General features: G+C 41.8%; 4 protein-coding genes and 5 long non-coding RNA genes across 34 annotated transcripts in view; 5 read left to right on the forward strand and 4 right to left on the reverse strand.

Annotated features, from left to right (window-relative positions):
* Positions 1 to 17,067: 17,067 nt before the first annotated feature.
* On the reverse strand, positions 17,068 to 46,510 carry LOC111246615 (uncharacterized). 4 transcript variants are annotated; one of them, XR_002671735.2, is made up of 6 exons: positions 39,207 to 39,993; positions 38,987 to 39,112; positions 38,628 to 38,680; positions 19,826 to 19,886; positions 17,837 to 19,710; positions 17,068 to 17,530 (listed from the first exon to the last, which is right to left on the reverse strand). It is a non-coding gene; the product is annotated as an uncharacterized LOC111246615 (long non-coding RNA). The 4 variants fall into 4 exon arrangements; XR_002671736.2 differs by lacking the exons at positions 17,068 to 17,530; positions 17,837 to 19,710; positions 19,826 to 19,886; ... (1 more) ...; positions 38,987 to 39,112; positions 39,207 to 39,993 and adding exons at positions 40,350 to 42,638; positions 42,758 to 42,956; positions 43,483 to 43,547; ... (1 more) ...; positions 45,405 to 45,523; positions 45,718 to 46,510; XR_015322756.1 differs by lacking the exons at positions 38,628 to 38,680; positions 38,987 to 39,112; positions 39,207 to 39,993 and adding an exon at positions 28,544 to 28,971 and having other exon boundaries at positions 17,088 to 17,530.
* Positions 29,185 to 64,284, forward strand: LOC147756603 (uncharacterized). 6 transcript variants are annotated; one of them, XR_015322743.1, is made up of 3 exons: positions 29,241 to 29,488; positions 30,137 to 30,762; positions 46,510 to 47,244. It is a non-coding gene; the product is annotated as an uncharacterized LOC147756603 (long non-coding RNA). The 6 variants fall into 6 exon arrangements; XR_015322749.1 differs by lacking the exon at positions 30,137 to 30,762 and having other exon boundaries at positions 29,185 to 29,488; XR_015322748.1 differs by lacking the exons at positions 30,137 to 30,762; positions 46,510 to 47,244 and adding an exon at positions 63,693 to 64,284.
* On the reverse strand, positions 59,492 to 71,184 carry LOC111246613 (uncharacterized). The gene is made up of 5 exons (XR_015322757.1): positions 70,796 to 71,184; positions 62,089 to 62,189; positions 61,030 to 61,715; positions 60,291 to 60,368; positions 59,492 to 59,985 (listed from the first exon to the last, which is right to left on the reverse strand). It is a non-coding gene; the product is annotated as an uncharacterized LOC111246613 (long non-coding RNA).
* LOC111246612 (uncharacterized) lies at positions 65,185 to 86,419 on the forward strand. Of its 9 annotated transcripts, XM_086982274.1 has the most exons (5): positions 65,185 to 65,323; positions 74,266 to 76,559; positions 78,022 to 79,997; positions 80,209 to 80,271; positions 81,164 to 86,419. In XM_086982274.1, exons 3-5 carry the CDS (start codon positions 79,917 to 79,919, stop codon positions 81,371 to 81,373), a joined length of 354 nt encoding a protein of 117 aa, XP_086838400.1. In that variant the 5' UTR covers positions 65,185 to 65,323; positions 74,266 to 76,559; positions 78,022 to 79,916; the 3' UTR covers positions 81,374 to 86,419. The 9 variants fall into 9 exon arrangements, 5 of the variants coding, with proteins under 5 accessions (XP_086838400.1, XP_086838399.1, XP_022652225.1 ...); XM_086982273.1 differs by lacking the exon at positions 65,185 to 65,323 and having other exon boundaries at positions 72,676 to 76,559; XM_022796490.2 differs by lacking the exon at positions 65,185 to 65,323 and having other exon boundaries at positions 72,676 to 76,559; positions 79,808 to 79,997.
* Positions 86,420 to 97,728: 11,309 nt separating this feature from the next.
* LOC111246611 (long-chain-fatty-acid--CoA ligase 1-like) lies at positions 97,729 to 101,970 on the forward strand. The gene has a single exon (XM_022796489.2). It carries the CDS (start codon positions 98,351 to 98,353, stop codon positions 100,448 to 100,450), a length of 2,100 nt encoding a protein of 699 aa, XP_022652224.1. The 5' UTR covers positions 97,729 to 98,350; the 3' UTR covers positions 100,451 to 101,970.
* A 3,050-nt stretch (positions 101,971 to 105,020) lies between these two features.
* LOC147756604 (uncharacterized) lies at positions 105,021 to 121,825 on the forward strand. Of its 3 annotated transcripts, none has more exons than XR_015322752.1 (2): positions 105,021 to 105,805; positions 120,406 to 121,825. It is a non-coding gene; the product is annotated as an uncharacterized LOC147756604 (long non-coding RNA). The 3 variants fall into 3 exon arrangements; XR_015322751.1 differs by having other exon boundaries at positions 105,021 to 105,592; XR_015322753.1 differs by lacking the exon at positions 105,021 to 105,805 and adding an exon at positions 118,513 to 119,558.
* On the reverse strand, positions 108,205 to 113,246 carry LOC111246610 (toll-like receptor 6). Its single transcript, XM_022796488.2, has one exon. It carries the CDS (start codon positions 112,963 to 112,965, stop codon positions 109,375 to 109,377), a length of 3,591 nt encoding a protein of 1,196 aa, XP_022652223.1. The 5' UTR covers positions 112,966 to 113,246; the 3' UTR covers positions 108,205 to 109,374.
* A 502-nt stretch (positions 121,826 to 122,327) lies between the features above and the next one.
* Positions 122,328 to 126,216, forward strand: LOC147756605 (uncharacterized). The gene is made up of 2 exons (XR_015323312.1): positions 122,328 to 125,474; positions 125,693 to 126,216. It is a non-coding gene; the product is annotated as an uncharacterized LOC147756605 (long non-coding RNA).
* Positions 125,758 to 144,179, reverse strand: part of LOC111246763 (uncharacterized) — a 51,649-nt gene continuing 33,227 nt past the window's right edge. For 5 of the 8 annotated variants that reach the window (XM_022796909.2, XM_086982988.1, XM_022796910.2 and 2 more), the window contains 21 exons: positions 144,145 to 144,179; positions 143,885 to 144,016; positions 143,393 to 143,758; positions 142,893 to 143,026; positions 142,521 to 142,620; positions 140,047 to 140,391; positions 139,466 to 139,537; positions 139,012 to 139,225; positions 137,859 to 137,933; positions 136,864 to 136,977; positions 135,191 to 135,267; positions 134,801 to 134,952; positions 134,339 to 134,447; positions 133,878 to 134,078; positions 133,427 to 133,537; positions 133,019 to 133,105; positions 132,677 to 132,862; positions 132,187 to 132,400; positions 131,426 to 131,517; positions 130,739 to 130,925; positions 125,758 to 130,533 (listed from right to left, as the gene is read on the reverse strand). The exon at positions 144,145 to 144,179 is cut by the window's right edge and continues 79 nt beyond it. In XM_022796909.2, the coding sequence (XP_022652644.1) occupies positions 130,457 to 130,533; positions 130,739 to 130,925; positions 131,426 to 131,517; positions 132,187 to 132,400; positions 132,677 to 132,862; positions 133,019 to 133,105; positions 133,427 to 133,537; positions 133,878 to 134,078; positions 134,339 to 134,447; positions 134,801 to 134,952; positions 135,191 to 135,267; positions 136,864 to 136,977; positions 137,859 to 137,933; positions 139,012 to 139,225; positions 139,466 to 139,537; positions 140,047 to 140,391; positions 142,521 to 142,620; positions 142,893 to 143,026; positions 143,393 to 143,758; positions 143,885 to 144,016; positions 144,145 to 144,179 (3,080 nt within the window). In that variant the 3' untranslated portion in view covers positions 125,758 to 130,456. Of the gene's footprint in view, positions 130,534 to 130,738; positions 130,926 to 131,425; positions 131,535 to 132,186; positions 132,401 to 132,676; positions 132,863 to 133,018; positions 133,106 to 133,426; positions 133,538 to 133,877; positions 134,079 to 134,338; positions 134,448 to 134,800; positions 134,953 to 135,190; positions 135,268 to 136,863; positions 136,978 to 137,858; positions 137,934 to 139,011; positions 139,226 to 139,465; positions 139,538 to 140,046; positions 140,392 to 142,520; positions 142,621 to 142,892; positions 143,027 to 143,392; positions 143,759 to 143,884; positions 144,017 to 144,144 lie in introns of those variants that run through there. The other 3 variants (XM_086982989.1, XM_086982990.1, XM_086982991.1) reach the window with 3 other exon arrangements.

Here is a 144,179-nt window from a genome sequence, read left to right on the forward strand (position 1 = left end):
TAGAATTAAGGTTAATAAAACGTTGTTATATACCGCAGAATGCTCTCGTTTCTTCAGCGCAAATCGTTAGAGTAATCAACTTTGAACTTTTTCACAATGTTATATGGAGCTATGGTTGCGTGCTAAGTTTTACCTAGGCGCTCCAATCTAGTAAAGAAAAAACGCAGTTTTAGGCTAGGTGAGATGTATTTTGCTTCACTGCTTTGATTATCACTTAAAAGCTTTCATTCGAACTGGCCAGTAAAATCGTCAGCTGTGAGTCGCCTATCTTGAATCAATACGCTATTGTCCTCAGCCTGATAGGCTAACTAAGGGCAAGACGCTAAGTTACCGAAGTTAAGAAGCGGATCACCTGTATCCCTAACCTCTCGTTCTTTTCGGTGTTATTAGATATATAAGCGGCAGCGCACCGCTGTTGGCGCCACTTCGATCAGCTCAAACAGGAATCTATGGCTGCAAAACGAAGCACAGACGCCGTGAGTCTCAGAATCTGATAACGAGGTTCAAACGCCTAGAGGTGCCAGGGAGGTTAACTGTAACAACAGATATTTTTTTAGGAAAAAAGGATTAAAGATGGCTTCAATGGAACAAGCTTGAAAAAATATAGTATGAAACTTTATTTACTCTCTATCGGCAAATCGTTTTCCCAACGAGAGGGACTTCAAAAAAAGACATCTTAGAGACATGAGTCTAGACAAAGATCTCCGAGACGGCTAGCCACTACGATGCCTACAGATCCGCTATTTGCCCCGAGTGCACAGAGTAACGAAGAGCATACCTTCTATATTTTAGTTACTACAGTACACTAAGCTAATGCTAAAGTGTTTTAAGCAAATAGAGCACAATTATATGTAGAGGAGGCCGATAACAAAATTAGCTTTTTATTTTGGCCTGGTAGTGGTTCACAGCTATTGGAAGAAGTTGACTTGAATTAAGTTATTGCGAAATAGAGCATAGAGTCGTGGCCAATTTTTTTGTTGTAAACTTAAAAACTTGCTGCGATAAAGTGGACACAGTATGCTGAAGTGTAATGGACTAAGGAGTTTTTTTTTTGTATCTATATATTTAATCTGCTTCCCTGAGCAAAACCACACTGTCGTAATGGGAGTTCGGTCTACGCTGAGTTTACGCGTTCTCTCTGTCTCGTTCTGTTTCGGTGTACGACGCGGTCTTTAACCATGACGTCCACGTCTCCTATGTATCCCGAATAGCTCGTCAGGAACATGACTGAACATTTAATCGAAAAGTTTTTAAGAAAAAGGTCAAGTCGAGTCTATCTTTTGATATGTTCGAGGGACCAATTAAAATGCCACCGAGATAGTCTTGAACAATCTCCAATATTATATATAAAAAGGTCGAAAAGTGACATCCTCATTTATGTATTGGTTCTTCATTGAACAATACAGCATCGTATTTGCCTATAGAATTTAAAATTAAATGAACTGCTATCAATCTAATCTGTGCTAAGGATCCTCTAGGGAAGTGGCTAATGTGTAAAACAAAGATGCAGGTCAACCCTTGGGGTCCACTTTGCTAAACAGTTCTGGTTACGTGTGTCGAGGGAAGCTACCAAGGTTAGCGTACCTGGACTATAAGCGGAAACTACTATTAAAGCTATGGAAACTATAAGCGTATCTGGAAATCGTAGGCGTCATCAACAAAATATATTCCAAGGTGGTAGTTACGAGTTGAGCAGCTAAACATTAAATGTTCCTACTTTTACGTCCGTCCCTTTTTCATCCAAACGCTTGTAGCCTCCTAGCGTAGGGATTGTTTCGACTCCCGGTACTTAATACACACCTCGTTATTATGCCGCTAACTTCGTAGACAGATACATTTTCATTAAATTATCACGCAACTCTGCTGTTAGCTACTTTACCGGAGTGAAGGTTATCAGTACCGCCATTTCGTACTTCTGTATGTGTATGAATCAATGAGAGGGCGAGAGAGAGAGAGAGAGGGAGAGAGAGAGGAGAGAGTAAGGAAAGCAGATTCCCTAGCAATCTCTGATGGAAAATGGTGTAATGTGCAAAAAGTGATGGAAAATTTTCTACACATTTTTCGGGACTCGATCCTTCGGACCAACAAATCTCTTGGATTTCGAATATGTGCGCTACTCTGCCCGCCATCTTACTAGAAATTAGAGCAAATCGCAGGTGTACAGGAACAATATGCCGCTTAGCAGGCCGTTTCGGGTAAATTATGAAACCCCCAGAGGGGTTTACTTAGTCGATGCTATGCAAAGCGCATATCCCATAATAAAACACAGGGAAGATTTATTTTAAAGATTCAAGCAGCCGACGAGTGGGAATTGGTTCGCATATGTTTAGTTGAAATATTTCACTATTTATTTATTACAGATGAAAACTGATAAACGCGCCATCTACATACGAAATATGTCGAGCTATAGGTAGGAAATAGGTAGGTTGCCCCATGTTGAATGGGGCAAACGCTACGCCTGTGCCGCAACACCTGCTCAAGCGGCGGTTTGGCAAAGTAATCGGCTTACGCTGGTCCTCTCTGCTCTGCCTAACAAACCGATGTCGTTCGAATGGCAAATAAGGCAACGTACTTTAACACCTACTAGCTGCAGTGGTGCTTACACCGCAATGGGACAACAATTAAGACGTTATTGCATTTCCGTTTGTTGGATGAGGCCCAAAAGGCACACATGCCGCGTTGGCAAAGGCCGAAAGAGGCCACCGGTTAACCTAACTAGGTGAGCCACTCGAAATTGCATCGGATCTACATGTTAATGTGCGTTAAATCTAACTATACATACCGTACCCACTGCTACAAATTGAAAAATCAATGGCTCCGTACTGCTGGGAAGGAAAGCACCGTTCTGCGGTCGCTGCATTGTGAACGGTGACTAGGTATTAACCGTCTCATTTCATTGGACGATAACGGAATGGACCCCTAATCTAGCTGAAACATTTTAAGACAATGTTAACAGATTTTTGCTATTGCTCTAGCTCGAGTCAACCAGTAGGTAAAAAAAAGTCAGCTGTTCATCAAAGTGTATTATAACTGCATGTTGCAAAGGGCTATAAATTGTGGGTCTGATAATAAAGCCATGACCGTCGTACGAAAATACTCCTGAGCACATCTACCGATGAGGAGCTTGTCTCCTGCACGCCGCCTAATGAACCTCACTCCGCATGATTAGCTCAAAGTAAACGAATATCATTGTGTAGAAAAGCTACCATAAGCCTAATTGATGAACATATTTTTGCAGGTCGTCTTGGAGAATAGCTAAATCAAAGGCGTTGCCATCTGGTTGATAATTGTTTGTCAGCTATGCAATTGGTGGCTATATGTTCTATATATTGGCTATATATTCAAAATTGCATAACGTCAACTTCAATTTATAGCCTTAACATTTCAGCTAAGATCTTGGTGAAAACTGTTCGCCAGCGCAATGTCAAGCGGAGGTAAGACTTGCGAGAAGATCGTGTCTAACTATAGGGCAATATTTTGAAACAGAGATTGATAAAAAAGAAAGAGCTCGTTCCTTTTTTTTGAAAATTTTTAAAGTATCAGCTTGACGCTGAGGCTTGCCTTGTTAGATCGGACTTACGACTTGTCCCCCTTTTTTTCAAATACATACTAGCATTTAACGTGCCCGGATCGTTTTATTTATAAACACGAGACCGAACATTCAATCAGCGGCAATTATTAGCTACATGAAACCGACGAATCTTTCCTGGAGAAAGAAAAGAGGGTTGTTTGTAACTAATCAGATTTTACCGCGTAACCATAACCTGTTTCAACTTAATATGGACGGGGTTGCCGGCATGAATAATGAGAAACTTTTTGACGTCTCGTCGTACCTATGAACTTCTACCCTCTTCACTCGATTCGCCCAGCAACCGACCTTTCGATATCGGATCGGTTACAAATTCGTCAGAAGCCGAGCTAGGCAGTAGCAGCATAGAAGATCCCTTCCCTTGTTCGGCATTTTCTTTTAAATGCCTTACGACCTTCATTTTCGTAACTCCCGTGAGCTGAATTTATTTTAAATTGCTGTTTGATTCTGTTTACTACTGAAGGCGAACCGATAATAGGCTGTTAGGCTTCAGATAAGTGGATATGCTAGACGAGTTCGAGGTGTGTTAATTGGCCGTAGGCGAAACAGGACCCGAAGAACTTAGCGAGTGCGGTCAGTCTACGGTTATTGTGACTACGCCACTTGTTCTAAAAGGCTTAAAACAGCTTCAAATTGGAATCTACGTATCCATTTCGACTACCGGCAGTGAGGTACTATGTATCATACCGATGAGCCTTAACTTATCGTACAGATGAACTTAAATCATCTGAAATTTCAACAAACGGCTTGTCAAGAGCGCAATTCCCTTACCACAAAAATGAGCTGTTTCAAAACCTAAGCATCATATAAGTGTACTAAAGCAATATTACATGCGATCTTTTTCACTGGATAATTTCTAACAATCCTGGCTCAGAAGCTTACAGTTTTGTTAGTCGAGATTGCCGATATTCTCCGATGGGAGTTTTCGAAGGAAGCGGTCCCGTCGTTCCTGCATGGCATCCGTTTGCCCACATTTAAGGATGGAGTTCTTAGACATATTGCTTGTCCCATTGCTTGGGAAACAGCGTCTAGAAGGGTGTGTAGGAACAAACGAAAAGAAAGCCTCGTACATTCTGGCCTCAACGATCAGGATCTAGACAGGAAAATGGTCTCGACGCTGCGACATGTGTGGCTAGAGCCTTTGAGGCAGTCGATGCAAACTTACACTTTTGAGTTTATCAAGTTGTATTTCAAGAACGCGTTCAATGTAATCATGACTTCATGCTGTCGAGTCTAATATTCCTATGGATTTCGGTATTATTAGTTTCACTTACCGTTGCTGTCTGACTTGCGTCTAGGAAGGCACGCCATTTGTGTCGGAATCGGCCGGGAAAATTTTCTCAAAACGCCCTCCTGTTGTCATACCACGAAGGACTTTGTGCAGTCTCTGGAGTCACCATCAAATGCCGCACATAGACGGCGGTACGCTGGAGGTGGATTTTGGTGTGATGCTACGAAACACCTTTACGGTTCTAATCCCAGCGACCGAAATAGAGCTCGAGGTCAATCTCATAATACGTAAAATCCCCACTCTCGAATGCCTCCAAAAAGCGGAAAAAACTGATGTTAGATCACTTCTCTCAAATTGCCAGATTCCTACTGCCTAAGCGTTAACTTAATAATGCGTGCTTCTAATACGAGAAGTTCTTCATTCAGAGCTAACCCCATACATAAAAAGATTCAATATTGAATCTCAGTCTGCATTTCCTAAAAGCGGCCTGTTTCGTTTGTACCATCCATAAAGATTCAGCATGTGCGTAGTGATTGTGATTATGCGCGGGCCCAAAAACGCTTTGGAGTTCCACAAGCACCTCACCTCATGGTGGGAACGCTGGCAGACCGTCTCAGTACGTTTCTCCATTCCTCGCAATCGGATCACGTAATCATATTAATAGTCTTAAGAAATGGCCATGTTTGAAGCCGTACAGCCAACATTCGCGCAGCGAATGCTGACTGTACGGCCCCTTATTTGATGAGAGAGCTTCTCCAGAGAGTATTAAACCAAGGTAGTGCCCTGGACGTGTTCGGGTAGCTTGGAGAACGACTCCCTACGGATCCCTTCTAGAGCACTTCTCGATGATAACGGTATGCGCATCGGTAGTTCATCTGATGTGTCAGTATAGTTAGCAAACGTATATAGGCGGCATAGGCTGTCTTTTGTCAAGAGCGTATAAAGGAGTTCTGGATACTTCTAAGTTGTCGACACTTGCGGCAGAGCTTCAGGCTAGTCTAGATTCTCTGCATTAAAGAATTACCCAGCTCACATAGAGATGATGGGGCTTAACCAAGCGACCCTATTCTTAACCTTTATCAGCGAAGGAAGGTATTGTTTTAGGGTTCTACCATGATTGACAGTAGCTTCTTTCATACCCCTCTTCGACTGTGGTGCTGCGATGCCAGGACTTTGCCAGAGCAAACTAAGCTGAAGAAACGCTGCTGTGCAGGATACCCCTGCCATCCGCTGAGATTCGAGACTTTGGGAATATAGAAGCTTAGAGCTACACGTCTTCTGCAAGGAAACTGCGGTAGACTTTAAGGAACAACTGGGTTGGATACTACACGTTACAGCTGATGTCGATATATCTGAAGCGCGGAAACGTACTGCAGTCATCAGTTTCAATGCCTGTATAGAGTGACGCAAGGCTGGCTGTGAATCATACTATACATATTTATATCTTAGAAATTATCGTATATTAAAACAATAAGATAAACCCTTCCCAGTAGCCATTTGGATATTATGTTGCGTGTACAGATGCATACAATATGCAAATAATAGTCTGTCTGAGCATACACTTTATGACCTGATTCATTTTCGCAGATGTGGCGGGCACTTACTTGCATTAAAGCTGTTTCCAAAGAATTGTTACGGTCAATTTTTTATTTAGAAAAATAACACCGTAGTACTCACAACTTCAGCTCACGCTACGATTGTCACCGGACCATCGGATTACTGCAGATCGTTTTTCGAAGGGATCCATCGTCACATCCTTAAGTTAATGCAACTTAAAATCTGATACTAAACGGGATGCTATTATTGACCACGGCTGTTGATGACATCTCACTTGATATGCGTATTACTGGCTAAATATTATACATCCAGTAGTAATATGTCTTTCGTCTTCAATAATAATAATAATAATAACAACTTGAACAAACGGATTGTCAACGAACGCTTCAGCACAGCCAGCGCTTCGATGCTCGACCTAAAACCTCAAAAAGCTAATCCAAACCCAGCGCACTACGAAGATTGGTCTATTTCGGAGCTGTAGAGGACTGCGTTGGGATACTTCAGTAACGACACATCGAGAAGGGTGGTGCTACGAATTGTTATTTCTATAGATTATTGTTGCTATTGTCCTCAGCAGCGCGCCTTCGATGATGCTAAACGCTTTCAAGTGCTTATGCATCTGGGAGACGGCTCGATTAGAATGTGTCGAAAGCAAGCTTCAGCATCACTGGAAGCCGTACCGCTAAAACTAAGCCCGGATATGGGGCGACTACGAAGCAGTGATCTCTGTTGAAGATTGCCTGTACTAACGAGTGCGGACAGATATGACCAAGTGTAGCTGCTCACCAATGAGGGCGCAAAGATCCTGTCTCACTAACGGAAATGTCCTTGCGGACCGCAAAAGACACGAGGGTTTGGGCTGTGAGTGGAAACTCAAGGAGGACACGTTTTTATTGAACAAACATGGATTATTAGCGAATCTGACGCAACGTGGCTAATCCAAGAAAGAACCTTGCAGCACATATTTGTGCGCTTAGATAAAACAATCAGCGTAAACACTAGGGGATTAGCAAAATGACACCAACATTTAATCTTCGGCCCCCTTTCGTAATAGAAGGCGCTCAATATATTCCATATCGACCTCTGTCCGCGTTCTGGCTAAGCTAGAGGTTCCACTTGTACCGTCGATTCGATTTCACTCAAATTCTAGCAGTCACCACTGGTAAATGTTTATTTGTCGAGAGCGCGTAACCAACAAGCAGTCATGGTAAATGCGTTTTTTAATAAAGATGCGCTCTTATACTCTGAGATTCAATTAGCTAGTGCCCTTCAGATTTCAGCTCCTTCACCTAACGCTCCGTTTACGAGTGTCTCACGTTGAATACACGAGATGTTCATTTTGCGTAAACTTCGCTTATCATTACCCATCTTTCGATCAGATCATGTCGGCACTCTGTGGAGTACTTCAACGATCGAAAGCTTCCCCACGATAAAGTTGCCTCAGTCGTAGAAGATTACCTCTTCAATTATAGCTCCACTCGATTTTTGTTCGTCTATCTATAGTGCCTTTTAGTCATCAGTTGACATTAGTCCTCCTCAACACTCTCAGGCGAAAAAAAAATATTTTCGTAGTCCGACCTCGCTGCTGAGTACTCAGCCGTTCCGCCGTTTCAGGCCACGAACCTTTTCTCCAAAGCTGAGACTGACATCAACCCTTTGTGTAAGTAGCTCTGTCACAGAAAGACGACGAAGTGTGTCTGCAAGTGACGGAAAGTAAACCGGTGCAATCCGACTACGATGGTGAATGAAACTTCTGACTCCGTCGACAGGCAGAACCCCCGATACTGGTGCTAGTAAAGAGGCAAACTGTTTTGAATACGACCCCCTACCATTACGTTCGCTCGTGGATTTGGCCTGCCTGGGTCGAATCTTTCCTTCGATCTCCCTTCGCTGCGACTGCATTGACGTATAGTCCAGGCCTGCAAGCGAAAGAACGCTCACTGCTACCCACTGTTCAACGAAGGCTCGATAAAAGTTTGAATGATGCATTCGACCTGGCAGGGCCCTGGCTCGAAAAGGACTGTTGGCGATCCTTGTAATCGTGGCACGTTTTCGTCGGGATGAAGATGACAATTGGCCCCACACATAAGTTTGCGGCGATAGACTGAAAATGAGATACAATTTTGCCGTGCGTATCTAAGGAATATTAATGAAACATTTATTTAAATAGAAGAATTAAGCCCACAAAAATCCGAAAGCCTTGTCCGAACATAGTGAATTCCTAAGTTTTATAAAAGAGAAAAGGGAAAATCAACAGGGAATCTGTTGCTCATGTGGGGACCATTTCTCGATTAAGACATCTATACTTTAAAGTGTTGAACCATAGGCTTCTCGAGGGAAATTGATTGTTCATTGACCCGTTTTTCTACCTGACTGCATCTATTATAAAATTGTCGGAATGAACGGAATACGATGAAAGAGACTAAAATGTTAAGTCCAGCTAATATGCCTTCGTGAGAATCCCAATCATTAACATTGGTAGAAAGAAAAGTAGCTACGCTGGAGAGCCCGCGAGCGTCATGTCTCAGACCGCAATCGAAGGCTGCATCGTCCATACATAGTAGTTGTCTTCAAAAGACATCCGTGTGTGTATTATATTGGAAAATGATCGTATTCATTGCGTCGCAATACAAGACTGTTCTCATACGCCGAAGCAGGCTATTATATCCGAGAGTAGTTGTTAGGCATTTTTTTACGATGACCCATCAGCAAATCCTACTTATGACTAGCTCATACGCAACGTAGATGTATTTCTAATGAATCAATAAACGCGTTTCAGGAACGAACGTTTCTCTATTTTCTGTTGCCGATCGTTCGGATCGATATGGCAATTTTCGTTTTAACGACACACTTCTCTTCGTCGGATCATTTCAGACCGGTCAAAAATTCATTCGTATGTAGCCTGCAAAAATCGTATGAGTATATCGATTGAATTTGTTTATCCGTAGTCAAGCTTGGATCATGAGGCTTAGTGTGCAGCAGCTTTACGTGAACCAGCCTCATTGGCTCCGTTGAATCGTAGAGGGATTGTTGTACACCCGCTAAATGGAGATTGACGCCTATTAGTGCATGCCATAATTCCCGATGGCCTTTATCACTGGCTTTGCTATTACATATCATAGATGCAATAGATAGAGATTTGAGTTAGCTTTGGGTCAGTTTATGTTGTTCTTGTCAATTATTCTCTCCGGAGCAAATACGGCGGCTGTCGATAGCGGATGCCTTTAATTGTTTCTAAATCGAATTTTGTTCCGCCCGCACCTCGGCTCTCACAACTCGCCTTCGACCGCAACACTGATTAAATCGGCACCGAACGGCGTTTCGCTTTGAAACGCAACGGTATCGCTCGACAGAACCGTCAGTAAATGTACACCTGTATGACTGGTAAAGACAGGCAGACTGGGTTGGAATTTACGAAGATACTGGGTTCGAAACTGTGAGGCCAGCGAAGACCGATGCTTGAGGTAGACCGTATCATGGGTAACCAGTCATCTATCTATATTCCCTGCAGTGTAAAGCGGTACTCTGAAGCACAGATTCGGATAGACAGGAGCAAGAAATTCAATTAACAAAGACAGGACAAAGGAAAGAAAGGCAAATTGGTTGCCGAATGTTGAACCCTACTACCTATTCGTCGGCTACAATGCAACGTCATAACAACAACATAACAATAATAACAAAACCAAAGTTCAACTACAGTAAACTATCATGTAATTTACTTGACGGTAAGATTATGGGAGATGCGTAAATTGTGCAGCGGCCTCGTCAGGGTCATAAAAACCGCCTGCTGCCGAACGAATCGAGGCCAGCTAGTCCTAGCTATAGGTTTGAATTTAGTTGAGTTTACACCCAGTAGTGAATAACTTATGTTGCCACAACATGCAACGACCCGTAATCTTCGACGAGCGCCGACACGATTATAGACATCATATTCTACATGATTTACTACGTTGCTACAACTATTTCTCAAAAGTGCCAGAACTGTCCACAATATAGGAACCTACAACAAACTGATTGATCCAATGAAGCCGTTTGTAAGGCATTAGGTGCGGCTCTGATTGGAGAAGCCTCCGCGTTTTGAAGCTAGCACAGACCTATAAACTAGTCTTTTTCTGTTCAGCAAGAGTTCAGCAGAGACGGAAAGAAGTGTTTTCCATGATCACTAATCGCTGCCATAATTGCCAACGATAACTAAGCTGGATAGTCACTTTGACAGTGTGTCTTAACAAAGAACTTCTCAGTCATACGGACAGGGTGTTGGCCTAATGAGGCGGATTGTATCGATGGGCGGCGTTGTGCCATATGGGCACATACGATGTTCAATAGCATCCTGGCGCAACAGAGGAATTTGTATTATGAACTATGAAAGAAGCAACAAAAGTGAGATACTAAACTATAACTGGCTTCATTGGCGAGATAGTATAGCGTGAGTCAAATTCCATATTTCTACTTGATTTTCAGGCCACATTGGCCAGGAAAGAAGTAAAACTTTAATTACCGTAAAAGTCATTCTTTAAGTGCAAAACTAAACTCGCTATTATTTCCCTGCCACCGCATTCTCGAGCTAATTGCGACTGGATGCGTCCATAGGACAAAGTAAGCGTTACTGCTGCAATGAATATATATGTTCGAGTAAAAAACTTCTCGTCAGCCCTTATTGTTTCGACGGTTGGGCAAGTTGATTGTTTGCCCCCTGAACTATCTAAATATAGTTGTGCTGAACCCGCCTGTCTGGTTTCAGCAAAGGCACCGGCCGTGAGTGTCTTCATTTTCTGGCTGGCTGTTTAAAGATGAAAGTCTTCCCCGGGCTGATTGCGCCCTATCCGTGACAGCAATCACTGGCCTATAGTCATTTGGTTATACGTACTGAATTGGACTTGCGCGAGTTAATGAAAAGGTAGATAAATCGCCTGCAGTTAGTAGGGTAGCACCTAGGTAAAACAAACTTCCTTAGCATCTTTTACCGAAAGATTTCAGACATTCAGAGCGCAACAGACGCCACAAGAACTATATAAGCCTTCTTAATCAACAATCACTGACCGGATTGTATACGTCACGTAATTTGAACGTGTGTCTATTATGATTTAGTTTTAGAAAAGAGAAAAGAACTTGGACAAAGACATTTCGGTAAGGGAGCTCTCTTCTTAGTGTAGCATAATAGAGACAAAGCATGGTAACGAGCCAGATGCGTGTCACATACAACAATACACTTGAGCAAGTGATTATGGGTTGTTCCCTCATGATATCCCGATAATACAATAAATCGAACATTGTATATGTTTATTTAGCTGTACGTAGCCAGCCGGCGCGACACGTTGCGCTTAAGAGTTGAAGACACGTACTAGTTATCAGCTTTGCCAGAATGCACAAGCCGCTCGAATAGGATCTTCCAGTCAACACTGCGACAATTACGGGTTCTTCTTACGTCTCGTTACTCCGTCAGTCTAATCCTGATCGTTTGCCGTAGTTGATTTATTGATAAATGACAATATACCTGTCATCATACAATGACGAGTCGTAGAGCAGTAGGAATCTTATTACTTATAGCAGCGCTGATTTCGATGACGATAGCGTTAACGGGCGTCCTGACGTCGTGAGGATTAATGCACTCATAGACGCTCGATAAAGGATATTCTGTCCTCGCACAGTATTCGACTGCTGCATGACAATAGTCGCGTACTAGTAATAATAATAATGATGATGATATCAATAAGAAGCGGGGTCTCGTAGTTCTCCGTTCCTTTCATTGCAGTGCTTGTTGTTTCTGATGGTGGCACTGTTTTTGTCCGATAATGGCGGTGCATAATGATGTTTTCAGAGAAGTTGAGCAGATACTTGTTAACGATGCAGTTTGCCGGGGCGTTATCTGTCTCGCTTTCGTATTGTTCTGTGCTAAAAAAGAACCGAATGATGACAAGAAGAACGGACGAGCCCGCGTCCAAGAGCTGGGTCAGTTTAGTGGCCTGAGATACATCTGTATTCTAACCATAGATTCGTAAGGCTCGCTGAGAGTTTAATGAATACGTAGCTTACACACTTATATACGTAAGCTGTGTTTCTGTTTCATTGTTTTTTTCGAACTGTGACAAAGGGTGCATTTTATTTTGCAAGCCGTTAAATCGTACCTGCTTAAGTATAACTCATTTGTTTTCCTCGCTTTATTGTTGGGTGCAGCTCAACGCCAATATGTCGTTTTCTATTGTGTATCGATACTTGGGATTATATACTGGCGGGCATGCTTAACCGGCCCTGTCGCGCGCCGTACTGATATAACGATACGTTGTTCAGCAGTAACTATATTTAGTAGTGAATTAATCAGCAGGTTGAAAGGTTTTTCGAAAAAATGTGCCAAAAATGTATCGAGGGAAGCCATTGACAGTCACGATGGCAGAACCATGTGGCATGTTCAGTGTATATCCGTCTGGTTTAAGCAAAACGAACGCGTTTCAACGAAAAGCCAGTGAGACTATGTGCACTGGGTGAACGTTATAGATTCTCTAAGTTTGAGGCCCTGTGTGAGTACATTGTTCCTATCCTACCATCAACGCGCGTACACATATACACAGTTAGTACTATCAGTGAATTTGCCACATAGATCTACAGTTAATATTCCCGGAACTCAAGTTCACTTTTTCCTACGTATTCATACTTATGTCTTTAGCTGCCGTTGTTTTTATCTGCAGTAGAATAGTAAGTTTCGATATTTCTATCTTTGGCGTGGTCAGCTCGCCTGGATTTTGCCGCCTATAACCTATTGATCTATTTATCGTAGACATTTAAATACGTAATAACATTATATGGAAAATTTGTTGTAGGCCGGTAGCGGAGCAGAAACCCAATCTTTCTACTTATCCACCGCAATGACAACTGTTATTTGCTGCCAATAGCTGGAAGCACCCAGAAATTAATCGCACGAACCCGGCCGCCGAAAACTACAGTTTCTCCGAAAACGCCACACAGAACAGCGTCAATTGCATAGACATATTATTTCAGCTACGCTGATTCATCCGCACGTAGCGAATCGCAAAGCGAAGTGGGCAATAAAGATAGCACGCTACCAATTATACTGCGAGAAAGGAAAACGTATGTCGCATAGATAAATAGCCAAGTGTACGTGTGTAGATATGTCGATGCCTATAATTTCTAGAAAATGAAAAGGGCTTAGACAGCGAGCGAACAAACCCGATTAAGACAAAACCCCAATTAAATTCGATCGGGCAAAACTAGCGGATCGCCATGGTGCTGCTGCCGCCGCTGATACAGCGGCTGTGGCTTCCCGAGGCACGATGCCACGCCTCAGAAGCTATGCAATCCTCTGTGTATCGGGGGTAATCATGTCAGAAAAAATGATTCTACACCAACAACTATTGATGTTTCACGACATGGCATCGCGTTAGGTGCCGGCGATCGTTGCGTACTGCCAATAGCTACCGGCCGCCTATATATAAATGCTTTTCATCTTTGATGATCCCGTCCGCTAGGACGGACGATCCCAAGTCATAGAAGTTATGAAATGATGGGAGACGAAATGTACATATATTATTTTTCGTAACACCTTCTTAGATTTTATCGTGGTTCGTTCTATCTTCGGGCGGTAATTGCATCCATAGATATTGTGTATGGACGTTATATAGCTTATATGAAATAGAAAGACCTATCGGTAGATCAGTTCCTCGATCGAATGTTACCATGCCTAAGCAAGTCAATTAGGACTATTAGTCATGATAATACATTTTATTCATAAAGATATATCTGCATATGCGAAAAGATAATCCACTGATAAGAAGAGGGTGGGGATTGGAACTTCCTTTATAGGATAGATTCCTACAAGTCTTTGTCACTGACAACAAGTCTAGGTACTCTTTTTGATCCAACAAGATGGCGCTCCTTATCGAGTCGACAGCAATGGCCAAAGAGAGAACAAGTAGATCAAACTGTTCCAGCGCGCAAATCAATGGGCCGATTTTCAGGTACAATTACGCCTTCTGTTCACAGTCTCTGTATATGCTGCCGTGCTGATAGACACACCACTGTATTTCTGCTGGACATCCAAAAGAATCTCCGATTTTTTCTCCGTTGCTATGGAGTTTCCCCATCTTCTGTTTTTATTCTGTCCAAGTTGGAGTAAGACGTTCGATGGTGACGCTTCGGCGTGCGCTCGGCAGCCAAGTTTAAATGATCGACCGTCACGTTTTAAGCGGCATTTTGCCCGCGTAGTTGATGACCGTACGAGCTTGTCGCTGTGATAGCTGGCTATCCACTATCCCAATTAAGATTGCCGTCCTCTAGCGTACCAGTGGTGCATCAATGCTTTATTTTAGTAACTAAATGAATAAATAGAATATTTCATTTTTACACTGTGATGTACGGTAAATGAAACTTTTACTCTATACGTTCGTGATCTGATATCGCATCTGCTCGGTACGTTATATGGCTGGCGTATGAAGAAAGCGTCCAGACCCGGTGCGGAACCGGAGTATTGGATTCGCCACGGCCACTAAGATATTTTAAGCTATGGCACAGATTCGTGAGCCTTAACGGTGCTCAATACCGTTTCATTGCAGCGTGTAAAACGATTACATTTCTAATAATTCTATTAAAAGATCATTTTACTCAAGTACGGATTTGTTTTCTTTTTCACGGTTTTATATAAGGCGACCGTTAGTTTATACATTATACCCATCCGCATTTCACCTATTTTCATTTATGTTGAAGACAATATCAGCGGCAATGAAGAGCGTATTGTGATAACAGCATACGCCGTTCGATCGCGTCCATCTGTCGAATTAGTGCTCTATTCCTTAGTTTGTGTACAATAACAGATCATTCACAGTGCACCTAGATCTGTTCTAAATGAGGAATAGTAAGGGATACTCCTCCAGCGGCCAGCGGCCAGCGCCCTTCGTGCTAACAATGATCTTGTCGACATACGTGTGCTTGAACGTTGTTCTGCTCAGTATGGTTGCCTGAAAAGGCGTTTCTGTCTGTGACAGATACCGCCACAGGTGCCACTGTCCGGCTGACTGACCGATAACAGCTTACGGTCATGACGACGACGACGACAACAGAAAATAATGTAGAAATTATGAACAGACTGGGATTAATTTCCATTTGATCTGCTGGAATCATACAGATGCTTTTTTGTCGCTTGCGCTCCTATCATACCGTAGCAGCTGCTGACGCGGCGACAAAAACAACGAAATCTTCATGATACTACGGGATCTTGGGCAAGGTGAAGTAGCCAGTGCCAGTGCTAGTGCTGTCAATTACAAACTATGATATTACTGCTTGCTGTAGGATTTTCGAAGAGACATGGTGATGGAAAGAGGGGAAGCAGTTAATAGAGGTTAGCAGACCGATAGATGGATGGATGGGTAGACCCATTTTGTGCCATAAAGGTATATATATTTCCGTCTGAGCCTGTCCTGGTTATACAGCTTTACAGAAATTCACGCGTTTTTGTTACCAGTTTTAATTGAAAGAAAAAATCGGCAGACCTGTACACGGCAGTAAACGCTATTATCGTACTTAGATAGCGCTGGAAACTGTTTGGGCTTATCATGACGTATGTGTCGATGTATAGAGCCTGATTATTATGTCTCTCTATGTCTGTGTTCGTGTATAATATTTTGTTCATATAGATTTTTGTTTATTCTCTCGAGAGCAATTAAAACTTGGAAGAGCCTTTTTGAATGTCTTGATTTGCCTATCTCGTTTCTTAAAGCTGTGTGTGCAAACGAGGGCAGCATGCAGTCAAAGTATACAGGGTACTGCATCTTTGGATTGAACTGAACTGTTAATAAGCCGGCTCGAGCCGATCGACTATTGATTACGTTTAGCCTTATTTTGAAGAGTGGAACTCGAGACATGCGCCAAATGTTAACCTATTTTCTAATAGCTAATAGCGATAATAATATTTGTTTGTAATAGTGTTATATCGGTTGTTTAAGGGCGTATTTTCGGCACCTGTGAACGAGTATCAAGGCGCTTTTCTCAGCGCTAAGCTAAAGAGCCTAGATAGAGGCGTGGTTATGTGTGACAGAGCTTCTGCGAAACGCTAAGGATCATCAGTACAACGAAAGCTTACCGTGGAGGTATCAGCCATAACAAGCTACTACGCGGTAGGTCCACCGCGCCTTTTTTTCTATGGGCACCCAAAGAGCTTCTTTGAGTGCCTTCATTCACAAATTCCCTCTACATGCATTCAGTGTGACCCTTCCAAGCTCGTTTGTCCGACAGCAGGAGCCCCGCTTCCTACTCTGAAGATTCCTCCCAAAGGCACCGCCACCGCCTCTTGCGGTTCGATAATGATGTGGCATTGTAGCATTCTCATTAGAAGACGCAAGAAAGACACCCCGTTCCAAGCTGCACCTGGAAGGTTCAATGTCGATATTCTTCCGCTTTTGCACATGATCGTAATCATAGAGCTCCAGGAATCGACCAACAAATTTACGACGACTGCTGCTTGTTCTCTGCTGTCTTATAGGCCGATTTTACTTTGCTCGATTTACGTTAGCGGCAACGCGCTCACTGTAAGGACAATTCTATACGAAACGAAAGGCAGAATAGTTTGTAGCCGTTACTAACTACTAGGTAACAGAATAATGTATAGCAACGAAGCTATACTGTTACTAGAACAAAGCAACTATATATCCAGAGAAAGCTAGGTTATCTCAGCTTGGCCCGTAAACACTTTGTACTTTATTCAATATAAAATAATCGCTTGCGTCATTCCTTCAGCCAATCGCAGTTAATTCGTAAATGTTAACGGAGCTTGCTTACGTGTACGACAAACGAAGCCTGCGATGAGTGATACTTAACGCGGCGTCCATTGATCTTTTATTATGCATATTCTATCTTTTTCTATCATACAATTTTGGACACCGTTCATCACCTTTGTTTGCTGTGCTTGTGTAGTTCTCATCTGTACTGTTCCGGTATTTATCAGAGGAGAAGAAAAATGGGCCATAATATTTTGTTTCCGTCTCTGCTAGCCGTGACTCCCCAAATATTTTCTCGGCACTGACTGAAAAAACATCCACTGGCTCCAGGTAACTTTCAACTCGGACGGAATGGGCCGACACCTACAGTTCGAATTAACTTGTCCCAGTCGAGTAATACCACGAGTCGATTGAAAGGTGTGTTTATACCACCTGTGAATGACAAGCCTCATATTGAACATTATTATTATTGCATGTCATATTCATCGATAGATACTCAGAGTGATCACAAAGGAAGCAACAACTCAGCTTGTCTTGTCTTCACAAGCATTCACATTTGATGAAGCACTTTTACTTCTTTTGGAACTTACGAAACTCGTTTTTTTGGGAGGGCAACACTTCGACGAAAGTATAGGACAGAATATAGCATTTCTGACATAAATACTTTTAAGTAAATAACCATTATGATGAGGTTTCTGTTAGTCTGGCTAAGCACGAAAATTCTAATAACTGACGCACCAGCCTGAAATAGCAGCGTCGATTATCTATCCCGTTCAGGAGCTTGTCCTTGTTTCCGTCAGTCTTTGTTTTTCCGATGACGTAACGCTTCGAGATAAATTTATCGACATGATTAATATCTAATCAGGTTGTTGGACAGAAGTCAGTCGTCACAGAGAAGTGGCCTTACGTTGGGGGGAACGAATGAAATAATTATGTGGACGTCTTTAGTGCTGTGTCGGATACGATGAAGGAACGATAGTCTGCGTCGCAGGTAATATTTACCACATCCGCAAGCTACTCCGCAGGAATATGCCAATGCAGTAGGCTTAAGTCTCACTCCACAGTGGCCTGCGAGTGGCATTTTGAACGAGACGTGTTCAACAAGCAGCACCCGTTGTCATTCCTCGGCGAAGTTAAGGGAACTACTACTGTCCTGATAAGTGGTCCGCTATTTACAGTGTCCCGACAAGGTTAAGATGGTCCTTGTCCTAATACGAAGCATTCGACCTGCAAGATGGATATTTACTAGCTATTTTTGTTGTAACAGTTTACTTACTTGATTGACCGATCATCTGATATTGTCTGATGTTTATAGGGAAGATGATCTATAAACTAGACGCTGGTGTGTTTGTGGTTTCATTATAGAGAAAACTTTTATGGTAGGTTCTAAAAAATTTTACTTTATAAAAGGTGAAGTAAAACTGAAAGGTTCATCTCGGCTCGAGAAGCTATAAATTTCAATTTTGACTTCGGTTGTTTTCATTTTTTCCGTGACGAATATTCGAAAGAAATTATACGCAGCAGGTACTATCATCGGCCTACTCTTTGGCCACGTTTTGAGAAAATTGTTTGTATTTTTGTATACGAAAGATAATGAAATGGTAAAGAACAAATGGAGTAGCTTGAAGAGTGGACAGTTTTAACTTTCTTTAAATCGGAAAAACGAAATTCGGATGCCTGGTCTATCATAGTTACAAGTTGAAGGGGTCACAAAATTTTCTAGATTACAAATCGCTTATACGATAGCGTACGGCCAAACCAGACCTACTGTCCACCTCGTGGGCCGTATCCCTTGGATCGTATCATTCATTATAGCATTGTCACCTCAAGAAGCCCTAGTTTTGATCCGCCTGTACGTTTTTCAAGAGACTGTCTACGCGGTTTATAAAGTTGGCTATTTTCCACTTTTGACAAGTAGAAACACAGTGTTGGGTAATAAGACAATTATAAAGTATGTAGGTCACATCGCTGGTTACGTTATAAATATTGAATTCTCACAATGCAGTTCAACGGTTGCCAGGACACGGTAACACAAACGTTGTATGTCAATCTGTGGGTCGTTTTCTCTAGATATCGATAATCGCATGTCGACCACCTCTCATAAGCTTCTATTAAACGTTTAGAATAAAAAGAATCAGCACCAAAACCGTTTCGAGTTGTTTTTGTATCTGAACATGGAACATTTCATAGATTTACCTCCTTTGTTCGTACTAAGATTTGTTCACTGGCAATACCGTGTGTCATTATCATCATATCGCCGTAATCGGCCGATGCGCAGTTTGTGAAGCCTCGAAGTTGGGAGCAACATGCGACTCAACGGGTGAAGTTGTATTATAGTTCGATAGTTGGCTGCTCGTATGCACAATATTGTATATAATATTTCGCAAGTTATTCATATATCTATCGATCATAGGAATCTGTTACAGTGACACCGTCATTTCAATATGCGATTCTTCATTGATCTGCCGCTGGCGACCATTCCGAGAAGAGCGACATGGCCTTTGACTGGCGTGAAGAGCCTCAACAATAGGTACCGGGTCGGACAGCGGACGCTCTGCTCTGCCATACGTCATACGCGTATTTGGTCAGCGTCCAGTGATTCGTCTACGAATCTAGAAGTAGCAAAAAGTCGTGACGCGTCACCATTATTGCTAAGCGTCAACAATAATATTGCTACAAAAAGATGCTGTTCAAGTGTCGAGAGAATGGAAGTTCCGTTATCGTTACCTTTGTTACTGCTTCAATCTCGCTCTGACGTTAATAACGTCTTCAGTGTTGCGCACCGTACCTGAAAATAGCAGTGAATGCTAAACGCGTGAAGCTCGATAGCCAAGATTATCTATTGCAGATGAAGATCATAGTAATCAGCTGAGTCTAGTTAGTGTGCGCTATTTGCTAAAATCGAATATTCTATTATAATAAAAAATCTATTACATCTTATCTACGAAATGAATTCTGTACGTTCGAAGAGAAGTGTTCCAGCGGAATAAGTAAAAAAGTTGATATTATCGTGTGTGAACCGATGAGCCTCGTTAAATGTATAGTACCTAGATTCGGAGAAACTATGATGTACGCCAGATTTAGAGACAGGAAACTGGCAGTTTAAAATACAAACATAAAAGTGACACAAATATTGTGTTAGGAAGAACATCATACCTTACGTAACATCTCTATGTTTACGTATTTGCCTGCTAGAGCGGCAAAGAGCTAGGGATTGAGGGAAATTCGGTAACAGTAATTCGTCTGCATAAATAGTCCTGGAATTCTAGGAAAGGCTCGTTTCTACGAGTACACTCGCGTGATTCTCCTATAAACTGCCACGAGACCCCTGGAGAACCTTGATATTCTCTGTTCTCTATGGATACAATGGTATCCAATGAAACGACAACTTTTTCGAGTTCTAAATGGGGTGTGTACTACCTTTTCGATGTAGGCGACCCGTAATATGGTCCTAAATACACTGGTCTGCTATGCGGGTGGCCTCTCGCCAATGTGGGAACAAATAGATAGAAACGGGCTGCTCGATGGCGCGAGTGCGGCGTCAAAACTGCTCAGAATTGAACTGTGCGGAGGTCTTCTCATCCAGAGTTGTATTGTTGGGATTCACATACACGGTATACGCTGTGGTTTATCGAATTAGTGGCACAGTCGCAGATAATAGAAAGATTGCCTATAAGACCGTTAGAACAAGGGGCATTGATCCACTAAGGTGCCTATGAGGTTGATAAATAGCCAGATAGGCTGTATAGAGGAACAGATTGTTTGAAAAGACGTTTGAACTAACCGACATTGAGGCTGTTCAACTAAGCAATCCCGTGTTACTTGTAATCTACTGGGCCACAGAAAATAGGACATCAACAGACAGCGTTCTGCGCCGAGGAGAAATGACGGGACCAAAATTACAGCAGGTTTGTTCAAAACAACAAAAACTATCACTCAGTATCCTAGTATAAAACATGTACCAGGACACTCTACACTTCGTTACATGATCGTAAGTATAAATATAATATTAATTCATGCAAAAAATTGATATCGAGTTAGAAGACGCACGAAAGAAGCATGTCGAAGTCGTTAGGTGCACTTTCAATAGATACTAGCTTGAACAGGAACCCGGCCTATATCTTGCATGTTCTTTTTTGTTCCACTGTCAGCCAAGGCGGGTACAGTCAATGCAATTACTTGTTAAACTGGCTATGTTTTAGAAGATAAAGGCTGTGAAACAAAAAACGCTTCAACACAAAGTGATGCTCAGCCATGTTCAACCCGTTTTCATATATCTACACCATATTTCCTTAACGGAAGCCTAAACTATGCATGATATTTTCTTGCCGCCCATGTATTATTTCATTACGCACTTCTTTATTTTAATGCCCCTTTCATCTTCTTCGTTTTTGTGCGCCATCGCTTTTCATATGCTAACCCTGTGTTCTGCCTGATATGTGCACTCACTTGTGTCTAGACTGTATGCCACAGTAATAGGTTTAGCGAGGTCTATTTGATTTGCTCGACTCCATTGGAAGCTTTCGACAACATCGGAAACAACGAAGGGATGGTCGAAAGAGGATTTAGCCGAGAACGCGACCGTCTGTGTCGTCAAAAGGCCTGCCCTACTCTGTCCACACTAGCCGGAAGCCTCTGGCGTAAAGGCTGCTGACTGGCAGTTTTAGCGCTATGCGGTTATTTCGTCAAAGTAGGTAACCAGGTTCTTGCCTGGTCCGGCGAGATAGATGACGAGTTAGGTCGATCGCACAAACGATACCTGCTGGTTATACGCTACTTCTCTCCATATTAGTGTTGGCTGGATGGCTGTATCGCATCCTGTATAGTAAATTTGGCCTGACGAGACTCGTTGATCAAAGAGGGAGTCGAGAAGCATCAGCAGGAAATTATTTCTAGGATAAAAAGCTTTGCCGAAATTGTAGTTCATGACAGACAATTAGCTATGACGGAAACAGTCGGTTTCCGTAAACTCCTCACCATGTAAATGACATCCACCTAATTCACAACAAGGCCGATTTGACCCTGTGCTCAGAGCGGCCTCTGTGCTTTCCATACAACCACTGGATAGTGCCTAGCAAAATCGTTCTGGTCTTGTACACTCAATCGGACGTCGAGAAGGTAGAAACAGAATAAAATGAGCGTTACTTGGACAACCCGCTAGGTCACAACCTAATCAAATTGACAAACGACCATGAACTCGTGTGGTAATATCGGCGAAACTGGAGTTATAGCAGACGCTGAGTGCATGTACATCATGCACACTTTCACAAATGAAATACGCCTTTCATAACAATGTATACACTGAACAGTCGAGATGGAAAATACAGCTATAAAACTCATATAAACGATCGATGAGTAAACTGTATTTTAGGAATTAGATGCAGCATACACGTGCAACTTAGGTTCGTTTCACCTCTGGCTTCATTAAAAACATTATATAGCTTATAATACATTCAAGTGTAACATATAACCGACCATCAACCTTTCTTCATCATTTTTTCCAGCTTGAGATGCCGATTCCCCTATCATATTCACATATCCAATAGGCTACATACATTTACATCAACGACTGTTTGTGCTTCACTCGAGCTGGTCGTACGTTTCAGCACCTTGTCAGATTTCCTTGGACAATTATGCTCTTTTTTGGAGCAATGTATGAATAATCGGCGCGTCTCTAAAAAGCAATGGAGAACTGACTAGCTATCGGAAGAACAATACGTCGTTATTGATGCTGTAATTCTGTCAGCCTTAAATGAAAGTTGAATATGAAGGAACGATTTGGATCGACAACACCGCAAATCAGCTGACTGTGACTGCCGTTCTCGGTTGATGGTTCCCTTATTCGATTCAGAATACCCGTCTCTGACGTTGATGTGATCACCAACGAATTCGGCGACGAGTGAATTCCCTCGATTCGGAGCGTCGACCGTGAGCCATGAGCTCGATGTCACCATCGTCGTCGTGATAAGCAACAACAGACGAGAACAAGCGAAGACTTTATATGATCTGATGGTCCGGCAGGTCCATCATCTGCGGCTGCATTCGATCCGCGATACGTTAGCCTGCTATTTACTATTATAATACGAGGCGGCTCCGCGTCTTCACCCGCCTTGTGGCCACCTCTCGCCAGTCCCTTTCTCTTCTCTTTGATCATTACTGTGTATCACATAACTTGACCGCACGGGAACAACGGACAAGCATCGGCCAGCCACTCACTGGCGATGAGACAGCAGGCCGTTCAACGTCTTCAGCGGGATGTGTTCGCGGCTGTTTACAAAGGCCAGCTTTTGTATCTGTTCGCTGGTACGTCCAAGTGTCAGAAGCACTTGCGACACTGCTCTTGTCCTTTGACTAGCCATCTCTCCTTCAGCCAAATCAACCCCCCCCCCCCCCCCCCCCCCCCCAGAGATGCCGTAAGTATAGTATCGTTATAACAACAACAACGGCAACAATAGTGAAAATAATAATAACATGAGCGAAAATAGAAATACGAAAGAAAAGTATAGAAGTGTGATACGGTGAACCAGTTGACAGCGGGTACGATTTTGAGCGTTAGGTTTGTCACGTCGACAGCGAGCAGTTTACGACGGCGACGCTATACTGCCTAGAGCGCTGCACGAAGCTATCGGAAACGTTTCGTCGTGCGGTGTGCAGTGTTCGTGCCGGATCAGAACAGCACCAAGCGTCTCGACAACAGCTGAACGATTAATGGTAACAACAATAACAACAACTATAGGTCAAGTCAATGTTATAATTACCAGGTTTGCACAGTGTTACCTATATAGCCAGGTCGGCATTCTTCTTAGACAGAATCTAAGAGTGTGAGCTGGGTTGTGCCCTCTTTTGCCCACTCGACGTCAATTTCGCTGGCGGCTCCGACGCCATGTGCAGCAATAAGGTGCTTTTGCTAAGAAGGGTCGCCATGCCTTTGGGAACTGGGTATTATATCGTCGTTCGGACTGCTGATCGGCATAGTGGTTTCAGCTCGCGCGCTGATCGCGGCGACGCTGTGGCGGGACGACAACAGAAAACGTTGTATTTTTTTTAACGCGCGGCCGTTTTCTTTGAATTAGCGGTCAGCATCTCGACATTAGCAACGAGTGAGGTAACATTTCGATCTGCTCTGTCATTTTTGGTGTCTATCGCTGGTCTACGGGCCGGTTCGTCTGAGCACATGTGCCTGAATTGCGGCAACGTCTTCGAACTATCAAAGATCTGGTAAAATATGATTAAATAAAAACACAGACTATCAGGCAGTCTACAGTAAGGTGTTTTTCTTTGCTGATAACAAACGCAAACCGACGAAATATACCGAGCACCTATACCACTGCAAGTAGCGTCGCCAGCGCACAAACGCAACGCTTAATGTATGCACATTATATAAACGACATAACATTATGACTTCGAAATGTATAGAGCTCTTGCCGAGCGCTATCAATAAAACGGTAACTAGGAATTAATGGTGAACGCAGAAGCTGTTTACCTACAATTGCTAGCTGGACATAGAATATATATAGAAGATATAGCAACTTCTGTTCAAAAAAACATGTAGCGATGATATATCGTACATTCCAGGCTCATACCACACGAGGAGTAGACAAATCTAGTGCTATAGAAATGATAACGTCGCTTTTCGCGATAATTCCATTCTCTAAGGCGTTGCTCGTATTACAAAGAACCGCAATCCTTCCCCTAGTACAAGCTAGAATCAATAAAAGTGGTGCAAACACGTAGGCGTCCGAACAACAAAAGGCCCTATCAAATATATATTTCGAGTGAGGAAGATAGACGAACATTTTCTTTCTCTTGGAAAACACCGGAGGACACAATGTAACGCGATGCAACTACTATACGTGTATGCCTAGACAAAGCTTGTCTCAATTACGATTCTCCATAAACACTATGTTTGCGTGACAACAACGTAAATAGCGATACCATTATAAAGGTTTACGTTCATCTTAGCGCTGAGTACATATCGATGTGTCTCGAAATGTTTCGGGTGTTCCCGGAAAAGAATCAGATGGATCAACTCCTATAAGCGGCACTCGATGCACCTTCACTCGAACTCATTATACGCGTATGCTACAGTAAAAGTAATCGTAACACTGTCGACTTCGTAGAGGGGCTTCACCGATCGCTGGCATTCTTCTGCGGACACATGTCAAGGACGCTGGTATTATCGATTGGTTATCTCGGACCCCGACTTCAACTCCAACTAGCTCCGATTTCTCCTGTTTGCCTGGCTGTTTTTACACCTATCGTCTGCTCCGACAGCGCAGATCAAATAGCATTTTTCGCTACGCATCAAGCATGTGTTTGCTTATGTCTATGTGTATTCCTAAGCTAAATCTGTTATAACGAGAAAAATAATATGACCACAAACTAAGCAAATAGTGCGAAAATAAACCGTTGTCTTTTTTTTTGCGGACGCAAACATCGTCTCCTCCGACAAAACTTAAGTATCTGAGCCACGTACGCATAAAGACATAAGTGCTATGGGAATTTCTGATTAATCATTAACAAACTTAGTTGATGGAACGAAAAAAAAACACGTTTTTTCAACTGTGAGAGAGTATAAATAAATTGTTAAAACGTAGCATTGTTAATACACTTCGTTGCAATGATCATGACACTTTCTGATGGCGCCGTCTTGGATTTCTGTTTGAAAGTGTTTGACGTTTAACCGTGTCAAGATCCGATGCTTCCCGACAAAATAACGAATTGTTATTAGTTTAACAACAAACCTAGCATGTTAATGTGATAAAGAGATAAAGTGAATTGTCGCTCTGTTATTGAATATTAATTAATTTTATATCTCAGTAGAGGTATGTATCTCCTGTCCCTGGCCCCAAAAGTGCCTCATATATCCTTGAACAAAAAACAATGTAGATACATTAAAAATGCGAAAAATCAGCTTCTTTACCTTGCATATTATCTTAAAAAAAGAACAAAATCACAACAAAACTTCACCTGCAGTTTCGTCTCAATCCCATGTAACGCACAACCGATATAAAAGATGATAGCTACAAGCTCATAGTAGGCATCATTTAGTTTTTCTCATTATTCAAATTCACCCAAACACCTCCGCATATCTGCCACCCCTCCTCCTCCCCCCCTCCCCTCTACCGCTACCCCCGAAGCCATTACTCTTATCGCTAACCATCGTCTCGGAGTAGCCTATTAACAGCTATCATAGGGAACCTTAATACTTCTTCGGGATACAGGGACGAAGCGAAAAATGCAGCTTAAGCAATTTTTCTCATAGACACTGTGACGCTGTTATGTGGATTTTCGAAAAGAAAGGACACATTATTTCATTTGAAGTATTTGGGTAAAGCGTCATCGCTTTCGAATTTCAAACATAGGCAATAAGCTAGTCACTTACATTCTTCTAGCTGCTACTACCACCCATCGCGAATTCTCGCTGCCCCGGTCCGACCGAGATCGGATCAGTCTCATCTGAGTTAAATCTGTCACCATCACGAATTCATAGCGGGGGCGAATATTGATAACCTGTTCATATGTCTCGACTGCTTAAGCACAGGAGGTTCAGGTTGACCTATGAACTCGCAGTTTATTCTAAATAGCTGTCTCTATCACTGTTGAGAAGTGCATCTAGAGGTCGACACATTCCGATTTAGTGAAGAAATCAGATCAACAAACTTACTGAAAGGAATTAACTATATATATATAAGTATACTATGTGTCTTTGAGTCTTCAATAACTCACAATGAGATAAGAGTCCAATGAGTCTCAAAAAAACCAAAGTTAAAATGACTTCTTTCCATCTAGATCTAGCTAGACCTTTTCTGATATGTGGAAGGTAGACTACACGAAACGGTAGTTCATTTTACATCGATCGCTGTCTGAAAAAGTGTGCGTTGTCTTAAGTAATTCCAAGCTCAGCCTTAGCCGTTTCCTTACGGTCAATATTAAAAGTCTATCCAGAACGTTGCCATAACAAAATTGTGGTATCTTTTCATTGCTCTTGCAGCCACGGTACAATTTTCGGTAAGTGATCGATTAACAAGCTACGGTAAACGATTATAAAAAATCCGCATTGCGAATGCGTCGTTCTGTTACGTACGTCACCCATCGCTGCAGACGTCATAGCAGCGGCTACAAATAACATTTTACCATTGCCAAGCTTTTTTTTCCTGACAGAAGCCGCACAGGATTGCGGTCTCTTCGATGGCGGTCTCCTCTAGTAGGACGTCTCAACTGCCGTAATCTCCAGCATTAGCTCCGCTGATCATCTATAACTCACTTAAAGATACCCTGGGGAGCTGGCAGCCAATATAGAAGCAACAACGAGCCGAAAGGAGAAAGATATCAACCTATTTAGATAACTATCAGTACGGGGGTCACTTGCACGGCAGATAAAATAGCGTGATTTGGCTACTGCAGCCCTGCCATGATCGAATTGGGCACGACAGGCTGCACTATGCGATGTGTTATATACAAATCCAGGGGTACATAGAGGCACATTGAAAGATGAGTAAGTTTCCCATAGATCACGGGCGGACAAGACAGAACTTATAGACCGTCGTGCTACTGTTATATAGGTTTGCTATCCCGTAAGCTAAAACAACGATAATGGATCTTGGCTGATCGTGCTACCGGTTAAGATTCCATAGGTCTAGGTAGAAGACACATCGAAAGAAAAACTAGAGATATGTGGAAGTAGAGTCTGATGCTATTTCAAGATAGACGGTAACCAATAGACATTTCGTCAGAGGTATAATTTGAACGAGCTCATTAATTTTGAGAAAAATAGAATGCCAGCTTCGCGATTACTTATTGAAAAAAAACCCTAGAAATTCGTAATTTTATCGATATATGTTCCATAAGGTAGTCGTAGAAGGAAACGTCAGTCTCAAATTTTACAACCATCTCTGTAAATCTTTGTTGACGCTCGTTGGTAAGTGATAATTTCGAACATGCCTTATCGATTTACAAAGTAACTAAAGGTACGGCATAACGATGCCAATAAATTTTTCCACGTTGGTACGCGCAACAAATAGATTTTTTTAATCAATTGACGGCATTTGTTTTCGTACTGACGCATCACTACGCAAGGAACGACCGTTCCGACAGATCGCCCGAACGTATAGCGTACCTGAACTTCTAAGAATTTATATATCAACAATAGCAAATGTTTGTGTATCCATTCCGGTCGCGTAATTATTCCTCAGGGTACTTGTTATTTGTCTATCTTCCATCAATATAGGTAAACAAATCTGAACCGATACACACTCCTGCCTAACAAAGTACTTGCCGCCTTAAAATACTTTTAATGCCTTGCAATACTTTGCCTTAAAATTTCATCATATTCGGAGTTGTATTTCACGTATTAACTGTCTTTTCTTTTTATCGTCAAAACTCTAGGCATTTATGCGACTTTGGCTATTTATCATCAAATATAAACAACATTTTAGTGTTTACGTTTCTGATAGATGGTACAGTTGTTCTCGCGTAAAGGCCGCTACGATTAAAGCAGCTAGTCCTTGTATCCTTATCTGACCGTTTATAGTACGAAAACACTTCAGCCCCATGCACTGCATCTGCGAGAGAGAACTGCCACATCTGAGTTTATTTTTGTAGCACGAAAAACCAAATGATTACAACGACAGCCGCCAGCAAGGGATGCCCGTATACATAGGTCGACTGCATTGAATTCACCGATTCGCTGTTATGCTGGCCTTCGTGGGTGTGAAGTGTCCACTGAAGTCAGCACGCATCTACAGGCACAGCGTCTTTGTGGTCTGCATACGACAGAGCTAGCTACTCAGTTAGATAGATACATTGCGCAGATGGCGCGAAGACATTACGGACAGGGCGTACGAAATGAAGCGACGTATAGCCGTACTACGCACAACATAAACGTGACGTATAATGAAAATAAGACGAGCACTCCTGAAGTGATAATCTGCCATTTCAATTGTCCTCGACGCAGACGCTGCCCACGCATCGCGTGCCTAGAACAACAAGCCAAAAAAGTGGATGACTGTTCGCGCACGCATGCACGCACGCACGCACGCACGCACACACGCACGAATAGCGGAAAAATCAACGCTAATTTAATCGCCAGTCAGCTGCGAGCGAACTGATCGGTCCGCGTTCGAACATCGAACCTTCCGCGTTCGTCCTCTTTTTATTTTGCATTTTCTCGATCCCTCTGCGTAATGATGCTGCTACCGTAACCAAATCTCTACCAGTGGATAAAGGAGGGGCCAGAATAAAAGAACAGAAACAAGTGACATCGTATTTCAACTTTTGGAGTTCACTGCCCAAAGGGGAAACTGGTCTCCTCGTTATTGCCGCCGTACTGAACCCCCTTAATTTCTAAGGAAAGAGCGGCGATAACGACAGAAGGCCAATGGAAAGAAGGTATTTGTAAATGTGTAGATATACTGTTTAATATGTAACAGTGTTTCAACTGGTTGTCAGATAGTTCGAGTAACACAATTTGAGTTAGTCGAGATCGTTTGATTTTGTGATTTTACGTTCCAATCTTGTTTCGATGGCAACCTACTTAGTGCTGGGATACATCTATTAATAATGCACAGTGTTGTTCGTGAGTATAGGAAGTAAGGCATATAAGCAGGCATAAATTTAGTATTGCAAATGTTATACGCAGGGGTATCCCATTGAAGTTCATACCGTAAGACGCCTCAGGCGTATAATGCATGAGCAGCTTCTGGAATACCATCATGGATGGATTCAAATACGATGCCACGAATGAATACTACTTAGGCATGTTTTAGACACGCATAATTAGTTGAAAAAGTTCCAGATGGCTTCCGCAAGTCTACTTCGTTTCCTTATCTCGGCCAAAGGTTCTGTAGCTTGTAGACTATCGAAAACATTCATTAGAGGACATGCTTTTTGGTAAGGAGAGGGGTGTGTCGGTTAAGTCAGGCTGGTTCCAACTAGCTCGAAGATAAATGGCAGATGACTTGCTATCAGCAACTTGAGCCACGTTAAACTGCCTTAGGACCTCCTGACCGTCTAGAAATCGACGAAATATGATTACAGATCATGCCACCGAAAAGGACAGAAATGCCCTTTCCTTAAGAAAAGTTCCACATGCGATGTAGTTCTATAGAGGAACGCTGGAATCGCATCCGATCCAAGTCTAGATGCTCACGCAGTCATAGATCACAGAAGCGTTCTGAAAACAGAGGTGTGCAACCGGCCGGAATCTCGCTATAAGCCACAGGTCTATTGTCTTTCCTCTCTATATTTTCACATTGAGAGCTAATGTGAGAACGCCAACAGACGAATTAGTGGAAAGCGGCCTTAGACCAACGTTAGCAGTAGGGATTGCTATAGTGAAAGAGGAACGAACGCGAACGAAGGGCCCGTACTGAGTAGTAGATTGGCTGCACGAAGTCGAAGCATTTTACTGAAACAGATGGCTCCAGCGCCAAGTGCATAGACGCAGAGAACACATGTGTTATTATTATGAGATGCTCTTCCGAGATGGGTAATGCCAGCTGTTACAGTCCTGCTGTCAGCAAGAAAGCCAACTGCTCCCGAACAGTTAATCTATCAGCGCAGGACCAGGAAATCGTATGTTCCACTGATGAGTCAAAAAGCATCCCGCCTGGAACGCCAGAGAACGTCCCGGAGTGGAGAGCGATCAAACTGGACGTCAGCTCGTATGTACACGATGTATTTTGAGTAGAGGTTCTGTCACGCGCTGTTTTGATGCGCTGTGCTGCGGCGAAATAGATACAAACTACGTTAACTTGTTTATCTATTAATTGCATCCGTATTACAGATGGGCAGTATCCTTTTTTTAACCGTACGTACCTTGCTCGATCGTTCATTTAGTCGTTAAGCGATTGACACGATGTGCTAAATGTCGTACGTTTTATCTGGCCAAGGCTTGTTTCAGCGACTGCTACAATATAATAGCTAAAACTATTTATTTAAGCTGTTCTGGGTGCAACTTGGCCAAGATGGCTGCTGCTAAACAATGATAGCAATATCGAATACGTTGTGGCTCGGTAGCCTAACGATAAAGTTACGTACTTTGTAAAGTAAGGAAACACACTAATTTTTCTCATCATACGCAGAAATCTCTGACTCTAATCGTTTGTATACCAATATGCGACACTACCAGCCGCAGGACACTACCAGGCCGTTTCTACCAGAGGGCTTCACGTGCTCTGGCGAGATAATCGTTTCCGTTTTTCATTTTATAGTGAAGATAGAAATTTGCTAGGATGTAGCCTAAACTAAAGGTTTACCTTTGTAACATGATATATTTCTACAACGACATATACCCATATTACTACTATATCTCCAATGTAATACTGTCTAAATCGAGGACATGATCTTTTTCTCTTCTGCGGATGAGAACATTGAGATTGATCGCCAAATGCCGAATCTGACGATAAATCTCTCGTTCTAAGTGATGTAGCGAGATCTATAGCAATGCGCTTTCGCAGTAACGAACTAATCGGACTGTCGATCAACAGTGAATGACAGGTAATCTTCAGCCAGGAGACAGCCTTGAGAAACAGGTTAGAAAGCCCATGATTGTAGCTAACCTGAGAAATCTGTTCAATGAAACAAAGCGCTATCGGCTCAGCGTTGCCAAGGTAATACATACATTGAGTAGAAAAGGAATGGATTTGTTCGAAAAATCAATGGTAAACAAACATTAAATGTGGTGGCAAACTTCAATGTCACGCTTTTGTTTTTCTACAGTGCATGTATATCTAATCTACGTGAAATTCAAGATTCAAGTGGTAATCATCGTATTTAGGCAGTTGCTAGGGACAACGTTATACCCATAAAGCCCAGTAGGTTACGAGTCGTCTTTCAGCACAGGTCGCTACTGCAATAGTTGCTATGGTCCTAGATAGCTCTTTGATGCGCTGTTGTCGTCGTCAGTAGGCGTATAAATAGACGCCAGCTTAATGCTAAGCAGCCAGTGAACAAAGATTTAGGCATCAACGTAAGGCGTAAACCCATAGCGCAAAATGGAGCTGCGCCCTTCTGATAGGCTTATGCTGCACCTGGCTACCGTCCCATCTGGGATGGTGTTCCCTATTTATATTTAATCTTTCACTCCCCGGAGAACAGTGTCAAGGAGCGAACAATTATGATCGAGCTAGGCTCGATCAGTTCGTACTTACTACCCGCATCGGTTGCGCGGTTATGGCCGCTTTAGGGTTACGCTTTATGGAGATCGCGCCCCGTGAGATTGAATGCTGGACTGGTTTTAGTGGGTTTGTTTCGGCACAAGATAGTGTTGATCATTGGCTTAATCCAGCTTGAAGAGAGTAACACTTCTAACCTCTGTCGGTTGCAGCTAGAAGTGGCTATCAAAATACTTGGTAGAGATCAGGCCAACAATAGGTATTAAAGGCCCCATCGAAGGTTAACGTTTTAGTCAGTTATGGTATCCAGCTTTGTTACTCTTGAAAGCCAAACATCGAGAAGGTGGGTCAAGTATTGAAACTGGCCTTACTTATACGAAGCACGTGAAAGTACAAATAGAAACTCTTCACATAGTGTCTGTTAGATAAAACACTAAATTTAAGCATAAACAGTAGCCAGAGTTTGCGATGATAGCACGAGGTATAACGCCGGACACTTATGCAATGAAGTATCGTTCAGTGCTCCGAAATTATGGTTTGGACTCCCTTTGACTATACCACTTTCTTTTGTACATATTTAGTAAATATTCGGTCGTTAAAATGGAACGCTAATCGATTGGCCAGTACCATTCAGACATTCTTGCTTGCATATACTTACGCAATACTATCTAAGCTGCAGAGGTTAATGGTGGCGCATTATCTATAGATTTTATAATATGATCAAAGTAAGGTAAGGAGTGCACGTACGGACCGAATCACCTCAGGAGTAGTTGCATCTAGTCAGACTCCGAAGCACGCTAACGCTAAATACGTCTTCATTGTCCTTGTTTTTCTAAGAACATCACTAAATGCCAATACCTTATAGTTTCGAGCATACGATATTTGGCACGTTGAGTGAAATAGAGAGCTGTGAATGGGTAAGCAGTTAATTAAGCAGTTAGATAAATTGGCATTTATCATTTCTTCTATAGGCCACGATGTTCACGAATCGAACATTCAGCTTAGTGGCATCTATATTGTGCAAACGTGGCTAAGCGGGTTTGAAAAATGAGATTGCTAAACAGCAAGAAGATCACAGCACATGCGGCCTTATCCGAGGGGCGTTCAAAAAGTAGTTCTATAGTATTGCACGGTGCGTACGCACATCCCTCGTAAACCTTATGATTCGAAAAGTAATCTTTCCGTGTTTCCCCTCGTTGATGGCTGTGTCGGATGACATTGTCGGTTCATAATTGTGCGCTGTGAGGTGCTCACTTCGCCATAGCGAAATGCCTGTACACGTCGCAGTATATACTTCGGCTTCAGTTTTATTCGGATGAAGCCGCCTGATCTTGCATGTGCCTTAGCTTTTCGAGTTCTTCAACAGTGAATTGGTATCGCTGCTGATCCGGACTTTATCCGACGACAAAAACGGCGATTGTAGCGACGGGGCAAGGCTGAGGTGTGTTAGATGACTTGAAGTGAGGACGCGCCCCTGTGATTAATCGAAACTTGTGTTCTTTCTTTTCAATGTACAATGTGTACGTTCGTATGTGCGTACCTATGTTGTTGTTGTATAATTAAATGGATAACACCATTGACTGCAACGCTCACTTAGAAGATGTTTACGGTGAAGATGTTTGTTAGCGTCTCATACAGGATTGGCAACTACTAAGAATAGCGAAAGGCGACGGCGGCGTGCTGAGCACGAACGTTTTTATAACACCTTGTTAATTCTCATCTTCAGTGACAGCAGGTTAAGTGAGGCCGAGTACGGCCCCCACCTCACGTGTTGACCGTAGAACGGATCGCTGCATACCTGCAGAACATCACGACTAGGCCAAAAGCAGGCTAACAGTAATAACCCCACCAAAAGCATCAATATAAACACAGAAAAATCAGATGTTCACCACCGTTCACTTAGTGAGTTAGTTCGATTTTTCTGTTGGCCTGCCTATCGGACCCTCCCTCTGCATTGCCCCCTCGATGTTCTTTAGCTGTTAACACGTGGATTCTAATGATATGATAGTTTTTCACTGCTCGTAGTGATAATATTTATTGGATAGGCTAATTCACAAGCAGATATCTATTGGCTCACACCCTCAGAATACTTAATGGTACCGGCAACATAAACGTCATCGTACGATTGAAACGCTAAGATTAAAGCGAGGAGCGAAGAGTAACAGTAGTGGTACTAGAATTCGATGAAGAAGTGTTGTTTTTTTTTTTTATTACACATAGACGTCAGCTAGTGTTATTACTCCTGCGTTGAAGATAGCCAGACTCAATTGGTTTTATTTGAGCAACAATTGTAAGTGGTACGTTACTATCATAGGTGCTATCGTAGTTATGAAAGCCGTATTGGGCATGGATGCGGATTTGACAATGGGAACAGATCGTTGAAAGGGCAATTATTGCTTAGAGGCCTGTTTTAACCGGCGTTCTTTGAGCCGCGTAAATGCTATTATTGTTATTATTATCACTTTTTTAAATACCGCCTTGTGCTTTTACCGTGATGTGATGTAGGGTTGGAAAGCGGTTTATTAGTACCTATGGGTAGACGAGGCTCATCTGCTCACGGTGGGCAATACCAAATCGCAAACATATTTCTAAGAAAAGTTCTGTATTCACGCAGGGCTCAACATCCGGCCCGTGGCAAGAAATATGTCTATTTAGTGAAGCAAGAATATCACAGGGAATACCTGTGCATCGGTCGAGTTCTGCTATTCGTAATACAGATATAGGCCTTCGCACACAAATATTCTGTGGAGGATTTTGACAGCCAATGGTCCAATTTGCCGTAGTTATCCCATAATTTGGAACACCGAAACTCCCTAAAAAGCTCAGTCAGTCCAAAGGCTTCCTGGCCTGAATATTTATGCATATAAAAGTTACTATGTTTTGTTCCCATGTTCGATAGCCGTGCGTCAAGCCGCCTGTTTCTGTTTGTGGCACAGAATTTTGAACCTTTGTATTAATCGGTCGTGCCATTCTCAAGAAGAAATCGAAGAAAATAGTGGCACAGTAAAGCTTTGATGTCCGTTACTTACGTAACATTTTTGTAGCCGTTCAAGATAATTCTAAATTGTGCCGACTTAATACGCTTAGGGATGCCTGACAGTAAGGGCAAGAAGTCGTAAAATTGCATTTGTATATATACGCGATTGACGCTGTTTGGCTTTAACGACAGTTAGATACTGATCTGTAATGTGAAATAATCGCGAATGCATTGTTCCAGTTCATTGGAACATATACAGATCGGGACCATAATCAACAGATACGTCACCCCACATACGTAGAGTTTTCTCGTAGTTAAGTGTGTGTGGCGAAGGGGATCATAAAGACCGCAGCCGTTACACTCTTCTTATTGCTATTGTTATCACGTTTACGGGTAGCGGCAGAGTCGGCAGTAGAGCACATGGTCCAGGGCAGACGCTCTTCCTAAGTTCTTTTGCATTGAGGCAGAATTAAAGGACGAGAAGAGACGGACAGCGTCAGGTCATAATTTTTAACTAGCGTCAAAATAGAGGTGTTCAGTCTTCATTTTTGTGCAAGGAAACGTTTCTCTCTCTCTCTCTTTTTCCATGTCTCTCATGTAATTGGTTATCCTATAGCGATTCGTCAGTTTATTCACTCATTTCCGCCATCTCTTAACAAACCTCTATTCGGCGATAAGCTAGGGTCCAGTTAGTGACCGAGGCGATGACCGCGTCTTCAGCAACATTTTTGCAAGTCCATTCTGTTCCATCGCCGCGATTTCATAACACTTCCTCGATCACATCGAAACGCTGAGCGCCTGACCCCCTTCATCCTTTCTCCCAAATGTGATTGCAGCTAACTTTCTGGAGTTCTGCTTCATTTCCCCCTATTTAGCTCCCCACGTGCCATTGAGTGAGGTGTCAGATTTTTTCATGATGTCACTATATAGGTACGTATGTGTATCTGCACGGTACATTGTGCGTTTCATTTGCTGTTTTCGTCGGTATTAGCGCTGGCGTTCGTACACGCAAATCTCGTCAACAACAACCAATTGGTGATGGCGTTTCGAAGCGGCAAAGAATCCCCGAGCCAGTGCCGAGTGTTAAACGAGCGCTGCCGTCGCGGACTTCGTAGCGGCCTTCCGTGATCTCCGTCTCCGTGACCGTCACTCCTGCTACTGCCGGATCATCGATTAGCTTCTTGATGAGTAGTCTCTCATCGGCGAAAGCCTTGCGGAGAAAGCTAAACAGGATCAAAAAAAAGAAGACGTAGAGGCAAGACAGACACAACGTAACTGTGCTTGGCGAGCAAAAGTGATACAGCTACAGCGGCGAAGACAAGTGACGAATTCGATCATTTCCAACATAGATAGATCATAGCAACACCGCCTCCCTGCTCGGTCATTGTCAGAGTTCCACGGGCTTCTGCCAAACTGTCACCGCTCCATTAAGAAGGGGAAGAAAAACAGCAGCAACAATGGTAACAACAAGGGATCGATAATGCTGCGATCGTTGCTGTTAAAATCCGACAGACTCGTACAGGGAGAACCAAAAAGGAAGGGTAATGGTTTCGCAGTGTAGTGGCTTTTGCCAGTCTGGCGGTAAATGGCCAACGACAGGCCGTGGAGAGGCATTGACCGGGCCGAAACGGCTATCGGTTTAGAAGGAAGCCGTATCTAGCCTGAGAATGATGAATGAGCAGAAGATGAATGGTTAAAAGCGGGAGAAAAGTCCTTCTATATCTAACTAATTCAACTTTGTGCTAACGATAGAATTCCCAGATAACTTACGCGTGTGTCCGTTAGAGTGTCCGTGCAGAACGTGACTTTTTTCGAATTACAATTTTTCATTTTGCCTGTGCAAGGTATCACCTTGTTAAATATTTCACGCCAATAAAAAATTTACGCTTAATAAACAGCACTAGCCACTTGTAGAAGTGAGCACACTTCGACAAGGGAAAAACAACGAACTAAAGGGGAAAATTCTACTGAAGACGTACTTCCTGAGAGGCAAGGAAAACTACTGACGGATAGCAAGTAATCTGTGGGAAGTAGGTAACAATTCATTATGGCCATACTTGTTTTGTGGTCTTGTCTTAAGGTCGACTACGAGCATTGCCAATAGAGATCTGATAAAATATGTACGTTGCGACCCAAGTGAGACGATCGGTATGATCCCTGCGTGATATGTTAGCAGAATCGTTAAGCAAGTTTATCGCAATGGAAGTTTAAGATAAACATGAGTCGTATCGCTATTCCGTAATACAATAATAAAGTATATGCTAAAGTCTATTAATGCCAGGTATGACCATTTTTAGTTTAGTAGGCATCTGGGCCCATTGAAGCTCGAGTCCATGCATAGAATCCATACGAAGCCTTGTATTCAACCGAAGCTATGGGACAGCACGTGTACGGCCGTAGTTTTTCAGAGTGCGATTTGGCAAGTCCGTTCGACCCATCCGATTAGAAGCCGCTGATAAGCCATGACTTGCACCGACCGAATAACAAATTCATTAAGATATGTTTACCGTTAAGAGTCAGCAATATATACATATATATATATATATATGTATATGCACGTATATTTTTCATGCGTGTTCTGGAACAGTGACGACGATTGTCGTCATTGTTGTCGATCACTTTTCATTATTTCCTGACCGCAGGTGGGTGGTGACGTTGGAACAGGCAACTGTACTTACATCATCGTTAAAAGCAGACACTAATCATCGTCTGCATATAACAATGTAGCTGGTATGTTCGCCTTTTGTCTTGACGGTGGCTTTTTTCATCCCTCTAAACATCATTGAGTTCTGAACTTATCAACCGGAACTTCTCCCTGGTTCCGTTTTACGTTTCATGACGGTGGATAATGATGATGATAATAATATTAGTTCTCGTACCAGCGCTGTGAACGTTTCTCTTTTCATCTCTGTTTTACACTAGATATGACTGTTAGTCACATCTGCCGATTTCTGTGAAAAGTATGTTTACTCGATGCGTGACATGACATCTAAAAGGGCCATTATCTATTGTCGACTTGAAGGAAAACTACTCGTTCAATCTTGCTCATCACGGAAGCGTTATCTAAGTGCGATGAGAGAGTAATATTTATCGCTTGCGTCTGTATCCTTCTTCCAACATGCTAGTTGTACGAGTAAAGAAAACAAGTCATAACATTCATTAGTTCAAATTGTCAGCGGTTGAACTTCACGCGGATTATTACTGAGTCGATGAAAAAGGCGGTGGCCGGAAATCACCTGCTTAGTCCTCGATAGGACATGTTAACGGCAATTCGATTAACTAAGCAGTTAAGAACTGCAGACGCCTTTTTTCAGTTCCCCTTAGACTGCTTGTTCCGACCACAAGATTCTGGCTTGAAAAATCAGTAAAAAAAAAAACGAATCTAAATAGGTGTTTTTACCCAACAAGCTAATTATATGTGCGTGTTTCTGCTCACCATTCGATGGCTAGCCCACCCAGTGCTCTTCCACAGCGAGTGCATCTAGCCTCCTGTAAACGTATATGGATAGTTAATTTCTCACAGACGCATAAATAGAAGCATTGAGCATCCCATGTCGACGATCGGTTAGGGAAAAATTTTGCTTTGCATGTATAAATATTATATAGATAAAAAAACTGAAATATTCGAGCAGCTCGGTTCATCCATAGTTACCAAGATCAAGACTGTGTAAAAATTAAATTCTAATAGGAGTAACAGCAGGAGAATGGAGAAAGGAATGTCATGTTTCGTGCTGGCATTCTTTTTCAGTGTCTCAACCGCCGCTGAAGCCACAAGCAACTATTCTTTCCTCTTACCTGTTTGAGATTTTTGACGTAGATGTTTTGTACACTTGATAGAATAGGTGATACCACGATAATCTTTTTAGCAGGTTGACGAAAGGGAACCCGTCAGCGTTTTGCATTGACGTTAAAGTGTGCCATCTGTGAAGTGAGAGAAGCACTCCATCGTAGTGTAAACTAAAGTCTTCGCGTCTATGACGCATAGCGCTTTGTGGCTGTCTTTCCTAGCACCTACCTTAGCACCGTTTATCGAGCTCGCCCGGGTATTTCTGTCGGGTTGATCGTAACAACCAGAGGTGAAGAAAAATGCCTGGTCGAAAGCTAGCTTTTATGTGTCCTCTGTACAAGCAACCTTTAGCGTATGCGCGTCCCTATATGCATATTGGGATTATGGCAGAGAGGGATTATGTGAGTGGCACACCAGTCGTACGAATCGCTAAGCGAACAGTATTATAAGGGAACTGACGAGAGATTTGTGGATAGAGAGAGAAAGGAAAAGTGTGGAAAAGATTACAAACGGCGACCCGAGAGAAGCATTAGCTCCAGCTGATTCGTTCAAGTGCGAACAACGCACCACTGTCCTCCTGGGACAGCTCCATTGGGACGGCGTAACTCATGCGGCTGGGTGGCGGCTCAACTGTCGCGGACTTCACGGCTAGTGTTTGTGATTCGATCCAATGAGGTTAACCAGCCTGGGGACTTCGCGCAGCCTTCGTTGTTGGTGTCACTGTCGCTGGCTCAAGAGTCCCATTCCGCCATGCGTTGAACAAATACCCGCATGGAATAGGAGGCCACCGGCATTAGTATTACCAGTAGCGCCGTCATCACCGTTGCATGCGAAGATTTTGACCACGGCGACCTGTGCCACGTGGGAAATGGTTCTACTAAGTATACTAACTGTCAACAGGAAAGAACACAGGGGGTTAGTGGTGCGCACTGGCGAAAGTAAGCCTTTACGGGGATTTGCACGCATGAGCACCGTGCGTTCAGCCGCTGATCTGTCCTCGTTCTTGTCGCAGGCGGCACTCTTATCTGACGCAGCAGAACCCCAGGGGCGCTAATAGGCTCCGAGAAGACACAGCAAAGTCAGCACTAGTAGCGGCAAGTGAAGTTAGTCTTCGCATTGTATGCGTAGTACTAAATTTGTTAATAGCTTCTGGCATTGTGGCAACAATTGGTCGACGATCACCAACCAGAAAGTGTTCGTTACTCATGTGGCGCGTTTACGAGGGCGGGGTCATTACAGGCGCACGCAAACGCACAGACTCCTATGTTGGGTAACACCAAAGAAACAACTCGCTTGCAGCTAGCTGCATAAAAGACACGAAATTATCAGCATGCACGCATTTCTTTACTCTTTATCCTTCCTCCTTAACTTATAATAGTTTGTTCTAGACATAATTAAATGTGCGGTAACATATTTGGTGTAAGCACATATCTAACTAAAGAGTATTTTTTTTTAAAGCTATTTGGTACATAATCATTGTTCGAGTACATCTTCAACAGCGGGGTCGTTTTAATAGATAAAAAAAAATGTCATCTTCGCAGTGGTGGCGATCGACGCGGCCAATACAACAAGGTCGATAGTACCACGCGTCAGCTTCGGAGTGCCAACAACTATGGTAACCTAATTTCCCATCGAGAATTTAATTTTCATTATTAATGGGGTTATTCTCAGACGTGTACGCGTGCATCACGTGCAAACGAAAAGCTTCATCGTTTGGCATCAAGCAGAACCCATTACATTTTAGCTTTATAACCATTAAACGCTATCTGCTACGTCGTACGATTGTTATTATTATACTCGGGTACCATTGCGGTGACTATAGGAACGGATACAGCTGTTGGATTAACCGTACTTCGTGCACCGTGGTTAGAACATTGGAACACGGTTCAACCTGCGAAGGCTACACTAACTATAGTACCAAGCTATTATAATAGAGAAGCAGGACCACGTGCATTCTGTTCAAGCATTTTAATTACTTTCAGGCTAATAAATTATGAGCAAACATTTGAAGAGCCGTTTCCCACCCATCGCTGCCACGGTTCTTTTTTGGCTATAGAATAGAAACAGCAGCGTACCAATCGACGCACTATTAATAGGACGATTCCGAATGGCTAAAAAAAAACGAAAGAATTATCTCAGCTTTGGAAAAAGCCGGAGTAAAGGAAGTTAGTCGGCCGTTAGTTCCGCGGATATTTCACTTCCTCGCGATGTCTGCGTTAACAGCTGAGCGATGGTTTTGGCCAGGCTTAGTCTTATGGGTGCTGGCTCAATTCCAATGTACAGTACACCATGATCCACTATTTTTGACTAGAGAATTTGTCTATTTTCAGTTAGAAACGGTAAAATTTAGGAATCCTTTCTATCCTGCGTTATAGATGTATATGTATAAATTAAGTTAGTAAAAGGTTCTTATTTACTAACAAGCATAGACGTCGATAAACAGGCAGACGTCCTCAATCGGATCATCTTAACTAATTTTGCCCTTCTGTGGGACAAAACAAATACAGCCACTTAATCGAAACCCGACGATGTAAAGAACTTGATAAAAATTAATAGAGGAAGATCCAACTGCGGACAAGTACAATGTGTTTGTTTCTGCTACATTCGGTTAGTCGTTAATTTTCCTGTTGTGGCGGCCAGGTGCGAATGTTATCCACACTTCGCTGACATAAATCATGGCCTTTCGTTGACCTGTCGTCGTTCGGCCCGTAGGTAACAAATTTATCAGGACGGAAGAGATGAGCCTGCATCCGTCCATCGAAAGTGCTACGGAAAAACAGCTTTGCTGGCAATCAGATCGTTGCGATGTTCTCAGAGTAGTTAGTCGTGACGAACCACAGCAGCGGTAGTTAACATATTTTGACAACTTTTTTTCAGACACGTTTGAATTTCTTGCCAGTCACTCGACCGTTCGACGTACCCTTTACAGTAACTACTATTCACTATGGCTATGTACGCTATCTTTTTGACATTATCTAATCAATCTGTTACAGTGTTGATTAATAATCGTTCTGGTTAACGACCACTCTTAATCAATGGAAAAAAAACATCACCTTGCAGATCCGTTTTTTGTAATAATTGCTTTTTTTTTTTTGGCAACCTGTGCTATGCTGTGTGATAGGTACATTACAATAGAATCTACCGCTAATACAACTAGGCCCATTACTTTATCCTTGAAAGATAGCGTGTCATATGCGCGTATTAATTCTTCATTCTCATATATATAGGCAAGCAGACGATTATATTTCTCTTCCACCGACACGATCTTCATCTTTGCCTCTACGCATTGCCATAATATCACTAATAATAACAACAACAAACAAATTCTCTTAGCGTTAGCTATATGTTCGTTGTTGGTTTCATCAAACAATGGATTATTGGATAACCATATAAAAACAGCTTATTAATCCCCCTCAAAACAGAGAACCTTCGTTCTGCGCACCCTCGCCTTTTCTTTTTTTGCTCGACTATCCTATTTTGTTTGTCTTATTGTCTGTAGCACACAGATGAATACGGTCTTATGATTAATAACGGTAATCACAGCAGAGGGCAGATTTGCTGCTCGGAATACGTATGTGTGATACCGGCAGCATGTCAAGATAGCCTTGGTCATTCGGCCGGCGGTCCATCGGCCTTTTCGAGCGCTCGCTGCTTCATCCGCTATAAATCCAAATATCTCGTTAAAATTTAGACGATAACGGGCCTGATGTTAATTGTCTTGTGAAGACTATGCTTAGGAATTAGTTATTTTAAGTAAGTAAGCGCATTTTCTTACTTACACACATCGGCTCAAACGCTCAAATGTATAGCGTACATGGCCAGCAGCTGTGTGGATCCACGGCAGCAACACAAGCTCGATAATGAACGAAAGAGATTATCTCTTGCTTCGCTGTTTTTTCCTGTCTAAAACTAATTATCTGATCCACTTTCCTTAGCTGTAGGCGAATACTTCGTTGAAGACGACAAAGAGATCGGCTTCTGCAACCAGAGAACAATTTATAAGCACTCTCCTTTCCAGTTCAATATGAATAGATAAAGCTGTAGAACGGGCGCTCAACCCCCATTGGGGGGCTGCGGTATAGCATCGCTAAACACCGGAGAGCCGTAAAGCTGAAACATCTGCAATGGCGACTTAGTACTATACGAAAACGGAACACAACTACTTGTAAGGAGCTAGGAGCGTCAGGAGTACAAGGCTGCGTTCGATACCGGATCCCAGCATATATACATACATACATACATACATACATGCGCGTTAAACAACAAAAGCTGGCTCTACAAATATGCCTGATCCTGTTCCTGCTGTCGGTGATAATTCAGACGGTTGAAATACCTGATCGCATTTGGGAAAATGTAATCGCGATGTTGACTAAAACGTACATATACGGATAGACTTGTTCGTTGAAACTGATTGCGGTCAAAAAGGACAAAAAATAACGTAGGCCAGCTCAGTGATACGCTAACGTAAACTAAAAAGTACGCAGATTCTGAGTATTTTCCTCACCTCGTGACGGACAATCGAACCTGTACGGGCTCCAACGATGGACATTTTGTGGCTGCAGTACGACACTGAAAGATATAGGAGGCTAAAGCGTTACCCGAAAGTACGATGTTTCGAACGAATGTTGGTTGTACTTAATTTAAAATTGTTCTATAATTAATCTTTAGTGCTTGCCCTTGCGACCACTTACTACATAAGCTGCAGCCTATATATCTCAGTGAATTAATGAATTACTGTGTGCGCCTAAAAACAAATACGAACGAATCTATTGCTGAATGGCTACTATTTTCATATATCGTTAATTATTTGTAGAGCTTCGCTGTACGTTCCTTGAGTCGGTAGCCAAACTATCTTTTATTCGGTGAAATCTGTTAGGCTCTGGGTATGATTCTATCCATAACCATTTTCGGTATTACCTATAGAAAAATCCCTTACATTGGGTTACGTGCCATCTCGTTTGGCCCTTTTTCTTGCTAATGTTTCGTTGTACGCCCTCCATGCAACTGTAAACGGACTGTTTTTATATTCGGTTTTACTTATTGGACGAAAAAAGACGAAACATCAGCTGCCGTCAGCAAGTCTGCTGCGTGTCGTTTCCTCTCCCAGTTAAACACGCAGTGACTAATAGATGTAGCTTCGATTCGTTTTCGTCAACGCGATGGATTGAAGCTTACTCTTATAATTTCTCCTAGCCTTCCCGGTTTATGAGGTAGGCAATTACCTCACATATACGTGACAATCCATCATTCAGTTCTGGAAGTGAAAGTCCTTGCATAGCCGTCGAACGATTTTCTTGTACACAAAACAGGTGTGTTTTCAGTTGGAAGAGAGACGGTCTAAGGAAAGTGTCAGGTGCAAAGTGGCTCGTTCAGAGTTTTCTCTCGTCGTCGAGACGCTACGTGCACGTTTTTCACACTGACGGAAAATCATCGAAATGATTTCTGAAAGTAATTGGAATTTCTTTTTGTTGTACAGGCTAACCTAACTTTAGATAAGTACATATGTGACGACGGCATTTAGCTTGATTCCCGCAGGCTCCGACGGGATTGCCTATAGCACGCTAAAAGCCAATTAGCCGTAAAGCGTATATTGATTAACATCATATGACGAATACGCTGCCCTGCAATTTGCTGAAATTGCTGGCTCTATTGGAGGCGATGTTGACGCTATTAAATACTATACGTAAAGCTACTACAAAATCTGACGCGCCTGATTTTCGCCGTATCTTAATTTTGTCTGATTTCAACGCGCAGCTATCCTTGCGCTTATCATCTACATAGGACAGGCACCACATTGTCCTGCCTCTGCTCACAATGAAATGTACGTTTCGAAGTGGAGTTGCTACCATAAGCATATATATGTAATATGGCCAGGAAGTCATGCCAAGCCGCGTACTTTCACTTCCTGGCAGGCCAGTCGATACGAGGTGATTAGTACAATGAAGTGGCTCCGTTCGTGAACGAAGAGGATAGGGCTCATTTGCGGGACTCGTTTATATAACGGAACGTGAAGGACTGCAATGAACATTCCTGAACGGAAAAATGCGGACTCCGATGCGGCAAAGAAGGGCGCTAGGTAACAGACACATGCAGGCCACAGAGATATCATATCTAATATCGGCAACATACGATGCATTTTTAGAATCTGTTCCAGAGGTAAGGAATAAACTACCTGGCATCCGGTGCTTAGAGTGTTATGGTGATGTCCTGTTGTACTTGCAAGCCTGCAACAACACTACTAAACAGTAGATAACCGGCCTGTAATATGCGTATGGGAGTGACAATGAGTTGATAATGTAGTGGCAAACGCTTTAACAATATTTTCTTTATCTTTAGAGACAGCAAAAGCCAAAAGCGAACAAAAGCAAGCGGATGATAGCAAATGCACCCTTGGGGGCAGTTCAGTGTCAATGGATTGTTGCTTACGGCTTGGCTAGACGATCGCATGAGTACGATCTACGGAAAAATGCGCAGTATGTCTGAGAAATGGCGTAGCGTTTTCCATTTTATAGGTCGATTCGTTCATCTTCTCCTTCGTACACACGCTTTTTTCACAACATACATGTGAGAAAAACATACAAAGAACAAAACGAAAAGCAATGTTAAAAAATGCCTCAAAGATGTTTAACAGCTTCATACTTAAATAATTCGGGTGACCACACTGAATATAAATTTATAATATCATATTTATAACTAAATAATTTATAATTTAATATTTAAAATTATAAATTTATTATACCATATATTTCGGGGAATTCATTTCTAAAACAATGTCCACGGATCAACTGCGTTGCTTTTTGAAGGCTTTCCTGGAAGTGCTGTTTTGCTATAAGCTGATTTTTTCCAGAAAGGCAAACTTTTATCTGCCGTTGTACCAAAACGAGTCCTTATATGCTATCTGTATCCGATTCTAGTCAGAATTAGAATGTAGTACGTGCCACCGATCTTCAAATCTTCTTTTTCTGCGTATGTGCATCTTCGAGAGATGACTGGGTGTCATCATGAAAAAATGAGACTCATTTTAAACTCAGACTTCACGTGGGGACTAACGACCTGCTCGACACCCATGTAAACTGCCATCCAGTGGTTTTTAATAATTTTCAGCTCATAGCCGCTTGTACTCAGCACGAAATCACAATATATATGCACACTCATATGGCTTCATAGCTGACGATTTAGGCATTTGCTCAAGTCCAATCGCAACATAAGCAATGATTATGCGCTGATAATTACGTGTAGTACCTTTTTTTCTGCTCCAAAATATATCCCCCTTTTTCTCTCATGCTCACTCCACTCACCTACGAGTTTACGTGTAAACGAATTCGGTGCATCATTTTACGTAATATCCATAGTCAAAGTCAATCCAAATACGTATTACGTCAACCACCGCAGACATTGTGGTTCTACACTAATTTGTCGCTCGCGAAATCCCTGCTTCGTTCTCCATTTCAGACGCCAGTGATTCTGCCTCGAGTTGTGTGTTATTTCCTGTCATACTGTCAACTTAACATATTACCCAATTTCCTTTCAGAGTCAAGAGCTACGATGACGTTACTAACAGCGTCAATAACAACAGTAGCAACGAGAAAAACATCGCTAAAAATTGAAGTCATGTACGCAGATTGTGCGATTTAATCTTCTGCAGCTCCCTCCGCTAGCGCCGCCATCACCGGTGACGTGTCAGCTTATGCGTACGTTACGTATGTAATGAATGCGTATACGCCGCAATGTGTCGTCTACTCATACAGTAGCTGTTAAGATGACGGTAAACGGTAGAACGAACCAAAACCAAGAAGAGAGAATGCGCCATCGTGAGATTTGAATGTATAGTGGAAACGCTCGATGCTCTAAGTCCCACAGTCCAATGGACAACAGCACTAATAATATCCTGTAATTGCCAAAGAAAAGTCAGGACACATAGGACAGAGGCGACAAAAATCAGAGGGCAACGAAACAGGACGGCGAACAAAACGGAGTATTTGTCTTCGCAATCATGAATTAACACCCTGTCAAGATTTAACGCCAGAACTTCTTTCGCAGCTGCAGTCGAATGACGACAAGGAACACAGCGGCCATAGCGATAACTCAATTGTGTCACACTAAGAGCTTGTTAGCCTTTACGCTATACGGGCAGACAGGCAGGGGCAATCAATTTCAACAAGTCAGCGGTTTCGCTTATTTTGCTGTTGTGTTACCTCCCTTTTTTCTGTTTTGTCTCGTTCCGCCACTAAATAAAAGCAATACTTCGAACGAACGTTCAAGTGAGCGTGTATGCTGTATTTATATAGAATATCGGCATGGATGGGTCTGTGCACACGAACGCTGCGGCATGGTATTAACATATCACCGGTCGCCTGTAAAAAGATTAGTCAACGGAAATTGGGGTCTGCTTATCGCCGACTGAAATGGCGAATGGGAAATTTTTGAAAAGTGGCGCGAGGTGTCTGATATGAATTGGCCTGTCTGTGGCTTCGCCCATGTTTCATTTATAGAAGTTAGGGGTAATTTCTTATCTTTAACTGAAACGATTAACCTAGATTAACATAACATTATTTCGGAAACTGAAGCTCGTGTGAATTCTATGTAAATTTTTTACGCTTCTATTTGACGAGGGTCATGCAGAATCAGTAGGAGGCATTGTCAGCTGCGGTGTTCCGGATGCGAATTAGCCACTAAAAAAAACTCAAGTTTTGTCGTAGAGCTATGAAGTAAGTGAATACAGTGCAGCCAATTTCTCCTCTTCATAGCAAACCATGTAACGAGGCATCACAACGCAAATCTACACTCACTTTGCTATATAATGATATTGTTCCTCGTTAGGCCCAAGGTTTAACCACAGAGCCCATGCGCAAAACAAGCTAGATTGCTTTATTTTGGTTTCATTCGGTAGGCAGCTTCAATCAAAGTAGTACGACGTAAGTGACAGTCGCCTATCACCAACAGGCCTGTTCGTCGCCAAAATCTTGAACGTACATCTAGCGTCCTGATTAGAGTATCGATTATATAATATAGCAATTAATAATTGCCTTATATTTTTTCTCTCCTTTTAATGCCACAATTAAGACCCTGCCAATCGAAAAGCATCGGCACAATTTATTTCCTCTTACGTCCCTATCAGTCCCGTTTGTTTATTGTCACCATTAACCGCAGCATCTATTCATTTATCTACCGTACCCCGTGATACAATGCGGACAAATGACGGGTTTCTGGCTTCGACGCTTTTCCTTCTTGTTTAAATTGTTCGAAGCTGCAATAACAGCAAACGAAAAGAGAGAGTTATCCACATTGAGAGGATCAGCGATCTCGACTGACCGCCTGGATAAGGAGCAACGCGGCAACTCTTTGGCCTGGCCACAACCCTTGTTTCTGCAAGCGCATCTTGCTTTTGAGCAGAAGCGAATTTTGCGGCGTGCGTGATATGTGTTTATTTGTATGCGTCCTCATCAGTCGCTTTTGGCCTGCGGAGGCTAGCTGCGCAACGTGTTGGTAAAAAGTTATCGCAGAAGGTTATAAACTAACATGAGCGTACTGAGAGGAAAATGAATGAGCACCTTACTGTTTCTGCACATTTTACACAGAAAGGCAGCCTTTCGTTTACATTACATAATGCAATTACTAAAAAGACAACGAAGGCCTTCAAGGATACTGTCGCTTTTGCTATCACCAATGCGCTTTTGTCTGTCATTAATACCGCTGAGACAAAAGAGCTGTTCTGATTACGTTTGTATTGCATCAGGTTCATTCGTATGGCTAGTTCTGGGCTTCTTCGCTTTTTCAGGTTTACCAATCGACGCCAAAAAGCGGCCATATCCAGCTCTGACTATCTTTAGAGGAAATCAGATGAAAATGCTTTGGAAATATCTGCGGCAGACTTTAAGTCTTTGCGCATTGTTTACGATACGTAGAAATCGTTAGTTCATTGAATTAAGCTAGACACATGTTTATGCAATCTGCATTTTTTTCAATTAAATTTATGATCTTTTCTCAGTTTCTTAAACAAATGAGTGTCAACAGCTCGCATGCAACTAACGTGGGTCAGAAGTAGCTGAAAATGTACATTTTGAGTGCTATGACCGTTTTGATATTTGGCAGTCTACTCGGATAGATAATCTTTGTGACCTCAACATAGACAAACTTTGAATCATAAGGCAGTTGCCTATCATATTGGATCTTATTCTCCTTTATTTATAAATAAGAGGCCTTCCTCAGCCGGAATATAAAAGCAACAATTTTCTGCGCGGTTCTTCTGTAACACAAACGATGTGTTTCATCGATAGCGCAGTAAGATACATTTTTAATCAATAATGTCTTAAGGGTGTTCACATAGAAATAAATACGCCACCGGTAAATCTATCTATATTGTAATTATACGTATAGAATTTAACAAGCAGAAACACCAACAAAGCGAACGGCCAGTCATGGCCAGACACAAATCGTCAGACCTCGTCTCTCCGTTTATGAAATATTGTTCACTCATTTACGCAGCATAAAACAACCTCGACGGCCGTTCGACGGCCATCAACAGCAGCAGTAGTCTGTTACGGCAAATATCCAGAGCACCTATCCAGTCTGCAACATATACCTGCCGTTATCAAAGGTGGAGTATCGACATTCGATATCAGCGAATTTTCGCCATTATATCCCTTGACATGTTTTTCCCCGCTGCTACGTGTCTGGTACGAACAAAATACGTCGCCTTCTTATTCTGTTCGCTTGGGCCTTTGTAGTGATAGTCATATGCTGATACCTTTCTGAACGTTCGAAAACGGATGTTTGACATCGTCGGCTTCTTATCATTTCCTACTTATACTCAAAACACACGTATGCGCTCTTAAAATGAATGGAACTACATCGTTACCATGTAGTCATCTACGAGAAGAGCAAGCTTTTTTGTAAAAACAGTAAGCCGCGACAACGCCGGCAGCAGCCGCAGCTACCACAGTAATGGAAGCAGTAGCACCGGTCACATTGACGGAGTATTCTGTACTCAGCTTTTTCGCTATTCGACGTAAGATTCACGTGAAATTGATTGCTTTCCTTATCTCATTGACGATATTCCCTTTATCAGTAGTGGTAGCTTTCTTCGTCACACTAACATGCTGGCTTCTGATCTTCTTCCAATGGCTGGTTTCAGTCGTCTGCTGAAGATGCATTCGCTACTCGTGTTCATTACTTTCCGTCGTTGCGTTCTTCGATTGAATCGATGAAACGATGCTAAATGCGATTCATCTATGACGACAGTAGTAATAATGATGTATGTGAGCGCTTGTTTATCTCTCAGTGTCCCACCCTTCAAGTGACTCTAGCCATAAAACGAAAACAAAGCATTGTATGCGTGCGCAGACGAAAAGACAATGTCTGCCCAATCCTTATGCTACTCATTATATTATATTTTGAAAATAACACACGGAGATGTTCACGAGTCCGCGTGTGGGTTTACGAGCATGTTAGTATTCTTGCGTGTGTTTGTGTGTGTGTCTAAGTGTATCGTTAAATGTCAGCCCAAGCAAATAGAGTCAGGACGCGTCCATGTATATAGCTGTTAGCAAAGTAAATCAATGCCACGTGAGATAGGGTACCAAACGCGAAAACGAAGATACCGAAAAAAACAAGCTCCATTATGAAAGTCAACGTCAGACAAGCCGACGGTCGGACAAGCCTAACTATTGACTATAGACGATGTACGATCACTGTTTTTTTTTTTTTCTAGCCATGAATCCATGTTGTCCCAACACACACAAGACGCGATAAATACACATAAATATTTGTCGGCATAGTGCGTCGACTCAATTCTGTTTGATCTTGAATGGTGAAAGATAGACAAATAGAAAGAGAGCATGAAAGAGAACTGCAATTGCCGATTTAGAATGTAAATATATTGTGTTCAATTGTCACTGATAACGTTTGCAGACGGACATACACATGCATGAGGTCCTGCCGCATGGCCTGATTGTCTTCGTCTTTGCGATCAGTTCACATCAGTTGGAAAACCGAAACAATCATAGTTTTGTCTGTGACTACACTCGGACCGTAGCGCAGCTAAACCATACTACCAGGACGATTTAATTTCCACTATAGCTACGCGTTGACTTTTTCTCATTATGTATTAGCTACTTCTGTTGACAGACTGCTGTCGTTCACTGTCTGGGAAAAATGTGGGAAGATTTATCTTCAGTGACAACAGGGGAATGGCCAATGAATTGTCAGACAGCCGTCGGAGAAGGAGTACCGCTTGCCGCTTCACACACTGCTCGTGCGCACGAGTATGAGCCATACCCGCAATTCGAAGACGCTCTACGAACCGGCGTACAGACGCTGATGTCAACCACAGCAACTGGGAGGGTCGGACTACGGAATGAAGGCCGAGGGAATGAGCGGAGATAACCAAAACGCAGGGGAAAAAGGGAGAGAGGTAGAGATCTGATGTGAACCCGCGGTTACTTAAAAGGATCACACTGCAACTTTCGGCAATATTCACAGCATATCTATCAAAACAAGTCGCTGTTGCGGGGCAACACCTGCCTGCGATCATGACGCTGGCAAAGCCGTCACCGCTGTTCATTGCGTAGCTGGATGTAAATTCGACTATGAAACGATCGATTCAACCGTCGGTGACTCACGATCATCGGATTTTCCTCTGCCGCGCTCCCGTTTTCACGAATTTCGCCGCATGTGCATAAAGACTATCTGCGAAAAAAACGCCCGTAGAAATGTATCGAGCGCTATATACGCAAGCAATGGGTAGAGAGATCAACGGAGAAGATAGGGTTAATGTAGAGTGCGCTTGCTATCGCAGTAGTCGCGTTTGCTATCCGGTATAATATATGTGGGTGGAAATAGAAAAAAAGACGAAAACAGTGTTTGTTGAAATGCTTACGACAAAAAGGAATTAATCAGATGGAAAAAGATCGATCACTATTGAATCGCTAAATTGATCACTATTGAAATATATGACTATGCGTTTGTTGATCTGGAATACTAATATCTTTATCTATAAAACTGTGTCCTCGTTTTGTTTAGTACCTACCTGGTGTATGGCCTGTGGCCTTTGGACACACGGGTAGAAATTCTTTTGATAATTGAAAGAGTAGTCGATCTGAAACTCGCGTGCTATTTTATGACTGTATGCTCTCATTTTTCCATCTTGGTTCACTATTTCGTATGCGAAATACTTCAATACTTCGACATCACCATCACCACTTAGTACATCGCCAGCATCCTATATGGTTTATTGGCTGAAATCTACTGAAGTGCCCTTAAATATAGTGCAGTAATAGTGTTTCACACGTCTATCTAAGTGACAACCCCAATGCACATAGAATCATTAGAACCGTAAGACATGAGGACGTGGAAAGCTGGCTCTTCTCAACTGTCGGAAGTCTTAGTTTCCGAAAGATTCATTTCTAGCTTGCGATCGCTAAAAAGACGAAACACACACTATAAGCCAAAATAAAAAAAATGTCTTCGTAATCACTTCCGATCGAGCAACTATTTAAGATGAAAAAGCTTACGCCATATTGGACGCAACCGCGACCGACTTTAGGAAGTACGGCGTCAGATATATAGAAATATGCCGAAGACATCTGGTCACGCATGGGCACGATAATGGCCTTTGCTAAAAGGATGGCTTAAAAGCCACTTAGCGATCGTTACAATTTTTGCGATGATGCTTACAAAAGTGACTCTGACTCAGTTAATACTACTTTAATTCTAATGCCTAAGTAACATGTTCATCTCTCGACTTCATTCGGATTATCGTCAGGTGTATACTGAAGGTGGTTGCTGAAAGCTGCGAAATAAATCAACCGCGGTTTTACGTTCCAGCACTAAGGCTTTATTTTATCGAGAAAAACCAGTAGAGAGAATGACGCGCTTAAGACAGAGCAAGACGCCTCCAAGAGATTGATGAACTCGCTGTTTGCTTATACCGACTTACCCTGAAAGAAAAACCATTACTTTTGGTGAGGAACCCGCCTACGGCGAGGATAAAGCGAAGACCTATTCTTTCACATGATTCAGTTCAGCACAGCAGTTAATTTAATAGAACGATTTTTTTCACAATAGGGGTGAGCAAATAGTGACCGCCCGCAAGTAATGTCAGTACTGAATCGAAAAAAACGTGAGGCAAAGTATTTTTTTAAGCAAGTCAAGCTACTCACTGAAATTTGAATTAATCTGATCATATTTAGAGTTTCGTGTATCACGGTATACTTCATTACCGCCTTTATACTCGTGCTTATTCTCTGATCTGCCGTTTAAACTACTGTAATCCTTTTATGAACCTTTAAAATAGTGATCTTATTATCTGATATTAGATAGAAGGAATTATAAAACAGGCTTCATTTTCGAGCTTACTTTCAACGAAGGCCTTTTACAATTCATCTCCTCACTCGCTAGCGTCGAGGGGTGAGCATTTGTTTTTTATATTCCTCAAGACCTAAGTCAAGATTCAGAACCACTAGAGAATGTGTTATACCGTAAGTGAGTGCACTTTATGACACAATAGGTTCTGTGCTTCGTTTACGCAGCCTCTTTGTTCTCAACGTTTTCTCTCGTTTGCGCAAAAAAATTACTTCGTACATAGTCAGCCTAGCTGAGGTCTGACCCTACCATCGGGTTGACGTCATGCTAACGCGATTGATTTCTAGAGAATGATGCTAAGGAGAGAGGCAAAGGCGACTAGGGCGGCAAGAAGGCCTCGTCAGAAAAAGACATATGAAGACGTTCACGAAATATGCATCATTTACAATACATAAAGCATGGAACTTCCTGCATGCTATCACACGACTTCTGTTTTCATGCTAACGTTACTGATGTGGTAGATGCAGGAAAAGTATCTTCTGAAGATTCTCTTTTCGGCATTTTCGAATAGAATGCCATAGCAAAGGATACATAAAGCGCACACAGAGGCATGGCTACACGATCCTGTTACCTACACACGTGACGAGGGTCTATGATATATGAGTATTTAAATATCGATGATCGCGTTATCGATAGAACGTATATGGAACGCAGGTCGGCTAGTAATCCTACAGTATTATGGCAAACGACCTGTATTCTGACTAGTAAATACAACTATTCTACGACGGACAAGTTCATCAACAAACGGTAAAAATAGACTGATCCTACTCATTAGACTTAATGACGTTCTTCTGAAGCCAGTACGTTATCGACCTACATCCATAGAAGAAGAGAATTGTAGAATGTGGAGCAACCATAAGATTATTTAGAACATAACGAATGTATTTATATTAATGTGATACTGTAAATGTTGCTTTAAGTATAATAATATATATATAATATTCGAACGAAGCTGCGCAACTTGCTGCAGCGTGACTTAGCTCGTTCCATGGTATTGCAGAAATGAAACTTATATATAGCCAGAAGTAGAGCGAGATCGTCAGTTACACGGTCCATCTGTAAAACCTGTAGAATGCCATCTCGATCATTACGTACGTATATTTGTGTGGGGGGGGGGGGGGGTAACATCGATGTTGTGAAAGAACTCGTCTACTCGGGCTAGTTCGTTGTATTACTTTCATTGAAACTGCTCGTGGGCCCCTTGACCGCGCAGTCCTATCTTCTTCCGTTACTGCTGCCAATACTAGCCATTGGTAACCACTGAAAACAAGTAGCGAAATATCCGATCATGGCGAAGACGAAAGGGGGAGATTGAAGAAAAGTCGTCTACTGATGAGTCAAAAAATACGACAGGTGCTGGCAACGTCAACGGCATAACGTTTTTATGATGAAGTAGTATTTCAACGAGGCAGTAACTACCGCAAATAGACAAAAACAATATCGGATGGCTGGACAGCCATCCGATAGTCACTGAAATATCTGGGTGGTCTCACTTGTCATCTTTCGATGTCATCCGTCCATGGCTCGATTGGACTCTTCCCGGTGACTATAGATACATGCACAAGTGAAAAGAAGCGTTTGTTAGCATCAGACACCTTCAGGATTTGGTACCAAATAACAAGGCTAAAGCACAATTAGAAGAACAAGCCTAAACTACAAGAAACTTAAACTTGGACACGTATTATAGAAATATTGAGAAGATATTAATCATAAAAATAAGTACTAAGCCGGATAATTGCCTCTTCATTACATATATATATATATATATATATATATATATATATATATATATATATATATGTATATATTATAAGAAATGTTACAAAAACAGTTCACCAGAGATAGGTCGCTTTTTGCTAATTTCAATGGACACTTATTATGTTTAGCTAGCTCTATGACTACCTAACTTACCCTAAAATTACATTTATGATCCGTTTATTTGGTTTTGACGTAATTTCACTTTGTAAGCCATTCTGTTCTAAGACTAAGCTTCAAGTGCGCTTATATTTGCAGAAGTATACAGTAGTATGCTGATTCTAATCCCAAGAAAAAGACTTTGTTTGTGGTTTGACTAGTTGTATCAGATGGCATTTAGTGCCGTTACATACAGCGTATATAACAGAGTACAAAAAATGACCTTAGCAAACTGTTTGGTTAACAAGAGCACCAAATGCATTCGAAAACATCGCACCTCATGCTCTTCGCCATTTGCTTTCTCCTTTCTGTTATGGTAGATTCTTTTTCATTGTACGCCCTTAGTGCTGCTAAGGATAATATAATTAGAAGCGTGGGCTGGTTTTATTTCGTTGACAAGCGAGACAAAGTGTAAAATGCAATTTTGCTACCGGCGGGGAACAGCAATATGATGACGGTGATATTCTGTTATCATGCGTGAGTGAGCTATCTTTGAACGTGACGTTTGTTCTAACGTGCGCCTTAATTCTAAAGTGTAATGGTCTTTGGTAATCTGTCATACCGACACCCTAGGTCGCACTACCTCTTGATTGAATGCGTAACGACGATACCGAACGTTAAACTCAAAACATCGGTCGCGTTACCTAGAATAGATTCAGAAGAACCTAGGATAGCTTTAGGGGAACTCCGCACATACCAAGGAGCAGTTTTTATTATGTTTATTACTATACATACCGCCCATAACGAGTATTCCATTCCCTATCAAGAGGTCTTATTTTCGTTACAAGCGGAAATTGTCTTAAATCGCATGGTTAGCGGGTTTCTATACTTTGAGGTTTCGAACACAGGCTACGTTAGATCTGAACAGCGAGTTCTAAGCGAGTCATGTGACTGCATATATGGCGGGACTATTCAAACACGGTTCTTCCCGCGCGCAAGTACTCAATGTATCGTTATATTCCCATAATACATAATGTATATATATATATATGTAATAACCAATATATATATATGTAATAATAAAAATATTGGTTTAACAAATACCTTTAGCTGCTCATCGACAATTTCAAATCGCATTATCCCAGTGTCCACCTTTAGGTACGCAACACATAAGGTACATTTATTAAACCGCGATTCCCCTTCGCTGATCTTTTCTACATTGGGCATCAACTCGATTTGAGACTCGCTAGAGGGGTTTATTTCCAACTTCTAATCAGAAGCTATTCTTTCTCCCGTCTTCTCTTCTGCTGTTTCAAACGTCAAATTCGTCCCACTCTCTACTACAGGCAATGACCTGCTGCAAAGTGATAGAATCATCTCGATCCAAGTGAGTTGATTTCATCCGCACAGATAGTGATCGAATGAAAGGCTCGTATGCAGGCAGGTCTGCTTAGGTAGATATGCACCCCCCGGAAATCGATAAGAGTCCCTTTCACGAAAACCTCAGAAAGTTGACATCGAGACAACAATGCCATAAGCAAAATCCGACGATAAACACGCGATCTAACAGTGTGTAACTGCTTGATATTCATCCCTACGTTTATTACGATAGCACAGCTATCGTACCTAGACTATGAATCATTCCGTAAGCGAGATTTGCCATGAAGTTGGTCGGCGGTGCGTTATATTGCAGTAGAGAAGTTGATAGATTTGCAAAGCGATGAGCCATATCGTATATAGCTCGCACGGTTTCCGCCCTGTGATCTGACGCCATGTTATAATGCGACGCTCACGGGCTGTAGCGAACATTTGGCGGCGAAGACCGATGTCACTGCATAAATACTGATTCAAAGACTCGGAAGCCGCTTATTGCCTTCCGACCTGTGCAATGATGGAACGCTTGTTGTATGGCTGCATCCTATAAATCAGTACATGCAAAAAATATGAGGGCATCCCTACTTGGCTCGCCTATCGTACCAAGGTATTTTATTTGATTTCTCAATCTTTGCATATATTCATGGCAAAACAAGGCAGATTTGTAAAGCTTTTCTCATCAGCAAGAGCCAAAATCCTTATCGAGGAAGAACAGAAGAGCAACAACTTGTAATATGGGTTATCTTTTTTCTAACTAGGCGGCTTTGAAATCACATCCCTCAGGAAAAACGAGCCGCGTCGGCATTGGCATTATTTTTATCTTTGTCTTTATCGTAATCGAATTGTAAAGAGATCCAAAAAGACACAAACGGTGCCCACACCCGTAAAAAATTGTTTCGTTTACAACCAAAATACGTTGTCGAAGAAAAAGGTCCAAGGGTAGTCCTATCGCTTTCGTTTTCGAACTATCTGTGTCAAAAATGCTTCTCGTAGAGCAAGACCGACACGCGATTATCATAATGTCACTAAAGAATTAAACATCTACCATAAAACAGTTCCAAACCATTTGAAAAAACTCTGGATATAAACAAACTTGTTATTTACACCCGCACGAACCGATGCAAAGGAATGTATTCGATCGCATTTTTACCTGCAAAATTCTACAAAGACAACGAAATTTTCAAAGCACTTAATAATAATGTAAAAAAAAAAACAAAAAACGGGCTCCACACCCAAAGCCCAAACTGAGGCCAAAGGAGGTAATGCAATACGCTTGGACGAATTGGAACGGAATTATGCATTATGAGTTGCTGCCACCTCGTAAAATTATTGATTTCAATCTTCGTGGGCAACAATTAACAGGATTACAACAAACAAACAATTGAAAAAAATCGACCGGAACCAGCGAGCAGAAAAAGCATCGTCTTCCATCATGACAACGCCAGGCTATATACGTTTTTGGAGTCCCGGAAAAATTGAGAGAACTCGGATAATAGATTTTAATGCCTCTACTGTATAATCCGTACCGTGCGTTATCAGGCTGTCATTGGTTTCGGTCTCTATAGATAAACTCCCTTAATAATACTAATTCAGTTTCAATAAAAGGATGCAGAAATCAGTTGTCACAATTTTTCGCCGAGCAGTTACAGAAGTTCTAGAGTGATGGAATTGTAACATCACTAGAAAAATGGCAGAAAATATTCGATCAAGATCGCACATAGCTAGTTTAGTAATATTATTTTAGTCAGAGAAGATATTTGCTTCAATTTTGGCTTAAAAATGATAAATACCTTTTTCCACAACTCAATATATGGATAACTTAACGCCTTTTACCTTTCCGTGATTAGCACAATAGGCTTCTTAAGTCTCGGGACAGCTGTCATATAGAGAAGTATAAGTTCGTTGTCAGTGGTCTATTTCGACCTAATGATCATGCCTCTTCTAAATTAGCTAGACAACGGGTTTTTTGAGCATCTTTCGAACTCCATAAATGCTTTTCCTTTGACAAGAGAAAAAACTTTTCTCCCTTTAACCGAAAGGTCTTTCATAATGTAGATGCTTGCTTCCGTACCTTTTACCACTTAGTCTAAACCAGGATTGAAACCGGCTTAGGCGGCTGTAGATATCTAAAACAAAGGCGCCCCATATCTGGGGATACTCATCGTGTATACGACTGTTCCAAAGTTTTCGCAGAATACCACTACTTCAAACCTTCGCTCTGCGCGTATGCCGCTGTATTATCGATCCGTTAATGCAATGCCAACCGCATAGTGAAATAGCATCCAGCCATAGCACCTTAATCTTATCGAAAACTCATCGGTGTGCCTATTCCCTGTTTCTCACCTTGCTGGAAGTCGATAACAGCAGACATCCACATTTGTTCAAACGGATACAGCAGGCCAGCGACCTAAAGCCACTGGCACAATTACAACGATTCACTGGCACCTGGTTACACCTAATGCCGTTCGAACTACTCAATCGTCAAACCTCCTTGAATTGCGACAAAAAAAAAGGCTAACAGCCGGGCTGGTATAAACTGCATGCGAAATCGATTGTTGACACACCTAGCCAGTACGTGTAATAAATATTAATAGAAAACTGTAAATATGTGTGTTCACGCTTGAATATGGCAACAGTGGTATGGTACGCATGTCTTGTTTGCGATTTTAAAAATTGAAATTATTTAGCCGTTCTGAAAAATGAAGGCTGGTGGCAGTTGATTAAAAAAACTTAGCAACTTAGGCGGTTGAGCAACGAGAGCTGTGAAGAAACCCGGTCTCGTAAGATAAGTTATGTTGTATTAAAGCAAAATCACATGTCTTGAAACTGACGCATTGAAGAACAGCGGCAAAAGTAAACTAGACACAAAGGCCCATGTCAATTCTCTAATTTCCAACTTTCTCTACAAACATGGCTAAGCAGAATTTTTGTGTGTGTTTACATATTACTTTATTCTCGGAGGCGAGTATAGCTCAATTTTAAACTCTTTCTGTAACGCTTTTTTCCTGCTCGATTCTACCGTGATCTTTGCTCCGCTTAATTACCTTACATTTGTGTAGAGACATCAGCGGTTCGATGAGGTGCAAAGGGAATTACATCACAGTTCTTCATCATTCATTAGTTAATTATGATAATCATTTATTGTGAATTATTATTATTATTATATTTGTCCCTACTAGCATTGCGGTTACGAACAGCACCGTATATGGTTGACATCTGCTCCTTTAGTCTGAGAACTTTTTACAGTCTCCAGATCGAATTCGATTGTACTATTATTAACAGTGGTCTCGTTTCTCCGCTGCGGCCTTCCTGGTTGCTGGGTCATAATGATGAAGCCCTGTCATCGTCCCGTTTCAGTGAACTTCTCCATTGTCTAAGCTATTTTGGTACTTCGCTATGTTACCTTTATAGCATATCTCTGTAATCGGATAGTTTATAAATTACTATGTCAGTTATCTTGCCAATCGTTCTGTTCCTTTACATGTCCTGTGGCCCGTAGCAGATGTTCTACAGCCATTTTTCGGTCATGCGGCCTGTATTGATTTCAAGCCGACATTGCACTGCCAGCTATATTTCGAAAAAATTAGCTAGTTTTATATTCAGACACTTCATTATATATTCAGACAAAATTTCTGATAGGTACGAGAAGCGTTATTTTAATATATTAGAACCGCGGTAACGACTATTGGGGCAAACGAGTTGAAGAATAGCGGGTGCACGTACTCTAACTTAGAAAAAGTTGAATCTTCGTTGGCGTTAACATACGGTCTCCATTCATAGATGGCGTCACAATAGGTCCACCTATAAGATGAATATAGAACAGATCAGTATCAAATGGACACGATGGGGGTGTTCATTAAACAAGTATATTCACCGACTCGCTGGGCACAGTCAAGCGCAATGGCCTAGCAGATACAATTATTACGGGGGACTAAAAATAGCTTCAAGCCTTGTAGAATGGCTGAAATTAATGGTTTACCTGTGTTTAATAATACAGCATCGAAGATCCACTATTGGCAGTAATTTTTAGCACCTACACTAGACAGATCGCTGATTTAAAATGAAAATACATTTTTAGAGCGTATTTCCTATTTCCACTTAATTTGCAGACACGTTCAGATCATTGCAAAGACGCGCAGAATTAGCTCAAAAATAAAAAAATATACTAAAGATAATTAAATTATCAGCACCCAGAGCCCAAAGATTTCAACAGAGAAGATAAATAATATACTTTAACTGATGCCTTGGCTCATTTAAAATAGAAAACAAAGTTAACGAAGCCATGGGTGGATTGTACAGCATTCCGGGGAAAAAGATTACACATTTTTTGTTGACGGATACATTTGACGAGCGTAACTCGGATGAAACCTCGATGTGTCCGAGTTCCAATATACTAATAAACAATCACTACAGCAGAAAGGTTTCCCCGGTTACAAGCTCTCCAATGTCATTTCTTACCAACCTCAATCAATGCCCATATTTATGCCCGTTTTCGCAGTCAACATACACCAAGAAGTATATGGATTTTTCTAATATCGAACATTTTCGGCCGTCACCGACCGATGTTGCCGCTCGAGCGCCTCTGTCGACAAGGATTCCTCCTGTTCATGCTTGTTCAAAGCCATCTAGCTGTGCTTTACGGCCTAGTCTAAAACGGTCCGCATCGACAATCAGTTGCAGGGAATCGACGCCATTGATAAAAAAAAATTGCACATCACCAAAACAAACTTCTATTGGGTCGCCAGCAGGATTTCGAACGCAATCGACGCGAAAGAGGTCTGCTTCGAGCACCAGATGCGAGGAGGAGTCGAGGACGCCAATCAAGAAGTGCCGCATGCTGTGTAAATGTCCCCTATGCCTGTTAAGCATGGAGGAGTTACAAGAACAAAACGTGATGTTCTCCCACCTTCTTCCCACCAAAGGCTTCTTCTCACCCACTCTCAGTCGCTGTGCAGGCACCATGATCACTTCAATGGCGTCTATCGAGTGCCCAGTATGTTGGACACCAGTTAGGTGATTTCGCCGCGTGCAGCCTTTCGCCTAAGATAGTACAACCTTAAATTAAGACTGAGTTCTACAAATGTTAACACACGATAAGCAGAGGTACTTGTCGTAGAGAAGACGCAAATACGAACACGAACCACGGATCTGCAAGGTGAAAATTAGCAAGTCAGACATGACATACGCTACCTTTACACCTGATCCATTAGCAGACGAACAAGAAAATCTGTATTTTGCTCAGGCAACGACAAGCCAATCAGTCGGTCTTTCATGTCGAAGTCTCTCCAATATGACCTAAATTTGTACATTACTTAACCAAATAAATGATGAATTACTAGTTTTTGGATCGCTATTGCAGCGTTAACGCGTTCAAACGTTCCCGCATTCAATAAAATCGTGTGATTAGAGGTACATGTGATTCTGTTGCGAGCATGCGACAACGACCTTTTGAGCGAACTTCTTATAGGACTGACGTTTCAGTCTCGTATAAACGGTGTACCCATGTGGAATAATTACCAACCTGTAAGTATGAATTCGCCATAACCCGTTGGGTGCTCAAGGCTTCGAGAGGATGCGCCAGACAGAATAGACAGAACGTCTTAAGCCAATCGGACGTTTTCACTACGATGACGGAACAAGTCATAGAACAACAAAATTGTCATAGAACAGGGTTAGATATAAGAACTCGCAGGGTATGTTATATGCTGTGAACTTACAGACTAACAAATAAGTTACGCAGTGTATTATGCTATTATGAAAATGTAGTTATATGGGTGCGAGGCGCACTGTTCTACGAGCTTCAACGATTAGCAATGCAGAAAAAGCTCAACAATAATGTTGTCATAGATACTTTGAAGACCATTGTGAAGATATATGTAAAAGTTAGAAGAGTCACATAAACATACGCTAATGTTAGCCAACGGCAAAAGTTGACACGAGAAACCTGCCGATCATAGCCGACTGATCGACGACCAACAAACTTAAACCTGAATAACGACTAAGAGCCTGGCGGGTCTCCATTGAACCCATTAACTTCAATTACTCATTTCCCTCATTCATTTTCAGGCTATCGATGTTTGTAACAGATAGCCGAGAATTTCAGCTTGACCACAGGCAGCCTCTTCCATGAAGTTGTCTAGTTTGCCTTTATTCCTGAAATTATCTTCTAAACAGAGACTACCTACTCGTTGGCAGAGTAGGCCGATGGGAAAAAAACTACAGCGTAGAGAAATCAACGAAGAACAGTTCGTCAGGATGGCCAATAATATATTGATGAATGGAGCGGTGCGTTTTTTTATTGGTTGGCTTGTTTATGTTCGATGCGACCATTGTTTTCCACATGAAGGCATTCATCCAATTGAACCGAGAGGTTCCCGCACAGCAGCCGCCTGGGTACACAGTTAATATAGTCGTGAGTTAATTATGTAAAAAATAAATCTGCCATTTTCGCCGTTGTGAATGTATCTCAACGGTAATATTCAACGTCAAACTCAAAGCTCCCATTATAGTTACTGTGCTCATAAATGGCACCAGAAGCCCTGCTAGTAACGCGTGAAAGTAAGAAAGCTATCAATCTCGTTTTTTACTATATAGAATAGAAGACAAACCTACGACAAAGCTTTTACTTACCACGAAAAATTATACGCACATTTAGAAATTGCACATAAAATTCGACCGTGTACTGTATATAGTTGTGCTCATAATCATCCAATCTATTACCATAGTAAAGTTGGGACGTGGACTTCATAAAAATCACACTTCTCTCCGCACGATGGAAAAAATATCTACTTTTTTTTTTTTTTTTTTTATTCGAGTTCACTCTTTTGTACACAGTGAACGACTTGTACATGGGTTGATGTACATTCCAGTTAACTCAGACTTGATCATAAATCAGAACTAACAAACGGCAAACACGGCGAGACTGCGAAGTTGGTCATGGTCAAGCGTTCCAATTTCTCGTACTTTTGCAATTCCAGCTTTTAACTTGTCATGCAATATCCACTCTTTCTGTATTTATTCAATAACGAAACCGCTTATATATTTCTGCGCCGTTGTTACATTTATTTCTGTCGGAGAATGAATTTTCATTGTTGCAAAACCACTCAAGAGCTTCGTTTCATTCAGTGTCCTTTGAGGAACTGCGAACGGTCGCCACTATCTTCTCTTCTACGTGCACGCAACTTCAGATGGTGGCCCTGTTGCTCGTGAAGGCCCTTCCTACTGCGACTGGGATTACGTACGACTCCAACTACTTTCTCCAACGAACAAAATAACGCTGGAACAGCTCCCGGGTTCCTGAGAGAAAATGAACGTAGTCGTTTGCGTCGGCTTTGCTGATGCCCCTGTTTGCCTCTCAACACGGCTTGCTACCCCAGCAGGTGCCGTAGCTCCCACATTCGCAATGGATTGGCATAAAAGAAACACGACAGAAGCACACGTACACTTTTGCACACACGCAAAGATAGACGGGAAGACAAACAACCGCGAAAGTACTTATCCTGTAAAGAAACGCAATAGACCCAATAGACAGGAGGACCCGACGGACGAACAGGGCGCCGAATAGAAAGGACGGCGTGATTTTTCGATTCAGAGGCGAGAGCAAAAGGGGTAACATATTCACATTCTAGAAGGTATCGCTCTGGAAATAATGCATTATTTATCGAAAGTCATATGATGGAATCTTTTGGTTTGTCTCAATAAAGCGTGGTGCAAACAAACATGTAGGTCTAATGATCGCTGCGAGAATCATCATTTGTGTCGCTGTCCTAATCGCTTTTGGGTGCTTTAGTATGTGTAATACCTTGTATTCACAACAGGCTGTCTATGACCTAGGGTTGGTTCAGGCCGCGCTAGCAGCATGTCCCTAGATAGATACGACTAAACGAAGAAACAACATACATACCTATCGTACGAAAATGTATATTTCTCTTCTACCCAACCGGATGCTCGACATGATCGTAGCTATTTAAATTTGGCCTCATTCTCTTTTCGGCCAGTATGCTTTTGAAATACATTTCCCCGGCCTATCTTTGGAACCGATTCGGAATATATATTAGCTACATATTTCACATGTGGTGGTTCGACTATTGACCGCGATAACATACTTATACTTTGCATTATTCAGCTAAAATTATAGCCAGTGGCCCGAGCCTTCGTTATAAAGGTATCTGACGCCATTTTGATTTGACTCCGAATGTTCCGATACCTGGAACACCGTAAAGTCATATACAGTTGTAATCATGCCATGGTATCCAATGGGCATCATACTATTTCGTAATCATTTCCTGCTTCGCTCGAGAATGCCCTCGGTCGCCTTTTCCTCACAATAGTATTTGACAAACTTTAGGGAACATATATATATATATATATATATATAGAAAGAATAGAAATACAATAAGTGTTTAGCTTGCTCTATCTTTCGATGGACGGAAACGGTGAGATAACAGTCCCATAACGCGGTATTTCTCCTTCCGGCTAAGCCGTCTTGGCTCATCGAACCTGAGCATCTCACCTCTTTCACCATCTGCCATGTCGCTAGATGCCACTAGTACCACACCACACAACACTCTCCCATAACGATTCAATATCAACAGTCATTTTGCGTTCAGGTGGTACATGTACGATGCGAAACGGTTGAGGTTACCTGCAGTCCAGCGCTAGACGAGAACACCAGGAGATTAACGACGATACAGACGCGTGGCATATAGATGATTACTTTCGTTTGGTTTCTAGGTTGGTTGTAGATTAGACTGAAGGTGAGCACACTCAATGCGCAACTATTACTGTATATATTTCTTTTTTAAAATTAATAGAAGTTTGTGTGAAACGAGATGTTCCTAACCTAGATAATCGACTCGATAAAATACTAGACAAATTCTTACATTGGGTCACTGTATTCGCGAAATTTTTTTCAACGCTCATATAAAATAAAGCAGAGATCTTTTGTTAACCTATTTAGTGTATATGAGCAAAATTGTAAAGAGTCATCTCCTGTTTTGGATTTTAGATGAGATTTTTTTCGATATTTTTTTACTTCACACGATAGTTAATAAAACATCAAACGTTGGAAGGAAACAAAATTATCTTTGACTTAATACACATCTAAAGATCCCCACTTATTCGCGAACAGACAAGCGCAAAGGTCCTTTAAAATCTAGGATCCTAATCCCAGACCTGATTTCTCGAGAACGGTATAGAAGATATTATATATATATATATATATAGAAGAGCAACAGTTTTTCGGAAAACCTATTGCATGTATCAGTGGTCAAACAACGAATGGTAAAAACATTCCGACAACAGGCTAAATATTCTGACTGTTGATCAGTGATCAGAGCTATTACCTGAAATGCAGACCATAGCAGTAACCGTATGGTGACTACTACCAGCATGCGTTCGTCTGATCATAACCGTCTAACGGTTGACTCGTTACCGGTACAGGCCACTTCGCAGAATCTGATATTGCCGACCCCTGCCAAGTCTCTTTTTCTCTTATCTACTGTAATCCTCTCTGCGTTTCGCTAAGTAGAAAGGCGATAGGTTCGCTGCCTTAGCAATGGCTGAGAATCGCAACCCCCTATCATATGTCATTAATCTAACGTGTCGTGTGTTCTGAACGTACTAGTCGAAGGCAACGACGCAGCTAAAACTGACCACTGCAGGACTCAAACACGAACCTGTACCGGCAGCGGAACTATTTCCAGCTTCAAAGAAGCATCGTTACGCGTTCGTTTCATCAGATTTTTTTTTTCCTAATTATTCCTTATACGTTTATTTGAACATCTGCGTCATGTATACAGATTAGATATAGTGAAACTACGAATATCAGATGTACGTCCGCGGAGTTTCGAAAGTAGGCAGATTAGAGATTAGGTACGAACCTACGAAGGGGCATCTACGAAAAGCAAGGGTCAGACAATCTTTTGCGTGGTACCGTGCACGTTGATATTCTGGAATGTATGTTTCCCTGACCAGGCTTCAACCTCATAGCGACTGCGGACTCGTAGCCACAGAAGCTACCATATTATAACGAAATTGGTGTGGTGCTTATGATTTTTCTCTCATCTATATCTTAGCTACGGTGTCCCTTTCATGACAGAACAAAAAAACCTGCTGAAGAGGCTACATCTTGGTCAACAAACACTGCGCAAACTATCTTCCAAAAGAAGATGAATTGAAATTTATTTTTGGCTCCGTGCATTTGACTAACAATATCATACAAATCTATATGGTTCTATCTATTAACTAGTGGATTCTAGGACTATCATTTTAAAATGGTTCCTCTCGGCGCAACCGTTTAGAGTAGAATTTATCTTTACTTTGCTGTCAAGCGTGAGCTGGCCGCACTTTCATAGTCTGCTGATTAGATAGATGCACATCTGCTGATCTGGATAGTTTTTTTTTTTCGAGGGTAGCATTACGTATAGTTTGGTAGCAGTTGAAGAGCCCTATCGTACAATGAAAGTGACGGCCATTTTGAAAGAACAATCTTTTTTTCGTTTACCGCGGTGAGTAGCCGGGCAAGCAGTACATTGTAACAAATCTAAACTCGGCTGGTTGGATTGGAATTTACCGGGTCCATTTCGATTTGTCGGCCGGGCAGGAAGACTGTTAGTAACTCTCTGCGCGAACAGGACTTTATCGGATCTAATATCAGAGATTAGGTTTCTATTTTTAAGTCAACTTCAGATAAGCAGGCAAAAATAACTACAGACGGGACAAGTTTATAGAGTTAGAAGTGCTGGTGATGGCCAGATCGAAGAGAAGGCCTCATTTAAACACTTTGCGCGCTCTTGAAGAAGGAGATGCTTACGCTACGAATTCACGTCGACTGGCTTCTGGTAGAAAACAGAAAATGCTCGCCCAAATTTTACCAATTCATCTACGACGCAATGGTCTGCCTGAATCATTGACTCGTCATACTAGTCTTTACACAGGCAAATATCCACCCCCATGTCAGGTTCTGTGTATATCTAGGAACTGCTAACCTAGGAAAACCTGTTAGTTAGTCTGTTCTAGAACACAGCCGCAAACAACATGTACCGATACGTAAGAACGTTAATCAATACGGCTTCACTGAATAAATACCAGTATATATATATATATATATATATATATATATATATATGATTACCGCTCACCCACCGCACACCCAACGGCTCGTAACGAGTTTGATGTCCAAAAGTGGGAAGATTGCTTTTGACTGCATTACCAAACAGATAAGCCAGTGTCGGGGAACCGGTAATGGAACGAAGATATCTTAGCAGCGTACGCGCGTCTAATGCTTCCTTTCAACTCGAATTTCGACCATAGATCTGCAACAGTCTTGCGCTACTTTTCAATACAATGCAACCATCTAATCCAAAGTTCTCCAGTCAAACCGTTGATGGCGATGCTGTTCGTACGAGGTAGTCTCATAGAGACTTTACAGAACGCTTTGAGAGAAGTGACGCCGCTGGTCTTTCATCGACGGCGGCGCACTATCAGCAACAATAACAACGTCCTTCGTTAAGAATTCTCCTGTTCGCAATCTTTTCCTTTCACTTTGGCAACTGCTGCAGCCGGCGACGCTGAGGAAATAAATGAGATGCAAATCTTGGGCGGGGCAAGGGGGGGGGAGGTGAACGTGTGAAGTGTTTGCGCTAGCTGCTTTTGCTTGTCATTCAATATACTCGGCCCCTTCTCTGGTGTCTCGGTTCATTCGTTCGACCACTCGTTGCCTACTTGCAGAAATAGTCGTCATCAGCGAGTGCCGTTAGTAGAAACTTTTCGAGCCGTTTCCACTGCGTACATGGACGGCATTACTTCAATACACAGAAGCTTTACAATGGAAAGCCGACGAACTTTGTTAATTCGCCATTTTATAATGAACACTGGATTTTGGAACAATCTACGCTTCTTCACTACATTTGGCCTTGTTCAGGCTCATAGCAAACAGCGGCTCACTTGAGCCTTACTTAAGTTTCACTGATAGTATGGATGGGTCCTAGGAATCTATAGGAATATGCTCGAGTAGACGTTCGTAATAAAATGTCTGAAGTTCAGCTCACTCTACAGTTTCCAGAATATCTTCAATGTGGAGATCTTCGAAAAATGGCCATGGTCTTACCGACTCGCAGTACCCAGCTCAGTTCACGAAACACTGAACTCGACCGTTTAAATATTTGCTTAATGTTTGTTTAAACATCTGTCTCTAACAGACTCGTTCGTTTTTGCTAGGCCTATGCGAATTCACTAGAATTCCTAGATGCTTGTTTCGATGCCTTTGTCAGCGCTTTCAATAGCTAAAGGTTAAATGAATTTAAAGTCGTGAACTTTCTGCCCATTTACCTAAACAAATCGCGACGCAAATTTATGAAATTATTATGTAGATATGTAACGCTAGGGCGTTTACAAAAACGAGTTCGGTCACTTTTGGCACATGCCATTTTAAATTCCATAGACAGCGGGCTTGTAGCTCCCCATTACGTAATAGACATATAATAACATGGAACGGATACTAGTTACCTTAGAGCTGTTTTGCTGCCTGCTTCGATTAAGTTAAGGTAGATATTTAACAGTACAAAAACGAGTTGTGTCGGTTAGGTGGCACCGTAATCCACGAAGGGCTTTGCGTACAACTACAGAAAATTTTCGAAGGCAAAGTAGGCGCAAGAGTAGCGTGTGCAGGAGAAACGGGACAAGAAAAGCGACTTCATAATCCTTTTCAATGTTCTACAACAGAGTCAAAAGCTCCGTCGCTCTTGAGTCTAACTGAGCCTTATCATTGGCTGTGGCAGGTGTTCGTAGTTATGTCGATGCATAATTACGCAGACTTTCGGTCAGCACCGGAAAACTGCTACAACAAGCAGTTCTGGCGCTCTCGTTATCATACCCGTCAATGTAAAGATCTGTTAAAAGCGAATTTCGAAATGGGTAGCTTTCAAAACCTTTATTTACTAGAAAAACGTATGCTTACGGCGGCGAAACCTACAAATACTATTCTCCCGCTAAGCTTTAGGTTCATCGGATGAATGTTAATCAATAAATAAACTACAACCATCCCTTCGAACCCTAATTATAAATCCCACAAACTCTTATGAGTTTAGATTATATAGAAGAGCTTACTCAACGGAAATTGTAATTGTCAATGTGATAATTTATCTACATTAGCTAGGCTGTACTTTGTAAAGCAACAACGTTTGTAGATTCTACAAATGTATTACACTCATATATATATATATATATATATATATATAAGAGTGTAATGCATTTGTATATATATATATATTGTATATTTATATATATATATATATATAGAGAGAGAGAGAGAGAGAGGAAGCCCAATCAGTGTAAGAAGCTAAATAATACGGATTTTTTAAATCTACAAAAGTCTGATCTATTACAAGCATCATCTATGAATATCCTCTAATGTAATCAACTTACACAGAGGCATGGCTCAAGACTCGTTCTGACAATTACGTTATTTTCGAATATCCTGTCCTAATTCTGTTAAAACTCTGAAGTCAGCCAGATGGTATGAGGTTTCTCTATGAATCGACGGATCTGTCAATTTTTCCATTGTAGCCCCGGTGGCAAAAATAGCCATTGGACATACCGCACCTCCCCTTTAGCCTGTCTAAAATTTCCAGCCCATGCAATAGCGTCTGAATAACCACCGTCGAAGACGATGTCCCCCTCGATTTTGTAGCAACTGAGTCGACACGTGAAAAGCGGAATACCAAATTTTGGACCAGATCCTATCAGCCATTGGCGATCAATGCATCGTCCCAGTCGGCTTGTCAGTAACCAAGCAAACTAGTATGGATTGCAGCTTTTCCTCTATGGGTGTGGATTTTCTTGCCCATAAAACCTCCGACTTCAATGAGTCTTGCTAGGAGAGTGCAACCATCATCTTGAAAAGCGGAAAATAACCTGTTTTTCAACTTTATCTCTTCCTTCTGCGGTACTGGGCGCTTGTGCCTATATACAAGCAAAAGGAATTTAATTCGAGCATACAAATAGGTCAGATATTTCCAGGTAAAAGTTCAGATGTACAGACCAAATTTTCTGCCAGCCAAAAGACTATTTGATGAATTCAAAAATGCGCCAGTTGCGGCTTTCTGTACATTACTTAGAGTAATGCCTAGGGCTTAGGACACTTTGATAGCTGAATTTACTGTAGTGGGTGCTTCAATATCCGTCTTTATAGTAATTACTGAGCCATCATGATAAGCACAATAACTTACCCATGGCACCAATGATCACAGTCAAGCGCTAGTTCAGTCCCCACAACGTTGTCGGTATCTTGCAATGTTCGAGGTCACTCAGAGAGAGAGGGTACTTGAAAGCTATTATTTTCAAGCTCTCTGTAAATCATTCCTGTAGGGTTCTTCCTTACGAAACCGATGCAGATTGGTTTCCTTTTCAGCGGTGCTTTTCCCTTTTGATCGCCACGACTCACAACGGAAATCCTGCCCTTCTAATTTTCTATGTCCTATTGAGCAATGAACGGAGTTTATCTCGTCAAGTAGGTCATTCAGAAAGAGGGTACTCGTGATCTTCTCGCGCACTGAGGAAAAAAGAGGGACGCCGTTGTCGGTAGCCGCTAGTGTGAGCAGCCCGATTTCGATGGAGATTGCGTTCTGCTTTGGCTAAAATTGTATCATTTGCAATTGTCTCCCATTCCGTCTTCTCAAGCGGTGCCCCGAGACTACACGGCGAACCACAGCAGCCAAAGGTCGCTCAATAGAAAGTGAAGGGTGCTTGTTGATAATCTGGATGGGGCTTCAATTGGGAAGCCCAGCATTCGCTGCTGGAAATCAACTGGCAAGAGAAAGATTATAGTGAAGATTGCTCTGGACAGCCAAAGATACCTTTGATGGAAAATACCCGCTGTAGTAGTAGTAGTAGACAACAATGGCACGGGCGCAGCGGACTTCTTAGTGGCACTCCCGCGTAACCGCTTTAGACAAGATAGGTGAGTAGGGGGAACAAGGACCGACTGGAGTTCCCATCGCTCCTTTTTTTCTACGACTTTTTGTGCTCCTCTGATGAGTCTGCCAAAATGTCAGCATCTATCTAATTAAGCATTGGAAGCCTCTCTGCAAGTATTCCGTTATGTCAATGCCATAGTACATTACATGTATAGTCTTCCTAATAGTGTATGTACAGAGTAAGCAATCTTCCAGGAACTTCACTATGAGCGATCAAATATGAAAAAAGCTTAATAGGCGTTAAAGAGAAAACTCGCTTTCGATAATCCGTCAGTTGCAAGTTGCTCGTCTCATGTTCGTTCAAATTATACGAGTAAAATATAATGATTCGATGCTTCCAAACGTGGAATATAATTTCTGTTATAACAGTTCAGACGTGATCTCAGTAGCAGTTTAACGTGCTACCTTTTCACACGCCACCGAACGAAGGCGAAATATTAATGGCGCACATGAAGCGACCGTGGCCAGCCAGCCAGCCAGCCAGCCACACGCACCTTGCGATTCGTACACTATAAAACACTATGTTGTACGAAATACAATGGAACAAAGCTTGCCGGTGGTTGCCGTACAGTGGTGAGCTCACCGGTGTGCTTATAACAATAAAGCAATAGCAGACAAACGAACAATATCGGATTATCAAGAGGTAGGAACTACGACGGAAAATAAGAGGTGCGGGTAAGCGACACACGTGTGGCGGTAATACAAGGAAGAACCAGGAAGAGAAAAACGAAGAGACCGAGAACGAGAGACGTGGGACAAAAAAAAGCGAAAGCCATAAGAAGACGAATAATAATCGAAATATGCACTGGAACTATATGCAAACAAGGGCAAAGGGAACAGGAGGGGTATCGTGAGGTGCGCCTTTGTCATTGGCCCTAGCCTTTTGCCAGGCCAGACCTGGGACCAGCATCGAAAGTTAGCTGCCGAACCCGATTACCAAGCCGTCCTAAGAATCGCTACGCCCGGGGCGATTCCAGCAAGCTACTTGATTCATCTCTTGGTTCGTAACTGGCTGACTGCCTTTTGCCCGCCCGCCTGGCGACGTCCTGGCCGCGTTATTGTCAGCTCCTATGTCACCATGGTTGTCAAGGATTGTTAAAAGCCGCCCGTCATCATTTAACAGACGTTGGCGTCCGTCAGGTACCCACCAGAAGCTTCAAGTAACTGTCGGGCAGCGGTGCAGCTGGTCTGGCTGGTGTGGGGCGCTTCTCCTTAGGGGCCCGCCAATGAAGCGGTGGATGTGAGGGTGCGGCTATGGCTCACCAGCTTGGTGACGGGCTAGACCGTGTTTGCTCCGCAGTCTGCTGCCAAAACTTTCTAGCTTGGCAGTCTTACTCCGTAGCGAGTGTGTGCGCTCAGTGGCTAAGAGGGAACAATCGAGGGTCGAGAAAAGAGCCTTTTAGGCCTTACTGCTGATATCAGATATTCACTAGGCCCACTTGTTATGCTGTATCCGCACAGCAAGAGATAGTGCAGCTTGTGGGTACCGAGTTGTGCTGTACTCCACGTTGGTATTCGTGGGTGACTGACCGCGGGTTACCGCGATACATAAACTGAACACCTCCCACCACTATCTTTCACCGCCTCCTTTCTTTAGTGCCCTGATACGCCAGCCAGAACATGGTAATTAGCGGACCGCCCAAGGCAAAACAATGGTCGAGTTAAGCAGTATGAGCCTCACTGCTAAGAAGAAGACTTAGGCCGAACACAGAAAGAATCGGGGTACACAGGCTGCATGATGTTTGGGGATGAGAAGTTAGGTAAAGAGGTCCTGTTCCTGCTGGCAGTGAGCTCCCTGTGCACTGCCGAAAGCACAAAGCAGGACTTCACCTAACCAAAGAGCCGACGCTGAAGAATTAGGATGACCCCATGATGATGGTATGACAACGGGGTGTATGTCAGCTTGTAAGTATTTAAGGATAACATGTGTGACAAGCAATGGCTAAGGACGTCACTATGTTGTGTAGTGGATGAGAGTTGGGGTTGGTGAGTAAGCGACGAAGGAGAACAGGCGCACACGAAACAAAAAGAAAAAGTGCAAAAGAAAAGCCTGTGACTCCGTGACGCTCTGGCCCATGACAAGGAGATATGACACGGATGCATTAAAATCACGCGCCGCTTCATGCGACGAAAAGCAGAGAACAGCCGGAGGCGCTTAGAAGGAAGTTAGCTAGATGGTTAACGGAGTGCCCGGGGTGCGGGAGGGCCGCGAGACGTCAAAGACTTCCTAATTCAAATCGAGGGCTTTCCTACTTACGATATCTGCAAAGATAGCTTATATCCCTGGCGGAACTTTGCTTGGCAGGTGATGATCTCACACGGAATGTCGCCTTCTACGAAAGGAACCGATAGTAGCGGAGGGCCGTGAAAGCTAATCGAAGGCTCGATGTGACCACACGTAAAACACCAACTATAGCGTTAATTATAAGTAGATTAATTATTACCCTATGCATGTACAGAGTACTTCTTTACGGTCATAGCAGATTAACTAAATAGTAACTGTCTTCGACTGCCATAACTTGTCCTGAACATGCACTACAACCTTTAATCTAAATGCTCATACGTATTTTTTAACGGCTGAAGCAGATCCACTCGTAGCGAGCGATACTATTCACGGCACATTAGAGGACAATTCTGAACATAAAATATGAGATTTAGATAAAGATCGAGTTTGGAACCTTGCACCTTTCCGGTTGCTGCCCTTTTTGTTTTCGAGTTTTTAGGTCCGGAATCGCCGTTAGGCATTCCATCAGATGGGTGGCTCCCAGCACGAAACGAACGGTCCGTCTACGCCCGGGTTCGAACGAGGACCGCAACCTGTTCTAGGATTAGCAGGCAAAAACGTTACCACCCCAAGCTATCACGGCGGCTATCGTTTGCTATTCTTTGCTTCTGCAATAATAACTTTTAGCTTACCCGACAGTGTGCCTGAAGTCTAATTAAAATGATAAGTAGCAATATCGCGCAAAAGAACATACGGGCGCTTCGTATTTGCTTGCTTCTATGCACAGAAGCCATGTTTTGATAGGACGTGGTAATCATATATTAACTTGAAACTAACTATATAGCGAGTAAGGCAAACCATGCGCAGCAGGAAAGAAATCTGGACAAATTAGGATTTACCAAACGATCTAGTAGTCATAAGATAGGCTAGTCAGGTGATTCAAGATGGCACAAAACACAGTCATACCGATAAAACCGAAAAAGATTTTGACCGCCTATATATAGCGCCTAACGGAAAATATTTGGCAGATTACATAAGGAAAGCCCACATTGAGACGAGTCGTTACTACATTCACATTATTCAATATTCACATATATCCGAACTATTATAATGATAGAAGAGCTACTATATATATATGCATATTAGTCCTTCTACCATTATGTTGCAAAATACTGGTTAACGTCGTAACACGTAGAATTATAAAATCTGTAAATTACTTGCGTGCGCAATACGGTAAATCCGTAGAGTTACTTGATCGAAGATGTCAAATTTTACGCCGCTGGTTAAAAACAGAAACACCTGCCAATATCTCACTTGGATTTTTTTTATATAGACGAATATGTGCGGTGGCCGGAAGCGCTGACTGGTGGGACTGGCGTCTGTTACGGCCCTGGTTGGTTAGAATAGGGGCTGATCGTCGTCAAGGAGTGGTCAACTCAAGTCCAATGGCACCTGATCGTGAAAATTGGATATCGGATTCAGCTATACTCGTGGAAGACCGTAGCTCGCTTCAAGCAGTCAATTCTGTAGTAGCCGCACAGAATACTCGATGCTGTCATTTCCTGCCGGCCTACTTCACAATCCGTCAATGTCGCTAGCCCTATATTCGGTGCCGGAAAAATTAATCTTGAGAAAAATTTTCTGGAGTATCGCTTTGAACCTTCTCTACATAAGTCCAATACATAAGCATTATTGGTTGCTCGAAAATTCTTAGAGCGGAATATAACAAAAAGTTCCCATAGGAGCAGGTGGCATTGAGTCTTCAAGCTTGCTCAATATAGCTCGACCGTTATTGATACAAGGTTTAAGGGTTTCAAGAGTGCCTAGGCCCTATAAGATAAAATTGCTCCAGTTACTAATATATCGTGAATAATAATCAAGATAACTTCCGCGCAACACTGAATTAACCAGCGCGTCGACGATCATTCGTGGCAGTGTAGTTTTATACTATAATATTCATCTTCAGTACTTACCGTCATTCTCAGCATTTAATAAGCTTGCCGTAATTGTGCCGCAGCAACAAGTTTATCAATTAAACTTCGAAAAATGTGACGTGGTCTCGATTGAATACCCAGCTTAGAGACAACTTGTCTCATTCTAAAAACGTAGCCATCTGAAACAACACTTCGGGATAGCGCCGAACGTAAAGCTCGGAACATGTACCTATTTAGTCTAACGTTTGAGCGAAATTAAGACGATTGGATAGCTTTCTGAGCACTTCATTAGACACGTAACGCTTGACGTTTAACGAAATATTATTCAGAATGTGCTGCATTTTATCATAGAAATCAGAATTCCAGGCATTATCGTCTCACTTAACAGGCGATTTTCCCAAAAATTAACCGCTTTTTGGGAAATATTATGCCCACGAATCAGACCTTGACCCAGCTGCTTGTGCATATCGGGCAACGTATTCAACTACTGATTGAATATTACATACGAAAAGTTCGCCCGTAGCTCTCAGCTCTTCTGATTCACATTAGGTAAACGTCCAGTCACTGTTTCTCCATTTTACACAATCTTTGTATAAGTTTTATGTCTGCGCCACCGAGTCTTATATGGAACAAACAACGACGCTGTTGTTACTATTTGCAATAGAAGTGCTTATTTTACATTCTAGTCTATGATATGATTGGTTCCCTAATAATTTCAAGAGCAGGAGATAATGTAAATGAATAGAATAGTAAGAGAAAAAAGCGGCATTTCCTGTTAGCAGAATTATGTGAAGTTTGGCATCGGCAGGAAATGAGCAAGCAAGGCCATCATTGCATCATCAATACTAATTTTATAATGGTAAAGCAGTTGTTTTACGTTCCCGATACCTGTTCGACATTTCGCGTACTGCGTCACCTTAGTCCTTATTACCGATAATGCATTCCGTAGGTCTGTTTATCCTATACGTGGTATCTGTATCCTATACGCATGCAATGCATGGATCCAGTAGCATTTGTTCTTACGTATCAAATAGCGATTTTCCCAACACGCATACACGATTCTATTCATCAATAGCTAGATTGTTAGTGGGTCTGCGCGTACGAAGTGATAAAAATGCCAGAAACCTATGACGCAATGAGATATCGGCATCAATAGTCGCCCTTAAGCAATGGTCATTTGGCGGAAACAATCAATGTATGGTCGTCAGCTGTGATTGTATATGATAACTCCGGAATACTACGTCAGAATACTAAGTGTACGAAGCCAATGTTACCCTCGATTCATATCGTTCTCGAGTTTCCTGACCTTATCGAATGTCAAACTGCTCGAATAACGACGTTTTACTTATCAATAGGCCGTATCAACGAGTCGAACATTATTCGACACTCTTCCAGGTCGTGTGCGTGTCTATGATTTCTAATTATTTTCCCTAATCGGCCAGCTGCCAATTGACCAGTAGGGAGTGGCTGACTTGAACAGTGTGGGGGGGGGGCATTTGTCTTCCGCCAAACGAAGGTCGCACATTTTGCCCACCTCCTGAATATGCGGTCTTTGCGGACAGGGCTGTTCGTCGGCCCCCTTGTATTCTCCGTTTGTGTTGGACTCGCTCTGACGGATTCGGCTGCCGATCACAGTGAAGAGACTACCCCAATCCCTTCGATCACCGGCGGACAACAACTTTGGACAATATGTGTGGCACTCGTATGTCTTTATGTGTTTGCCTCCATTATCTACATGGTCGTCGATATTATAATGAAGGTTTGCATTCTGCTGTATTTCTCCTAAATGTTTTGCGTTCTATTAAGAACGTAAACAAGGCATAGTGTGATGTATTTTATTTCTAAACGGACGTGTCTCACACTACGGTGCTGAAAGCCGGGCTTTTTTATAACTGTATATTTGACATCGCGTTTAGCAATATGAATACAAACACAGCTCAGATTCACCGTTACTTACATATCGAGAACGTTCATTCTGAAGGCAAACCTTCTCAACAGCTGACATTGTGTGTCCGTAATTGCGCAGTGGGTAACGCGTTTGCCTGCTAAACTTACGGACACGTGGTGGCCTAGGTTTGAATTTGGGCTTGGTCTGGTGCTGCGAACTAGCCATCTGAAATGATGCCTATCGGCTTAAGTACCGGACGTAAAATACGCAAGAACTTGTATTGTCTGGATCAGGTAATGTAGCAGGACTCAATCCACACGTACAGAGAAGTCATATGTACGATTGGTTTAGAATTTTGGCTTGTCTAGTGCTTTAACAAAATAGTTGGCATTAACTACCGTTGATTGATAGAGAACGTCTGTTGTAATTTAAGGTATGTCTTCTCAGAACGCTTACTACCTGCAAGAAGAAAGCTGTCGGTGTCTGAGGCCGGTTTACAAAGCTGAAGATAGATTAAAACGAAAATCAACTATTCGAATCTTCATAAAAATAAGATGTAACGAATGCAGCTGAAGAAGCCACCGTTGACACTTTTTGAACGGTGCAAAAAAGAACGCGCCAAACGCCTTAAGGCGTAGGCTACGAGATGAGGAATAGTTTGTTTCGGCAATTTTTTAATATATAATTAAAGACTGGCCCCTACAATTTCGAGTATGTGATGTTAATGTACTCGAAGCTTGCAAATGCGTAGCCTTAGGTATTGTACTCGAAGCATAGGTCTATTTTGGCACTAACTAACTCAGAGCTAGACTAAATGTGAATAGATCGTCACTCTCTTAAACGAGAACTCTTAAGAAGCATTCTAGTGTTTTGTGGTGGATGGAGGACCGCACTGACAACTGGTCGTCTATGGAAGGATTCGTACGAACTGTTCGGCAAAGAGTTCACTGTAGTTCGGATCGAGACTAACGCCGGAACATTGATGCGAAAATAGTGGGGTTTTTATTGGCTGCCAGTATTTGAGAGTTATTTGGCCTCAAGCATCTCCGAATCTGCCCACTGTAGTTTCTTTTAATATTCGAGTATTTATGCTTAACTTTCATTCCATTTATAACGATAAAGAGCTGTAACGTTACGTATGATCCGTGAAAGCTGATACCGACCTACGTACGACCAAGGTATCTAGAAGCAAGGAAATGATAATACACAGAAAGATGTCAGACGCAGGACCCGCACATCTTAAGTTTATGGCAATTGAGCTAATCAACTCTGGAGGCGACACACGTTGCTTGGGGCAACAAGAAGACGAGTGTTCGAACTCATGTTTTGCCCCTGGTGCTTCGTGATTCTTGGGGCGCGAAAGCAATGACTTGTAGTAGCTATGATTGTGGTTGTAAAGACGAGAGTTGTTTTTCGGAGAGATATAAGAATAACAAACCAAACGAGCGATTGCATGTGTACAGCGAAGGAAGACACTAAGGCACGAGGCCTACAAGGCAGAATTAGCAACTATAGGGTATGGCTGAACGAATTGCCTGGGCGTTGCCATGGTGTAGAAGCCGATTTTTCATTCTAATAGCGAAAACACAGGCATCTGCTGGTCAATACGCTTGTCAATATTGAAAATATCCGGTTAGAGTAGGTATATTATCCATACATCTTTCTACAGACGTAATAACGTATAGGCCTACGGGATAGAAGTGATTTTACTACGGCTCCCCAGGCTCAACGATGAAGATGAGTGAAGAACATGAAATTTCGCAGTGTAGAGTTCAGTATTTCTCACAGAACTTCGAGATTCTGCATGATGCGGAAGCGCTGATTTCTCGAACTGGATAGCACGTAGCAGATGTTATAGGTAAACAAAGCAAACTCCTGCGTGTTTCAGCGTTACCCGTTCAAATAGGACACACTGTAATCTGCGGTGATTCCGGGAGTACAATTATTTTATTAATTACATTTATGTAGCTATCTAAACTAATTGATACCTTATTTTATACATCGAAATTAAAGAAATTACAATACGGGCTAAGTGAAAAAAAAAAAAAAAAAAAAAAAGTAAATGGTATGTTAGCCCATAAGTTGGTTTTTTTTAACTTCACGTACACGATCGGCAAGCCCCTGTGCGGCTACGTAACGAAAACTAATACACACGAAATTTCGCCAGGAGTAACAGTATATTTGAAAACAATGAGTGCAACGATATAGAGCTTTTGCAGATCGCCGTTTTTGAATTTACGCGACCGTTGCTATATAGAACAAGAAGTACTATTAAAGTCCTGAAAGCAAAAACGTTCTAGTTCGCTCAAGCCAAAGGTGGCCTGGCCCATGTTCTCACACTATCTTGAAATTATACGATTCCTACGCATTGGTTATGTCATGCAAGAAAGAAGCCAGTGGAGGGTCCAGGTAAGCGAAATTCGAGAGCTATTTAACAAAGGCACTACATTTGACTTAATGGTAATTTTTCTCTTCTATAGAATAGTTGCTGGCACACTGCATCGCTTAATAGCTTCGCTTCAAACGACAGACTTAGACCGCATACAGTAACGTGCTAGATATCGGCTGTATTTTGTAGTGTTAACATGCTATTTGTTAAGAGGTTATATTTCTCACGTAGGGCTCACACGGACGTAGAGAGTTGGATAAAACCCGATTCTATACAGGATTTGGGAGCAATGAGGTAGGTCACACACACACACTCCGTGGTGTTTTCCCTATTAACTATAGTGCAGAGTACATAATGATTGATAACACAAAACTCACTGTTACCAATCGATTCGAACCGGGAGCAATCGCTGCACAGTGTCGGAAGACCTAATAGTTTTGGTAAAAATTCAACCAAAATTAAATATGTTCTTTAGATAGTGATCTTTGATTGATCAACGGAATCCGAAGGATCAGTTGGTCGTGACAGGCTGATTTCCAGCTGATTCTTCGAAGTCAATCATACGGCGACTACGTAGCAGACTCTGGCTAGACATTTTTGGCGACGGCTACTAGCGCATTAAGGTAAGTTAGTCTCTGGCAGGTTGCTTCATCTTCTCGACAACTACGCGTTTAGCCTTGAGCAAGCATCAAGTAACTCTCTGGGTCAATGAGGATGGGGTCAACAAGTTGATATAAAAGCGAGAACTTAAGTGTGATCAACTCTTCCTGACTAATACTTGCGCTCAGGTAGCTTAAGTAAGCCTTATAAAGCAGCGTCAATTTTACTACCGCGATGGCATTCCGAATAACTAGTGGTTCACGTAAAGCAATTGCCTTTAAGCTAACAACGTTTGACAATCCGTTTGTTGTGCATGCGTGTTGTAAATGTATAGCTTATTATACGCATATTGTTGAAGAGATAGATTGCCAGCAAAGACCCAGTAACTTCGGATATAGATACAGTAGGATCCTCTGTGTCCCGGCAACCTAACCGAAATAGGCAAGTGGACTGACTGACTGACTGACTGGCTTCTAAATCTGAGCGGTCTATTGTGCGGTCAGCTCGTGGAGTGTGACATAATTATCTATACATAAAAAACGTAATTTTTTTGACTTTGTTCTTTCAAGCACGTTGTCTCTTTCAGCATCGACCATCGATCGCTGGTGAATGTGCGCTTTCGGGCAATATAAATGATCGCACCAGCTTCTTCGTAACAGGACTCAAACGCTTACCTACACGAAATACTCAACACCCTAATCGAAAAGTCTCAGCCACGATCATTGACGACGACGGTATCTGTACCACGAAACAGTGGCAGTATCGTACATTAGTATTGGGTATAATTGTGACATGAGCTACGTGAGCTTTTTGGCACAACCATTACCACAGTAGTAAACCATTCGATTGACAGGTCGCGCCGGACAACTCGCCGCTGAGATGTCGCCGGTCAGAAGGATGAGGGTAACACGGTGTCAAAAATGAAAAGTGGAACAGCACTCAAAAATACGTACAGCTTGTTTGTTGGACGCTGAAAGACGGACGGACTTCGAAAGCATTGGCGGCATTTTTCCAACTACTCCTGGACAAAACAACTGGGGAGAAGAAATGGCAGAAGGCGCGACGAGGAAAACCTCTAAGTCTCGCATACGTAGGAATGGCATGTACGTCATACATCTTAATGCTAAGAAAAAATGTCGTAGAGAAGAGCTTATTAAATAGGCACAATCTGGGAATTTTCGTCCCGTTGAACATTTGAAACTAACGACTTCTTATGTTTATTTCGCCGACCAAGCATCGAGGAATGCCAAGATGTTATTAGTTCTTGCAAAGTATGATAAGCAGTACCTGTGTCTTTGATTCAACCTTCTCATCCATCAAACGAAGCCGAGCATACTGCCCTCGTGTCACATCTGACGTTACTCACTCTTCATTAATGCTACTTGCTTGATACATAGCAATCAATATTATTCTATTATCTATCTTCATTGAAGTTTGCAGTCGACAATAGATGAACGTGTTAGTTTAGCAACGAATGAACAGCAAACGTCACAAACCAATCTGTTATTTGAAATAGTGACTGCCTGTAAATGTGAGATGCGTATTTTTGACGTCTGTACGGGAAGCGAGGAAACTTCTTGATTTATAGAGGTTATCTCATTCTGAATTTGCTTGAACGCTGAACGGCAAAGAAGAACGGCAGTTCGCGTCTCCTGAATAATTTATCAATGGTAATTTTGCTCACACTCTCTCGAAAGTACCGACTGTGACAGCCAATTGATCAAAACGTTAAATTGTTAATAGTGTGTTGTACCCTGTGGTTTGTTATTCACGGCTAAGGATGAGAATATTGTCGTATGCCCAAACAAGCCTACGCCCGATTCTTTTTGAATTTGCTCACCTTTTTTTCTTGCTTTTCGAATTCGAATACTTGTCACACGTCTTTTTTCTCGTCAGTAGTATATATATATACATTTTTCGAAATACTAGTGTCTGTAGTAATGCGCTGTTTAGAGGGGAATAGAATCGAACCCAAAAAGTAATGCGCTCTCCAAAGCCAAAAGCCGATGGGAAGTATTAATGCTCCAGAGCAACCTAGTCGCTAATCATTTGGTAGCTCTGAACAAGCTGCTGCTGCTGCTGCTGCAAAATATATAGAAATTGTATTTCCCATATGGTGCATCTCTTATTACAAGCAACCAATACGAACGTCCATTTTCTTTGTTTTAGCTACGTTAGATGTGCAAATTTATTATTATTATTATTATTATTGTTATTACCATATCGAGGCCCTAAATATATTTTCTCTATCGTGCTTTTTTGGCGGTTACTCATTCGCTTCTACCTTTTCCCCTAGTCGGTCGATATATCACTGGCTCTATTTTAATTTTGGTGGGCCTTTGATACCTAAAGGTTCACCCCTGCCAAAAGGAACCCATCTGAAATTCAAATACAAGACCCACAACGAAGTGCTCGCGTGGGTTCAACTTTGGGTGTCTATGGTTGCTAAGGAAATTACAGCACACAATTATTAATACGGGTCGCGAAATGTTCATCTCGACTGTGCAATCCTCACAAGAGTCACCAGTCTGGTTAAGCGTGGATAGAAATACGCAGACTTCGTCCCACATCCGACCGTGGTACTCTGGTATCTACGAGAATAAAGAACCCGCGGCTTCATCCGTAGTACACAAAGGCAATTAATCATTTATTAATTAGTTTACTTTGAGTGAGCTTTCGTCGATTTCTCCCCTCCCAGGATTACCCCAGTAGCTTACAGTTCGTATCTATCTGCGATGCGGTCGGTCACACTACAGCAGCAGCGCTCGTCAGAGATGTACAACCTGTACATGCTGTACTGGCGTAGGAAAGATCGCTATGGGCCGTGTAGCTATTCGTGTTCTGGAAAAGAAGCTCTATTTCATTTTTTTTTTTCTCAATTAACTCAGCCGCGTCTGCCATATGCCGTTGCCTTAACTGGTATTGGTACTGCGTGCAGCAGCGGTCTAGGCTATCTTTCGCTACAAGAAAATGGAGTGTTGCCCGAATATATCATTCGTGCATCGCTACTACAAAAATATATTATTTATTATTATAGAAAAATATATATATAATTTCGTCTTATCAATATAACTGAGAAGTTTGTATTGAATATTATATCTGGCTATGCCGAGCAACAATACGACATCGTCGCCAACTTATGATAACCACTTAGACACCATCGAGTCTACTAATTGCGGATGACATTACTGTAACAGACACAGGCCATATCGGTGACGCATAATGCCTTGGTAGCGAACGATTTCCAATTTTCCAATAGTAAAGGTCTATTGAAGAAATCCAAAGGCAGGACTAGTGGTCGAAGTCGGACTATTTTCTGCCGGGAAAACGCTTCAGGCGTTAGATCACTACGCCGAAGTTCATTTACGTCATCACTACGCCGAGGTTCTATCGGACTACTCATTAAGCAGTCTATGCCGCGCTGCGTAGAAGCGTCTATTTGACTTTAACAGGTCACATTGGTGTTCGCTAGGAGCCCAAGATTAGGAATGAATTACTCATCTAATCATTGTTGCCTAAAAGCTAATCAACATAATGGGAAAATTGTCTATTTCAATTCGCTTCATTTCCTTTCAAATAGGTCTCTTTGAAGTGAGCACTTCAAGGCCGTATAATATCTCAGGTAATCTAGATAGACTTCACTGACCTAATTCTTAGCTCGTATGTACTTCATACTCAGGACAAAGAATTATGTGCGTTTCTCGACCTCGGTAAAGACTCGGTTGATATACTGGCAGGCCGAAGTGCATTTTTCAAGGCCGAATTGTTTGGGTTGGACTGCCTTTTACGTGGTTTTAGCCAACGATATATGGCTTAATAGACCTCGGCTTACAAACCCGCCTCACTAGTGCAAACCGCACAACGATCTTGAGTTGTCATTTTCACGCCGTAAGGTACAGTTGCTTTACCTTTGGGCAGAAGTAGTTGTACGTTTTTTGGAATTAATTCCAATGTCCCTTCACACGACAACGCTGGGGGCTATCTATACTCACTGGAAAGTGTCAATCACTAGTTTTTCTAAGGAAAGGACACGGTCGAGCGTGTAAGCAAATCCAGGTATTGACCTTTGCTTCCAACAAACATGATCTTACAAGCATAGTGTGTTATAAAATTCAGCACAGCGAAATCTTGGTTCTGCAGTGTAGCGTGGTTTAGTGTCGAACTTAAGGATACAACAGAATTTAAGACAGACACAATGTCCTGTCAGAGGTAAACAAGATCCAGGTATCCGAAAATATTACTGCCCAATTTATTCGAAGATAAACAGCAGATTTTATCGACATTATTACATAGTAATGGCTTGCGTAGCTGAAAAAGCAACATCAAAATTTCGCCACTTCGTGAAAGCTGAGTCGTGATTTTATACAGCGGAAGAACGTGAGCTACGTTGAAAGCTGTTATACACGATTACCCCGGTGCAGTTTTCTCTTTATAGTTCGATTCACACTTAAACGCGATGGAACTTCATTTACGGATGATAGAAGATATCTATCCCGCACGATACCTTTCGTAAGATTCTGCTAAGTATATATTATTGAATAAGTGAAAAATAATCACTTTATTCTAGACTTCAATATGACTACCTTGAACAAAGCGCTATAATATGGTCTTCAAATACCCATTCGTGTTCGCTGAAGTCGAGTCTGAGCAGAAATCCACTGGAATTTGCGTTCCTTCCGATTGGCCTCCTTTCATACTATATCGGGTACTAAGAGAACTCCTGCATGCCGCGTCCTCGACTGTATTGGAGTTGTTAGGATTGGTCTTCGGCTTTGCTTTTACAAAGATTCATCTCGAATGTATCATTGGTTCACGTACAAAATTAAACCTTCCGTCTCATATCAGCAATGATTGAGCTACAGTGCTCTCGTTGCAAGAAGGGATACGGCCATGCAACAATAGAGTACACGATTACGCACAGCTAGCAAAAGTCGTCCTTATAAACCTTAATGTATACGGTTGTGCAAGCTCAATTTAAGTGCAAATCTCCCGAGCCGAACTAAATAAACGTAAGAGAAAGTTTCTAGCGGGCGACATCGATGGCGTGGTGTGCAATGAAGAAACGTTATTCGACCACAAAGAGTGTACACGTTGTTTTCATTTGTTTATCAAATGAAACACCGTTCGTGTGTATTCACCTAGTCCCACTATCTATAGTATAGGCAAAGCCACCCTGTGAACTATAGTGGTTCGTTTTGGTAAAGTAGGATGTTTAAAATGGTAAAGCAATAAAGGATCCAATGCTTTCTCTGACACAATCAAGATTCTGTTAAACTGTACAGCGTGAAGCATTCAGACTCGGATACGTTTTGCCGAGTTGTTTGTTATTCAATTCTGTACGCCAGAAGAAAGCCAGTTCTTTCTGGAACAAATTTACTGTGGCGGAAAACGGTACATCGCTCTCAAGGCTTGAGCGAAGGTCAGATATTATTTGATCCCTCCACAAGGGTTCCTAGTAAAACTAAAAGCTTCCTTTTGTGGCCCCAAGTCTGCGTTACTTTCAGATTTCGTGCGGCTTTTCAAAAATCAGAGAGAGGCTTTGATGAGGCGGAAATCCTCAATAGGACTTAACGTAATGGACTTGAAAGTCAATCAAAATGGTTCAAAGAACCGAACCTTTTTGTTACACCACGGGCCTTAGATATAGAAATTTATAGCCGTTTTGGCTAGAGGAATATTAAATGGCAATAAGGTGATTCAGATAGGCTTTTTGCACGCTCTAAGCGCTTTGGGCAATTCCGAGTCTTTGCATCCTCGGGTTGTGCGTAGTGTATTTAAACGATATTCTAACGAATTTCCACCTACCAGTATCGCTTGAAGCATAATAACTTCTATAAAATAAAGCTGTAACTTGAAGAAATACTTTGAAAGTGATTGTTTACTAATTTAGATTTCGTGAAGCTGTGATCGCGCCGAGTGGTGCTTATACTGAATAGGCATGACTGTTTGAAATGATATTTTATTTCATGCAAGCCATTTCGAGCTTCGATACAATTGGACTTCGGCGTTATGTACATATATTATTATTATTATTTTTTTTTTAGTTTTAATATAAAAATACAATGAGGTGTAGTTTTCTAAATACGATATAATTAAAAAAGACCTAACCGGCATATTGTAATCGCCATGTTCGCCATCTTCGAAGCAATCTATTAGAAATTGCAAGCTTTAGTTCGCGTCTGTTTGTAAACTGCTCATCTAGAAGAGCATCAGCAACGTTGGAAAAAAAAGCTTTATCCAAGAATGAGGTATATAATAAAAAATTTCCTTTACACTCGGAAGTAGGTAACGAATCAGATCCTTCTCCCAATTGCCTTCCCTTTTGCCAGTCGGTGCCCCTTCGCTGTTGTGAACACAAAACCTGTCATATATTAAGCTACACCAAAAGCTCGGCAGCCGGTGTTTCATAGCGAATGGCCTATGAACGTAAAGGTTTTATTGGGATGATTTCTGGTTCTGTCTGGGGTCGTTTTTGAACAAAAAAAAAAAAGAGCTGGAAGTCGACTGTACCCCTGCCACAGGAGTCGATAACAGCAACCACCTACAATTATTTACGTACAGCCATCAGTGAGCACTTAGCGATTTGCCTGGTATCACTACACATCACGTATCGTTTCAATATTCTGATCTTGGTCAACACCGTCTGCCTTTCGTTCCCTGAGCTGAAGTGTCAATATTTGACTGGTATTACCTAGCCCAGAGACCGCCCTTGCATGCTTCTTATAGCATGCCATATAGGCTGGCTGATAAATAGTAGCTGATGACAGGGTGAGCTGCGCAGATCGAAGGCGAAGTTTGAAACTCATAAATACCCTCATTCCCGCCCCGAGTTGGGCAGCAGTGACGGTAATGAAGTTCACAGGCCGTTCGTTCTATTGGTGATGGCCTCACGCGATCTTCGACTTTTTGACGGTAGCGGAGATGACGACGATCGGCTGTGAAGTTACCGAAGTCGCCATCGTAGTCAAACCCAGCGCGAAAACCCTCGCGCGAGTGTGTGAAACGTATTGGTAGCCGCTAAAATGGCGACCGTTGTGCTGTCGATACGTTTAGGCAGACGAGACGCTCGTCGGTGCGGACAGGGGCGCCGAAAGAAAAAGGGTACTAGAGAGAAACTTTTACAGGCGTAAACGACTATCTATCTGTCTACTAAGACCTGAGAGAGAGGTATCTATACCGACTATCGACCTCGGGCTCGCCTGTCATTGAAGTTCGTGCCGACAGCGACGACAATTCTTCGTCGACAACTCTTAGTTGAACTGTCGGATTGGATAGAAGTCAGTGAGTCGCCTGAGTCTCGATGCCATGAAGAGTCAAATCGTGTGCTTAGGGGAGACTGTAACGGTAATGCGCCGTCGAGTTGGTGAGGTTTTTGGGTTAGAAGTCGGGTACAGATGTGAGGCTTGATGAATATCGCTGTTAGGCCTGATTTAGGTACAAATAAATAGGTACATTTTCAGGTAATTTTTTTGTGAAGTTTTTTGGACAAACGTAACGTCACACAATATATTAGTACAAATCTACGACTACAATTCATGCATCAAAGTAATATGTTTGTAGCGACTTTTCTCTGTCGTTGTTTAGTGCATCTGGTAATAGGGTGACACCTGACAGCAGGACTAGTGGATACGCCTCCAGTACGGCTGTTGACCAGACAGTTTGGATTCAATTGGGGCTTTATGATATTGAATTGTCGTTTGAAGTTGCTTTATGTGATTTATTATATTTCATTCGAAAGACTAACTTGACAAGAAATTTGTAGTTGTAAACTCACCTCAGTATAAGTTAACTAAATTAGTCGTAGCTACTCATGCTCACTAACTAGCTGTGACGCTTGAAAGAAATAATTCCGTTCAAAAAATGCGGATATATAATTCAACAGCTGTAAAAAAATATATAATGATTCAATAAAAGGAGATTTCATGATTCTATAGTTATGTCAAACGTAAATGAATACTTCATGATCTCGCCGGGCGCTTGATATTGAATCAAATGTGCCCGCATCACGAGCTACCTAACGATGTGCAACGCGTGTGAGATCCCTGAAATTTTAGAAGACAATGTATTTTGAGTGTGGTTCGTTCTCTATCCGTAGCCTCGTTGCTATGGTAATCCAGTTTGTGCGACTTAATCCGACAGGACGGACATTGCCAGAAGCATGCCATGAGCTAATGCTTGTCATATCGTGGCTCAGAAGTATGCCAGATGCTACTCACCAATCATCCATAGAGTACCGTTTCCTCGGTAAAGCAATATCTCATTTTGTTGAAGGTTCTTCGCTTAAGCTTGATGCGTCATGTGTCCATGACACTATCAGGGAACGGGATATTACGGCCCAGCCAATCATAGGCACGTCGTCCATGTTATTATTGTGTAATATCTCTTACTCTGTCTAAATAAGCGCATCCGTTTACCTATACGAAGCCTGCACATTGAAATGAGCTGTATTGAAATTGACAAAAAAAAAAAAGAGCTGAATCATTTGTGGATGAGAACAAATGGCAAGGTAATTGCTTTTGTTTTTATTATCAATTCGCAAAATATGGCGAAACTTTTGTAGGACTGAGCCAAGGGCAGACAGAGACAGAAGACGAGATGAACAAGCCAAAGGCAAGACCTCAAGTCAGATTCGCAGGTTTTTGTGAGTACGCATTAACTCTACTCATCCAGTTTTTTCATCTGAAGCGCCACCTATTCATGTCGTGCTTACTAACCTCCAGAAACACAAATGACTACTTTACTGGCGGGGACAGTCCCTTCACACCTCGTATCAGTGAATTTTCAGCTCTTCGTAACCGGAAATAATCTAGACTCTCCCTGTAGATTATGCATGTTGTCTAAAAAACATGAATGAAAAAACAAGGAGCAACGCTGTCATTATTAACATCTGCCAAATGGCCATTCGACATATTCACGCCTCCCGTGTCAAGCGTCTGATTTTAAACATCTGTGTTTGCTTATTGTTCAATAGGCACCTTTCTGCCTATTGTATATCCATCTTCACTGTAATTGGCTGTCTGCCATTAATTCATATTTTTTTTTTATGTGCTAAATCTACACCCACACACACTTTGTCTTCGCATTTGTGTGGACGGATTCGATAAAATCAAGCATTTTTGAAGCGTACCAACTCGAGAAACGCGTGGCTCGGGGCGCCTTGAAATAGCGTTTAAGGCGTTCCCTTCATGAAGCCATGATGAGGTCAATAGAGCGAGAGACGGAACCCATTATTCCGGTCACCGACTACCGCAAATGTCATCGCCTAGTTTCTCACGATGAACACAGATGTTGTATGACCTATGTTAGCTTTTTTTGGTTCCTCCTTAAAAACTTATAGCTTGAACTCGAGTACCGTTCTCGTCGATTACCTCATTAGTCCACATATAGATGCGTCTTCGTTTTATACAGAAACGGTCTTCTGGTCTCAAATAACTTCAGCTCAACTGAATGTATTTCTCATTAGTACAACATATATGCATTTAAGCTTTTACTTAACTGCAACGTTAGCAAAATGAATTTTGTTGTTTCCTTGTTTGCATAGTTGTTGTTTTGCATATACTTGTTTACAGTTCTTTTTGACGGTACGAATACCTGCCATTCGTTTGCCCACCGTCCCAGAATTGCCGTAGACTGTTAAGTTTCGGGCTGTCCACGAAGCAAAGTCTACAGTTACAAAAAAAAAAACGAAAAGACTGTTTCTACGGCACGCATAGCGGGGACATCATTGGTTTTTTTCTCGACGGAACTGTAAACTTTGTTCGCTACCAGAAGATGATAACAAGTTTTTTCTACTGTAAATTGTTTAAAACAATTTGCAAGACCCATGGTTTCACGCAGGATGGTTGACCACTCTCAACGAGTAGTGTATGATGTCTGTAATAAAGATAGATTTATTGGGTTATTTTTTTGTTGGCCTTGTTTTGAAGTTGCTTCCCGTCAGTTGGCCACTGTTTACCTGATACAAATCACGTTTTCCTTGTTTTACTATTATGCTAGTAATAGGTTCTACTGCTTCTATTAGCGTTGTGGGATTATTCCTCGGGCCTTCTAAAGTTTACACTAAATTACAGTCATATAGTTCTACATACTGCATCGAATATCATATTGTATTATGGTTGTCCTGTGATACTATCGGGGCCGACAAAATAGTCCTTGTTGTGCGTTAACAGTTGGCAGTGTTTCTAATGAATTTCAAAGAACAACGTTGACTCAAACAAAACTCTTGCTACATAATGAGAGCGCACTTACCGTTATTGCCTTCAGCGGCGAACGGAAATTTACCCTGCGCTTTGTAGGCACGATGCGAAGCCGTTTCATGGTGGCCATATTCGACGCGCATTTAGATGGGTACAGCAACAAAATTATACCCAATACCTTGAGATTTCCTTGGTCGACCTCAGTGACAGACTGAATGGCTAATACCAAAAGAGAACTGTGACCGGATCATTGAGTTTCAAGTTGACTAATTCAACTTCAACTTTGCTAGTATTGATAGAGAGAAATCATATTATAATGGCGCATCGACTGATATATAAGTCTAAGCGTATAAGCACTGCGATATAAGAAAAACTATATTTTCATTGACGAACACCAAGGTTGATTGATGACGTTTACTAGTGAGGCATTTTTGAATAAAAGCAAGTATTACAATATATTTTTGAATTAGCAGCCCAAGAAGTTCCCGTCTAAATCTCTATACGTTTGGGCCATGTGAACTTGACTGCGTGCGTATTTTATCATCAGATTTTTCAGTTAGGGAAACTCGATCAATTGTGGTAAGTATAGAAAAGCCAGATCCCTCAAAAAGCAACCGCGACCTTGACTACAAACAGACAAAGCTTCTCTCAAGGGACACGATTGGTGGAGGCAAAAGCTATGGAACCCTCTTCTCGGACGCCAAAACATCATGTGATCAGACGCGGCATCCCTTTACATAAGGCTACGACCCTAGGAAAATAATCACCAGTTAAAGCTTGCTTACTGATAGACTGAGGCGATTATCCTTTACCTACGAATGCTTTCTCTGTCTTTGTCTACTGGGTACAGCTGATGGCGCTGGCTTAATTGTCGTACTCATTCCTTGTCCTTCATGCTTAAGATTCCATTATGCATCCGCACTACCGAATCCTTTTATCCATATGTATATATATTCAAGTGTATATATATATATACACTTGAAACAAGACAAGATCGTTTGATTTTTTCAACTAGCCGTAATCGTTTTCTTTAATAACTAAGTTGTTTATTTGGTTGGCTTTGGCCGCCCAAACCAATCAATCCGTCATTTCGTATATAAAGCCAATTCTATACAATTAAAGTTAAACGAAATACTCCATGTTCCACTATGCTTTCATACCATAAACTCAAATATAAATTTGAAGATTATGGCGAACGCCAAGTTTACGCGGATATACGTTAAACATTTATATATGTCAAGTAGTGCTAACAGGATTAAAGGTTTACAGCGGTTATCCTTGTAGAACAAGAAGACAATTTCTACGATCTGTTGGAGCTCTTAGCATTTCCTCTGGCATTATTTTTCTCCGACAGTCACAACACGCACACCCACTCACCCTGAAGGGCAAATGTCTATCTGTTGTACATAGGCCTTTAAAACGAAAGCTTTTATCTCTTCTCATCTTTGGTAAAAAGCGAAGTCAGCCAACGCTCGAATAGTTATAGTCAACGAAGTCATCAGTCTTGCGCTACGAAAATGTCACCAAGTCATTGTCCGTTATCTCACTTTTAATTTTTTCATTTCATCGTTCGCTATCGTTTTATGGTTCACAGCTGGCGCAAGTCAGCTCGTCTAAGCTGGGACGTGGGCTTTGCTGAACAGGTAAACAACAGCCAAACGACTCATCCATTTGTCAGCTTGATATGATTCTGTTTGCAACTCTTCGAAACAAATATATTCACACTCGTTGGCTCACGTTAATTTTGGTTTAAAGTAAAAAGGACTGATTGGTTACTATGCGGTAGGAAAGATAACGTCACTCGAGTATAGGTCGTTTTTTTTTGTTAGGACGCCATAAAACCTTTTTATCTGGTTTCTATTGATCGTTTATTTTTTGGGCTACGCATGTCAGACTATAGGTCATAGCGATCACCTGCAAAACGTTGTGCACCACGATAGAAGAGCGTTTCATGTCTTCTAATACTTGCAATAGTTGCTTCTGACCACACTCCCTCATAAGTCTAGAATGAAAATAGATCATTCTGATTTTGTAAAGGACACAATATGAGTACCAACACGAACCCTTTGTAGGTGACCATCACCTCAATCACACAAAAGAACATCGCAGAAACTATCGGCTTTCTCAGGAGGCCATATAAAGAGAGCCGTCATAGAACCTGCTTAAAAGTGCGGTTAAAACCCCAATTGGTCCAGAAGCTGCGTATCGATCGATTGATGGCTCGTCATAAGATCAAATGAGTCGGCGAGTGCCACGAACCTCAAATCGTTTTTCGTCTAGCCTTTGAATAAGTGTGCCTCTTTTCAACCCCAAAACCGATTATGTGCTTGCATCCCGCTTATCGTGGGCGCGTTTTGCTGTCGAGACCTTTGCTGAAACGAACTCCGCATGTCATCTTATCTTTTTATAGCTTTAACGACAGCATCGGAGTAGTTTCAAGCGTATGGAAGGAGATACTGGACGTGAATAGCGCAAACACGCTAGCGGATACGAAGTTCGCGGGACGATAACTGGGCTTAAAAACAAAAAAATCTACAGTGTAGAAAAGAGAGCTGGACCAAAAAATCGAAGGATCCTTCTGGCCTCTATATTTTACCTTCAAAAAGAAAACATAAAATTACAGGAGTAGAAGCTAATCGATGCGTTTTGCCTCGAGTGGCATCGGAAACTTCGATATGGAAATGGCTTCGATAGGGGGCAAAATAAAAGGTCGCACACTTTCGGTTAGTCCAAATAGACGTGTCTATTTTATTCATATGTCATATTAAATTGTGACTCCGGAGGTGTAGTAGGAAGCGCAATATAGAAATTGCATTCTCGAACTCGAGTTTGTTTTTTCAAGCTATACCGCACGTGCACGTACCTCTTCAAGTGTGATCCCTGTAGAAATTCGAAATTTCGACAAAGGCTTGGATCTAACACGTGGCTACAGGTTTTCTCTAGAATGAAGCAGCGTAAATTGTCTTTGCGTCAGCTGTATCCAAAATCCCATCGCCGCTTGTGTAGATTTCGTTATACCGAGTTTCAGACAAGACTGCGCTCTATTCTAATTAATAAAATGTTGATCATATTTTGAGAGCAGTCAAGCTATATGAAAGGAAAATCCCGAAGCAGATAGGTTTTTTCTGATTCTTGTGTAATATTGACAGTCTAGTCGTATTGGGCCTATTGGTGGAACGTTCGTTTCTTGAAGATCACTCAATCAACAAAATTACTGGAAGCACGCATGGGTAAGTTAAAGAGCGGTATGACCCTATCAACAGTATATTGGGTCTTTGAAGAAATGTTTAGGAGATGATCGAAGCGCACTATGTGCTGTAATCTAGGTTAACTAATTTCCACATAATCTGCTTCCGAATGATTATGTCCGAGAGTGATTATGTACCATGAGCTATGTCGAAAGAGACTTCATATCACCATTATACGGACAACTAGGAACGGCAAATGACAATACCAGCTTATACCAAGATAGATTCATATTAATGTAATGCCAAACGATCGCAGTTAGAACGTAGAAACAAGAACAAGCACGTAGATTTGTGGCAGACTTTTTAGTTTTTGGAACACAGACGAGGCCACTACTTGTGCTTACCACTTTACTTCAGCGAATATTCAGGTAACGACTACTTCCGTTTAAGTTAGTAGCGGCAGCATGTTGAGGTGAAGGGAACCGATGACAGGACATCTGCCGAAAATGATGCTAGTAAGAGTCGAAGTCATCGTGGGGCAGGAGGCGAGATCGTTGCAGATGTCGGCGGGACAAGTGCCGTTGAAGCAACTGCCCTCCGATTCTCGACATTTGAAACGGTGTCCCCATTGCCACGTAGCAGTAGAGTTGCTGCACCAGGGAAAGGGGGAAACTACGTTTGTCCTGGATTTTGGCTAGTAGCAGCAGTACCAGTTTTGCCACCATCAGTAGGCAAAGAATCCGAATGGAATTGTTTCGTCTTCTTTTGCCGTTACAGCAACGCAGGAGCAGCCGTTAAAGCTCTCACACAGGGCGCGGTCGATGAACAGTCTGATGACAAAGGCAGCAAACTAAAACGAAAACATGGGACAAAATGGGTGTCAAGACGTGTCTCTGGGTCTGTGTGTGCATGTCTGAAGGTGAGAAGATGTGAGTCGACATGAACCAATATGAGCCAACCGGACCAACGTACTACTTGTCTGCGTACGAGTTCAAAGTGTGAGCAAATGACTGTGCTTACCTTGTAGTCAAGCATTGTGCCGGTGCTGCTGGTTATTGAAGCTGGCCGGCGTAGCTGAAAGGCTAAAAAAATGAATGACTTAGCAGTAATAACGCTAGCGGCCATAGCTGCAGCAAGAGGATAGTCAGAAGCTGAAGTGTCATTGTTGAATGGATAGCCAAATAGAGCGCAGCTATTACACACTTGTAGCGACCCTAGTAACGACAGCAAGAGGCTGGATGAATGGCGTCGAAACCCAAAGTCTTCGTTTGCCCCGTTACTTCGTCACCACTGTATGGTCGTGTTGGGTACCGCTGCTTTTGCCTGGAAGGCTGGTGCTTTTCTGGTACACTCTGTCTAATATCATTACTATGGTGGACTTACTATATCAGCTGTGACGTAGGTTACGGTGGGTGAAAGCAATAAGCACAATGAGAAACACAACAGCAGGAGCAGCAGCATTATTTGGAGTGTTATTATTACTATTACAAATAGAATTTTATATTTTTAAATGAGCACATTTATGCTCCAGTAGGTTGGCTCAGTACATTAGCGAGTATAACTTCTACCCGTATATAATGCAAACCGGGTTAACTTACCCGTACTTACCTAACTGGGTTAGGAAGAATAGAAGTCGGCTATTTTAATTGGCCGATACGTTTTCTAGTCACCGCCGTGTTTAATTTGTCGTTTGGTGCAGGAGCGTTGTTGCCTGTTCCAAGCAAGGACCTATAAGGATCTACAATGACCCATTGTAAAAAGTATATGAACGTAAAACGTTTAACTACTTTTCACGTAATCAAAATTTTTCTAAGATGTTTGTAAATAATTGTTTTCCTTAAGCTTGATTTTTTTAGGAAATTTATTCGTGGCTAAATTTGTACTAAGCACGTCGGTCGTTAGGCGTTATCGTGTATGTCTAGATTCGCATGGGCCTAAAGAACTCGATAAGGACACAGTCACTTATTGGATGGTTACTGCGCTGAGCTAAGAATATAAAATATAACGCTTTATTAACATTTTGGGAAAAAGATTTCCATTTTTTTAAATAATTGTTTGGTGGTGCTACATCGGTATCTATGTTGAATACCGCCTCTTTCAGGCTTTAAATTACGAGCACATAGACGATTGAAAAAAGTTCGCTCAGGCGTCCAGAGAAGTCGCATAGTGCAGTAGGCAAAAACAGGCCTACCTACACACTTTGTCACATGGTTAAGCCCGGAAATTAAACTATATAGGTAGGTCTCCTGAAAATGGGAACATATACGGAAGACCAATGGGACGGCACGGAAGATCAATTTACAATTTTTCTCATGTTTACCCCACTTTTATTCGTTCTCCGGAACCACAAGATGTATAAGTAAAAAAAAATGTACATATCAGAACTCGATCATAGGTTTGCACCAGGTCATGCGTTCCCTTTAAACTAGCCGTACACAATCTTCGGCTGGCTTTGTTCTACGGAGACTTTGTGAAGAAATAATTGTTTTTTTTAATTATAATTGTGTTTTTTAAGGAGTTTGCTTAATTTAGCTTTGTTGAACTTCCTATGTGGTAAGCTATGATTCGCTCACTGATTGACTTCCCATTTCCTATTTATTATAGATTTTATTTTAGCACATACGAGCTGTTTCAGTACTCCTTTGCAGTTAATTTACCTTTGATTAGTGCAAAATCCATTTTTCGTTGCTTGCTGGCTCTGGACTAGGCTTTTCGTTTAATAAACCACCTATAGAGGTGTTCCCATTTTTTCGATTTTTAGGAAACGGTCCTCTGTTAGAAATGCCGCTCTGTGTTTTGCCACTCGCCTCCGTCTCCAATCGAATGTTCTTATAGCAGTTTCTCTGAATCAGTGTATTGTTAATTTGTCCTCTTGTTGCCTGTATTAAAAAAATGTACGACACACGAACCGAAACTAAGCGCTGTAGTGGTCCTGGTCATCTACAATTGTCGCCTTTGACCTGTTTATGAAAGCGCGCTTTTGCAGTTGTGGGAGCATCTCTATGCAAAGTAAAACGCCAGAATCTTCGTATCAGTTCATTGAATAACACTAAGAGGCGCGGATCATTTCGGTGTACGCCTACCGATATCGGTCAATTGATGTGCATAACTATTGCTAAAGCAGTTGTGCTCAGAGCCCAAAACGCAAAATACGTTATCAGTAGACAAGTTACTCTTTTTTGTATACGTACCATATAGAAATTTTACTAGTTCTAAGGTGGGCTGTGCTGTTTTCGTAATGCCTATGCCACTTTTTTCACTGGTTTAGGATGAACCGATAGACAGGGCGATAATAGACTTGTTTTCAGGCTGGGATTCGGTACCATATGCGTACCGTATGAAAACTCGAAAGCGTATACTTAACAGGATATGCATAAGCCAAGGATAGGTTGACAAACGCTTGGTGCTATGTATGTTATACCTAGATAAAATATTCGTTGCAATAGCACTGCGCCAGAGGACATGCTAGAAGCACCACCATCAAAAGCGCAAGGCAGTCAATATCACATCGTGTTTCGCCCCATGGAAACGAGTTAAAATTCATGGACCGTTAATAAACCGTTCAGTAAAATCCATTGTGTAAAATAAATTCGTGCTTAATGGTAAACAGAAGATTTCCGCAGATTGCCATCAACGATAATTCCTATGACCAGAAAGTTTCGCAAATATCGATTGAGACAATGTATGCATTGTACTCAGTTTCCCAGTAGAAAAATGCTACATCCTCAAGAGATCGCCGCAATATGACGAGCCCTTGGTTTTTCAAATTTTGTGAAAACGAAGTCTTTGAAGAAATCGCTTCATCCGGCTGTTTACGGCTATCGAACAGATTCGTTTCGCAAGTCCCGTCCATGGGATATTACCATAATTAGGACCCAATATATTCCTCTTGTAGAACAGCGGCACGAGTGTTAAGCGGAGCAACGTACGGAACTTTTATATCCGATTTGGGCCTAATGATTTGCAATATGTATCTAGTGTCTGTAATGTGAAGTTGAGGGGCAACTTTCCGGTTAAGAACGAAGCATTCCTCTGAAACATACTTTTTCACAGAGTTATTTCATACCAGTCCTTCTTCATTGCTGGGTGCTTTTAAGTGCATTCGTATCAAGCTTAATGAATCTACCTCTTCGAAAAATGTGCCGCGGAAAATTTCGGGGCAGCGTGACGCGGGCAAACACACAAACCAGAGAAATGAATAACTAAGTTCTTAGTGTCGCGTCATGCAGTTTGCGATATTACGTAGCGCCGTTCGGGCAATAGGAGGATCAATACAGCATAAAATGGAAGGCAGCAGCAGCAGCGACAATTCTAGCTGGCATTTTGGTTAAAGTTTTATTCATTGCAGACAGGTTATCGCTGAAGTGCGCCAACGAAAAGTAAAAACTGATGATGTCTCCATTTACGCGATTGGTCGCGATACATCGTGCGCTGGCTGTTACTCCCTGGAACGTTGGGAATGGTATTCGCTTCTTCAGATGGACAGCAACCGGCAAGGAAGTCACTGATGAGGAAGTGGTAAAGCTAATCACGAGTCGGGAGTTCATGGGTAAGATGAGCAGAATTCTACCCGGCTCCGAAAAGATTCGTGTGACGTCGGCGGGCCTCGAGGCGGATTTTGAAAATAAATACCCTAACACCATGTATGAAGCTTTGAAATATGCGTCCGAACGGAACACGGCCAATCGAAATATTTGCGGCTGGGTCAATCAGAGGACAAACGCAATCGAGTTTTTGACCTATGACCAATTCTTTGATGAGGCAAAACAGATTAGCATGGCTTTGCGCGAGCTAGGAATACAACCGAAGGATTTTGTTGCGGTTAACTTTGTCAATTCGAAAGACTATCTCGAGATGATGTATGGCGTAACCTCGATGAGCATGATACTTCAGCCCATATATCCGAACCTGGATGCCAGTGCTATCCGAAAAATTCTGAAACAATCTCAGTCGAAAATATATGTCGTCGATACCGAAGCCAAGGCACGCGTAGTTGTCGAACGTGCCCATCAGATGCCCGTAAAGATACTAGTCGTTGCGGGTTACGAGCCCAGCAAAGACCTACGAAATGATGCGCGATCTGTAAGCGTTCAGCTTCTTAGTCTGAGTGACTTTATGAAACTCGGGGAAAATAAAAGATATTTGTTTGCGTTACCCAAATCTGCAGATACCTTTTCCTTGTTCTATACGTCAGGCACTACCGGTGATCCTAAAGGCGCGATTGTCACCCATGGCCGATTGCTTCAAATGTACCACACGGTCAGTAGATTGCTAAAGGTTAGCCCACGTTACCCCGGTGACTACACATTTTGCTTCTTACCCACAGGCCACATATACGAGACGTTGTTTGGATTATTGTGCTTGGCAGACGGAGGAACCGCCATGTTCTGGAGTGGCAGTATTAAACATTTGATAAGTGATCTTAGACGTATCAAGCCGCACCACATTCCCATGGTGCCACGTATCATGAATCGAATCTACGACGAAGTCTATAGTGAGCTCACGAAGAATTTTTTCAAACGTATAGTGTTTATGTATTGTTACCAAAGAAAGAAGCGACTCATATCGAGTAATAAATATAGTCCGATTTGCCACGATACGATCTACGACAGACTTGCATTTCGGAGGGTCCGTGAAATTCTAGGTGGAAGAATATCAACGATCGTAAGCGCTTCAGCCCCTCTTAATCCAAAAGTGTTGGAGTTTTTCAAGGTGACAGTGGGGTGTGCTGTCATAGAAGTGTTCGGTAGTACAGAAGCGATGGTCGTAACCGCGACGAGTCCATACGATTCAACCGGAGGACACACTGGAGGGCCAGTGCCTTCGGTTAAGATCAAACTTGTCGATGTGCCCGAACTAGACTATTATGCCAAGGATGACGTTGGTGAAATATATGTGAAGTCACCATTTGGATTTGAAGGCTACTATAATGACGAGGCTGCAACCAAAGAAACGATACGTAACGGATGGATCGCGACGGGTGACGTGGGTAAATGGAACGCTGAGGGGAAGTTACAAATATTCGACCGCCGAAACGATATATTTAAACTGGCGCAAGGGGAATATATCATTCCAGAGAAAATTGAGAGCATTTACGGTCGTGTCCAAATTTTCGAGGACGTCTTCATCGACGGACGCTCTGACCAGAACTTCTGCGTTGCTGTTGCTGTTCCAAACCAGGCCCTGTTCATGAAGTGGGCCAAAGCAAAGAATTTTACACACGAGTTTGAACCTGTATTTATGGAACTATGCCATGATATTCAAGTACGAAAGGCCTGTCTTGAGGAGCTACGTCGGGCCGGAATGGCGCAAGGCCTCAATGAGCTACAACAGATTCAAAATATCTATCTTGAAGCAATTCCCTTTTCTGTTGCCAGCGGTATACTTACATCAACATACAAAGTGAAGCGAAACTTTGCACGAAAGAAGTATGCGCAAACAATAGACGAATTGTACCGGGAAGGCTCGCTGATCAATGGTAAACCTTGACGGTTTACCTCGGTACGATTGTTTCAGTTAAGCTGATACGTGCAAGATGGCGTACCAACATGGCGTGTATGCGACCCAGGTGATATAGGAATGGTCGCAATATCTGACAGCACTAGTAAATCTTGCTTCTGAATCATTCCCTTTGCAAAAACAGAGCTACCGAGAACGAGTGAAATATTAGCTAGCATCGAGTTCACCTATACTAATATATAAAGCAACCCATATCTGGGTTATTATTCATCAGTGAGAAGTTTTTAGGGGCTGATCTTTATTCATCCAGTTTACCACTAATGACTAAGTGAATGAAAATACCACTGAACCGGCACTCAACAATTGAGTGCCGGTTACATCTCTGATTTAGTCTCAGAAGTGAACGACGGAGTAGATCAGCTCGTTAGATATAAACGCGATTTTGCCGCGCAGTTTGGCTTGACTCTAAGTGCAATAAACATTCGCGGCCAGAATAACATACAACCGGTTCGCTTTCGAAGGAGACAGCGCCATCACCGACCCCTCGACGGACGGAAAGGGACGCTTCACAGACACTGTATTGTTTATTCTAAGGAACTTGTCAACAAGAATATAGAAAAAATATCGCTTTATCGACCCCTACTATTTGAGTTACTAGAAACGTTAATGCAAAAAGATAGCGTAGCAGATGTATATGATGCATAGCAGATGTATACTATATATGAGCTATCTATCCAATGCTAAGCACCCCGAGTTGATGGAGAGCAAATATACCATCGCTTCTTGCAGATGCTCCACGTACAGATAATCATACCATTTATCTATTAGTATCTAAACATCGTTTACCTGAATTTATTCTTCATTCAGTCAGCTGTTTTGGTGATTAGTTCGAAATAGGGTGCAGTTACATGGACTGCCCTTGCACGCGCGGACCAAAACGCTATATTTGTTCGATTATTTCACCCTTTGGTGACTAACGCAAGCACGTCTCCCTAAATGTACGTGTTTGTACGTACGGACCAGTTGTGGTGGGTTACGCGACAACGCTTTTAGGGCTTAATCATTTGCTAGATTTTTTTTGCCTTGACAGCTAATCAGTGATGCTGCAATGATCGGCATGTGAGTATAAAATCTCTACATAAACGAAAGAGTTTATAGCCATTTATTATTCAGCACTACCAGTGTCAGTTAGTATGTTAGGTCTGGAGCTTGAAACACTCGACGTATCGGCGCTATTACTCTTTAGACTGAAATGTCTCGCGGTCTTCGCGATGATACCACAAAGACGAAAAGACACAAAATTTTACATTGTAATTTATCAGAAAAAGCTGCTGTACAAATAGACCCAACCCATTAGCCACTTCATGTCACTGTTGCTAACCAAAAACATGTGGCAGTCACACAAATAATGTCTTTCTTGTTAATTTACTATTTTACAATAAGATATAACTCGTACATCGTCTTTGATATCCCCAAGTATTTCGACCGAAATCAGTCTGATTCGGTAACGTGGCATCGCCGCAGAGCAAAATCCGAACTCGCAAGAGATCCTGATAGACGCTGATAAATTTGCACAAGCGATTGTTAAGATGTAAAATATACTTACTACAGTCTAAGTTGTGGACCTTGTCCACGATAACTTATTCGTTTAGCAGCCGTCAAATTACGTTAGGAGGAATACATTTGATTTTGTTTGTGATTATTTATATTTACGATATATATAGTAGTCAAAAGGACGACTCTTTTCCGCTTGCTAGGAAATCCTGCCAAGTAATCGATAATTAGCGTCTACGTTGACCTCGTCGATACTACTGTCAGTAACGTTCCTATTCTTTACGGATAACTAAATGGTCCTGGCAGTCTAATAGTCTGAAAACGATCTATACTGTAGACTATATAAGATATGCGCTCTAATCACCGGTGAAGATATGACCCCGTTCTCCATTACTAATATTCGATTTAGCTTACGCTGAATGGCGAGATTTGCATATTGATAACGCCGTATCATGACGCCCATTGGATAGCGAAACCGTATTGTGAGTCCTATTGGTTAAATCCTACTGCTAAATGTCCTGAAACGATCCTTCATTTTATTTATCAACCATTCCTATCACTACAATTACATAAACAGTGTTATCTCGAACGGGTCGGATCGGAATTGCCACAAAGAAATAGAGAATATTTTAGCCTGAGTAAGATCGTTGAAGCAGATGAATCTATGGATCTAAAGGAGATGGAGGTATCTATCTTAGGGTAACGGTCGTATTGTCTTACTTCTAGTAGGAGGAGATTTTAACTCTAACAAAAACGCCACCCGCGGGTTCTGCCCTGTGCCTTTTTGCTATTACTCTTAGTTCTACCCGTATTGAGATAGAAGGCTAATCGTACCTGCAATAAAGATTTTGGTGACGAATTGTCTTAACCTAATCGTCCTTTTTCTTACCAATGAACAAAGCTTCCATGTAGGACACAGTTTTCGTGAAAGTATACATGCCTACATTTGATATCGGCGCGGACGGTACTGATGCCCGTCGTGATCTTTTTAGACGGCGGCGCGCCACCGTTCCCAAAGACGAAATAAGAAAGTAGTTGATGGCCTCGTTTTGCGCCCAATTAAATTAGCATTATGATCTACGAAAAAAAGCGAACTTTCCGCGTAGATTTCTCAGGCAGTAACTCAAGCAGCCTGAAAAATCTTCAGATTCGCGCTGGATTCAAGCAAAAAGGTAGAGTAGCGAGACAGACCGCTAGTGCAATTGATAGTAATCAATACAACCGGAACTTGCACAAAACAGTTTACTTTTAAAGGCAGAGAAGTTAATTAACTGGTGCTAGGTGCCTGGTTTATTGTTGCTATAGTTAGCCAACAGCAACGGGTTTGCCAAAGGCGCGGCCGTACACGTTTCCGTGGGTCTCGCCTCGTAAAAAAGATCTCGCGTGAAAAAAAGTAACAAAGATAGTACCGACCCGCAGATTCTCGCGCTTTTACGAGAGGTCACCCACATAGGTGTATCAGTTTCTAGTCATAAAAACTGTCAAAAATAGAAATATTCCATTTATTCACGCCATATCCGATACGTGAAGTGGCCAACTAGTATACTGAGTTGACCATCTTGAGATAGCGATTGACGACGAACTTTGGTATTGCTAACTACGGCTAGCATTGACACTTTGATACGGCCAAAATGTCCAGAGCTACCAGAGCAATATATGTTTTTACGTGTACATGAGTATGTTTTGTGGTCGACGGGTTTTTACGCTTAAAGTCACCTACACTCGCAGCAACTGTTCAACAATTTCAGACTTTCCAGCGTGGGAAAAAGTTTCTTCGGCGATTATTAGGTGTATTTACACCTTCTAATGAATACCCTCATGGAGAAAGCTAAGGCGCCCTGTGCAGTAAACAAGAATTTGCCTGGACACTCGTTGGGTTCACGAGATTTATGAGACAACTTATGCTAAATTGCGTTCATTACGGTAGATAGTGTCCTAGGTTCCGCACATTGTCATCTGACTACGTCAAACCCGACCTATATGACCCGAATAGTCGGTAAATGCGAAATTGTTCGAAATTGAGTGGAGATGCTAAATCTTCGGCAGGTGGCGGGCATGTTCAATGATTGTTTAAACCTTAGGTTGTGTATGCATAGAATGAAATCGTAAAAAATAAAACTGGTCTTGGAGAATCCCAGAGTTTGACACAGGGTAACTACCAAAACATTCAATACTACGGCATTAGAACGAAGACGAACACTGTTCTGCTGCCTTAAACGCGAATCACACTATGGGCATCCTTGGACATTCTCAAGTCACCTGGGTCCGTTAATTCCTGCCCTGAAAACTAGCTAAACAACATCTACAGTAACGCAGAATGAAACCCTACAAAAAGATGTGCCATTGCCGTCATCAGCGGCTTTGAAGATGTCTATATATATATATATAGATTAGTGGGCCTCCCACGAATTTCGCTTGGAAACGGACAAAACCTTTGTTAGTCTCAGTAGAAAGTGGTCCGCTCGATTTCTAACAACCAGACCTGTCTCGCAAGCCTCCTGTTTGCTGCCCGTATTGCTGGTGCCAATCTAGTTGCTCTTCACGTATCTAATTCGGATCCATGATAAAAACATATCGCTTGCTTCTCGTCAGTTCTGGCTTATTCGGGCAGTCGTTGCCTTTGTTTACCCTTGTTCGTTATACTTGTACATTGGTAAATGTCTCCAAGCAATTTTGATCGCTCTTCAAGCGTTACAGCTGCCATTAACTCAAGTGGCTCAGAAAGCACTTTCAATTAGGAAATAACATCGAGTGCAGTTTGCCGTGACGACGCTGACGATATCAGCCACTCGACCGCTCTGTCCTTAACACTACCGACTACACGTTTACGTGCCTAGAGGCTCCAAAGACAATATGGCATGTCGTAGTGATAACACTCATAAATCATAATCTGTAAAGGATCCCACCCTCAATCCCATCTCGTTCCATTATTTGATATTAAGTACTTATTAAGTAAATGAAGTCGCTGTTCGTTTATCACCATTGTTAGCGGACATGTACCCTACTCTTTTCAAACGCCACCTCGTTCCGATGTTCTACGAATTCTTTTATTTATGCATGGTAATATCCTTTAGCATGGCATTACTTTGACCAATACAGTAGAGCAATTTTCTTCGAAATTTTGCGATAAGGATTACATCGCCACAAAGTGAGCGCCACCTTTCATAAAGAGATCCCACCGTGTACGCCATTTGCAAGCGCTTAATCTCAATATCTATTCCCTTTACGTTCCTATAAAAGTACGGATACCAGCCTTTGTTTTTCGACGGAGCCCCGTAACTGGGTCCTAGCTCTTCTCGTGAATATGAGACGGATCTGTTTTTCTACAAACGGCGCTTCTCAGCAGAAATAACACGACGAGTAACAGATCACTGGACGACCTGCCTGAATGCCCCAGCCTTACAAGCCTCTCTTCGGCTTCTGGGCTTATTTATGAGTCGAGATGGGTACACGCTATGCCACCCGGCCGTCGAAATTGATCTCAAGCCCATGATTATATCACCAGGCGAACTGGATAAGAACAGAATGTCCACGAAAGCGTTGGACTTCTCATGTCTGAACGCGGTATTGAAATGCCTAAACGACGGCTATGGCGAACACATCGATGCTATATGTAAGGTGAAGATCGAGCAATTACTTTTCGCATTTTCAATTTCCTCAAACTCGAACATACAAATCGCGCAAACTGCCAAAGGCACAAAAATTCCGCACAACTGAGTGAAGCCCAAACTTGATCCCATCAGTCTATTGGACAGAATAAGCCATACCCCGAAAATGTAATCAAATAAATTATCCAGCAGCAGGACCTAATTGAAAAATGGAAATTATCAAGTAAGTAAATAAATCGCGATAGGAGTGCATTTGCAGCAGGATGCTTCGATAGTTAGACAACCCCGTAGAATGGCAAGGATACGGAAGCAATATTTAAGAGATTATTATAGGCTGTGTAAACATTTTTCGAGACACTCTATGTATATATATATATATTATAAGTGAAAGTCGGCGGAATGCAACAAAGTCTTAAAGTAAAAATATTATTCACTGCCTGTACCTATGTACAGTGCACTGAGATTCTCTTTTTTAGCTAGACGAGAGAGCAATGGAAAACGTTACGAAGTGCAACATAAATCACTTTTTTTCAGTTTCTGATGCTGATTTTTCTAGTAAAAAAAAAAAAAACAAAAAAAAAAAAAAAAAGATATAGACAAACTTGGTCGATAGTTGTGCTACCCTATGAATGAGCATACAGAAGAAAAAGCTTCCCTAAATACAATCTAAATTTTGAATATCTTCATTTAGCCTGCTACTTATTAGCCAGTCGACACAGTCGAAAAGCTTCATACAACAGCTGAGAAGACGAAAAATACAACGAAAAACTATCTTCTGGAATCTAATTAATAGTTGGACGCTTGTGGATTCCTTCTCATAATGTACAGCGAGTTTTGCAAGTAAGACATTTTTGAACCGCCCACGTCTGGAAGCACTATTTTAACTGTTACCGTTCCCGTGGCTTCTTATGAGGAATAAAATCGAAGCGCGGACTCTAATTATGACTATCGTTCACAGACGTGTGTAATCGCTATTAAGCCAGTGAACAAAAAGACGCAGCTCGACGAAAGAAGATAGTGACCAACTTTCAGATTCAGCGACCATTCGTCACCCGATGGTCACCCGACAGCTCTTCGTAGTAAAGTAGCATAGCCCGCGTCTGCTCGCGTCGGACGTTTTAAGCGTCGACACCGACGATCAGACTGTTACTATTGTACGAATGACTTTAGCGGTAACAATTCCGTGCAGCAGAAATAAGTCTAGCAATAAGATAGAGTCGCCATGTAAATGCATTGCGTGTACTCTAGAAAAGTTGAACAGGTGAACTTCATTGAATTTTACTTGAAATAAGAAAGAAAGCAGTCATCTCTTTCGCCAGTATCGATAGTAGGTGGCCGCTACTTCTTAACAGAAGTTTCAGCTGCAGCTGTATTTTCGACGTAACGATTGAAAATACGCGCTGGATCATTGTACCTATCTGAAGCATTGAACGTAGCTTGAAATGAGAAATGCCTCCATAGCACAAACGTAAGATTGTGAACGTTGTTCCAATGGCTGTCCTTTGAATCTTTTCAGCGTGACAGTTAACTGCCGAACAAAACAATGATGACTGAGTTAAGAATGACAGCTATGGCTCTTGCTACTTGGGGCAGGGGAAACGTTTTTACGTTGTAACACCTAAGATAGATGAGATAATAGACACGAAATAATGTCAAACCTTGTGTCTCTGGCGGCCGACACGGTGGGGACCAGTAGACTTCTGCATTTAAAAATGAAAAATTATTTCTGCAATTACCCTGCATTTAGCAGTGGGTCAATAAAGATCTGTCTTTAGTTATATCGAACAGAACTGGTTTCCAGAAATAGACTTAAAAGCAACGAGGCCCATTTTTCTGTCATGACGCTAAAATATTTCGAAGCCACGCTCCATACTTGGAACTAAACAGCTTGGAAAAAAGCAACTCTAAAAGCTTCTTCACAATTTTCAAATTAAGGACGAATATTTTCCAAGATAGTCATATATCTTGCCAACGTCGGCAGGCGTAAGTATTCTAACAAATAACTGTGTCCCAGTATAATAATTAAGACGTTGGTCTTTAGGGTGACGTTTAGCGGTATGAAGATAGCGAAAATTCGGCTGTTATCCTCTAATTTGCCGCTCTGTTTCTTATACTACCCGAAGATTACCCATTTTGGAATGAACGTTTCGCCTAACGCTAAGAGCTTCGTCTTCTAAACTGCTCAGTGAATATGGTTATTCAAGCTACACCAGTGCGTCTGCTGTGTTCATAAAGAAATGAAACACGTTGTTTCGTTCGGACCCTTTATAAAAACGTTATCCACAGCCAAACGGAATTACAAAAATGGTGATGATAGGTCATTATAATTTCGGCGCCAGAAAGACGGTGAAGAACCCCGAGCGAGGTCCTCTTCATTGGAGTACACTGTTTCATGCTACCGCAGACCAGCCAACGTCAACGAAGCTCAGAAAAGTTGACCAGCTAAGTGACCTTGTTTATATTCAATTATCAAAAAATTGCAAGTGTCCTCTGTCTGAAATTAACATCTCGACACAGCAGCCATTTGTTTTTGATGAAAATCTAAGCTATTTAACCTTAAAATTTAAATGTGAACACTTAATAGAAACGATATCTACCATTACCAATAAGTTCAATAGCCTATAATATTAGTCTCTGCGCTTTGGATGCTTCTTGCCACCCATCGCTGGACGAAATGTTTATTTACAGTTAATCCGTTTTACACTCTACACATTTTTTTGTACATTTTACATCGGCTTTGCGTTTGCTTGAAGACACTTTTCATATTCCGAGTGTGTCGTTCGTCTGCTGTTATATGTTCTACGTTATCCAGCCCTTTGTGCTGGAAAGGTCCTTCTATACAACATAATAAACATACATATAGGCAACTTTTCTTTTATAGATACTCAAACTATAAAAATCTCCGTCAATGAAAACCCGCACTTGTTCTAGAATTGGGTTTTACTTCGGTGGTCATGTCAGAAAGCTGTATATAGTTGAACTTGCTTCAAGCTGCCTGCACCACGGTGTTATGTCTCTAGGGCTACTATGGTGAGTCACATTGGATCATTTTATAGTATCATACGCATCGATATCATACAGTAGAACTTTTACACGTGGAAAATAAATGGTGGAATTACTCGATTATAGAATTAAAGCTCTGTAAAGAGAGGGGACATACCAACTATTAACATGAACAAGACTGGACTGAGACTTCGGCTATTACCAGTCAATCCGTGTTCATACAGTTGCCAGCTTTTAAGTAACTGATGTCGGCCTCTATTAATGGATCCGTTTCGATATCGATTATCACAGATATTACACAACTCTTAGTAAGTACATCTATTCTATCTGTCGTACCTTTCAAACATCTATAGTATAATATTGGATTTACTTTATTTATTTTATGTACTGTACATATGCTCACTTATATTAGACAAGAAAGCTGCTCATTTAAAATAGCCCCCGGCTTTGGCAAATTAGGGAGAAACTGATCAGCTTCGTCACAGCCGTTTGGTTTCACTTGGTCCTAATAAATGGCAAGATACTTATGTGTACGCCTATGTATAGATACGCCTTTCCCCCCTCTGAGTACTGCTCGTTAATTGTGGAAAAATTTTATCAGCGATATTTGACAATGTTCTGTGTTGTTCTGCGACGACTTGACCCTAGCAGCGGACTTGATTAGACGGTCCGTGTAAATGACTTTCTTATAATTTCATCGGTCTACTGTGGATCGATGATCTATAGGCGCGTTCACAAACAAGCGTCTCTTTGTGTAGCTATTGAAGGCATCTTTGCTAATGTTCGCTATCAAATAGGCATGCCTACCGATGCTATATCGGGGCATAATGGATTCCGCTCGCGCGCTTTGGGTAGCGCGTAACGAAGCTTGTTCCAGAAGTCTTTTTCGCCCCATTGCAGGAATGTGCTGTGCTTGATCCAGGTCCGAATGTTAAAGTCCAGCTCACTATGGCACATTCGACCCACGAATATTATGATGATTTTTTGGGGATTGTTGTGCAGAGCGTCACAATGTGCTAGCTTGAATTCGTAACCGCACCAGTCGTTCTTGAGGAAGCTTTCCGATATTACAATTATCGTTTTTCGAGAACTTTCAACTGCCTCGCGGATGGCCTCACTTAAATACTGTCCTGTCATTGGCAGGTCACGGTGATGTAAACACAGGCGGTAAATGGGTTTGCCTAATTCCAGTCGGGAGGCAAGTTTTTCAGCCACAAAATCTTCATCTGATTTGCTGTACGACACGAACACGTCAAATAGTTTTTCCTCTTCGATTGATGGATGACAGAACATACGAATTCCGCATCGACTGCGTAACCCTACCCCTGATTGATTGCGGCACGTCAAAACAGTTACGAGCACGGCTGCTAGCAGTAGAGGAACAATGATGAGGATATAGGTCGATAACAGCGAGTCGCCAAAAGGGAGAAACCGAACTTGCCTTGCCAACGATGTTGCTTTGGATAGGCTGTGACAATCAGTTACGTTGAGCTCCCATAGCCGAAGCGCTATCGTCTCATTATACACACAGGACATATCAGCTATGTCACTCACAGTGTCACCTCTCTCACGAATATAAATGGCAAGTGGGTTCGTAAAATCACAACTACACGTCCAGGGATTTAGGGCTAGGCGGAGATCGATAAGGTGCTCAGTGCGTCGGAGGGACCAGATCGGTAGCATGACTAAGTAATTTCGGTCAAGATGGAGGATCTCAAGGCTCCTCAGCTGTGCGAATGTGACGTTGTTCACGTACTTCAGCTGATTATTGGATAGATAAAGCTCACGTAGATTTGAGAGATTCGTGAATTCCTGACCACGTAATGCCGCTATTTGGTTATCTTCTAGATGTAGCACCCGCAGTTTATGTAGGCTAGCAAACGTTCTCGGCTCAATTACAACAATATTAGATTGATTAGCTAAAATCACTTGAATATTGTCCCGATGAATAAATGCGAGCGGCGTCAATGTATCGATGCTATTTCCGTCGAAGTGAAGCTCAGTCGCGGCGAACGGTAGTTGTTTAGGAACGGCGGAGTGTTTGCCCGAACCGCAGTCGACAATATTGGTAGTCCACGACAGGTCGTGGTAACAGGTACAATTCTGCGGACAAATTATTTCACAGGCGCAACTTTCAAATTCGCAGCAATGGCACGAAGGCACACAGCGACGTTTGTACGTACACAGAAATTCTGACGGTTTTAAACTGACTAGAGGTTGAACGTAAGCGCTTTTCCCGAAACCCGCTTTACACTTAACGTTTTCTATGTCGATAATTCGCGGAAACTGACGTATCTCCTTAGCTGAAAACCTTGAAGGAACTTGCAGCTTTTGAATCCAGTCCATATGGCAATCGCAGAGATACGGGTTGTTGGAAATAGCGAACTCCGGCAAAGGCCGGTGCGTAGGAACCTCACTTACTTGCAGCATAGCCATCTCGACGCCTGGAAGAAGATTGTTCGTCAGATCTACTCGAGTCAGGTTATGCTTTCCTAAAAACGCGAATGATTGAATTCGTGTGATGCTGTTGTTGTTTAGGAATAGAACTTCAATGTCGTTAGGTATAGAAGATGTATCGATATCGGTAAGTCGATTGGATGAAGCATCGAGTGTGCGTAGCTTTACGTTCTGTACGAGCTCAAAATAGTTTCCAAGTGCTTCTATCTGATTGTCGTGGATATCCAGCCATTGAAGTCCAGTTGGAATTAATGCGTAATCAAACCAGCGCAGTCGGTTTGCGGATATATTGAGCATAATCATATCATGTAGGCTGTTAAATAGGCCGTTTGTATCCTCAATCTCGTTGGAATCGAGACGAAGAAAATGAAGTCCAGAAATGGCGTTAAACGTATCCTGTTCAATATTTCGAATACGATTCCGTGCTAGGTTAAGGTTACGCACCGTCGCTATATTATAAAAACTACGTCGATTGATGCTCCTAATTCTGTTGGCCATTAGGTTGAGCGCGTGGAGATGGCCTAAACCTTGATACGGTGCATCTGTTACATCTACGATTTCATTTTCCGACAGATCAAGCGAATGCAGTCGTTTAAGTGATGAGACAGCTCTAGGAACCTCTTCTAGGTTGTTGCCGGACAAGTTGAGTTCCTGGATAATGGAGTTATTCTTAAAGGCGTAATCGTCTATTTCTTTGAGGCGATTATTTTCCAGATGTAACACAGCGATGGCTGTGAGTCCCATAAATAAATCAGCGCTAACCGTTTTAAGACGATTGAAGCCTAACATTAGGGCGTGTAGATTTTCAAGTTTGCTAAATGTGCTATCTTCGATGAAGTCTATCAGATTATTCTGCAGGAGCAAAGTTTGAATATTGATGACGGAGCGAAACGCGTTAGAATGGATCCGTGTAAGACGGTTATAGTTAAGATCCAGATGAGTCAGGCTCGAAGGAGCCTCTGATTCAAGCCATTCCAATGATGAGAGCTGATTATGAGCAAGGTCAAGCACTGTGATTTCCCTAAGTCTAGCTAACAATCCGGGCGGGAGTGCACTGAGCGAATTGTTGCGCAAATATAACTTCGATATACGTGGCGTCGACTGAAATAGAGAGCTTGGTAACGCCACCAATTGGTTGTGTGCCAAATCGAGATACTTTATATAAACTAAGCCGAAAAAAGCGCTAAACTCAACCCTAATAATTTGATTATAGCTTAAATATAATTCCCTGAGATTGGTCAGAGCAACAAAGCTGTGCTCTGATAAAATTCGAAGGTTATTGTGCGTCATGTCCAAAACTTCAACGCCGAGACTACATTGGCCTTTCGAGTGAGAAAATCCGGTACTAGCTACGCTAATGAACCTGTTCCTCGTGAGATTCAGAAATCGCAGTTGGTCCATGCCACACAATAATTCTTCAGGTAACTCCTCGATACTGTTTTCACTAAGATCTATGCATTCGATTTTTTCGAGGGGTTTAAGGCTCGCAGGCGACAGGCGCAGTGACCAATTATCCGCCGGTGAATTAAATGTCTTTATCGTAAGGTTCTTTAAATTCGAGAGACCGACGAACGCTTCTGAAGGTAACGACTCCAACTTGCACCTTTCGATATTAAGAACTTGTAAATGGCGCAGATGTTTAAATGAACTGTTCACCATCTCGCCTTTGAGCAAATCGTCATCGCACTTAACGGTAAGTTTTACCATTAGGCGAGGCATGATCAGTGAAAAATTTGTCGGATTTGATCCGCCCTGCAACGTACACACGTTGCAGGTCATTGAAATATCTTTTGTTTCAGGCATTACCTTCCAAGAACAGTCTTCAGGGCTGATATAAGCCGTGTTCGCAGACGCAACAATTATAGCCCAGAACTGGCAGTATAACATCGCCAGCCTGATGCTCCGAACGCTTGTAGAACTCATGTCGCAACACAGATTACTTCACGCACAGACAATGAAACGAAATCCGTATCTGAAAACGAACGTAGTTTTTCAGACGATATTCATCCGGTGATCTTAATGTTCATGTTACATCCTGTCGCGTCGAAGGCTTTATTTTGCTCTGTCGAATCATGTCATACTTCTCTTTTAAGGAGTTAAAATTTCGAACAAATCACCTTGAGAGATCATCATTTTCTCATAGTTTCAACAACTTGATACGACTGTCTGAGTTTTTTCCGGTAACTTTTCGCCTCTCCTGTGAGAGTAACGTTACTGAAACAGAAACTGAACGACAAAGCAACGCTCAAAATCCCCCCAGCCCTCTCCCTTCGGATGGCGCCCAAAATAGGGAAAGAGCTCACACCACCCACCGTCCGTCAGGGAGAGGGTGATAAGCTACCCGCTGTTTGAGAGGTGAAAGGATAGAACGATTCGACACTGGGAAGTTTTAACCACTCTTTGCTATAAGTAGCTTTCTTTTTTTAGTTAGCTGAAGCTGGCAGTTTAAATAAGGAAAAAAATCTATTTAGTCATCAATGCAAGGAGACTAATTGATCAGATCGTAAATGTTTTAATGTAATAAAATGAAATATGGATATCCTTTGTACCTTACACAAACGACCCAGAAGTCTCTTTTTCATCGCACATTGGCTTCAGCCGCGAAGTATCCACCGGACCCCTCAAGGGAGAGAGAAACAGATAGGTAGATAAATAGACAGATGAAAAAGTGAGAGAGAGCGAGCGAGCGAGAGAGAGAGTGTCGTGTGATGCGGGTTGGATGCGAAGAGAGCAAAATGTTTATTCTTTTATTTATTTAGCTCGTGTATGACGCTCGTTTTGTTGTAGGTTACAACTGTTTTTTCTTCATCTAGTTTTTTGCCTAGCTTCGACGAATCAAAGCCGCCTACAGACTGTTCTTGTAGCAGAAACCGCGAAATGCGTACGGATCTTCTGTAGAAATCGACGATTATCGCTTCGCGATAACGTTGCATCAGATCGGGAGATATTAGGAGGACTTCGCCATCGATTATCGATGAAAGCCCTAGTGTTATCGCTGCAGGATTAATAGATGCGTCTACGCTTGTGAATTTTTGTTATTTCATCTTCTATTGAGGTAGTTCTATCCTTTGTTCTTTCTGTTCCACCGAAAAGCAGCTCTGTATCCATGGAATCGTCACCGCCTTACCGGCCTGACGCATTTCCGCGGCCTTCATCATGATGCCAATCATAAGCTTGTAGAAACGTTGGTTTCGCTATTCTGCCTGTCGACAGGACGGCGATCCTGTGGTTCGTCATCGTCAGGATTCGAACAAACGATTGCAAATAAGTACTTTTACAATGCAGATTCAAGAGAGTTAGTATAGCTGACCGGTGTGGCCGCGCCATTTTCGGAACCGTATTTAATTATAGCGCTATGAAAGGGGCGTGCACCACGTCCGATACAGTTGTCGCTATATAACATCTCGTCGAATTGATAAAACTTTTGCAGGTATTCACGAAAAACATCTACAACAATGTGTCCGCATTCATCTAAAATGGGTTTGTTCCAGTGGGGCAAACATGGTCTGAAAAGCTATTGTACCAGGAATAACAAACATTTTTTGATAGGCGAACGCTTGAAAATAGCTACGTATCCCAGGACAAATGGCATGATCGAGATAAAGGATCTACATAACAACAAATATACCTACCGTAGATCATGTCAGTCCCCTTAGAGTGTACTCACAATATCCCAATCAGTACCAACAGTTTACCAACTAAACCCCCATATTACGCGAGTCTAGTAAAGCATAAAAACCAAATCTGGCCTTCACTGAGTATAAACACGTCTCGTCTCAATTTTGCCAAACTATGCTATTGACTGCGTAGCACCTAACACAGGCTGTATCTCGCAGCTTCACCAAACTCTCGGCGACCTCGACAGCAACTTTTGTTCTCGTTACTGTTTTTAGTGGTGACCTCCGAGCACTTATAGAACGAGCTGCATTCTGAACGCTAATCCTTCGCCATCGTCGCAATTAAAACTCCAATTGTTTTCTACATGCGTATTTTTTTTTTGCTAGAGGCCTTCGCTTCTAGCAGAAACGCGATACTAGTGATCGTAAGTGATTTGGATGTCCCAGAATTGATTTGTGTCAAATCATGACATCAAGAATGAAGGTCGAAGCTTTTTACTTTGCCAATGACGAAGAAGCGAAAGACGAGTACTTGCTTGACCCTTAGAAACGAAATATCAAAGTAACGATGGTGAACCTGCAAACCCTTTGAACTGGCCTGCTTCTCCTGACGTCACGGTAAATTTAAAAACCAGACAATGATGCATAGTTAAACATGAATGTCTGTACGCGTTACTTCTGTCTATGAACTCTTCGGTGATACATTACAACGACGTCATCGCCATGGGCCAAAGTGCTCACCGAGCCGATAAAAGTGTTCACAAAGCATCAATCATTGCTGATTGGTTAACTCTCTGGGTGTAATTTAGAGCGACAATAATAACGATCACAGATCTGTCACTTGAATCGCAGGCCGCAAAATCTCATCGATGACCATTTAGATGCCACTCTACGTTCCGCAGTACAAGAGACCATTTAGCAGGTGAGGTCCAGCGATATCGAAAACCTCTATCGACAACGTAAACGTAGATTACCCTGTAAGTCGACGTCCATGCGTGCTCGAATAGAGGTATTTTAAACCTTAAACGTATTTCTAGCCAAAAGTGTTTCGAAATATCTGTAAAATATGGTCAAACAGATTAGTTGGTAAGGCTGAAAATTTCCTGGCCGCTGCGAGCCTTATTAAATAACTATTTTTTTTTATTGTTCCAGTGAATCATATCATACTAAAGCAGTGTCGTCTTAGCAGAGGCAATCGTATGTTTCAAACAATGCCCTAGATAAGTTTTCTGGATATAGTTTAGTTTGCAGTTATCGAATATTTGTTGTAGTTAATTTTTAGTTCTGTAAATATTGATTGCCCAATTGACCACGAGGACCGGATGGAAAATTGCTCAAGGAGCGTCCTTTGTCCTTGTCAGCTCTGATATTCGAAGAGGAGGGAGAGCGTACATGTAGTAAGGTGTGAGATCAGATTAGTCAAAAGCTGACTTTTCGAAACGAATGAGGCATGCGCGAGCTATTAGTACTCACATATAATAGAGAACAAATGTTTTGATCATTTCTCCGGTTAATCAATTGTTATCGACGAATCTGGCGTTTAGACATCTTTGGATAAAGACTCACAATTGCTAATCTAGCTTTTCAATCAATTGGTGCTATTCACAATCTCATCACACACGGTCTCTCCATGTAAAAGGTCGAACTAATGAGAGATGCTATTTGGTGTAATCACTGGCAGGCCGTCACCTTGTTAAAGACGACGCCAGTCATCATAACGAAACACTGCTATTTTTAAAGCGACATAAGGCAAAAGGGCTTGCTATATTTTATAAATCGGATACGTGTGATTTCCCTGACGGGATGCACCAATCGTATGCGCAGTGAGAAATCTAGAGATCGCTTTGAAGTCAATTGAATAATTAAAATAATAATAATTGAGATAATTAAAGATAGGAAGTGTCTTACAATTCATTAACTCATTTCTCAACAGGTAACGTCTAATAACTGTTGAATCAGTGAAAAATCCGTGAATATACAAGATAGGTGAGTGCCTTCATAGAAAAGATGTCCCGATAGAGACGTTTAAAGCGACAGTCTTGCAGTACATAATTTTATCTAGTTTGATTCTCCTTGACTATGACATCGTGTATCACGAATGCAAACTTAAGAGTAAACAACCGTCAGGATAAGCTGTATTTCAGCTCACGCACGAGTGCGCTTTATAACTTTATAACAGAATCAGGAAGTAACTAGATACAACAGATGTTTTCGTCGACGCCCCTTCTCCCTTTTAGAGAACATGCACATAGAACCTATAGAGTAGCAAGGAACTAATTACTTCTAGAAAAAGCTCACAAAAAGCCACTGCCAAGAACCAGTCGCTAGAACGTTTCGAATAACGTCAAAAAGCCACCCCCTAAACATTTTTCCGCTAATCACAGGTCTTCGACTTTCTTGTGAGGCAAATTCGATGTTTCGATTCTCGTCGATCCCGTTTTTCGTCCGTTCGATTTTCGTCCCTTTCGACTCTAAAACATCAAAACATTCTACCGCGTTTCATACAAACGCTCGCCTTTTCACCCATCCACAAACCACAAAACAAGCCAGAATGTTCAACTAGACAAGATGCAGCTATGCTTCACGTTTCTTTCTTAAAATGATCGGGCCAACTTAGTAGAGGGGCTCTGTGTGCGATCTGATAACAGGTTATCGGGGCGCGGGGTATCGGTTCCCTGCTATACTTCCGGGAATGCGGCGTTCCTCTGCAACGTGACCTCGCCTAAAGATTAGTGGAAAGGAAACGCTATAACAAAAAATAACGCATTAGAAAAGTGTGTTTTTTTACAATGAGCAGTACATTGCATACGACGCCATCGTAGCTATGAGAAGGCATGGAGCACCGAGCATTGCATCGTCGTTCCCATATCATAGTTGACCACTGAATTTTTCGAAGCTCGCATGCTCTCTTTTCTTGCTTTGTTAAGCAGATCCTATATAGTCGGCTTTGTTAATTCACTGGAACAATCGATGGGGCCATACCAGGGTGGCCGCAAGTGGGAGAGTGGGGCTTTACATGAATAGAGACGAAACGTACTTGCACATCTCACAGCCTCCAAGATCAACATGTCGAATGTGGTTATTACATAACAGGAAATCACCTCATGCGAACGCAATATACGAAGACGACGGCCGTAAGACAGAGCATCTTCCACTATTGTTTGACCGGACACCACACTCTGGCGGTATATGTATCCATATCCACTCATGGTCACATTACAGGAGAAGCTGGCCTGACGAGAGGTTTCCACGAACCGATACAAAATATATGAGTGCTTTCCCTATGTTCCCTTCCTTCCAAATGAAAACCTGACGTTATGGATCATTACGGCAGATTCGCACGAGTCACCTACTATATCAGCGGCATGGCTCGGTATAGTTCGGTATATAGATCTTTTGGGGGAACTGGGACAAAGACTGTAGTAATCGAGGTTCAGGAACCTAGACATTTTGCAATGTCGACCCCACCTATTAATGTTCGAGTCATCAAAACGGTGAAAACGCTGGCGCAGGAGGGATTTTTTGTTATTACAGCCAGCGCTAAGCTGTGTCAACCTTTCGATATGTGCACTAAACCTAGAAGTGCATGTATTTTTCCTATCGAACCCATCAGTCTATCTAAAGAGTTAATTTCTCACCCAATGATTCGTTCAGTGCACCATTCGCTTCAAGCAGGAAATCCACTTTGCCAGATACAGCTGCCGTTGTCATAGTACTTCATAATGAACGCTCAGTTTCACGTACAACGACAGCAATGCCGGCGGATGTTCAAACTAAGAGACCCTTAACGTAGTCGTTCGCTGATCATCAAACGGGGGTCTGAGGATCACGCCCAACCCAATCCAGATATGTTTTAAGCCACTTCATTTATACTGTTAAACATTTAATGAATGCGAAAAAAATGTAGCTAAATTATCTACGAAACATATCCTCTCAATTTCTATATCACTCGATCAAGTTTTACTGTAGAACTAGGGACATCAATATGATTGCTTTACGTAACAACATTTAGGTTGTATAGATCATGACGGCTCGACAATAATGATCTAAGTTTGCTAAAGCCTATTTGGGATTTTTTGTCTAATTACATATGTCCTTAGTATAGTTCAGCGACTAAGGAGGCCTATCAAGTATTTCTTTGGTTTGAAGCATAGGGGGAACGGGCTATGTGATGCGGAACTATTTCAAGTGTTTTATCAGGGCTATTATTCGATTGAAAGTTTACGAAGAAGTTCTTGAATGAGATAGTTTAAGAGGATTCAGTTTTGCCGAACATGGTTATCGAAATGATTCCTTTTAGAGGAAAGGATCCCTGAACAGTCATTAGGGTTTTCGTTGGTCGAAGAAAGTTTCTGGGTCCTACAACAGACGGCTTATTTTGCACATCTGCATCTGTAAGTTTAGCCCAGTTTATGTTCTAAACCGAATTCTCCATCGATGCGTCAAGTAAATGGCTTCTTATTTAATCAATCGAAAGAAAAAAACACGTTCTTGATCACCGCGTTTGTCAGGAAAAGGAGATCACTAATGGCTAATCGTAAAGCAGCCGAATGTTGCGATGTCTAAAAGAATCACAATTCAGGGCAACGCTTTCCTCCCCCATAGCTATAAACTGCTCAGAAACATGAGCAGATACTCGTCGACGAAGAAAAGCGAAACTGATTCTTGAAATAAGGTTTCTGTCTCTCCCTACCGGTTTTAAATAGTTCGCGCGCATCTCTAGATGCTCATTACTGCGGTCAAGTACGCTGTACTGCGGAGGCACAAAGCAAGCCGACGAGGCCGGCACTTATGATCGGGCTCCCCTCATTAAAGGACAGGGATGCTCATTAATCTTCAAATAGAGAGATACAACAAACATGCGCTGTGTTTCTGCTTTTCACGCACTACATATGAATGGTTAGTAGTAGAGTAAAATAACTGCGAAAGCCAGTTTACTTGCGCAGAACTCTTCAGGAGTTCAGAAATGTCAGAATTAGAGGAGAAAAAAGCCGGCTCAGTTCAGCTTACGCCGTGATACTTACGCAGCCCGAATCGAGAACAATAGGATCGAAACTACTCTATCGCTGTTTTCTTGTCAAATGTAATGCTTGTCTACCTATCTGAACATCTTTTTCAGCAGCATGTGAGCGCCGAGATCGCTATCTGCATGTAAAGTAATTCCTTGTTAGATAGACATGTTTTATAGTAAACGGTAGCTTACGAGACGTCTCAAAATATCCACTAGAGTAGTGATAATCTTAATGATTGATAGCCTCCGGCAGTCTGTAGGAAGGAGTACGGTCATCCTATGATCAAACAAATATCTAAAACGAAAACATCCCCTGTTTGACAGAAAGTCGCTCCTGAGAATTTTGAGCCGCGTTACCCTTCGCGGCCAGCTAGGTAGCATTGAAAATAGCACTAACATCAGTAGACTACAAACTACAAACATAAACGCATGCGTTCAATAACAAAATATCAAGGTCCACAGCTTGTGTACAATTCATTATTATATTATGCAATTCAGTTCCTTTATTCTCCCTCAAGCTTCAGTTTCTTTTTTTATTTACTGCCCAGCGACCGTTTGCGTTTCTCCAGCCCCAATATCATTAATTTCTAAAGATGTGTCGTGTAATGAAGTGGTCCTTGTCTTACCTTGTTCGGATTACCTATTCATGCAACATGGCGTAACTCCGGTTGTAATTAAAAACTTACATTGTACTATGACGTCGTAATGAGTAACGTATTTTTCTGCTAATTTCAGGGACACGTTATGGTCAAGGTTCGAAGGCGGGCATAGATAGACTTTGTTTCGCCAGCTAGCCGTCCGTCTGATGGAATGGCGTAAAACTCGAAGCATGGAGAGGCGATATGGACATCTTACCGCGATTTAGCAGCGAATGGATGAAAAATTTTACTTAACCCTACAATATCAGAAATAATGTTACGACATATGGGCAATGAAATAGTTTGAGCGAACAATTTTTATGTTCTATATAATTGAGTTTCATATTCAGGAGTATATAAATTTGTCCGAATATTAGAACGTAATTGTTTCGTTCCAGATAACTTCAGTGCTTTGATAGGACCGATTGGTTCAACTTATGATACTATTAGTTGCTTTGTGGTAAAACGTTTTAATTCGGCCTGCCAGACTGGACATACTCACTTTGAACAATCTGTGTTGTAAGCTTTCATAAAATCTACCATAGGACAAAGATAAAAGTGAAAAGTACAACTATAGTCTCATCACAATTAAAAACATGCGTTTCTTAAGAGGACATGGGTCGGATACGAAGCTAGCGTTTATTGGCCTTCTGACGTGGATTTTACGGCATCGATCTGTACCCCCATGAATGAAAATATTTTCGGAAGTTTGTTGACCAAAAAAGCGAGTATCAGTATAAAAAAATTATCGATTATGTGTTAAAAAGGAACCCTTAAAAAAATGCTTGCTATATAGTTCAAGTGTAATTAGAAGTCTACCGGAAGGTCACGACGTTATCGCTGGACGCTTGTAATACTCAGGTGCTTCTTCTCACATCCCTATATAGAGTTCTCGTAGACATCGCTACCTCGTTTCTACATATAGTATGGTGATTGGCGTTGTTGAATAACTGTGCCTTCTTTCATAAAGTTTAACATTAATGGATACATAAAAGGAAACCAGTTTTTAGTCTCGCACAGGATTTGGCCAAGAGCGAGTGTTTAGGTAAATTGCCGACCGCACATGGTTGCAGTCGATAATGCTTTCTGCTGCGATTATGTTTATCGATAAAGGCTGATTATGTCAAATTAAAGCACCGATGGTGATTGTCGCTTCGTTTGTTAGACCAATTTCTAATATTCTAGGGTGATTTTCCTAGTTTATAGATACGCAGTGTAAAATGTGCCAGTGCTAACTACCAAAACGGATCCTGTTTCCCTGACCATTGTCAACCTGCTACAATGATTTCCGCTCACTCTTGAGCTAGCAAAGGCATATTTAGAGACTTGCTCATTATCGTCGTCCAATTTATTATAAGCGTCATTACCAGCGTCATATAATTCGTTAGAAGAAGAACGCGCCTTACCTCGTACGTAGCTGACCACCGGCCACATAGTTACAGTCGCTGCTTTTAGCTTTCCTAATTAGCAAACGCGTTTAGTGAAGGTAACGTTTTAATAAACGCTTTTTTTGTTGAGCTTCTTTTGGCTTGCCACTCGAACTTGGCTATCCCGGAATCAGCGTAGTCGACTAAATCTACATGGGTCCTTTTGTTTACGCCCGTTAAAGCGATTTGGTTCCCAATTTTTTTCTTTTCGAAGACGGGCTCGTGACAACAGCGACATAACTGGCAATCCTTCCGCTAGAATCATTGCTCAAAGTACACATAATGAAAAAAGAATGTTTTTTACGAATCTTATTTGAAGAGCTAATGAAATGACGCCGTTCATCTACGCTGCTCTGTCCTTCACTATCCGTATGCGCCCCGTCGATCCGTTCGGCCCATTTCAAGCTTTGTTACTGTATTAATTGAACGCCGCTTCGCCCACACCTATGTGCACTGATAATCTACATATATATATATATATATATATATATATATATATATATATATATATGTGTTTGTTTTCAAGCAAGTGTTTGTGGTTCAGCTTGTTAAAAATATAGCTATGTGCCGTTATATTAGCGGGTCAGATAGATCTAATTTTACCGAACATTACGTCTAAGCAAGCGTTCGAATAAAGCCACTATTGTCCGATGCCGCCGCCGCCCCTCTTGCTTGAATAGCATGAACCACTCCATCTAGCTTTGCTGATTCATACTTCACGGGTATCGTAAAACATAGTCTATCTCACCAGCCGCCAATGTATGCCCTAATCCAAGTGTAGCAGCCCGAAACAGCTATGGGCAATGCCAGCATTATTTCATTATTGCTACGATCCGAAGACACAACGATCCACCGCAACTGCTCGAATTGCCCCAACGAATTTGTTATTTAGTGCAAGATTAATCCATCGCATGTGTCCAGTGAATTTTTCATAATCAGTTAATTTTTCGTATAAAATGACTAGTTAGCTTTTTGTCTTTTGCGATTCTTTTTGACGGCCAAATTGCTATAAGCTGATTCGTGTACGCCGCCTGGAATAATCTCAAATTCCTGCCGACTAAATCAGATAAAAGCCTACTCTTTTTCTGTGTATCGTCGTGAAGGGGTACGCAACGGTTATCTATACGCAAAATTCATACTTAAGCCGGTTATAATGGCAGCACGGGTGAACGGTCCTCGTTATTCAGTCTATCGAACCGCTGACGCCAGATCGTAACGCCATAATGGCTTTTAGCAACGTCGACGGCCACAGTCGATCGTGCAGTAGATTTACGCGCGTCATTCAAACTACTACTGCAAGGTCGCTCATTGATACTTCTGCTACAAAGACGAACAAATTAATAACGAAACAAAGATGCCGTAAGGTATACTAGATAGCCGTCATCGCATCATAAAATTCAGCGAATGCGTCAACTGAAGAGTAACATGCAGTGGGGCATGCAGCAAGAATACCAAGCGACAACGGGATCTAGTGCGCGCTCTTCGCCCAAATAGCCTTCCAGATGTCGGCAAAATTGACAGGACACTTCTGACTCGACGGAAAAACTGAAAGGCCATCAGTAAAGCGTGCCTTAGAAGAACTGTCATATCGCCTTTTCCACTGGAAGCACGTCTTGTATTATATTGACTTATAAAATTCAGCGTCATAAATCAAGTTCTCGCAGATACCGCTGACGGCGGTAGCAGACGGCCTCAGCGTGAACTTTGGTTTGGCAAAACTGCTTTATTGTCATGCCTTCTCTAAACGGAGCGGATACAAAACAATCTGTGTCTCATACAGGTAACTGCCATCAAGTACTTATCATTAATTCCGCGATGTTTCACTCTGCGCTAAACTATCTGCGAATCACCTCGAGTATGGTCGGATCTGTTTTGGAAAGCTTTAGGTTAACATAACAATGGTAACTCAAGCCTTCTACTAAGCCGGAATTAAGAAAAACGTTCCCAGATAAGTGAATGTAACCTTACAATAAATTTAATTATATGCATTGCCTCTGCTGTACGAATCATATAATATTACTCAGTCGTACCAAAAGGTGATTGGATTGTTTTTGTACATAAAATCATTAAGATCCTTCGTCGCCATTAAAAAAGAGTCGCTACAAATGCGCTTACTCCAAAAACTTAAACGGCAATGCAGCTTCAAGGGATTTGCCGTCCTTGTAAAGGTTAGATTGGCGTGCACGTTTTGCTAGAATTATATGTCTATGACGAAATAATGGTTCTCTATGCTCGTTTTTAGCTTTCTCGACTGCCCTTGTCTTTAAGCGCTGCTCCAAGGCCACTGAGTGACTAGATAAAGTATGCGGTACAGGCATAGTGCAGGAGTAGTGATTGTTTTCATAATTACGTCACAGAAGCGGTCAGACCAAGAGACGAATATGTCGGACGGTAAAAGCCACTTAGGCACAAGCAAAAACATCGTAATTGCTGAACACAGATACTGGCTTACTAATCTTTGTTTGGTATGGTCGCAAGCACTACCTAGCAGTCTTGTCCGTTATCTGTAAATTTGGAAGCGAAAATGGCAATGATAGAACCCCATGATAACTTGCAAACAATTTAATCTTGTTAGTAAGAAGTTTACGCTAAAGATAAACTTCCCCGATTCATGCGCATGGGTGTCTTGAGAGTGGCATTGTATAGCAACTGTGCATTATGGTAGTACAGACGAAACGCTCTATCCTATTTCCCTCTGGAGAGGTCGTGGGGGGGGAGCTAAATATGCCAGAATGCTCGAATTGTCTTTGAATTTTTTATCGTTCCGTTCAACGTCGAAAAGTATGTGCACGAATGAATGGATCCAGTGGCTTTTTGTACCGTGAGACTTTTTTATTGCTAAAATGAATAATAGTAATATAAAGTCTGTTGTTTTGTTGCACAAGCAGTAATTGGACTGTTAGCACGGGTATTGGATATGGTAAATAGTGCAGAATAAATTTACGGAGGCACGATGCGTATGCAGTCGCGCAGGCGTAGTAGGTTGCTGCTACTCGTGAACCAATGTGCTTCTAGTCCGAAAATAAAGTCACCTTCTTCTCAGCGAAGGCTGATTACTGCTCATATGATGTACTTATCACTGCCGCATAGCCATAACATGTGGTGAAGGAGTAGATTTGGTCCATGCATCAAAGGTTAACTTACTTTTTTTTTTGTACTTTTATATTGACGCTTCATTCCGTCAGTTGACTGTGTTTTACTGCAATACGGCCATAGTTTTTCCTATTTCCCTACCCACTCTGATTAGTTCCTTCTACGTTTATCCTGCTCGTCTGTTGTTAAAAGCCCAAGCGTATCTGATTCGAGCGGTGCTCACAGAAACATTTGATAAAAGGTGCGTCTGTTTAGTCAAATACAGGCTGCTAAGATTAACTGTGGACACTGTCGACTAGCTATTCTTCGTTGTATGCAATCGTCTAGTTGGGCCGGTCATCTAGAAAAATCGAGTTTGAAGTATGTCTACACAAACATGTTGACTGAACCTTACGTACGATAGTAGATCGTGTCTGGTCTACACGCACATACTGATTGCAGTAAACATCAATGCCGTTAATGTTACGCCTGTAGAATCCAAATGTTGTACCTGTTTGACGTCACGTTTTCTTTAGCTTATAAACTGGAATGAACGAAGCGAGCAGAAACGTTAGCAGTGGGCACCTTCTGCTCCGTTAAGGCGGACTCGTGAAGAGTAGCGAAAAAGAATCATCGGACGATCTACCCGAAATGCAAACCCACTCATGTAAATATCGCTTATATTAGAGTGAAGGAACTCGTTGTCTTTCAGTTTAAATAATATATATCTTTATATATATATCAGATATCTATATATATATGTATATATATTAGATATATATATATATATATATCTATATAGATCCAAATCTTAGCAACTAAATTTCCCTTTTGATCACCTTCTTTGAAACTAAACATTGCTATTTTATACCCGCTTTTTTACAGACCGCGATCGCCTTATCCACATTACTACCTAGGCCTACTTTAAACATTGATTACACCGAGTCGAGTAACGCATTGACTAGTGATTTATTTACATAAAAACTGTAATTTGTTTATAATATTTATTATTTGTTTTAGTTCAAGTTGTTGCATTAGTCTCGTTTCGAATCATCCGAACGTATTTCCACTCTACAGTTTCTAGCTACAATGTCCTAGCGACGCACGATAGGTCATTATTCAATTTATGGCTTGAGGTCTCAGTCGCCCGTAGAAAAGGACCCTACAGAACGAGATCGAGGCCTTTCATCTTCTTTTGCACGTTTTTCCAATAAAAAGCTACTATCTTAATTCACTGAGTGTATCTCATTCGATACGTTTCCGGCTTGTTTGCTGATCAATTGTTATCATAACAGGGTGTCAGAAATTAACAAGGGCCTTGAGGCATTCACGATCGTGGGACGGCCACGCCAGCCTGTCTGTACAGCGGGAGCACACGAGGAAATAAAAAGAAAAAAACTATGATAATAGCCTGTGCTGTTTTTTTTTTATCAATAGGGTAAAGTGTGAATGGTGTGCCCGTTTGGTATCAGGCAGGCCGATATTTGCTCTGTGTGCTTTTTATATTATTGTTTGTTTATCCTTTTCATATTTGCAACTCCACTTTGCGCGAATCACAGCTCACCTTACGTACGCTGCATACAAGAGATTTTTTTCGAGGAATTTATTTGCTCGGAGAGATATCAAATCATAGACATAGCAGTGTTAGGTAGCGAAAAAATGTATGTTTAGCGAGGAAGGTTTTGCATTCATAAAAAATAAATTTATTCAAACGAGCCTGTACACACACATCTCTCACTTGACATGATAACAGATACCAGACTACGATATATACGTATATATATATATATATGTATATATATATACGTTTAGTAATCTAAGGCCATAGTTGGCTGTCATTTAGATGTTGGCGTTGACTATTTGTTGCTGCTGTTTTCGTAAGCAAAGAAACAAGCCGGACACAAAAGGCTTGAGATGGGCGGTGGAAGGCTCTGGTCAGTGCAATCGGTGGGGTCGGAACAAACAATATCGAGCTACATATTTTTAGGATTTTATCGGTTGCTATTGCTACAAATGACGACAATGGTTAATTGAAAGAGCCGGCGAAGCTGCTCACATGAACGCTAACTCGTTGGGTTAGCGCCTGGTGGAGGTCCGCGGTAGTTAATCCAGCGAGAATGCAATGACTATGATTCATAACAATGAATGAACATTGGTGAATAGGTACATGCAAATCCCGCCGCCTTGTCTGTTTCTCTCCTTGTTCTAGAGGATGCGGATATCTAAGTAACGATGCACTTTGTCAGAGAATTTAGGTGGGCGTGAGGTGGGGGTAACGATGCGGGGCGGGTGAGGACGCAAATTTCGTTGGTTTACGGACTTCTAATCCACGTAAGGAGTAAACAAGCGAGCAAACAGCTGTTGTCCATGGAGTAGCGCATGTCATGAACGGGTGTTAGCGAAAATCTGCTTGAGTTAATGATATGGCAGAATACACGCGGGCTGGTTACAATGCCTACCGTCATGATATGCTATAATAACGATAACTGTTGTTGATGTTAGCTAGATATGGTCTGATTTGCTAGTATACAGCCTTATAATAGATCTTATTGACAACCTCATCGTACACTACACTGCAAACGGTCACCTGCGAAGACGTGATGTTCCACCAGGTCGGAACTCGGGTCGAAATTAGCTGGCATGACCTTGCCCATGTTTAATGGATAGCTCAATCATTTTTGACTGCGATAATTTTGAGCACATATCTCATTATCTCGCCACTGCTATGAGTAACTCTGACTGTGACATTATAGCTGATCTTTTCTCGTGTATTATCCGTACACCTATTTCCTGCACCTACTCGTTACTTCAAACGTATTGAAACGTAATTACTTCATGTATTAGCCCTATGATGTCGACCTAGAAATTCTCAGACGTTGAATGCCAGCCCATTAAGACAGGGAGGGGTTAGCTAGTAGTAGGAGTAGTTTGTATCGTATCAGAAAAATCGACCATCAAGCTTAAAAAAACTTCGCATAAAAAACGATTACAGTATTACTGTCGATGGCAACAGAACTAATCAGCTGACTCAAACCTTCTCGACTCCTTACCAATCGAGGAAGGGAATCCCAAGGTCCTAAAACCGATATCCGGTACAACAAAGCATTTTCTGTTTCCTCAGTTACAGAACAGAGCAAGTGACGTCAGTGGGAAATAGAGAAGATCATTGCGGAATCAATATACTACTATTTGTGTTTCGTGCAGAAGAGCGAAGCAGGACATTATCAAAATCTGCCGGATACTCTATACTTGAGTTCCCGTAGCGCGTGTCGGAGATAACACCCTTGCGTTATCCGTAAAGACTGGAAAACATTGCGTTTCCATTGAATCGGACCGACGCCCCACATGGATCCTGTAAACTGTACGTAGAAGATAATATTCTGACGAGGTGGAAGGACGATTAGAATAGAAAGAAATACATTTTGCCTCGGCAGTCAACCTTATAGTACGAAACTATGGTACGAACTGCCAGTATGGGTCAAGCCGAAGCAAACAAACGTCTATTATCTTCACGTCTACAACGATTTTTTCAGTTCTGCTTAAAGGTCTCTGGCAGCACTTAAGCCCAATCAAGGCTTGTCGAGGTGGGACTGTGAGGATGCTGTTAGAAACTTAAAAAAAAAAAGCAATTTTAATTGAATGTTGTTTTTTCGTGTCTTCGTGTAAATCATTTTCTTTCATAACTGCTGCATACACCTTCGTTTTTTTTTCATTCTTATGTTATCTTATCTGTTATGCTAACGATTATTATTGTTATTGTAATATCGACCAAATATCTATTTCAACAACGAGAGTACACTTATCGCACTTCGGACTGGCGATATCGGTAGCTGGTAGGTTTCTATAAGCTACGTTGGTCAGTGTCATATCATTGGGCATTTACTACGCTCTCTCTTTTTTAGCCCATGTCTTCTTTTCTCCGAATCGGTTCCTTTCTATTCTTCAATACTACATATAGCTGGCCATCTATATATTTTTTTTAATTTCGATATTATGATTGAGTTGTTATATAAGTTTATTTTGCTGCACCCCTAGCATGTATCTCTCCTTTCCTTCGCATATTCTTTTGTGAGGAGTTTTTATATTTGTCCTCTATTTTTACTTAGTGTCGCGTCTCCTTATGTCCTAATTTTGACAATACATGTTTATCTGCTCTGTACATATTATGTCTTCTATTCGAATGCCACGCTCTAGATGCGACCAACCCTTTTCGTCCAATCGATCCCGAGCTTCGAAGGCTTTGTTTTTCTCCCCTATGTTCGTCACACGATGCGTCAGCCGTACCACAGCCGTTTGTGGTTAGTCAGCTTCATTGCATCGATCTGAGTTCACTTTCTATTTTCTTAGGTATGATTCGCTGCGTTCTTCGAACATGGTCCGTCGACAGCACCTGTCGTCGTGCCGACACTGCTTTTGTGTGGTAAACGGCAAAGCAAAAACCTCAGTTTCCGCTTCCTGCGTCAAAGAAGGTCATTGCCTTTGAATAGGACGAATACTAGCTCTACTTTCGTGCTTTGAATGGCGAGTGAGAACTAATCGAAACGCCTTCTGTTCATAGGTATATCTATTATATTTGAAAGGGGTTAGCTATGAGAGGAGACGACCTGTGAAATTATTCTGGACAGACACATCGAGTTCTTCCTTTGTATCTCCAATGTTAAGTGGTTAACACCTTTCATCTATGTTGTAGAACTGAAGTCACCTCCTTTATAAAGCTACTATTTAAATAAAGCACCCTACCAACGGTCAGGTTGTCTGAAACTCTGTTTCAACGCGTGCGGCGTGTGGAGATGATTACTACAGATTAAATAGTACAACTGCAAGGTACTGGTATCTGATGTCAGCTTGATGCACTCTATTGTGTGTTTCCTTGTCATTTGTTTTATGTGATTCAGAAACTTGGAGTGAATATTCCCGCTTAACGATGCCGTGGCCCGTCCAGATATTGCTACTTAAAAAGTATGACTTTATCAGACTAGCCACCGCAGGAACATGTAGTTGCATTAAACGCAATCGACTGGTCTAAGCAGAGTTCACCTCTTCATTCCATTGATCACACCGTTCAATCTGTCACATTCATCCCGAATGACTCCGAACGAAAAAATATGCCTATTCCATACTCTTATTTTTGTTGTTTCTCAGACAGGCTCCTTCAGGCTGCCATAGAACCTTTTATTTGCCCAATGTATCCGTTTGTTATTGGCGACGATAGCTGCTCACTATGGTCGTTAGTCGCTCGTCGTCTTTCTGTTCGGTCGTTCTGAGAGGTCGAAAGCTTTTTCCCAGTTAATCACGATTACGAACTTTGGATGTGCTTATTTGTCAACACAGTTGGCTAGCGTAGGAGGCAAATGTGCAAGGCCCTGCGAACGTGCAACGCCAACTGATGAAGGCAATAGTTTAGCCCGATCTTTATCATATTATCGAATAATGTTAACTCAATGATAAATACAGATGATTCATGAATTCAGCTAGAACAAATGATGAAGGGTTTTGCAGAACTGTGCTTGAACGTTTCTTCGCCAGTGAACGATGATAGGTGAACGGCTCTTTGGATGAACGATATATTATCTAAAGCCGAAATTAAAGCTTGAGTTTATTAAGTGTCGTGTTCGATCGTGAGCTGCTGTGGATTGCGGACCGAACAAACTAATGGTACATTGACGTCGTCATCCGATCGTTGTTCTCGTTCGCTCTGCAATCATCCATCTCGACGTTACGGTTTACTGAAAGCACCGATCAAATTGAGGTAGAACAATAAGTTATAAACATTCAATTAATGAGGATGAGAAATGGAATTGATGATTGAGCAAACATAACTAGCTAGTTCGTTTTGTTAGGTTAAAATATATCGCTACTCGGCGAGCGGCGGTAGACATGCATAGATGCGTTGCACTGGAGCATCATTGAACACCTTTTGCTGATTATTACCGTCTTCGGTTGAATGGGCGCTTGCCGCTCGCGATGGTCTGCGTGGATGGTCGCGCCCATTTAAGGCTCCATGGGCAGTATTTCCTCCCCTCGTAGCTCCCACGGAGGTGGGACCGTGACCCTGAAGACCTAGGTCAGGTCCCGTAGCTGTATGCCACGACTGCGACATCACAGCGTTGGTATCTACCTGTGAGCAGGTTCCGCAATAAAAGAAGAAAAGTGTATTTACCCTTATCGCCGTTATTAATATAGAGACACAGTTATGGATCATGTTTGAACGCTGATCAATAGAGATGCACACGATAGGCACAGCCAGGAACGGTCGTAGCTGTTGAACAGAACCACCATCTATATGGCCACTACACAAACATTGTAAATGTATTTAGAGTCTTCTTCCTCTGTTGCAGTGAAACGACCTTGAATTGTTTTGTAAATCGAAATAGTAGTATTGCCAGTTACTATATTCGGTGAAGTTTCGCAACTTACGCAAAAGGTCATTTCCCAAGTAACTTTTTCTCTAGTTCTAAGTAGGTGCTCGAATGTGGTGCGGATAAATTAGCCGATAATTAAAAAAAATGCTCTAAGTAATCTGTACGCCAAATTTAGTGTTCTAACTATAGCTACACAAAAGACGTTTGCGTTTACTATCGATGTTTCGTAGCTGAGGACGTGTTTGCTTGTTTGTACCTTTGTCCTCATCTGGTAATTAACGGAACCCCGATGTCGGCTTGAGGCGCTGCGTACCTCGCGTGACGGTCGGCCCGAACTAGCATCGACAACTGAAATTTTCATTATTCTGAGATATATTTATATTCTCGAAACTGATCTTTGTTTTCGCTCGAAGTAGTCGTTCTTATATTATGACAAACCTTTCTACTTTAAACGATGGCAAAGTGCATCCAGGGAAGTCATAAGATCTCTCTCTCTTACTATTACCCTCTTACTATTCCGACAAATAGAAAAACTTACTGTTACTTTGAAACTGGTGACTTGGAATTATAATGGTCAGGTTATAAAAACTTTAACCTGTTATTTATCTCTAGATTATATTTAGGGTTTTTTTTTTTCTCAATCGAATTTAGATAGGAGTTTCCGCACAGAAGGACCGAAGTCCATCTACGTATCCAGACCTATATTCTCAATCGTTCTGATGCCTTCAGCAGTCTAATAGTCTACCATAGAAGAATCACAACGACTGCATTTAAAAAAAATGCCTAACAAGACAGCGATTGTGAGCAATCGATAGTACGAAAAAGTTTAGATCCACTTCGATGCAAGCTGCCATCGAAACGAAAACTAAATAATCTAGCATTTATTTAGCTTATAAGACAATCTTCTGCGTGGCTTTTTAATAAGCCGGTTCTTCACATGATATACATACCTACAAAACTTTGTCTATATCTATCTATCTATCTAATATCCTAAATTGAAGAGACAAAGTTACTCACTAAATGATGTGGACATGGCGCGATCTGCCGCGGAGGCACAGTTCGACTGTTGTCCACTGTTTGCATCCTTGTTCTCTTTTAGCCGATAGAGAAGCACGTCGCGGTCTCTGCCCAAAGTGCTGATCATTCGGTCTTTATGTTCCGCTAATTCCTTCAATTTGGCATTCTCCTGTGCCAATTGATCCTGCACAGCTAACTTCTGGCCGATCATTGCCTACAAAGCAAAATGAAGAAGATACTCTGTCACGCAGCCGTGTCCCGCTAAGAAAGCTTCGAAGAATATGATCAGTACGAAGGGTTCGACTTGTATGTCTTGAAGCAGCATGATTTAAATAGCCCGAAATGAGATATCAAGTCATGCTAGGGGATCTCGAGTTTATTTCCACCAGTTACAAGAAATATGCTGGGCTGTTGCCTATATCGCTGTGTGTAGTATCAACTTCTAACCGAGATAGTGAATCTCAAATAAGAAACTCTATAGCAAACTAACCGAAAGATCCTCAATGCGAGCCTTGTACTTTTCGATGGCGTCATCACTGCGAGCCAGCTTATCCTTAAGCTGACCGTGCTCGATTTCAAAGATTCGAAGTCGGTCGATCTCTTCTCGGCGTATTTCCAGAACAGCATTCAGTGAGTCAACCTCTTTCATTAACGATTCATTACGTTCACGCAACCACTGAAATATTACAAGTTTGAATTTTTAGATAAGTACACACGGTTTAGATTCATAGTTACAGTACACACTATAATCAGATAAGGTACACCGGTTTAATTAAAAACGTAATGCTCTTAGATGACCATATGAGCTTCTTCTAAACAGAGTATAACCTACTGCGATTTTTGAATCCGTTGATTGTAAGACGCTCCTTTGGAACTCCTCAGCCTCACGTTTTACCCGGGCGTATTCCTCACTACGTTCCTGTATTCACAAGCATAGTACAATGGCTCGCGTGACTCAAGCAAGTTCATTAGCGGTTTATATCGTACTTACTATGCACAACGAAGAAACTACCTGATGATTCACGGGGACTCTCTAATACGGAACGATCCGTGCGGCACAAATCGTTAATTTTTAAGTTATATTCATTTCGTTTATGACCTTCAGGTCAATGTGTAACTTATAAATTTTGCTTAAATTAGCTGCACGGTTAGGGGCAACTATCTATTTTTCTACTCACAACGCAATTTTAGATTAAATATCGTTAATTCGTATAACTTGATTGAAGTAACAGAAGAATACCTTGAGTGCGTTTTCCAGATCAGCTTCTCGCTGATGATGCAACTGAGTCCGATTCCGCAGTTCTCTTTCATAAGTTGACCGGTTGTCAGCTAATTCCCGTGCGTGACCGTCCTAGAGAGCAAAAGCAAAGAAGCTAGAACGACTTTTTTCAAGGAGTACATGAAAATTATGCACAAAAACCCAATAAATTAATTCTATATACAGAATTACCATTTTTCACTTTGAAGAATACACTTATATCATGGATTTTACCGTACCGAACGTCACAGAACACTTGCGTCATTGCAACAGCCAAGTTATCGATAGATAGCTAACTATTAGATGATCGAAATTTAAATAATCATAATCAATCGAAATGTTATCTTCGTACCTTTTCTATTATAATGGTAAAAATTCTATTCAAAATAATGTTAGTCTAGTCAGAGAAAGCTTTCAATGAACGATTACTTACGAGTATTTTGGCCATTTCCTCGCTTCGCGAAGCAACTTCGTCTGCAGACATTTTCGCAAACTGTTCCTTCATTCGATCAATACGGGCCTGTTGCTCAGCCGATATCCTCTGCATTCGTGTTACGTATTCCTCTTCCATCTGTTGATTTTTTAGCGAGTGCTCTTCGCGAGTTTGTTCTAACTCCCGTCGGATGGCGGCAACCTACCGAAACACCATAGGAAATGTTAGGATATTAAATCCCTAGTGTTGCAGTTGCATTTACGCCATTAATAAAACATGTTTTGCAGGAGAATATGAAAAATGTATACGTAATTCACACTTAACGTTATCACGTACAGTTCACTTAAGAGGTGCTGGATTTTCATGCATAGCGTTTCCTAATACGGACATGAGAAACACTCGTATTTGTGGGTTAGAACAGACTGGCTTATTGTTAGAGAAGATTACCATTGTTTGCCTACCTCTTCCTGGGCGTCCTGCTTGAGTCTCTCGATTTCCTGGTTGGCAACCTTGAGCGCTTCTTCTGACAGCGTTAGATCTTCGCCCAGCTGATGAGCATATGTATCCATTCTGAAAGTCATAATGAAAAGACTCGTATACTGTGCCATCCTTGGCTACAGGCTATCTTGAACCCCAACCGCTATATTATACAATAGTTGCTTGGCCAGTGCGAGAGGCCAATGACATTAACCCAGCATCGAAAAACCGCCAGCAAAGACAGTAAGCTCATAATAATGAGTGCCAAGCTAAGTACATATTTCTAAATGTGTACTGACGTAGTGCATCGCCTTTTTCTAATAATTATATATGAGCTTAAGACCTCAATTATTAATTATATTGTTTTTATTATCAGTTATTATCAACTTGTTGTCTGAATCGTGGGCCGTTAGTTCATGTTAAACATTAGCGTGATTGAAGGCTACCTTTCGAGTTTGAGGTCCCAACGCTGGAAGGCGATTGCTAAAGCACTGAGTGCGTAAGCTGTGCCCCGCAGCTCGAGTCGAACGCGGTTAAGCTCTTTTGTTCGGGCCTCACACAGAGCACCCAACCGCCGAATCTCTGCATCGAACTCCTCCTGGGTGAAAATTATTCAATATATACCATATTTTGTATAATATCAAGATATTATACTAATATGATACTGAAGTTTTTCTATATTATAACTCAAGCACGCTATAATTGATCAGGTGGCGCCACAAAGAATATATATAAATTCATTGGATGAATGATATTTCTGTTTAATTCCACTTTTTTCGGATTCTCAATATGATAGGACAATAACCTATCTAAGCAGAACGGAATCAATAGCTTACCCTTGCAGGACTATTCAGAGAGTCTTTTCCAAGACGGGACCTGGTTCCCGCTTTCCCTACAGGTGTCCGGATATCTCCTAAAGATGTATTTTCAAATTATAAATTTGCATTTGTTTACATAACGTTTGTAGTTGACTGTCTTGAGGATTCTTTGTTGACTAAACGAACGTTTTTAAATTACGCATTCAGTGTGAGGACATCACAACAAGTACTTGCTCAGTATACCAATTACCACTTGGCTACACACCATCTTAAACAAAGAGATGTTGAAGGAATTATCTAAGTATGCATTGTTCGTCCTCTCTATAAGGTTTCGTTATGGAAGCTTGTCGAAACTTTTCAAATCAGTCCATTTAACTCTATGACTAAAAATCATTTCACCAGGAAAGAGCTGATCCTGTTAGTGATAACTATTTCATCATCCGTACTAGTTTAAGTTCAAAACTAATAGTTAGATGTCCGGTAGTTCTGTGTACATGCAAAAGCGGGCCCACTACAGTCTTTAACCCAAATACAGATCGTACATAAAGCGTATGCAATGACCTATATTCATAAAGTTGACTAGGATTCAAATTGAAGCTTTTGTCGACAATCCTGAGGTTAAGCACCCCAAGTGCCACGCGCTTGACAGAGCCGGATTTAGCCAAAATTGCGTTTAAACAGATTGGTAAAACTAAACTAAAAAGACTACTAGATAATATTATAGGATTCAGGTGGATTTTTATGGTAGATAAGCGTAGTAACTAGAAACAACACCAGGTGCAAGTTAATCCCGTTAATGACTGATTTTTACGATGTGACCCTCTTTTACCCTAAGCAGATTAGGCGGTCCTTAAAAGCAACAGATTAAGCAGGGTATAATTAGTCAGTCCGCGAAGCAGATCTACCTTACATATGTACACCAACGATCCGGGTTAATATTTATTCGAAAGTGAGTCAAGATAAATTGTAGTAGATTTCAGATACCTTCAATGATAGGCTGAAACTCAATCAGGATCAGTAGATATTGTGTCCCCACAAATAAAACTAATGGGAACAACATGACCGAATGAACTTTGGATAGTCCTGCTATATGATAAAAGGCACTAGGATAGAAACTATAGAAAAAAAATCGACTCGTCCAATCTGGCGCGGCTGTTTATATACGGCGTATGCAATTAATTGCTTGATAAACACAACTCCATATCTTAAAGTTATCGTGAGATTTCATTGGACGTCAATAAGTTGCTTTACCGTATTTCTACAGCAAGTTCTATTACATCAAAAGGCAGAAAGCAAATGCTGGTTGAATTCAGCTAAATAGAAGCTTAGTCTCATGTTGAAGCTTCCTGGTGCGCTATACAAATTTGCTACCACGTGCTTGAGCAACAGGTTGTATGGCTCTTTGGTCCAGCCATATTTACGGCGAGGGTGAACGTGAAGGGTTAAGCAGGCAAGAACTTCACGGAACACAAGCCACCAAATGGAATACGATACATATGGTGCATCCATACACCAAAAGGAAAGCACAATAAACACCGGTGACGATAGCATCGAAAAAGGGATTAAACGTTGAGTTCTTCTAGCCTCCACCAATCAGGGTTATTGGAACGTAAAAGGGTGGAACAAGGGTTAAGGACAAAATAGCGTTTAATGAAACATTCGCCACAAAGGTGATCGATAGTCGCCAATACCTTGTGAGCTTTTGGGGGTGCCAGGGGGACCGAGTTTGAGCGATAATCTCTGTCTTGCCACGGAGCTTCCCTTGCAGGGAGCCGAGGCCAATGTAGGAGAACTCTTTTCTGCCACTGAAAATGAACGCCGTTATGAGACACAAGCATAGGTAACACACCACGAAACTGATAAACTACTGCGTTGTCTACGAGAAAACATTTTGCTATGGCGCACATGGCGGCAACAACATCTGACGTTAAGGAAGCCGTTTACAGAAGGAGCATTTCAGTAAAGGAACTGAATTAGAATTGTCGATCGGGATTGCGGGCACGCACCCGTGATGTTGTCGTGCGTGCATTTTTGCGTGAGTTTCATTTTAAAGGGTTATATTTTCAAGGGGATTTATTTCACTTTTATTACTGATAAATGCAACTTGATGTATATTATGTACGCTACTCAAAAGATACAACAATCATCGTAGCGTTCCAATGCAGATCGTTCTAATATATCTTAAGTACGTTTCACTATTCGCATTACACGGGCTGACCTGCTCCTCTATTGTATTCGTAGTGAGTACGTACACTCCTTTAAAAAGCGGTAGTGCTTTTTATGATACATACTAATTTGAACCTATTTATTAGGCGTCGGTATAGGCTTAGTAAATTTGCTGATTTGCTATTTAACGTAGTAAAGGTCATCTTTCATATTTTAATTTGCTACATGGTTTTTTTTTTTATAGGAAAATCATAGCAAGGCTCTCTTCCACTAACTTTAATTTCGGAGAGAAATCTTTTGCATTATATGGCATATCGTGCGCCCATAATAGCCCACAAGTGTGACAAAAAAGCTTTTGCATCAGAGTTATAATCTGCGTTTGTATTTTTTTCATTCCATACTCCCCAAGCTGTAGATTACCGCCTTTGCTAATATAACTAACTAGGGTGCTAGGTTTACTTAAAATCACTAACCTTATAAAGCCTTCAGGTTTTAGTAGAGACAATGAAACTCTACTTACTTTTTGGAGGAGGGTCAGCCCAAGGTCGACTGTAATCGCGTTTCGGTGGACCGGGTTTGATAGGCAACGGCACAACTAAAACAAATCAAGATTAAGCCTTTATCATGAAAGCTCAGCTTATATATACATATAGTTTCTGTGATAGCTGAGGCGGTAGCGAAGCTGATATAATAAGCTGAAATGGCATAATGACATGGGTCGTTAGAGATCTACCCGAAAAGGTTTTCCGCAGACTAGGCTGGATGTATGGATGAGTGGTTTAAGGAGTGTTACCAATAACGCCGGAATGATACATGAAAACTACCTGGGTGCAAGGCTGAGTGCGCACATTTCACGGTCTGCCGAAGTGGTATGCGAAAAATTTTAAAGCCGAAAACCTACTGGGCACTCCGGTCCGAGGCTGGACTAGAAAAACTTAAGCATAGTCTCAAGGTTTATAAAGAAAACATGACATGACTATAATGAATACCAAACAAGCTAACTAAATTGTTATCTAGGTGCCTCGTCAGGTCTCGCAGCTCCACGGATCATCCTCTGTAAATACACGCTTCGTCTTACATAACGATTGGTAAACTTTTCCAACGGGCTGAACACGCGGTCTTGTAACCTCTTTCGGCTTCAGGTGGAGTTTTCGTTTTGTTCTTTTTGCTTACTGTGTACTCTGTGTCACAATGTACGGCACGAGAATGCTATGGTCTGGGTGAGGAAAATGTCAATGACCAAAAGAGAAGCGTCTTGAAGCTGATAAGACAAACAGCGAATGTTCCATTAGCTTGTTCAGTCCTAAAGAACGTCTTTCAGACCCGAAAGCTAGTTTGATTCACCGAAGTTTTCAAAAATTGTGTTTTGTGTTTATGAGAAATTACATTAATTTAACAGTTTATTTAATTCACAATTTAATTCACAGTATTAGCCAGATGGTAAAATGCAACTGAAAGCTGAAAATTTATTTGTCTTTGTAGGCCTGTCAAGCCGTAGCGCGTCACCCATAATGATTAGTCGACGGCGCAAAGGAAGCGGTGGATATGCTTGTTCTTGTGTCCAGTCACTTTTTCTGTTCCATGGGCACGTCTTTGATTAAACCTGTTGCTGTGTCTATTCCAGCTATCCTCATATCAACTCCTGTACGATTAAATTCGACATTTAGACAAACCTCGTGAAGCTCGTGATTCCGGCCTGCTGGGTCCCCCGACATCAGCGTCGTCCTGGTTGTTGGGATCCCTACTGCCTCCCGGAATCGTACCAAGCGGCTCCCCACATAACGATGGTTCTGCGGTTCGTCCACTTGGGCCACACACGGAACCACGTGGAGATCGGCGTGCCTCAGCCCGCGCGGCAGCTAGATTCGAATTGATCCGACTCTTCACCTGGTAGCATTAGAAGCAAGACAGGGTGAGACAAAATACTTGAGACATAGCATTGAATCAGGCAGTGGAATCAACCAACACATATGGAGAGCTTGTTTCGTTGTTTTGACAATCCTTTGTTGGGAAGATAGAATATGTGATGTTCATATATCATAAATGTTCATTTGACATAGGGATAAACTTTGAATTGTTTATGGCTTGTTTGTTCAATATGCTAAGTATCACGTCACTGATGCTCACCTCGGTTTTAGCCTTTTTTTTTTCCTGAAGATTTTGCTGGATCTTCTTTTCCACTTCGTCCCACTTATTTTTCTGAAAAAAGTTGGAGTTGCTACTTGGAATTAATACGGCCTACATTTGCTGATTTTGCATATCAGATATTATACACATAGAAGTATAAGAATGGGGTGCTCGTTACGTTTTGCACTAGTAGAACAGAAGACTTTTTATAAAGGGTTGGAAATATTAGGCTGTCCGAAGGAAAATGGTACGTAATGGAACTGTCGTAAATTTTTAGCGGGCGAGAGAAATCGATTATTATAGTTGTATTTAGATCTTCTTCTCCTCATTATCTATACGCTAGAGCCAACGCCCTATAAATAATAAATGTTTATCTATTATTTTGCAGTTCCTTGCTTAACTAGTTACCAATTAATTTTTGGGTTTAAATTTGCATACTTAGGTCATCGATTATCCTCTTCAGTATATAGACAAAATCATAACTGTATGGGTTTGAGTATGTACATAACGGCAGTAACGTTGTAAACTGATATTTGTACTGCCATTTGCGCATGTTATTATTATTGAAGTCAAGCACCCACTCTTTGTGGCCGGGCTTTTCGTTCCACTGGTGTGCTATCCTTATTTTCCTGGAGCATTGCTTTAATCTTGCTTCCAACATTGACGTTCGGTTTCCGCAATGGAGTTGCAGCTCCTTTTGCGCTTCGGGAATAAATCGCGGGCGATAAGGTGCCGGCTGAGCACGCAGCAGTTGCTGCGTGTTCCGGGGCACTGGCCAATGGTCGAACGTGCGTGCGTCGTTCAGCTGCTGATTCGTCATCGCCTGTGGCTGTCTCGGTAGCCTCGCTTGTCGACAGACATCCTGCGGCTTCCGAGAGATCACAATCGTCCGCACAGGGGCCACCGTCTACATTAGCGTCCGTAGCCTAAATCAAGAAACAGACAGAACAGCGCCATGGAACCAACAAAATCTGAATCGTCAGAGCTCATCATGACGCGTCGGCAGCTCATACCTGTCATACCATCATAGCAGCTGTGTAGACAACGTGGGTCAAAACGACAAGAGTCAAACATTCAGGAAACGAGTTTATATAAAAACTGCTATATAAATAGGCTTGTTTAATGTTGGTCCATATAAATGCATATTCGCTTAACGTTGACGGTTGATCTTGAACGCAAACGTTACCCAGCTCAATAAAAGGGAAGCGTAACATAAACGCTTTCTCTACCGCTAGTCTGTTCGGGCTGCTTCTACACGTATAAGTTTATAACGGACGACTCACTGTAAGGTTATTCATGCCCTTTTTCTGTCGCGTACAGTAGAGCAAACATGGAACTGATTGACAAAGTTTAAGGGGCTAAATAGCTTTGGGCTAAAATATTTCCAGTAACCACGGGCACACGCAGAATTCGTTTTGTGGTCTAGGGTTCGAGACGGGCAAAATGGCTGCTTATGACAGGAATTTAGGTTCAGTTGGAATCGTTTGGAACTGCGCAAATGTAATTCTATTGAAATAGGGAGGACGTAGAATACAATTCCTTATATATCGTACGAACAACGAAGGACACAAAGAACACCAAATGAAGCACCTTTTAATATGACTGTTTAAAGAAAATCGATTGTAAACGACCAAGCTTTCTTTTCATTGTTTTGTGCTGGTGCAAAAATAGCTGCTTACTTTGTATTCGGCGATTAAGGCAGACGGGTAAAAAAGACACTATTCTATACAAATGTCCTTTCGAAACAACAAGAAATGCTAACGAAACAAGCTTTAGGCTGTCATCAGGATTATCGTACCGTCTGTGAACTGTGGAAACTAGCCCTCTGGCTAAATATATTGGAATTATTTACCAAATATCCAATCAGCGACGAATGGAAATTGAACCATTCGGAGATGTTTCATAGGCCACCTTCTGACAACTATATACCTGTTTAAAGTAGACAAAAATCCTGCTTAAATTTTAACTAAATAGTCCTAAGTGTTCGGGACATCGAAGAATAGAAAATAGAACAGAAAATAGTAACTCGCATCTTGAAGAGATCAATATTGTTCTTGCGACAGCTTTAACCCCTGTGCATTGAATTCCAAATCGTCTATCAATCGAATTACTGTCTTTATTCGTGCACATTGGATAGAGTATGTGACATAGGCGCTGATGATGCATACCTGTTTCAACATAATGTCTTTGACAAAATGGAACCGGATCGTTTTGTGTGTGGCAATTCGAGAAAATATTATAGAATTATAAGAAAAACATGGCATAGTAGCTTTGACAATGCCGGCGACAGGCAGGCTCAAACCTCACGATACACATCAAAGCCGTAGTAATACTGCCATAGCCACAGTGGCACAAACATTCAAGATTCTCATCGTATTGTATCCTCGTTGACGTGCAAGAACGAGATAGAAATCAAAAAGGGAATTACGTTCATGGTTAATGTTGGCTGATATTCACCATTCAGTAGACAGATAGGGTGGTGTTAACGCTTGAGAACGGATTTCACTTGCAATGTCTAGGACAACACAACGTAACATTGTCTCCTTACGCAATAACCCGAAATAACGGCGCGTTGTTACAGTGGGTTCTAGCAAAGCGTGCGTCGGGCTCGCTCACCTTCAATCAGCTGACTTGATCGACATGTATTACGCACCAATCTTTTGTCTTAGTTGTTAAAACACCTAAATTGCGGTGTTTCAGACAAAAATAACTAGTTTACTACTACACTGAATACAAATGTCCATCAACCCAATGCGCGATAAACAAATGGTGAATTAGGCTAACAACACTGATGTCGCAAAAGCGGAGCTTCAGTAGGAACAAAAGGCTTTAGGCAGACCAACGTTTCATACTTCACACAAACTTCGTACATATCCTATACATTTTGAAAAACCGTTTTGCTTGTATGCCAAGACAAACTCGAATCTTCCGTGGCGTGAAAAAGGGCTAGATCTTTTCGTCGATTCTTATTTAGTATTCGAGAAACTCGTGACAGCGAAGCTTCGCCAGGAGAAAAAGCTATGTCGACTTGAACTACACGTTAAATTACACTTACGTTAGGATCGACCGGGCCTGAGCTTCCGTGGGGTTGTCCAACCCTGTCGTCATCGGGTTCAACAACTAAAACTTCCGATGGTTGTAACGAAGCCGACCTGCTTCAGGCAGAAGTTGTAGCGAAAAGAAATCGTATCATAAAGAAGTTACACTCGGCTCGCTTAGAGGGTATGTCTATGCTATAGAAAATGCATCAGTAACGAGGGATAGGCGAAAATAAAAGTATCCGTTTCTTTCACTTCATACTTCTCTTTAATTCTATTGAAAAGACGTTTATAGTTATTATCAATCACCGATGTTGGTATAATCGAGAAAAAATTATTTACCATTATAGAGCAGTTTCTTTTCAATACTGAGGTTGTGGGTATCTAACCTTTGTAGCGAAGAAGGTCCTGTAGTATCACACACAACTCCGCTATCCTGGGAACAGACCGATTGTTTCATGACTGCGTCGCCAGTCGAACTACTGGCGCCTCCACCTAGATCACAGCCTATATCACAGTCCCCCTAGAAAACATGATGGAGTCCTTTTCGTAAGATTTCAGTGCATTTCATCGAAACCGCTTATTACTGCTTCTGATAAATAACATTGCGAAAACTGATGCCAAGTACAGAAATGGAAGATTTCAGAGTTACAGAGCACAATAAACCTGTTCGATCTATCTGTGGAATATTTGGGCAAGTAACGAAAGGTCGAGATGTAGCATAAAAAACTTTACACGCGATGCGACGTGCTGCATGTCAGCACCATGGTTAAGTTATTCGTTAAGGGTTTTACAGATCATTGTTAGGATAGAATTACAAATACCTATTTAACATTACCTAAAAGCGGCACATGCGAAATTTATAAATTAGTAGCTACTGAATACCAACCTGAAACCCGGTGTCAGCAGAATATGGTCTATTTCCCGCCTGCCCAGTCTGTCCCATTTTGTTATCCCTTTCGAGTGAAGCCGAACTGGGATCTTCAGAACTGGGTACGTCGTGAAGAAAATTCTCCCGAAGCGAGCTCATGATAATATCAAAAACGTTATCCGAAATTCGGATCTCCTCGGGTACAAGTGGTCCTTCTTCGCAATCAGGATCGACATCCCCAACAATTTCTGGCATTTCAACGCTAACCTGAGATATTCGGACCTCGGCAGCGTTCGAGCCGCGTGAGATTTTGTCGCCCGACTCCTCTTCAGGAAGTTCGGCCACGTCATCGGCCGAATAGGAATTGGATATCAGTCGGGTATCCTAGAAATGTCAAAAAAAGATGAGTCAAACGATGATGTAGTGATCCTTCTGTCTACATTTATGGATGACACATAGCGAAGTATATAGTACACAGTTTAAAATAATAGACAGCAATTTGTTACTTGCCTTCATTTCGCTGGTACGCAGTCCGCCGCAGGTGGACGTTCCCTCCTCGTTTTCGTCTTGTAACTCTTGAATAGGGGATAGCGAGGCGTCCTGACTAGCGGGGCCGGGTTCAAGAAGGTTGGAGGTTTTTTCCTGTAGGTTAGCGATGGTCAAGGAAAATACAAAATAAGTACGTTTTTTTGCTATAGTGAAGAGAAACTAAAAAAAAAAAACGCGCCCCTAAACATGGCAATTTTTTAAAATATTTTCAGCCTATATACCTGTGTTGTCGTAGTTGTCGGATCATCATCTTTTT

The sequence above is a fragment of the Varroa destructor genome, unplaced genomic scaffold (genome assembly GCF_002443255.2).
Source record: "Varroa destructor unplaced genomic scaffold, Vdes_3.0 BEIS01000003.1, whole genome shotgun sequence".
In the NCBI taxonomy this organism is placed as follows: Eukaryota; Metazoa; Arthropoda; class Arachnida; order Mesostigmata; family Varroidae; genus Varroa; species Varroa destructor.

Bases quoted from the DNA above. Each gene is read 5' to 3' on its own strand.
- LOC111246610 (XM_022796488.2), bottom strand. From the start codon at position 112,965: ATGAGTTCTACAAGCGTTCGGAGCATCAGGCTGGCGATGTTATACTGC.
- LOC111246611 (XM_022796489.2), top strand. From the start codon at position 98,351: ATGATGTCTCCATTTACGCGATTGGTCGCGATACATCGTGCGCTGGCT.
- LOC111246612 (XM_086982274.1), top strand. From the start codon at position 79,917: ATGTTCTCACACTATCTTGAAATTATACGATTCCTACGCATTGGTTAT. The intron at 79,998-80,208 runs GTAAGCGAAATT...TTTCTCACGTAG, and splicing joins GAAGCCAGTGGAGGGTCCAG to GGCTCACACGGACGTAGAGA. The intron at 80,272-81,163 runs GTAGGTCACACA...TGTCTCTTTCAG, and splicing joins CAGGATTTGGGAGCAATGAG to CATCGACCATCGATCGCTGG.